General features: G+C 37.9%; 9 protein-coding genes and 1 long non-coding RNA gene across 15 annotated transcripts in view; 4 read left to right on the plus strand and 6 right to left on the minus strand.

Moving 5' to 3' along the window:
- Window positions 1-3,470, minus strand: part of LOC309500294 (uncharacterized protein) — a 4,938-nt gene extending 1,468 nt beyond the window's left edge. Inside the window, exons 1-7 of the mRNA XM_082171853.1 lie at window positions 3,071-3,470; window positions 2,837-2,981; window positions 2,631-2,729; window positions 2,363-2,507; window positions 2,037-2,182; window positions 1,135-1,274; window positions 1-978 (exon numbers count right to left, since the gene is read on the minus strand). The exon at window positions 1-978 is cut by the window's left edge and continues 1,468 nt beyond it. Of these exons, the coding sequence (XP_082027979.1) occupies window positions 845-978; window positions 1,135-1,274; window positions 2,037-2,182; window positions 2,363-2,507; window positions 2,631-2,729; window positions 2,837-2,981; window positions 3,071-3,179 (918 nt within the window). The 5' untranslated portion in view covers window positions 3,180-3,470 and the 3' untranslated portion in view covers window positions 1-844. The remainder of the gene's footprint in view (window positions 979-1,134; window positions 1,275-2,036; window positions 2,183-2,362; window positions 2,508-2,630; window positions 2,730-2,836; window positions 2,982-3,070) is intronic.
- A 5,604-nt stretch (window positions 3,471-9,074) lies between these two features.
- Window positions 9,075-16,817, minus strand: dnajc1 (DnaJ (Hsp40) homolog, subfamily C, member 1). Its single transcript, XM_082171969.1, has 12 exons — window positions 16,459-16,817; window positions 15,245-15,346; window positions 15,076-15,122; window positions 13,785-13,950; window positions 13,577-13,674; window positions 13,398-13,488; window positions 13,198-13,285; window positions 12,917-13,080; window positions 12,718-12,837; window positions 11,327-11,375; window positions 10,730-11,184; window positions 9,075-9,479 (listed from the first exon to the last, which is right to left on the minus strand). Exons 1-12 carry the CDS (start codon window positions 16,609-16,611, stop codon window positions 9,411-9,413), a joined length of 1,602 nt encoding a protein of 533 aa, XP_082028095.1. The 5' UTR covers window positions 16,612-16,817; the 3' UTR covers window positions 9,075-9,410.
- Window positions 16,818-21,154: 4,337 nt separating this feature from the next.
- On the plus strand, window positions 21,155-27,054 carry bmi1b (bmi1 polycomb ring finger oncogene 1b). Of its 2 annotated transcripts, none has more exons than XM_082171970.1 (10): window positions 21,155-21,516; window positions 24,278-24,409; window positions 24,517-24,613; window positions 24,801-24,856; window positions 25,076-25,126; window positions 25,231-25,339; window positions 25,532-25,574; window positions 25,677-25,775; window positions 25,880-25,960; window positions 26,059-27,054. In XM_082171970.1, the coding sequence occupies exons 2-10, from the start codon at window positions 24,292-24,294 to the stop codon at window positions 26,386-26,388; spliced, it is 984 nt and encodes a 327-aa protein (XP_082028096.1). In that variant the 5' UTR covers window positions 21,155-21,516; window positions 24,278-24,291; the 3' UTR covers window positions 26,389-27,054. The 2 variants fall into 2 exon arrangements, with proteins under 2 accessions (XP_082028096.1, XP_082028097.1); XM_082171971.1 differs by lacking the exon at window positions 21,155-21,516 and adding an exon at window positions 22,915-23,948.
- A 1,768-nt stretch (window positions 27,055-28,822) lies between these two features.
- pip4k2ab (phosphatidylinositol-5-phosphate 4-kinase, type II, alpha b) lies at window positions 28,823-56,784 on the minus strand. 2 transcript variants are annotated; one of them, XM_082172431.1, is made up of 11 exons: window positions 55,953-56,784; window positions 49,069-49,166; window positions 48,861-48,957; window positions 44,995-45,147; window positions 44,741-44,887; window positions 36,874-36,912; window positions 34,956-35,051; window positions 33,290-33,403; window positions 32,831-33,083; window positions 31,445-31,548; window positions 28,823-31,297 (listed from the first exon to the last, which is right to left on the minus strand). In XM_082172431.1, the coding sequence occupies exons 1-11, from the start codon at window positions 56,088-56,090 to the stop codon at window positions 31,217-31,219; spliced, it is 1,320 nt and encodes a 439-aa protein (XP_082028557.1). In that variant the 5' UTR covers window positions 56,091-56,784; the 3' UTR covers window positions 28,823-31,216. The 2 variants fall into 2 exon arrangements, with proteins under 2 accessions (XP_082028557.1, XP_082028558.1); XM_082172432.1 differs by lacking the exon at window positions 34,956-35,051.
- Window positions 56,785-58,048: 1,264 nt separating this feature from the next.
- On the plus strand, window positions 58,049-61,976 carry nebl (nebulette). Its single transcript, XM_082172443.1, has 7 exons — window positions 58,049-58,369; window positions 58,499-58,593; window positions 58,762-58,846; window positions 59,885-59,992; window positions 60,435-60,612; window positions 60,752-60,858; window positions 60,977-61,976. The coding sequence occupies exons 1-7, from the start codon at window positions 58,301-58,303 to the stop codon at window positions 61,151-61,153; spliced, it is 819 nt and encodes a 272-aa protein (XP_082028569.1). The 5' UTR covers window positions 58,049-58,300; the 3' UTR covers window positions 61,154-61,976.
- Window positions 61,977-62,113: 137 nt separating this feature from the next.
- On the minus strand, window positions 62,114-69,745 carry riok1 (RIO kinase 1 (yeast)). Its single transcript, XM_082172430.1, has 17 exons — window positions 69,564-69,745; window positions 69,032-69,248; window positions 68,786-68,876; window positions 68,585-68,654; window positions 68,228-68,270; window positions 68,038-68,130; window positions 67,769-67,881; window positions 67,607-67,687; window positions 67,429-67,515; window positions 65,478-65,615; window positions 65,290-65,393; window positions 65,085-65,191; window positions 64,888-64,953; window positions 63,015-63,134; window positions 62,879-62,932; window positions 62,476-62,622; window positions 62,114-62,395 (listed from the first exon to the last, which is right to left on the minus strand). Exons 1-17 carry the CDS (start codon window positions 69,716-69,718, stop codon window positions 62,291-62,293), a joined length of 1,791 nt encoding a protein of 596 aa, XP_082028556.1. The 5' UTR covers window positions 69,719-69,745; the 3' UTR covers window positions 62,114-62,290.
- Window positions 63,234-64,881, minus strand: LOC309500728. Its single transcript, XR_014206671.1, has 2 exons — window positions 63,742-64,881; window positions 63,234-63,372 (listed from the first exon to the last, which is right to left on the minus strand). It is a non-coding gene; the product is annotated as an uncharacterized lncRNA (long non-coding RNA).
- A 346-nt stretch (window positions 69,746-70,091) lies between the features above and the next one.
- Window positions 70,092-107,311, minus strand: rreb1b (ras responsive element binding protein 1b). Of its 4 annotated transcripts, none has more exons than XM_082172428.1 (13): window positions 106,848-107,306; window positions 93,092-93,180; window positions 87,523-87,654; window positions 87,062-87,267; window positions 84,595-84,684; window positions 84,225-84,388; window positions 78,823-78,967; window positions 78,558-78,700; window positions 78,265-78,454; window positions 75,593-78,176; window positions 75,050-75,220; window positions 74,031-74,786; window positions 70,092-72,516 (listed from the first exon to the last, which is right to left on the minus strand). In XM_082172428.1, the coding sequence occupies exons 2-13, from the start codon at window positions 93,093-93,095 to the stop codon at window positions 72,002-72,004; spliced, it is 5,100 nt and encodes a 1,699-aa protein (XP_082028554.1). In that variant the 5' UTR covers window positions 93,096-93,180; window positions 106,848-107,306; the 3' UTR covers window positions 70,092-72,001. The 4 variants fall into 4 exon arrangements, with proteins under 4 accessions (XP_082028554.1, XP_082028555.1, XP_082028553.1 ...); XM_082172429.1 differs by lacking the exon at window positions 106,848-107,306 and adding an exon at window positions 106,487-106,830; XM_082172427.1 differs by lacking the exon at window positions 93,092-93,180 and having other exon boundaries at window positions 74,031-74,756; window positions 106,848-107,311.
- A 7,031-nt stretch (window positions 107,312-114,342) lies between these two features.
- Window positions 114,343-115,717, plus strand: lyrm4a (LYR motif containing 4 a). The gene is made up of 3 exons (XM_082174390.1): window positions 114,343-114,477; window positions 114,728-114,848; window positions 115,016-115,717. Exons 1-3 carry the CDS (start codon window positions 114,347-114,349, stop codon window positions 115,076-115,078), a joined length of 315 nt encoding a protein of 104 aa, XP_082030516.1. The 5' UTR covers window positions 114,343-114,346; the 3' UTR covers window positions 115,079-115,717.
- Window positions 115,718-119,035: 3,318 nt separating this feature from the next.
- rpp40 (ribonuclease P/MRP 40 subunit) lies at window positions 119,036-122,109 on the plus strand. Its single transcript, XM_082174389.1, has 8 exons — window positions 119,036-119,287; window positions 119,391-119,535; window positions 119,647-119,715; window positions 120,099-120,194; window positions 120,303-120,428; window positions 120,517-120,715; window positions 120,931-121,065; window positions 121,841-122,109. The coding sequence occupies exons 1-8, from the start codon at window positions 119,171-119,173 to the stop codon at window positions 122,037-122,039; spliced, it is 1,086 nt and encodes a 361-aa protein (XP_082030515.1). The 5' UTR covers window positions 119,036-119,170; the 3' UTR covers window positions 122,040-122,109.
- The last annotated feature ends 558 nt before the right edge of the window (window positions 122,110-122,667 follow it).

A 122,667-nucleotide genomic window follows, 5' to 3' on the forward strand; every position in this document is an offset into this window, starting at 1 on the left:
CCTATTTCATGGAGATACAGAAAAATCTATTTATACTTTTATGCGGGCGGGAGCGGGACAAAACATGAATGTTGCGGGCGGGAGCGGGAGAAGGTAACATATATTTTTGCGGGAGCGGGACAGAATCCTACGGGAGCAGGACTGAATAATCTGTCCCACGCAGGTCTCTACTTTCAACAGCGTTTCTCAGAAATCGCTTACTGCAACTTGTTTTTTACTCCTCCTATGACTTCTGTTCTACTTACTCTACAAACGTGGTTTTGTTATTATTATTGGTTCTTGTATGACATATTGCTTATGATGTTTCTTATTTGTATTTTGCTTTGGATTACAGATTCTGCTAAATTACAACATTTTAATGTAAATACACACACATGTAAATCTTATAGTAACTAGAAAATCAAAATACTGTCAGGTATAAAACTTATTTTTGGTCACGAGTAACTACACATATACACACAGTATTACATATAAAAAAATATATTAAAATAGAAAAGTTATTTTAAATTGTAACAATATTAATGTTTTTACTGTATTTTGATAAAAAGAAAATGCAGCCTTGGTGAGCATAAGACAGTTCTTTCAAATACATTGACAACTTTTGAATGGTACTGTATAATACAGAACAGAACAGAATGTCTTATAATGTAAGGCACAATTAATATATATGGCCTGGCACAAGCTCATATTAAATAGAAAATTGCTATGGTTTCATGCAAATATAAGCATCTGCCCCAGCTGAAACACATTAATGTAGGTACTGCAAACCTGGAAGGGTTATCATTCAGGATATGTCATCTTCAATATTTAATGCTGAAACATATGTGTTTATGATATTTGGTTACTAATCAGCGCCGCTGTTTGGTGACATCAGGAATTCAGGGTTCACTTCATGGAAGAGAGGCCGAGTCCTGTGTCTCCAAACCACCAGACCCACCCGCACCACTAACACAATACAGACTATCACAAGGAGCACCACTGTGGAAAATAAGAGCATGACACTGTAAGCACTGTAAGCACAATGCTGCATTAATATGTAACATATTGCGAGGTCTTTCACTTTGTGCCTTAATGATGCTATATTTATGGTCAACCACAAAGACATGGTCATGGATGTGTTTATCATTGACTTACCTGAAAATACTGCGTTCCGGCCAGGTTGTTCTGCGTCATAATGCTTGCTTAGGCTTCCAATTAGAGCATAGATAATCACAGGGTAAATGGTGAGGATGTAACGGACATGCTTCTCTATTATAAAGTTTTCAACAGTAAACCTGTAGAAGAAGTTGCAAAGAAATAAAGAATGCTTTACAAATAGTGTGCTGATCTAATGCCTTTAATCATATGTTAAATATGGGTCAATGACATAAAAGTGCCCACGATAAAGAAAAAGATTTTCAAAAATCTAGTTTCAAGAAAGGTTTCAGTTTAATGACTGGTGTGGTGTTTATAAATTAAAAACATATTTTCCTTGAATATCTGTGTATTAAACATCTTTTTAAAATGAAATTTTCAAGGTAAAGAGGGTTTTTTTAAACACATTTTAAGACAATTTTTTTTGGAGAATTGCACCACGTGACAACTACAGTAACCTTGTCTTGTCATAAAAAGGTCAAATTTTTCAACCTTTTAGGTTACTTACTCATTATATAATTTACTGTTTTATGTTTTTAATTTCATGGTCTTTTCACGTTTTATTTTATGAGAAATAATAATAAAAGCCGAAATTCCAAACTATTTAATAAGGTTGTCTTGTCAAAAAAACTAAAAAAAAATTGTCTTCATTATGATATCAGTTGTATCACCTAACATTTTTGACTTCATGCATCCCAAAAATAGCTGTTCAATATTTCAGAAGTTAATTTTCATTCAGAACTTTAAAACACGCTCATGACAAAAGATGTGTATTTAAATCATCGCATGTATAAATTTCATTTTTTGGAAAAGCAAACACACGAATACGGGAAAAAAAAGTGCATTATGTCATTGACCCAATATGACAGAATTTGTAGCAGATAATAAATGATTATGATTACCATATAATAACTTTCAACAGAAGTATGCATAAAGAAGCTGTAGCAGCATTTGTTGGGGAAACTGATGCCATATCCAGCACAATAGTGAAGTTGAGCAGTGTGGCAATGGTTGTCCATGTTGCATAGGTGGCAATACCATTTTGAACCTGAGGTACACATATGGCATTAAACAAGTGAATCTGTACTGCACCTAATTTACCTGCTGTATTTTAAGTCAATACTGTGCAGTTAAATATGCTACATTTTAGGTGATATGCCCATTTAAAGAAAAATATTAAATTATGAGTGCCTCTTGTCAAGTGGAATCCAATATGTTCAATGCATACCAACACTATGATGCAGAGAAGGTCTTTTGGGTGGTGCTGTTTCAGCCAAGATCCATGAGTCCGTATCCCAACACAAGAGAAGAAGATCAGCAGGTAGCTGGTGAAAGCAATCAGGGCAAGCACCACCAGTGCAGGGATCATCACTCTAAATCAATAAGAAACAAACATGTGACCTCCTGTGACAGACTTTACAAGAAAAAAATAAAACAGCAAAAATCCACACAAAACTCTTATGATTACGCCGAAAACTATGTTGCATATAACTTACTCTCTTTCCCACAATACAAGCCAGGTGCTGTTCAGAATCATGTTGATGATCCATGTGAGAAAGAATTCAGAGGGCAGGATTGCTGGACTTAAATATAACCTGAGAACAAATAATTCAGACTAGACTATCAAACTAGAATAATGTCTTTCAAACAGTGTGAATAATCAAAGTGTTGATGTGAGTGGAGTGTGTGTGGTTTGAAGTACCCTCTACAGAACCAGGTCAGGATATATACGTTCATCAGGGAGAGCCAGGAATATATGATTCCCCATATGGAGAAGGTCCATCCTGCAGGAGTGATCTCTGTCTGATATATTGCGGAAATATTCCCAGTGCTGCGCTGAAATGGACCTTGAAAGCCAAAAAAGAAAGTAGATGTATATATAGGCTAACTAACGTTAGTTGTATAACCGTAAATAAATGAACATACGTAACGTTACCTTTTCCCTGTCCCGCGTGTGCGTTGATAATCAAAGCAGCAATGTAAGCGAATTGAGAAAGGACAATGAGCAAAATACGCAAGATCTTGTGATTCCTCAAAGGCGACATTTGATCTAAAAATCACTAACTATTCAATTCTTCCGTTTTTGTGAAGCTATGACTGTTTTGATGTTGAAATTGCGCTTTTCTTGCCACGCTGTGAAGTTAGTGAAGTTAGCAAAGTTAGCTAGAGTCGCTGTTACACTAGGTGCTAATAGAAACTATAGATTTACGTGATATATCTGCGAAGAGAGTAATGTCGCACTTCTTTTTGACTGAATTATACCTAGGACTTTTTAATATATTTTTGCCACTATGGCGTCTTCTAACTTGTTTACGTTACAAAATGCTCTGTTGAAAAGTGTAAGAGAGCCATCTGCTGGACAATAACAACACGGCCAGCGTCCACAAGATGTTTCTTTAAACTAAAATTAATGTAGCTTTGGCTTGGTTTTTACTGGTTTTTCTTTTACTGTCTATGGTTTTTACAGACAGGGCCTAAACTATGCCAGGACCTGGCCTTCAGTAAATTAGGACATTAAAGTAGCTTTTATAAACGTGCGTCCCACTGGTAAAAAATTACCAGTGTGCATCTTGGGACAAAACAATGGCAGTGACATATTTTATGAAATGTCAGTGCAAGTTTTTTTTCAGTTAACAGCTCAAACATGCGTTTTAGTCTGGGACTATGTTTAAGCCTATTTTTTTTACAGTCTATGGTTTAAGCGTTAATTTATAGCCCCCCATTTTCAGAATGAATAAAATTCATTGAATTAAATGGTTCATTAAATGGAGTGATAAAAGGTTTAACATTTGCGTTTTTCTGAATTAAACAATCAGAATCATTTATACTTGAACCATTTTTTAAAGTGCATTATGGGATTTTTCGCTGGTAATTTTTTGATATACAAATGAAACAAGAGGCAAGTGGCTTCAGAAGCACAAATGTTGTGCATGTGGAAGTAAATTAAATTCTTCTCTTTTTTCTTGAGTAAAAATTAGAGCCTTTTCTCAAGTTTTAAAGCTACAGCTTTGGTGCTAGGTAATGATGGGTTACTATTGCTCTCTGCCTGGTAACAATCACAAGAAAACATAGATCAATATACATAATTGCAAACACAGCAGGACAAGGTAGATCAGTAGGCCAATTTTAACAAATTGATTATGAGATATACACAACACTCCTCATGGAAGCTGTGAGCTTGAGATGTAATGTTTTGCCTCAAAAGCCTGATGTATCATATTTGATAGGCTACATACATTTAAACATGAAGAGGGACATTTGCAGAATTATACTATATAGGAATTATACCTTTTACTTGCTAAAAAATGAAAGCAGTGTGAGCTATCATTCAAAGAGCAGAGTGCATGTACAACTGGGATTGACTGAAAGCCATTTGGTTGGGACTGAACAGAGTTCCCTGACAGGTCACCTAACCAGCAGTTCATGCACAAACCTAAAACAATTTCTCTGATTAACAAGTCTGATGTGTTAGTATTGCTGTGATGTGGTATTTTGAAGATAACAGTCATCTGTGTCAGGTTGGTAAAACAATTGTGCAGTGCAGTGGAGTGGAGAAAGAGTAACAGTCTTTAAAACCTTTTGAAACCAATACATTTTTGTCTTGCCAATGAAGAATAAATAGCCTAAGTGCCAGGTTCTTAGAAATGTACTCTTTGTATAAATATTGGTTTAATATTTTTAAATAAACTGTAAAAAGTGGCAATTGTTACCTTAAAGAGCTATTTTGATTTAACCCATTAGTTTTGTTGAAATAAAGTGATGTATGTAGATTTGTTCAGTGATGTTAAAACATATATTTGACTTGAATAAAACCAGTTCATTTAGATGTTACCATTTTTTTTCTCCCTATAGGCTATATTCCATATATAAATTCATGAAACCTGCATGGCTGGAATGAAGTGGTTGCGTTTCCTCTCACAGCCACGCGAGGGCAGCAGACATCAATTTGATACAAGTCCGGAATATCAATAAAACAAACTGTCCGGAGTAGACTGTAAAACATCTCGTTTGCTTATTCATTTCAAACACTTTTACCATTTCGTAATATCTCGCTTAACTTCTGTGTTTTTCTGCTATTAGTAATTGAATAGTGTATTGTAATTTCACAAATAAGCTACATCTCAAATGTGACTGGAGCTGTAGAAATAGTTCCACTTTGCACGTCAAAAAAAATATAGATTCCTCCCCAGATAGCACAAGTAGGGGTGAATTCAGGTTGAATAGGACACTTTTTCCCAGTCATCTCAATGGCAAAAAGTGTCCCAATCAACCTGAATTCACCCTACATCTCAGAGACGTCTATTTGATGTCTGCATTTACATCTGCAAGATGTATTTATTTTGGCGTTTGCTCATCTGCAATACATCTCTAGGATGTATCCTAGATGTCATATAGACATTTATAAGATGTTTTATAATGTTAATTTATAAGATTTAGAATGTATGTATAACTGCTTTTTCTAAGATGTTTATCGGATGTTTTTGCACAGCAGATGCTTTCCAGATTAACAGATCTTTAGCAGACATATTACAGATGTACATCTGTGCTATCTGGGTCCCCCAAGCCTGAAAAACATTTGTGAATGTACAACAGGTGTTAACGTGTTGTCTGTTGTTGTAATATTACGGCCTTCTTGCATCCGATTGAGAACAGTGTGTGTGGGTGGTTTAGATTACAACATTGAAACCCCGGTTTCACAGACAAGGCTTAAAGGGATGGTTCCCTTTAGCCATCTTAGCTGTATATGACTTTCTTCTTTCAGACGAATACAATCGGAGTTATATTAAAAAATGTCCTGGTTCTTCCAAGCTTTATAATGGTACTAAATGGGGGTCGAGATTTTGAAGCCCAACAAAGTGCATCCATCCATCATAAACATACTCCACACGACTCCGGGGGGTTAATAGGCCTTCTGAAGTGAAGCGATGCGTTTGTGTAAGAAAAATATCCACATTTAATTTTTTTTAAACTAAAAGAACTAGCTTCCGACAGACGGCAGTACACATCGATTTACGGCGAAAGAGTAATTCCTGACCTGACCCACGACGTATAGACGGACACAGAAGCGCTGAGGGTACAGCGAAACAAATACCGGTCACAAATTAGAAGTCTAAAACGAGAATTGGTAAAGAGAAATTATTTGTTTGAACCGCGAGAGGTGTCAAAGCTTACACTACTCCTACATCGTGTCAGGGGTTACACGTTTGGCGTAAATTGACTTGCGTAGGCCGTCTGCTAGTTATTTTAGTTTATTACATTTTAAATATGGATATTTTTCTTACAAAAACCCATCACGTTGCTTCAGAAGGCCTTTATTAACACCCTGGAGTTGCATGGGCTACTTTTATGTTGGATGGACGTACTTTTCCGGACTTCAAAATCAGGACCGCCGTTCAGTCCCATTATAAAGCTTGGAAGAGCAATGACATTTTTTTATATAACTCCGATTGTGTTTATCTGAAAGAAAATACACCTAGGATGGCTTAGGGTGAGTAAATCATGGAACTATTCTTAGTCCTAGACTATACTGCATGTTTGAGCTGTTGTAACTGAAACCAACTTACACTGACCTTTCTTAAAATATATCAGTGCCATTGTTTTGTCTCGAGATGCACACCAATAATGTTCTTTTTTCTTTTCTTTTGCTAAGGCACGTTAATAAAAGCTACTTAAATGTCCTAATTAACCTAAGGCCTAATCCTGGGTTAATCCAAGCCCTGTCTGTGAAACCAGGCCATACAATCTGAAATCAAATAACACAGATTAAGAAATTGATCAAATTGATTCCCAAAAACTACTTCAAAGTGCAAATAGTTCTTAAACTGGTTTTAGAGAAATTTGTAGCCCTGGGCAAATGACTTTCACTAACTGCTGTTACCTATTCTATTTTTAGAATGTGTCTTTTTCCACTCAAAAGATGTTGTGAAGAATTTGAAACATTTAAGAAATTTCTATAATCAGAAAATGTGCATTGTGTAACATAAAAATGCATTATCTTAAGCTTTCAAAACGTGTATTTCATAAAATAAAAAAATACTACAATATTACATGTATAAAGAATAAGCCCAACATTATCACTGACATAGGCCATTACATGAAAATGCAACATTTGAATATTGCAATGTTCACAAACATCTCAAAGCTGTACATACTATATGTTTATTAGGGTTGATTTAAAAACCACTGAAAGATTAAAGGGATGTACAAAAAAAAGTATCCCATAACATTATACCCTCTTTTCCTTTTGGCCTTAAAGGTACAATATGCAAGAATTTTTGCCGCTAGAGGGCGCTACATTCCAAAAAACAACAACGGCGTAGCTTGATGACGATGTGAAGGAGCGTGGAATGATGGGAACTGTCGTTTTAAACTCCACCGTGGATGTAAATCAGTCAGACGGGAATCGAAAAATCATGTTCATGGATGAGGCTAAGTTCTATTTTTATAAATGTTGCGTTTAATGACATGCTTTTTGTGGCGAGGGGGGCGTGGTTCAGCGCGGTCTGTGATGGGAGAGAAAAGAGACGAGCAAGTAGGTCAAGTGCAAATGCACCTGTGTCTTATTGCAGTGATCGGCGTGGAGAGACCGCTTATAAGCCGCGCTGGAACGAGAGAGAGACTGGGGAGAAAATTGGACGCAGAGGAAGAAAACCGGTGGATCCGAGCTCTCATTTTTGAACTGTTTTGTGCCGTCGCGGTTGCCACGGTGAATGCGCGTTGTGCGCGGCTTTTGTTTGTTTTGCTTTATTTTAATAAAGTACGAGTCCCAGTCACGACGACGCGTCTTCTTCCTTCCTGACTCTTAAACCTCATCACACTATTATTTCATTAAAATGAATTAACCGCATGAAAAGTAAGGTTTAATACTTCATAGATGTTACTGTATTTGTTGAATTCATTGTTGTGATAACGCTGCGCAGTTTTACATGTTCTAAACAATTGTTGTAAAAGTACATTCGAACATGCCCACATCATTTGCCAAAATACTGATTAATCTTTATGTATAACACATGCTATGTTTATTTACATGGCCATAAACACCAGACGTGATAAACAATGTCAATAAACTAAACACAAATCTAAAGCAATAATACTTTCCTTACATAAACATAACTATTACCGAATGCTACATTTGGAAAATATAAAATTAAGCATGCTTTGTCGACAGAACCAGCTGCAATCGGTAAAGAATAATTGTGTACCTTACCATAACGACTGCAAGAAACAAGCTAAAGTTTGTAGCTTGATAGACGCTACAACTACAACTTCCGCATTTGTCCAGGACTCCACGCAGTACGAGCGGAAACCGAGGGTGACGCGGATATGACGCAATTGACTGGCGACTCCCAGCTCCCCCCTGCTCTAACGCCCCGTTTCCTTGGTTAAAATCGCAATTTTCTCACGATTTAAAAATAGTTGGAAACATTTGGGATATTGTAAGTAATCAACTTAACAAAATATATAACACTGGCCTTGAGATTTTGGGATATTTTAATGCAAAATTCTTACATATTGTACCTTTAATTTCCTGGTCAAGTTAATAACCTTAGACCCTGAACCAATGCATTAAGGAAATGGCCTAGAGATGTTAAGGCATAGGAACATTTAAAATACTGTTGCACATAAAATGAAGTTAGATGACAATATTTTCAAGTTTGGACTTTGCCTACATAAGAGGCAAAATAATTCCACTTATCTGTAGTTGTTTGAGAAAGTCACATTCAAAACTGTCAAATGTCATTTGGTTTATGTTGACGATGAAGGCAATACTTACAATAACAAATCTTACCGGAAGCGCAACGTCGTTTAAATGTCTTGAACTGATAAATAATTTTGATTTAATCTAAATCTACATCTACATCATGGCAATATATGAGGACAAATCAAAGATAGTCAATATGTGCTGAAGCATAATAATGACTACATGAGAGACTGACACCTTAATTATTGCAAATACTTTATGTTGTAACAAATGACCAAAACAAAAACAGATTACAGCACAACACATGCTTCTGAAAAAAAAATTAAAATTAAAACGTGTCTCTTCTGCTCCTCAAATGGTTGCATAGAGAAACAAAAAACGAGTCAACAATTTGAAATTAATTCTAAAATAAATAAAAGCTTCTTTAAATGGGCAGTTTGGATATTTCCAATAATTAATGCTGACGTTTCAGGCTCTGCTGAAAATGACACACAGTCTTACAATAGATGTAGGGTTGCATTAAGGCACATAACAAGCAGGTGGAGAGGTACGGTGAAATACTGAAGACCAGGAGTCAGCTTTTAGCCTGCTTCCGTTTCAGAATCAGCTCCGCCAGGAGTTTATAACGGGACATGCACTCCTCCTGAATAGGAAAAAGAATCAATTCATCAACTAAGTCCAGCTTTTATGTGCAGATAAATATTGGTTTAAAAAAGGACCTGTTTTGCTTTTTTTACAAAGTCTTGATTTTGTTTTTAGGATCCACTAGAATAGGTTTTGTGAATGTAAAAAAAAAAAAAACATTTTTGTAGTAGCACCTCTCTTCCCAGTCTGTCAGAAACGGTCTGGGGTGTGTTTCCCATTCAACGATGTAGCTCGCAACTGTAGTAAAATGGCCGACCGTCGCACCTGTCGTTTGAACCACATTGGTTCAACAATATAGGACTGTCATGAATGACGTCACTCGCAGGTAGAGGTAATAACTTCTGCTAATTAATCCATTCTTTATCTCCCAGATGCTGCTGTACCGGACATGGCACTGTCAGGATTATGTTTCGTTTAGTTGTATTTTCATTCCCATGCGTTTGTTTTTTGTGCTTCAGATCAGTTTGGTCTTGATTGCATCCTAGTTAGGCTTACACTAGTTTAGTTACTGATTACGTTAAGCTGTCTATCATTAAGTTTCCCTGTTTTACACTCCCGGTTTCCTTCAGTTCATTGATGGTTGGTTCTTGTCTGTTTTGTGTGGTTAGTGACATTCTCTGTGTAATCTCCGGTGTATGTTCTCCTAGTAAAGAAGTTGTTGTTTGATAATCTGTGTCATTTTGCCTTATTAATGTTCGATTCATCACCCTCACACATCATACTCCGAAGTTCCCTTGTCCTTCCCTTTTACGCACTCGCTGATTGTTGACACGCTAAAATATGTATATTAAAATGTACCCTTGATATGTACCCTCGTTTAATTCTGGTCTTTACGAAGCACCTCCTTCCAAAAAGCACAATGTGCTCTGATTGGTCTGCTGAATCAGTGTGTTGTGATTGGTCGTTTCAGTTTTGGACATGGCGACAACACAGAACTAACGCAACTCAATCAGGTCTCGCCCCCTTTATTTTGCGCATGCCGGGAATTATTTAAATAATGGATAGTGACTTCTTTTTTCCAGAAGTCAAGACTACAATCGACGTGTTTTAGGGAGTTCAGAAACAGTGCATACTGACATAGAGAATGACTCGTTTTGGAGTGGACTTTGAGTTTTGTAACTTTGCAGACCTTTTTCACGCTCAAACAGCAACATTACACACTAAAAAAGTTCACAAATGTAAAAATGCATAATAGGTCCTCTTTACACTAATTTCCCACCGACTCTGAGTGAGAACGTTGATGCTCACCTTGGTCTTTCCAGGCACCACCTTAGCGATCTTGTCCCAGCGTTCAGTGGTGCCTCGTGGGTATTGCTGTAAGGCCAACTCCAAGAGCTTCTGTTGGTTCTGTGTCCAGACGTCATCAGCAGCACTGGGTTTTTCTTTGGAGGATGATGGTTTCTTCTCATCTTCACTGTCTTCATCCGCAGCTGTTGGGTCGAAGTCTCTTTGTCTGCGCCCTTTCACCCTCTCCTCCACTGCTCCAGTTCCAGTGTTCCCGGCTGCAGACTTTTTTGTCCTCCTCCTGAGTGCTTTGCTCTCCGAGTCCTCTGCCCCAACAGGCTCTCCCGAATCCTCCGGCTGCTGCTGCTGCTGCTCTAAGGGCTCCTCTCTCTGGGTCATCAGACTGTCAGGCACCGTGACAGCTCTGGAGCTCTTCACCATCACTGCACCACCCTTCAGCTCAGAAAGCTTCACCAACCCTGGAAACAGAGACAAAATGAAGAGAGAGAGAGACATGAGTAAATGTTCTGACAGATATGCTTGATAATATATCAGTTGATGCAAAATTAAACCTAGCAAGTGGAATTTTATTCAAAATCTTTTAATGAACGAGCAGCTTACCTGATGTATTGGTGACAGAGTCTTTGACTTGCTTCACTTTTGCTGTCACCTGTATAGAAAAAAAGTTCTCAATTTTAACAAGACTTTTCTGTATTGTTTTACAAAACAAAACCATTTTTGGTTTCAGTGGCTCTTTACACACATCTACCTACAACTCAAAATATGAGCACTGAAAAACACATCTAATGTGCACATACTATGCGCACTAATTTTCTTTTATTAATCCGTTTTTAACTACAGTACACACATATATTATTATCATGAAAGTTGAAAAAAAGTTGTGCTGCTTAAAGGAACACGACGACTTTTTGGGACTTTAGCTTATTCACCGTATACCCCAGAGTTAGATAAGTCTACATACCCTTTTCATCTCTGTGCGTGCCGTAACTCTGTCTGACGCACCCACCGCTAGCTTAGCTTAGGACAAAGACTGGAGGTAAACGGCTCCAGCTAGCATACTGCTCCCAATAAGTGACAAAATAATTAGCAAAAGACAGCCATCTTCTAACCTTATACATACTGGGAACTATATTCTCAGAAGGCGAAGCACTGCTACTTGGGCGGAGTGATTTACTCCAACTCTGAGCGAACTCTCTGCTCCTCACCACAGGGCTTCTCAGCTGCTGCGAGCAAATCACTCCGCCCAAGTAGCAGTGCTTCGCCTTCTGAGAATATAGTTCCCAGTATGTATACGGTTAGAAGATGGCTGTCTCATGTGACCTTGTTATTTGTACACGCTGTGACTATACAAATCACAACATGTAGATAGAAAAATGTTGGCGTTATTTTGTCACTTATTGGGAGCAGTATGCTAGCTGGAGCCGTTTACCTCCAGTCTTTGTGCTAAGCTAGGCTAGCGATGGGTGCGTCAGACAGAGTTACGGCACGCACGGAGATGAAAAGGGTATGTATAGACTTATCTAACTCTGGGGGATACGGTGAATAAGCTAAAGTCCCAAAAAGTCGGCGTGTTCCTTAAATATAACTGTGGAAACCATGATCCACTTTTTTCAGGATTCTTTGATAAATAGACAACTCTAAAGCATTTATTTGAAATAGAAATCGCCAGTAATATTGTAAATGTATTTTGATCAATTTAAAGCATTCTTGCTTAATTAAAGTATTCATTTAAAGTATTCATTTCTGCATCAAACCTTTGAATGGTAGTGTATTTGTTCGTGTGTGAACAAAACTAAACAGTCAGGTGACGCTGCTATCTACCATTTAAAAAACAAAAATGTTTTTATATATTTTTATTTAACAAATCTATTTTTTTTCACAGATTAAGTAATGGCTTTTATGTAACACTGATTAAATCTCACATATGTATATCAGCATTATCACTGCTATTGGCCTACCACTAGTCATAACTATACTAATTATAGACTCACCTCATTTACTGATCTGCCTAACTCATGTGCAATCTTCTCCCATCGGCCTGGCGTTCCACCAGGAAACTTGGCCATGCAGCGAGAGAGCTGGCTAAGACCCTCCTCCGTCCACTCGTGAACCTTCAATCATCACCAGCCATTGGTTATTGCACTACTTACATTTTAAATCAATGTTCTTTCAACAGACACAAAAACTTGCCTTCTTCTTCTGCTGTTTTTTGTCTTCTAACCAATCATCCATTTGTTCTTCAATATCTTCAATGGATGTTCCCTGATCATATGTTTGCACAAAAGCTGCATTTGCACTGGGTTCATAGACTGGAAACTCCACTTTAGGTTTCTTCACCTTGGGTCGTTTTTCTTCTGCAGAGCAAGATCGGCCAGCATCACATATTATTAAGGGTCACAGTCACAACTGAATCCCACTAATTATGTGCAGAGGTCAATGTGCAACGTATGACTGTGTTATCATGATCTTACTCTGCTGCATTTCCTGTTCTGCCAGAGCCTCTGCCTCCTTCTCTTTTACTTTCATTTCCTTATAATCTTTATAATACTGCTTCACATCCTAAAATACAACATACCATACGGTCATGATTACAGTTGTAAATTTGCTTACATTTTCTGAGTGTCTCTTTTGAAAACACTGTTCAAAAGCCTCAAATCTGGTGGAACAGTACCTGTATGATATGAGGGAGAGACTTCACTGAATAGTACAACCAGATGCTTAATTTAAGAGGCAGGATGTCATGCCAGTGTGGCCTGTCAGATCTACAAAAAGGAAGCAAATATATATATAAGTCTGACTAGCAGTGTCAACATCTCTTCTTTAAGAAAGCATCTGGTGTTTTTAGGTTACCTCTCATTTTTGTCTTGTCCCAAGGACTTAATCTCCTCTGTTGTCTTACTGCTTTGCTTCTTCTTCTTCTCTCTCTTCTTCCTGCTCAGAAGTTCATCCTGAGAAGAATTGTGACACAGCAGCTCTCACTGGGCAAGCTAAAGTAAATGTAGTATTTCAGCTAACATTACATGATGACAACTCTGCTATACAACAATTCATCACTTACCAACTGCTTCTCAAGGTAGATGGACCATATAACTGCATAGTGACCCACAGTCAGAATGAGGAAGAGGAGGAAGCCCAACTCTCCATTACTCATCTTCCTAACACGTCGATAGTAGAAGACAGGCTGTCTCCAATCTGGCAGCCCATTAACCAGGATGTCGTCATACCTGTGAAGGCAGTAAGAAACTACCATGTAAAATCTATTTTTAAAAGAATTAGCAAATGTAATACACAGTTCATAGACCCTAGTCATAGTCACAATGATGCAAACAGTGGTTTGGTATCTTACTCATGGGCACTATGTCAAATTATTGAGGTTCCGATTTCATCTCTATTTAAGAATCTCTAAGAACTTATGTGTAACCAATCTATATCCTGATTCATTAAGCAACAGCCACCCCTATGCAACAGATAAAGACCGCCCCAAGTCATGAGAACACCTGGTAGAATAGTGTTTCTCTACCAGGGGGCCGGGAGTCCTGGGACCTAATGGGGGACCTCTGCAAACCTCCAAGGAGGCCACAGGATGGCTTTGAATTATTTAATTACACACACACATATACTTACACATACATATATAAAAAATTCAAACAAATAAATAAATTTAAATGTAAACTTAAAATCATACTTTTCCCCTTCAATAACTATAAAAAACAGAAATAAAACCTTAAATATTTTGTAATCACACAAAGAATTGTGATTAATTGATTTAATATATTAACACTCACATTGCCTGTTAATACTGTCATAATCTTCTCTACTCTATCTTCACTCTCACTTTCTCTTGTGTCACCACAACTTATACGCTTAACTACCATGGGAGCTAGAACTTTTAGCCATACGGCCCCTACCCTATGGAACTCTCTCCCTCTCGATATTCGTAATAGTGATAGTCTGCATACTTTCAAATCCTGTCTTAAGACCTATCTTTTTACCCAGGCTTTTTATGACCTGCATTTATTAACCTGAACTGTACTTTACTGTATTTATGATGCATGTGCTGTTATGTTGTTGTATTTTGCAATGCTAATGGGTTTTGTTTATTGTTTTTTTAATTATTTTTACTGTTTTGTTTGCTTGTAAGTTGACCTTGGGTGTTATGAAAGGCGCCATTAAATAAAATGCATTATTATTTTTATAATTACAGCAGAACACCCGCGGAAATATCCTTTGCATATATGCAGGGTTTTAAATCAAATTTAAGGCCTTTTAAGACCTGCACAAATAAAACTAACACTGTTTGAGAATCACTGGTGTATGATGAATAAAAAAACAAATCATGAGAATCTCACCTTTGTCTTCTTTCCTCATCCTTGAGAACTTCGTAAATGGCAACCAACTAGTAAGAAATGACAAAGAAGATATTTCAAATGTAATGAACTGAATTCCAAAATGTATGTAGAAGCAAGCAATCAACATGATCCAAAAAGTACTTTCATCCAGGCTTAACAAAACACCTACCTGTCGAAACTGGTTTTCTGCATCTTCATCTTTGTTTTTATCTGGATGTAATGAAAGCGAGAGCTTTCTATATGCTTTCCTGATCTCAGAGGAGGACGCATCCTGTTAGAAACAGAATCAGAAACATTACAATCATAAACACTTAATTGCCAATATTTTTTACAAGAGTCAGAAACACATATACTCGGAGACTACACTGCAGTACATGTTATACGTATATGTAATAAAAATCATCACATATGATCATTTTGGTAGCATAGACTGTGATTGGATTGCCTTTGGTGTTTCAGGCAGAAATAGATAACAGTTACTAGCAATACAATCAGCAAATTTTTTTTGCCATAATCTCCTTTCCTATATGAAGAATAAAATGACTACCACAAAACATACTGTAATGTTAGCAATATCAACTGGAATATGCAGCTGTATGGTACACTGTTTCGGACTAGCAACAGCTACCAGCTGATCATACCAGTGCGGTTAAGATGTTTTTTGGAGCATGGTAGCTGCTTTACCAGCATGGACTAGCTAATAATAACCATCTTAGACCAGCTGGAAACTAGCTACCAGCTCCTAAACAGAGCTACAATGTTTTTTTTAGCGGGGAATTTGCATTATTAATTTTCTTCTAAATGCATTGACAGCTAGGCTAATTCCTGCAAGGTACAGGTATAGCATCGGAATTTGTTTCATCCCCAATTCCCCATATATATCTGAATCACGGTTGAAGCGTTGAGAAAGAAAGTGAAACCTTTTTTTTTTTTTTTACGCGTAGCGGTAATGATTATAAAAGCTCGGGCTCTTCGATGCATGAAATACCACTTAGCAACTGAATGGCGAAATTAAAGCAGGCCGATAAAACGATCGTTTATGTGCGGAGCAATGACACGTCATGTTGTGTCGTATAGGCCCACAGCCTGGAGGTTTCTTTGTCAATGGCCACCGCCGTCCAGGTTCAGCAGGAGGCAGAGTCCGCCAACAGCTACCCTAAGTCGGGGGGCATATTTGTGAGGCTGAAGAGAGCTATTCAGCTAATGGGTTTGGTTACTTTGATAAGAATGCAATCACTGTAAACTCTGGAGGCCACACTGCGATAAATCAACGTCGGTGCGCTGCAATATGTTCAAGTTAAGTGCATTTACCGACACCGTTTGAATGGCCCGAGTAAAAGGCGTGACAAATTTGAATAACGAGTTACATCAAGTTGTTCTTACCTGATTAACCGAGAGGAACTCGTAGAAGGTTTGGGGGATTTCCTCCACTAGATCGAAAAGCTCCAGGTCTGCGTCCCATGCTAATGTTGGCAATGGCTGAATAACGAACAGCCCGGAGAACAACACCAACGTAAGGATCTCGGGCAAAGCCATTGCTGAAAGTCTGATATGTTTTCGAAGGTTTACCACACACTATCCATTCGGAAACCTTGGTTTTGAGACGCCGTTAGCATAACTTCCCGTCGTTTGGCTCAGACGGGCCCATAGCTCGAGCTCAGCCTGCTGTACGTACACACGTTTCACATGCAGCCGCCACAGCACGAGCCAATAAGCATGAAAGCTTCAGAGTAGTGACATGGTGCGTCGTGTCATGTCCATTCTTACCATGAGAGTAGGCTACTTTTAGGACCACTAGCATTTACATTTTTGAGGTATAGATTATTTCATAATAGTATCAAGTGAGCATTATGTAGAAGCGTGGCAGTGTTTTTTTCTCTCCCAAAAACAAAAAAATTATGATCTCGGTCTCGTTCGTTCCAGGCTTTCCCACGTCTAAAATATAAGGATATCTCTTTGGTCTTTTCCTTGATTGTAAAATAAGTTGTCACCAGCAGAAACGTGTACTAGGCCTATTCTTTTCACTATTTGTTTTATGATGGGGAGATATGAAAAAATGAATGTTGTTCTCTTAACCTAATAATCTCATTTCAATCGTTGGTCTCAATAAAAAAAAAAGTATCCATTCATCCCTTTTCCTTTCGACAGAAATAGGGCCATGAAGGTCAGGTGAAAGTCGATTAAAACTGTTCTACTGGTAGCAATAAGCTAAAAGTGAACAGTGCATTGGTTTGTGAACAAAAGTGAACATTAAGCATGACTAATATCTCATTAGCGCCTAGTAGTTTTTCTCGGCGATTTTATGAATAAGAAAATAATGAGTGATATAGCCTATTGACATATCACAGAGTCAAAACATTTGAAATGCTAGTTAAGATAGGCTATAAAGCTTAGTTAGACTTTATATCGTAAAAATATAGGGAGTAAACAAAATCTATTGTTAAATATAGGCATATAGCCTACGAATTGACGATAATTTAATATAGAAGTAGGCTATATGCCTATTTTATAAGCCATTTGCGGAGATGATCAGTGACAGCCACCTGGTCTACAATAAATGTAAGTCTTTTAAAAGAATCAGCCTTTCTATATGTTTATAATTATTTTATTGTCATTTATTTAGGCCTATATATTTTTTTCAATTAACGCAATGCCATTGATTTCTAGCTTTGATTTGGCCATTAGTGAAGTTGCATTTAAGACATGCGCAAACATGTTCAATTCTGTGACATTCTTTAGGGAAAACCTTTTTTAAAAAAAAGAAAAAAAAAGATTCTAATTGATCCTAAACTTCTATAGCCTAATTTAGAAACTCATGAGGGCGTCGTTGCGCTAGTTACGGATAGTAGCCTAGCTATGTCAGTGGTTGGCCTTTTTTAGTAACGGACATCTAAAAAAAAACATAGCTACATCTCCATTTTCTTTTAGTTCAGTGGAAAATCTTTCATTTAGCCATGTTCGTTGTTTGTTAAACTCTTGTCCTTGAGGCGGCACTGACCAGTTGTGTCAACTTTATGGACGCACGCTATAATAACGTGTGACGGGGAAGTGTAGGCTATAATTTTGTTATCAGTGAGCAATTAAAACATCCAGTTAGAGCAACAGCTTGAGGTTTAACCACGTGACATTGGTAGGGAATAATTCTGCAAAATAGGCTACTAAAGAAAGCATTGAAATATTGCAAGCGCTTAGTCTAAAACATTAGGAAAATGCGTAAATCAATTAAAGCGCGCAAGCCAAAAGCACGAATTACCAAAATGCTATAGGCTACTATAATTACCGGCTCTAAATAAATAAAAAATAAAAAATAAATAAAAAACATTTTCACTGGTCCATAGCCCATTTTGATGATCGATTTTTGCTTCCCATTTTTATTCATCTTTATAAATAAAATATAGAGCATTTTTATGTGTTTGTGTTAGTTAGGCTAATTTTATTAAATACATCAGAATTAAAACCTTTTCCACTTCACTTGAATATATTCATATTTGTACTTGGAAAATTTCCACTTTGTCAATCCCATGTAATCTAATCAATTATATTTGATCTTTTTTTTTTTTTTTTTTTCTTACAGGTTCTTTCTAAGCTGTAGCCTATGTCAGTATCGAAAAGGAAAACTTTATTTGGCTATTATTAATGAGCAGAGTACTTAAATTCATTGAGCCAATAAGAAGCGGCACAAATCATTCAGATCAAATCTGAACAGATTATTAACACCTTTACACTGAAAAATCGACTAGGCCTAGGCTATATGTAGGTATTGTTTAGCCTAGCCTACACAAGGAAAAAAAAATGCAAACCAGCTCTTTGACTTATTTGACATGCCTACCAAGGCTAATACATGTAACACACATTTGTATGAAATATTAAACCAGTAATATTATCACAATCAATGAACAATGTCTGACCTTTTTTGTCCACACATTATGCTTTATTCGTATGCTTATATAATGATGGAACAATATTCATGTTTATTCATGAAATCGTCGTCATTCGATTTAGACCATCAAAGACATAAATTCTAAATAAAAACTCAAAGCGGCTTTATCTGTCTTGACCTCCAGCTCCCATTCCACACATCAATTTTGTGGGATCAGTAAACAATCAATAATCAATACAGTCATTAAACTTTAAGTCAATAGCCTATAAGACAGACTTTTTGAGAGATCTGCTCATTTTGTCTGTCAGTTATACTTTTTAACAAGTCGCTTTTAATTGTCTTCATGGGCGAAGATGAAAGACCCGATGAAAGCGCTCGTGCTTGGAAATGGTAGCCTAATGTATTTATTTATGTGTAAATAAGATTCGGGTCCACATTTCTTGGCAGTAGGCAACCTTAATCGCGCAAAGCATGGGTAGCCTAAGACGAAAGCGTGCAAAACATTTGTATTCACTTCATTTATTTTAATTTATTTTAAGTTTCCTATGCTGTCTGTGTGCACTAGACGTTGGCAAAAACTTCAGTCTTGCCTTAACATAGGCTATCTCTCCAGAGTTGTTGAAGATTTCGCGCTGCGTTAAAACCCGCCTGGCGATTGAGATTTACGGCCATTTTGATGAGTTACATCTGCAGTCGGAATAAAGAAATAATCGGCATCCTTGAGAGAAAAGTACACTATAGTCGCTGAAATTACAATTGGCTTATCCTGACCAATTCGATTGATGCAGTTAATGGTTTGTTTGTTTTTATAGGCAATATTAATATTATAGCCATGTGAAACTGGTACGACGTGGTAACTCAAGAAGCTTTACGTTTTGCAGAAGTCGGTTAAGGCGAAAGTGCCTCGGGATTCTGCCTGCAAGCTGAGCGTCTTTGTTTTCGCTGAAATGCCTGTATTAGAGCAGCTGACGTCATGGCAGGCAGACTGCGCGTGGTTTGCAGCTGAACGCATGCAGTGTCCTAAACCACAGTCCAGCTACAGAGAAAAAAACACCAAACCGATCACAATTCCACTCATTATCTGAAAATGATGTGTGATCTGACCTGTTAGGCTACACTAACGCTTAGGTAACTGCGCAAACATTTATGATCGGTAGAATTTGCAAACGCAAAATTGTAGAACAATCTTTTTGAAGAACAAGTCTTTCCAACAATAAGTCAGGACTGGTATAAAGTAGCCTATGAATGGTAATTTAATAAAACATGCAGTTGCTTAGAAACGCTTTTCTTTTTCTATGCGAGTTAGTGTATAGTGTAGCCACGGTCGATATGGCAAATATTGCAGCAATAGCTGTAAAGCTGTAAGAAAGCTACATGTCCCGACCCATTCTATAAACAAATTCTTAAGATATTCACATCAAGAGGTTAATTTAATCACCACCCTACTTTAATTTTATGAGAGACATAACTTCACTGTAACGTGTGAAAATGATTGTGAATAAAAACATTATAGGCTACGAGTCATTATCCTGATGTATGAGGCGCGTAATAACTTCTAAACGGCAAGCCCACAATTTTCTATTTGGAGCACACGTTAAGTCAACTAAAAATGTAGGCTAAACCAAAAATGAGGAATGTAAATAGCCAATAAGACTCATTTCGATAAGGCTATTGCTTATGGTTTAAAAAAATGTAGCCTATAAAGGCAGTGAAGTAAAATATTTTATATGCGTATAGGTCTACATCGAGTTGCAGTTACACATGCAGTAGCAAACAAGTTGGCCATTAAAACCTTAATTTTACAACATTAAAGAAAATCAGCGTGAGTTAATAAATGGAGAATTTTTTGAGCGATTATTGATTCCTCTTGCATTAGCCTACATATATTAAAAAAAAGCCAACTTTGACGTATTCAAAATAACCCTTGCACTTCTTTTGCATCTGGGCATTATGATTTGCGTGAAAATAAAAATAGGCTACATCTTTTTTTTAAAAGTTAGTTCATTGCTTAGCCTATATACGAACCACTCCGGCGCAAACTACATGGCTTGGCAAAAGGTTTTCCTCTTCAGAAGTGGTGATGTGGGTGGTGAGGCTTGACAAAGACATCCGTCAGAGGGGTACCCTATTGATGATATACCCCACTACTAATTCCCAGGCTACCCGTAAGGAATGAGATCACGTGATGGAGTGGGGCGGTCGAACTAAGCCATTTTGGGGACTGTGTCAGTTCGCACACACTCAACCATCAGACACTGTGTTTTTCCAGATCGCTGTGCGGGAGCAGTACGCCTCTGGAATTTAACATCTATGACCGGAATCTGGATTTATCTGTGAATCAAATCGGAAAGTGTCTGCAAAGGCTAAGCTACGGTAACATATGTGCAATTGCGCAAGAAGGCCACAATGAGCACGGTGGTAGTGCGCTAGTTCGAGCCATTGACAGCGTCTGCAGCTCATTCCAAGATGGCCGCTTCAGTAGCATTCATTTTTTGCTGATCGACTCTCAAGTTTCATTGTCTACCACAAACAAAGCTAGGAAACCATCGGGAATATACTGGGTATGTACGCTTGGATGTACAAAAGAGTGGAGTAACGAGCTCTTCTGATTTTGTTTTATTTTTCCTTCTTCGGTGGCAAGAGAGTAATGTTGCCTCTTGTATCTGTGATCGTTTCTCATACGAATTTCATTTCAGTTTTCTCACATTTTTTAATTAAACTCAACCAATGGCATATGTTAACACAATGTGCACGTCAATGAGTATGGCATCTTTGTAAAACTAAAGTATATTGTTCTATTCGAGTGTTGTTTATAACCTAAAAAGTCGGCGCGCGCTGAAGAACAGGCGAGTTGGGTCAGGTGTTAACGGGTGTCCACATTCATCCATTTCTTCTCGCGCTAAAATCAATTATTTGCTCTCTTATTTTATAGAATTGAGCAGTCTAGAGAGTGTATATTTAGGAAAAAAATACTTCACAGTGTTTTAATGGCGTCGGTTAATTTTATTAACTTAAATTCATATGCGTATTGGGTACCTCCTACTATGGCTGTAACAGCATGAACTACCATTATTTTGAGGTGATTAACTTCCGAGTAAATATATTTTCAAGCGTGTTTCCTATTGTTTATTTGTCACTAAATGTAACAAGTTTTGGGTGTTTTAAAAAATATTCTAAAACATTGTCTCGATTGACTGCAACCTTGATCTGAAAAGTCAGATTGAACTGAACATTCTTTTTTTTTTTTTTTTTTTACAGAGAAGGATACGAATCCTAATTCTAAGATTTGACACTTAAATTTCATTTTCGTCAGTCTGATAAATATTGATCATAATTTTGAATCAGTCAGTGGTTAACTAAAATGTGACTCACCCCCCGATGTGTCACACGTTCATAAAAATGTTTTTGAGAACTCCATTCAAGGAATAAATAAATATGTTCTAACATTGGTTGTTAACTCGAACTTAATTGATAGTTCTCTACCAAAGTTCTATAGTTCTCTGCCAAATAATTTTTTTTCCTGGCCATATTTAAACGATTAAGCCGTCACTGGCAGATATACTGCTGTCTGTCCCGCATATGCTGTAGCCTATAGGCTATATATCTATAGCCTATTTATTAATCTTATAGGCCTATATTTTTCCCCACAAATTTTGCCACACCGCAAATATCTGTATTTAATAGCCAAATCATAAAATGCTTGCTAGCTTCTTTCTGACAGCAAAAGAAAGAGGACACATCATTGTTATTCTGAATATGAAGATATTACTCTGTTATCTGCAGTAACCTATGTGATAAACAGTCAGATTTACTGGAACTGCCGTTTTTTCTTAACCTAGACTGTTATTCTTTCTTCATAAAAAAAAACAAAAAACAAACTTTGTTCCGTTTTCCAGTGCATAGTGTTAAATCATAGTAGCATGCAATTTGAATATTATTACTAAACCTCTTGTGAGTTTTCATTATTGGTCAAGCCTGAGGAAGGGCCAACCAGTTCCAAACCAAAGCACACCTGTTTTTCCCCCTTCGCTGGAACCTAACAGCCGCCTGTTTCGTTAATTATCCGATCTACAAATTGAATTAAGTAAAAGAATACAGTCCAACTTCATTAAAGACAGTTGTTACTTAGCCTAATGAAGAACTAAAAGTAGCCTACAAAAATACTTTGTCTTAGGCTCTATAGCTATTTTGAATCTGTTTGTTTTTTTGTCGTTGACTAAAATGCAAGGTGTTGTTCTGCACTCTTTTGAATGATATCATTTCGCTATTAGAACGCTATTGAGCTGTTGTTGTTGTTTTTGTAGCACTTTATAAGATTGTAGTAGCCTATAATGTCCTTAGCAAGATATTTTCTCAGTCACTGAGCAACTATCTTAAGGTTGGTGTGTGCCAAATGTAGATCGTCTCAATTTATTTGACTGTATTTAATGCGTTGAATTCAGTAGCCTACGCTCTGCATTGGGAGGGTTTATAATTGAACATTCGCAGTTACGGGATATTGGTATCTGCATGAAAATTGATCATGTTTGAACTAACCCCAGGCTATAACATCGCAGGCGAGAGATAGCGGGACACATACGCGAGCTCTCGAGCTTCCGTTGACTGTGTTCCTCATCGCAGACATCGGCAAAGCAGGAAGATCTGTATTCTCTATCACATTTGGAAGCGATGCATGTTGTAATGGTGGTTGTACGACGTGTTTAGGTGATAGTGATCATCACTGCTTCTTCAACAATAGTGTGTGGTGCACAGGTCGCAGCCTCACGAGGGCGAACCCGCCTGGACGCGGGGTTGTCTAGCAAAATGGCAGCCACGTTCAAGTAGCGGCATGTTTTTTAGCCAGAAACACTGGTCGAGAGGAAATGATCGCGCTTTACCGCCAATAGGTTGAATTTATGGTCATTATGATCCGGACCATCTGTGAATCATGCGAGGTATGCGGCTCCGTTTTGACTGGCACAATGCCAACTACAACCCCGTCGTCATAGCAACTGTAAGTGTGGGCATTTTAGCTTTATCTCTCACCTGTACGCATCCCTGCAAATAAATGAAAACCATTTCAAATTGTGCGCGGACACTTCCCTGTAATGCGAATGAGTTAAGCCAAAGGTGATATGAATTTAGATTAACACTAGCCTAGGTTATTTGAGTTGTCAATTGTCGGATTACATGTTAAAGGTGTCGCCTATCCTATTTTGACTGTTTGTGTCGCATTTTTGTTCGCTTTAAGTGCAAGTTGACCATCTAAACTGAGTAACCAGACTATTTTTATGGGCTATTAATTATGACTAAATATTAATTAGTGTCTTGTTTGGTTATCAGGTCAGCGAAAACTCATGACAATGCACCGAACAACAAGAATCAAGATAACGGAGCTCAATCCTCATTTGATGTGCGTTTTATGTGGAGGATACTTCATTGACGCCTCCACCATTGTCGAATGTTTGCATTCATGTAAGTGCATTCATAATCTAGTATGTTATTAAATTAATACTTGTCTTTAATGCTTTGCTGGGCAATTTAATTGATTACAATTTATTTGTCGTTTGTTGTTTTCACAGTCTGCAAAATGTGCATTGTGAGGTATCTGGAGACCAGCAAATATTGTCCTATTTGCGATGTCCAAGTTCATAAAACAAAACCTCTCCTCAATATCAGGTAATGATTATGTGTATTTACTTTATTTCTGAATACCATAATATTATTTCAGTAGTCTAAATGCTGCTACTTCCGGAAAATCCAGTAAAGCTTTGCATTTCTGTAGGCTAAATGAACGACTGAATGAAGGCAATGTTTCTTTATATAGATACCAAGTAACCCCTCAAATAATGCTTTTATATTTCAGGTCCGATAAGACCCTTCAGGACATTGTTTACAAGCTGGTGCCTGGTCTGTTCAAAAGTAAGTGTAAAAAGTTTGTTCATTTTAATTATATTTATTAATTTAATTTCTGAAGGGGCTGGCATTGCATAACCTCTGACAAAATGTCATGATGTGACTAAGGACTTAATATGTGAATGTTTTAATTTTTTTAGATTTATGTTAAAAATTGTCATAGCAATAACACATTACTAAACAATTCTTAAGAAATAATGTATTCATTGTGCTTTTGTAACTCAGATGAAATGAAACGAAGGAGGGATTTTTATGCGGAGCATCCATCAGTTGATGGTAAAGTGTTAAGATGGTCATTGTGATGTTTTAAATAATTCATAAGCAGTCTTGTTTTTCTTTTTTTTTTATCTACATGTTGTAATTATTTATCTGTCCTTCAGCTACTAATGGTTCTAATGAAGACCGAGGAGAAGTGGCAGATGAAGACAAGAGAATCATTGCTGATGATGAGATCATCAGTCTGTCCATTGAGTTTTTTGATCAGAACAAGTAGGTTCAGTTCAATATAAACTCCTAATACATTTAATTATCATTAGAGACCACTTTCATGTTGCTTATGAAATGGTAATTAATAAAAAAAATTGTAAAAGTCATGTAAAAGTAGTTGGCTACACCAGACATGCAGTTTATAGTATTAGATAGACATTGCATTCATTTTTAATATTTTTTTTAAATGATCAGGTTTGATAGTAAAGATGGAGAAGAAAAGGATACCACAAGAGAGGTAATTAATTTCCTAATTAATAAAGTATCTGAGCACAAGTCTCATTGAGTCAGTTTTGAGGGTTGACTATACTGAATTTTTGTAATGGTCTGATTTTCGTAGGTGACTGTAAAGCGGTACTTACAATGCCCTGCAGCGATGACAGTAATGCATCTCAGAAAATTTCTCAGAAGCAAAATGGATATTCCATGTACCTTTCAGGTAATCTTGTTTGCATTCACTTTCTAAAAGGTTTTATCTGCTTTCAACACCTTTTAAATATTGACAAATTGAGCTTGTTTAGATACATTTCTTTCTTTTTTCAGATTGAAGTTATGTATGAAGATGAGCCATTGAAAGATTATTATACTCTTATGGATATTGCTTACATCTACACATGGAGAAGGGTAGGGGTATTGAATCTGAGATATTTTAAACTGTGTTATTATACATTTTAGTCCGATATCTTTTAAAGCGGAGATAATAACATGTTGATATTTTACAGAACGGGCCCTTGCCATTAAAGTACCGAGTTCGCCCTGGTTGCAAAAAAATGAAGTTGAGCAGCCCGAGGGATGATATGACCGGCGGCAGAAGGCCTGATACAGAAAGTGATTCCAGCAGTGACAAACCAAACAGCCCGACTGCTGCTGCCGCCCCCTCGACATCCTCTTCTCTGCCCAGCCCAAGCACCCCTGTCCAGTCTCCACGTCCCAACTTCCCCCATATCTCCACTCTTAATGGAGTCTCTGCCAAAGTGGGCCACAATGGCCAAACTCCTTTCAGCAGCAAAGTCTGCAAGACTTCTCACAATGGCTCCAACTCTCTTGGGTGACTTTATGGATGCCAAAGCCATCAACCCCATGCAAACAGAGCTGTGATGTAGATGCTTTCTTTATAAACCACCTCTTAAATTTTTTATATCATTTTTAAATATCTTTGTTTTGTCACCACGTGTGAAAACTTTGTAACACAAGCATTGTTTGTGTTATATTTTGTATTCATTACTATTGCATAACTAATATTGTGAAGAGTACTGGAGGGAAACTCAGCAAGAAGGAGAATGTATCTCAGTGTTTTATAAACTGTCTTGATCGTTTAGATTAGAACATCATATGTATATAAATCATTTCCTTGTCCATGAAGTCTCCAATAAAATACATGGCGGCACGTGGAATGTTTATCCAGATTGTATGGATTTTACCAGAGAATGTCTTTTACTCTGAAATGTGTAACCACTAAATTTGCAGATTAAAGGGCATAAAGTCAGCGTCAGTATTGTTTTGGACAAAACCAGAAACTGTAATTTAAAAAAAATCTGATACGTATGTGCTCGTTGTATAACTTAAGTTGAGAAATGTAGAATCACACGATGATAGAAACGGAGTCTTCATCGCGTCATACTACTACATTTCTCAACTTCTTTCTTGCTCTTTCTGTTCAAGCGGTTGTTTGTTATTTACTTTGTCTAAATAAACATTTTACTTTTTTTATTACCAAATACAGTGTGTGGACTTTATAAAACACAACTCCCGTGAATTTTTTTTGTTGCCAGGCAGGCCTAGATTCTGCGTCAAAAACCTACTTCGGCCTTGAATAAAGTCGGTTCTCAGGTCAAAGGAAGCTGTTGATATTTTAGCTGTACAAATATAAATGGTTTAAAACAACATAATGGTTAAACTGCGATATTTGTGGTCGAATAGTTTCTTACCGTACGACGCCTTCATGAAGTAAAGTGTAGGTAGGCCTAATTTTCTCAGTTCAGAGCGGGAAGTCTGTGGTTTGACCCTGATCAATAGAAAATTATCCACATAGTGTTCAAACAACAGATAATGACACGGTGGGTGCAAACTAGAAAAATACGAGTTTATAAGACTATAATCCCGTTAGAGACAAAAATAAATAAAAACAAATAAATAGTAGGCCAATAAAGACAACGAGAAATAGCTACGGTTTTGACTATAAAGTATAAGTTACGTCACATATTTTATAAGGGTCTAAGTTAGCTAATCTATGTCCAGCTGCAAAACAAATCTCTCAATAAACCTTTAACTTGGCTGTAAGTTAGCCTACTAGCTAAGCAGATCGCTCTCACTGACCTTCTTCAGGCTTCACTCTACTGAACCTTCACTGGACTTAACAACAGGTCCACACTGAAGATTTACATAAATATTTACTTACAGTGCACAGTAGGCTACTAAAGACTATTTCGTTCTCGTAATTAATATAGTTCCTAGGCCTAATTATCTTAACTCAGTAATTTGAACAAAACCGGTAGGCCTAACCTAACGATCTCCAAATAAACACCGTGTTTATTAGAAAGGCATGATCTAACTCAGGCCTTTTAATTATTTATCTTATATGTCTCCCGCGCTTGATTAATCTCGTTGGTGTTCTGTCATAATTAGCGGCTTATGATAAGCAGGCTGTTTAGTCGATGATGAACAGGCTATTATCGATATTTATTTATTTATTAAAAAAAAAAAAAAAGTTTAAATCAGTTTTAAATGTTACAATTTTTATTTATAAAAAAGTAAGAAAGGAAAACTTCAGTAAAATAGGCTACATTTAGCTATGTTAAAATCTTTTGAAAGTCGTAAATTTAAACAGCCGCCGAAGCGCATTTTTGGATATATGTCTCTGAGACGCAAAGCCCTGTGTCTCAGTTTAAATTAAATGAATAGTGCGTTTATTTTTTATTTATTCTGGTGTTGCGCTGAGATTAACCTCAGTGTGCCTAGATAATTTAAAAACAGGCCTACTGATAACAAAATAAAATAAATAACAATAAATCAATAAATAAAAATGTCATACGAAGGATTCAACATTTTCTGTTGTTTCAGCTGTTTTAAACTAACTTACTCGATTGATAGTGTTCGGCACTGTTTGACAAACATAAATAACACTACATAAAGCCTACCCTCAAAGTTAATACACACTGATTATGCTGTGTAGCGTTCCGTATTAAAATAAAATGATCATTAAAAATTGCCGCGTCTAAAATAGGCAAAGCGTTTCTGGAAGGCCTTCATTGATCGTCATGCCACAGTACGGGAGCGCTATGCGCCCTCGTGTGGTTGTAAGCAGTTAATGCATCCACTAGCCATCACAGTGTTATGAAATATACCAACAAGATGAGACTTTTTTTTCCTTTTTAATTACATGAAATTGTATCATTTATGATAGTGATTTGTTATATATATGTATATATATATTTCTAAACTAATTTGAAATATGTCAAATTTTACACAAAATCACTCCTATAAAACTTACAAAATGTTGCTGTTGTGAGCCTTTATTATATTTTGAAAGTCAAGTAAAAGCTGTTGCATTTAACAAAAGACATGATTAAAAACGGAACATGAACCATTATATAACAATTATTTTGTCTATCCATGGGTTTAACAAAGAACACAACCAAATATAAACCTTTTAGGGGAAGCATTTAGTATTTTTTAATGGTTTGTCTTGTGAATGTAAGATTTTGCCATAATACATGAATATTATATAAACATTAATCAAGCTGAGCAATGCATCGTTTTATTGAGCAATGCTTATGGGACAGGATGCTTTTAAATATTTTAGGCCTACAGCACAAACACACAATAGCTGCACACTTTCATGATGTAGACAACAGTTATGACAAGTAGACTGACAACCAATAATATCTTCCTTTGATAGCGTAATTAAAAGGGCTCACATTTCCTTCACTTTTTTTCTCTTCCTCAAACGTCGAAGTATCAAACTCACACTGTACCATCAACATGAAAGCATGTTTTTACAAATTACATCACATGAGATCAAAACTCTATACAATTTGAGACAAAGTGAAGTCTTTTTCCCCTCAAAAGCTCATTGAAATGTCTTCTTTGAGATTCAAATATGTTGTAAATACATCAAATTCATCAGACTCAGAGAGAATAAATCTGGAGTGTGATAATGAAGCTTGTTGTTGTGCTGAATTACACACATAGACTTTCACTGAAAATTGTCCTAAAAACAAGAACTGACATTGTTTGATAGGTCAGAAATGAAAATACAGCAACACATCAAGCCTCAAAAGAGTTTGAACAAAAAAAACAACCTCAATTATAACAACAATGTATTGGTAAACTAAGCTAACAAGAAAACCGTAAAGTTTTTGTACCATTAGGACTGCAACATTCAGTCATATTGCAAACACGTAACACACTTGCATATTTACACATCTACACATGAACAGCAAAACCACCTTAGGATTCGTCCTATTCACCTTTCCCTTTTTAGAAAATAACATTTTTCAAACGTCTCTTTTTAAAAAAATGATTCAAATACAAAATTAAATAATTCAGAGTAAAAAAGGCACACCCTTGCACAGTGTATACATGTCAACACATACAGAAGAATATTTAGGATTACTTTGCAAACAATATTCCAGAAGAAGACATATCACAATATCTATATATTTTTATAATACTAAAGGTCTCTGGGATCACACAAAGTTCAGACAATGATGACAGAGAGAGAGAGAGAGAGAGAGAGAGATCAACAGTAAGACAGAGTCAGGCAGCGTCCTCCCCTCTTTACAGTGCAACTGAAACACTTTCCGCAGATTCAAGCATCAATATAGCGGCAGCACAACTGCATTCTCAAGAGAACGGCCCACTGTAAACTTGCTAATTGTTACTGTAAAAAAAAAAAGGAGGTACAAAATATGCTTCCTTTTCATAACATGTTCTGTAATCAACAAAAAACAGGCTATGTCTTGTTCTTTCTCTAGGGATACAAAAGTGGCGATGCACATGTAACCCATTAGGTGCTTTTTAACACATTCTACGAATCACTACTATTGCATGACCCTCCGCGAGTCAGTGGTAAAACTGGAATCTTTTGCATAAATGTTTTGGTGCATTAGATCATGTGCAAAATCTGTTGCTTTATACTAAACATTACTATCGGAGTCAACTGCAAATATTGAGCTCCTGTGCAAGACTTTACAATGCACAACAGGCAGATCATCTAAATCCAATTCGCTTAACTATGAATTTAGCAGTTTAACCTGAAGTTGCATCACTTTTTCTTTTTTTTTACCGTTACATGCGCTTTTTGTAAACGGATAGAAAAAAACCCGGATTTTATTTAAAGGTACTGCCTGCAGCTAAAGAGCGATAGCGCAAGAAACACTTTCAAACAATTATGCTCTATTTTATTTTTATTCTGACTCTGGTCATTTTTGTTCAGGGCTAAATTTAATTTATGAATTAAAATATATTATTAAAAACTGGACTTTTTGCTCATTTTTATTAAGAACAGTGAAATTTTCTCTAGAGAAAACAAAGGACAATATATATATATAAGCAGCTTTGAGAATTCCAGTATGATAATCATACCACGTAGCTGGGCACAAACAACATCACTCGGTTTCTCAATCAACAATATCTAACACAAAGAAACAGAACGCTATATATGCATGACTATAATCACAACACATGGAGCCATAAACCTACTGAGAAATCGAACAGAGGAGGAAAAACTGTAAACAAAAAAAAAAGATCTTGATAGATCTCAGAAGTGATCCTTTGACAAGCGGCAGAGAGACAATGTATCCGTTAGCACAGCGAAACCTCTCTTAGGATATGAGCTCATATGTGACCACCTGTGATTCCGCCTCAGGCCGCGCGCGGTTAGGACAGGATGGTGGCGATGAAGTCATAAAAGCGCTTTGAATATTGCTCGGGGTTGACCGTTGAGATCTCTGCCCCTGCCTGGAAAAAGGAGGAGCAAAAACGTGTCACTTAGGACTGTTTATGACATATTGGAACTATAATAATAATACATTACATTTATATAGCGCTTTTCTCTGCACTCAAAGCGCTTTACATAGAAGGGGGAACTGTGTTTGTGACTCTTACCCCATGTTTGACTGTCTTAGCTGCATGGGCTGCTTTCTTCTTGGCATCATATGGAGTGAGAATGTCAATCACCGCCATGAAGTAGATTTCTTTTTTAGGAGCATCTGTAAGGAAGAATGAACTAGTGTTTTTAAGCAAGAACTGGAACAAAGTGAGACAGAACTATCACTTGCCTTTTGGCCCAGTGCTGTGCTGCCACTGCATATTTAACATTCACTGAGCTTGTACATCCATTTCTATCATGACAACTCCTGACAACTGTTTGGCATGGTAATGGATGTGATAATGTTAATGTCTGGTCTTGGCGGAATACATCTGTTATGTTGTTGCTGCTGCAGAGCTAGTACGGGACTTGCTGCTGCCAATACATACACGACACGCTGCTGTACAATATAGCGTACATGAATTACCCATAACAGATCTATACAGGTGGAGCAAAAGCTGACCAAGTATTTGAAAGTTGAGCAGTGAGCTCATTGGCTGCTGATACAGCAGGAACCAATCAGCTGTGCCCTATAGAGAACGATGTTATTGCAAGCAGATTGAGTTAAGGACCTATCGGCCTCTGCACCATCTAGAGTTTCATGACAGAAATTTGTATTTATATGCCTTGCAAACTTAAATGCTTGGCTTTATGTGATGCACTCAAGCAGAATCTGCTGATTTGTCAACCAAGATAACGTGTCTAGCTGGATAACAGATCAAGTTTGAAAGAGTAAAAATAAACACTACTACAAACGGTCAGTAATGTTATCCATCACATTCCATAATTTTCCAGCAAAAGTGAGTTTATGAATTTATGGAATTGCATTACAGCGGCATAATTTCTAGCTTGTTGCATATTTTCGTTTAGTAAAGAGAAAAAAAATAATGAACAAAAAAATGGAAAATGTAACATTTAATGAATAAATATTTCTAGTAAATATAAAAAGCATTGCTAAAAAATATAAATAGTCATATCTGAACTATTGACCTGACTGTGCATCAAAAAAAAAAAACAGATTTTGAATCCATGAATGTGCAATATTACACATACAATTTAAATATGGCGGAATTTACAGTATTTACAGAGGAATAGTGTAACACAATACAGAATTGGTTTTTCAAACTCCAAATATTAAAATTGTGTGCATTACTTGTCTAGTACCATTCATGCTACAGGCATAAATTACACCTTAAATCATTCAGCTTATTTATGAAAGGTGTAGTATTACTTTTCTAAGTGATTGTTCTCACAATTTTCATCCAGATCAAATGGGCAAAAGATACATTAAAATGGCTCTCAAGCTATATCTAGAGACTAAAAAATCAAAACCATCTAGAACATCCTAAAAACCATCAAGCAACCCTACTTTTAATTTAGTTTGAGCTAGAAAAATGACTCACTTTCATGGCTCTTGATGGCATATACGTCAATGACGGGGTCAAACTCTCCCGGGCCCAGAGGTCTATTGCTGTCTAGTGTGTTACTGGGGCTGTCTGGTGGGGAGCCAGTGGCCCCTCCGTCGCTCTCCGTTCCCTCCTCCTCGCCAGCGTCATTGTCTTCACTCTCCTCCTCGGGCTGTTCCTGCTCCCCTCGCTCCACATCATGGATCCCCACCAGCAGACTGTAGTCCATCAGCTTTAGCTGGGCCAGGAACTGGAAACACATTTTTCAAAGGATTAAGCATGAAACAATCATTGTCTTTTTAATTAGACACAGTTTAAAGACAGAGAGGGGTGATTAGGGCGAATGAGCGTTTAGATAAGAGTTTAATGATCCAATTACATTAAACAAAGCAAATGAATAGCAAGGCAGTGGTAAAGCACATGATGGATGAGCACACAAACGTAATGCACACAGACCTCTACGTCATTCTTCAGTTTCTCCAAGAACATTTTCTTGTTTTCCTCATCTACGTAGATTTTCTGGCCGTCATTGATGAAGTCATTGTCTTTGTAAGTTGGAAGCTCCTTGGTCTGTTATTCACATTGGGGGAAAGAAAAAGAGTTAAAGTAACAAAATCTGTATATTTAAACTTGACGTTTAGTTTACTAAGCAATGGAAAAAAAGATGGTGTCACTGCCATACAATCTGATTTTCTTCTGCACATATTTTGATTTGTTAATACATTTAAAAATGAAAACTTTATGACAAAGATGATAATTCTTGTAGCAATATTTTGACATATGGAAGTGCGTAGTTTCTGTGCTATTAGCAGTACCAAATGAAAATGCAATCTGTCTGTTTGAGCGGCCCGACTGGGACAGAGAAAACAACATTAGCTCGACCAATGGGGTGGAACTGTGTGTTTGCCCAAACACAGGCAGTATTTTTGCAATTCTTTTTGGTGCTGCTAGTCTTGTGGAATTCACATTTACTACATAATTCTAACAATTAATGATGTATTTCTTGTCACACTATTATTAAACTAAATAATAATATGAAATATTACACAAAAAATCACCATCTAAAAAATAAATAAAGTCTTATGGGGGTGAATTAAGAAGTTCAGCACTTGGCCTGGTGCAATTCTGATCTGCCCACACACAACAAATGTGAATTCACTCAGTGAGCTTAAAAATAGCACATCACGGATGCAGTCGGGTGAAATGCAAAGCAGATTTCTGCCTCCTGTGGACACTCAGAGCAACAGGGTATGATTTAGATTTCACTATTAGAGCCAACAGACAATTACAGCATTTAAATAATTACAATGATTAAACCAAGGGTTATTTCCTAAATGCCTACTTTCACAAACATCAGCGATTCCAATCTGAAGTCTACAGCTAGTTTCAAGATTCTAAGGGATAGTTCACCCAAAAAATGAAGATTCTGTCATTTACCTCATGTTGTTCCAAACCTGAATGACTTACTTTCTTCTGTGGAACACAAAAGATGATATAAAAAATAATACAAAGTCATTTAGGCTTGGAACAACATGAGGCAAATAATTACATTATTTCCATTTTTAGCTGAACTATCCCTTTAATTCATTGATCTGATTTTCATGTGTTAGATTAAATTTGTGATACATTTATTAAACATCAAAAAAAAACAAAAACATTATTTAGTTAAATAGCCTACTTTTGTTCTACTTGAATAAATTAACTTTGTGTCAGAACTGAAGAAAAATCTAGATCTAGTATCTATCTAGAGATCTAGAATACATGTTTTCACCCTTTATGACCATTTGATGAAAATTAGAATTGATTCCTGAGACTAATTGAACATGCAGATGACCAATATGAAGGTATATATAAAACCTCATATGGCTCAGCAGAACACTCAAATGCTGACGCACTAGTATTCCAGTTCTTTTCACAATTCCAGCAGAGATTGTCGAAGATGGAGTCACCGTTCTGGAACAGGAGGATAAGTTAAACCTAAAGCACCGGCCATGGGCTTGTGTTTACAGTCCCTTGTGGGATCCAGAGGGAACGGTGCTTTCCTGAGGCAAAATGCGGGGTGATGCATGTTGAAGAAGAACACTGAGCAATATGGGAAAGTTCTTTGCTGTCGTGTCCTTACGTGTCTTATGGCGCAGTAAAAGCGTGTGGCAATCCGGATGGTTTGAAGCTTTTGGCTCATGCGTGATTTGGATGGAGCCTCCTCAGGTGGGCGTGGCTGCAGGGAGAAGGGAGGTCAGATGCAAAACGCAAGCACCCAAAAATAACTGTGTGGAGGTGACAGACCTGAACTTTCTACATAACTTTAGGGAACTGCGTTCTTAGGCATTTTTAACTTTTAACATTTCATAAAAAAACATGTAAAGCCTTTAGAAGACAATGGAAGAATCAAAAAGATGGACATATCCCACATACATGCATCAAAAAGAAACACACCAAAAGTACATGTGTGATATAAAGTTGATTGATAACATGACTGTTGTACAGTAACCAAGTGAAGACAAAATATTATGGGAGAATGTTAAGGAAATCACAATTGAGAAGCAAGGGAAACATTTCATCAAATACTGTGAATGACAATAAATCTGTATATGACACATGATTACAAATATACATCAGTTCATATTTGCCCGAGAGTATCATATACAGCGATAGAATGTAAATATAAAATCTCAATAAAGGAGAAATAAATCAAAGAAATAATTCATCATGCCAGCAAGATTAACATGCATATAGAAAAAAATTAATTATATATGCATGCAAATCGTTCATGCCCTCAATATTTACACATATATGAGAAAAACACAAGATTAGGTTTGCCTTATGTGAGTAAATACTGTACACAAGAGTAGACTGCAAGAGTATTAGCCTTTTATTAACGCACACAATGTATTTATATATACACTACTGTTCAAAAGTTTGGGGTCAGCAAGATTTTTGCTCATCAAGCGATCAAAAATACATTGAAACTGTAATATTACGAAATATTATTACAATTTAAAATAACTGGTTACTATTTTAATATATTTTAAAATAAAAAAAAAAAAAAAATTATTCAGCATAATTCCTTCAGTCTTCAGTGTCACATGATCCTTCAGAAATCATCTAATATGCTGATTTGCTGCTCAAGAAACATTTATTCTTCTTAATATATTACTTATAAATATTACTTTTATATTATTCTTTTGAAAACAGCAAACAGGTGCTTAATATTTAGGTGGAAATTGTAATAAAAAATATTTCAGGATTCTTTGATTAATAGAAAGTGCAAAAGAGAAGCATTTATTTGAAATAGAAATCTTTTGGAACATTATAAATGTCTTTACTGTCACTTTTGATAAATTTATTCCACCCTTGCTGAAAATAAAAATCTTGACCTCAAACTTTTGAACGGTAGTGCAGTTTGCACAGGAAGTTTAATTCAGTGTGATAGTGAGTAATCCAACAGTCAAATGTTCCCTGAAAACAAGTAGCCAATGTCTGATCTATTATTTACAATAGTTCTACTTACCATCTCACTCTTTACATTCAGAGATCAGTGTACTTAAATTAGAGGGTAAAACGATAGGGTATCACAATATAAGAGACACCACGGTTCTTAGGTTTAAATTAATCCAATATTATAATTATTTTCATTTTTCTCAGGACCATTACCTAAATAAATTGAAACCACTAGACTACAAAAGTGCAGTTTACCATACTCCGAAGCAAATAAATCAAGCAAACACTGAATTAAAAAGGAACAGAGTTTTTTTCCCCGAGGAATGGAGAAAGTAGAAAATGGGATCTTTTCACACAGGATCATTTTATTTAATACACAAGACAAATAGAAACGAATATGATGTTATAATATGTTCAGACTCATTTGAAATCAGACATTTCCAAACTCAGACATGCAATACATTCAACATGCAAATATGAGCTCATTTTCTGAACATGTAATCATACACTGGAAATGAAAATATTTTTAGCCTAGAAGTTCATCCCCTATTCAAAAGTTATATGCTTTCTACACATGATAAAAAAGAGAGAGAGTTTACCTTTTCCTTGTCGCTAGCCTCTCTTGCCACTGTGGATCCCTAAAAATGAACATAAAGTCATTATTAAAAGAATAGTTACCCTAAATTAAAAAATGTCATTTCCTCAATAGATCAAACACTATATTACTTATTTCCCACTCTGGAACAAGTTAGTTTTCTGCTGTACTTATTTTTCTGCTATTATACAGTTCACCCAATTCATTAAAAAGATCTGATTCAAAAGAATAATTTGTTCATGAATCAGACAACACTACTCCTCTCGTGAATGCACCAGGAAGAACGGGGGTGGATGTCTGAATTTTCTGTGAATAATGAGTTAAAGTTCTCTTTCATAGGTTCACTCAACGCTGCGGATAGCGCAGTGGGATATTCTCTGAATGTGCCGATTGTCTGAAGCCCTATAGAATCACGCCAATTCATTGGCTGATGGCGCCCGCGCAGTCTGGCTCCGCCCCGACACTCTTACGTCGCATCATCACATATTCGCGCGCGCCATCTGCTCCTCAGATTTCTCTGCCTTCAGAACGAAGCGGTCACGTTTGCCCTTCGCTCGTGATTTTTCTGAGCTCGAGTCGCGCTTCTGCGACTGTTCAAGCGGAACTCTGTTTCTCCTTACGGTGAAGTTGCCATGGAATACTGACGCTGTACTCCGCCATGTGCTCGTTACATCGCTAACGACGACCCACACAGTAAGTGTGTTAAATGTTTGGGCTTTTCACATGCGCGCGAGGCAGTCATAGGATCGTCTAAATGCAAATTCTGTGAAAATTTGTTGCTCAGAACCCTCAAATCGCGGCTCGCGGTTTTTGAGAGGGAATCATTCGTCTCCCCCTGTCGCGCTCCCGAGGCCTCTCGAGGATCCGCGACTTGGGGTTCGGATGTAGAGCTTGAGGATGTGGAGTTCGAGCAGACGAGCCCCGCTCTTTCTCTCCCTCCCTCCCCTCGGCACGCGCGAGGCATGCCAGTCGAATTTTCGCACGATTATTTGCGCCCCAGCCCAGGAGCACGCGATGCGGTTTCTTCCGGGCTGGAGGATGTACTTTTCACCGAGGCTTCCGACTCCGAGGATTTCGGGCCTACTCTCGCCGACGAGGTTATCCCGGCGAGTGGCCAGGAAGCGCGGCCTACGCGGAGCTCGTTGACGTACTTTCGCGCGCTACGGAGAAGCTCGCTATTGATTGGCCCGACGAGCCCCGCGAATCTCAGTCGTCGAAACTCGACGAGAGACTTCTCAGTGGCCCTAATTCTAGGCCTCAATGGAGAAAGCTGATATTTTTCAGTGATCTGCATCACGAGATTTCCAGATCCTGGAAGCAGCCTTTCTCTGCGCGCCTCACTAATGCGGCAGCTGCTGATTTCACCAACCTAGTAGGTTCTGTGGAACAGGGCTATTCCGCCATTCCGGCGATTGAGGAGACCTTAGCCGACCATCTTGCTCCGTCGTCTGCGCCGTCCTGGAAGATGCGCCCCCTCCTCCCCTCTAAAGCATGTAGGACTACTTCCTCTCTCATTGGGAAATCCTACATGGCGGCTGGGCAGGCAGGCATGACCCTGCACACTATGGCCATTCTTCAGGCCTACCAAGCGGACGTCCTGAAGGAAATGGACGAGGGCGACGGCGTGACCCCTGAAGCGGTCAAGGAGCTTCGTAAGGCTACGGATTTAGCCTTAAGAGCCACCAAACATACCGCACGCGCCATAGGTCGCTCTATGGCTGGTGCCGTTGCGGTGGAACGCCACTTGTGGCTTAATCTCACGGAGATCCGTGACAAGGAGAAGGTTTTCCTCTTGGACGCCCCCATTTCTCAAACAGGGTTGTTTGGTGAGGCGGTCAACACGGTGGTTGAGAAATTCCGCTCCTCCAAATCCCAATCGGCCGCGTTCAAGCAGTTCATGCCCAGGAGGGGTTAGGGAACCTTCTGCTCCCTCCCCTGTTCGACCCAGAGAACGTCCCTCTCATAGACCGGAGTTCTCTTCCAGGAGGAGCGAACCGGTGCATCCCCCACCTACCACAGTTTGGGGAGCCCGCGGTCGCCCATTTCCCCGCCAACGGCCTCACAAGCGCCTCCAGACGAAGCGGTCCGACAAACCGACCGCTCCGGCGGCCCAGAGCCGTTCCTGACCCGCCGGTCAGAAAAAGGAGAGCTCCTCCGCTTCCTCAAGGTTGGGACAGACCGCGCAAGCGTTTCTGCCCACCTCCCAGCTCTCCTTTCCTTGCCCTGTCACCTTCGCCACTCAGAGTGTCTCGAAGTGCAGGCCATTTTTCACCATCTCTTCTCAGCCCGGCGCGGGAGGAAGGAGACGCTTTTTGCTTTCTCCCCTCACCCCCGACACTCTCTATAACTGCCGGTCGCATCCTCGGAGGCACTTTTCGTTTTCCTCCGGAGCAGGCAGACCTGGTCATCATGACCCCAGCATCGATGCCTCCAATCACATGCCAGGACGCCAAGGGCTCTCCTGCACAGTCAACTTCTCTACCCCACGAACGTCAACACGGCACCCTCACTCAGGTATGTCGTCTGCATTACAACATCCCTCTTCCTCTTTCACATTTCTTTCAAGAATGGGAGCGCTTACCAGGGGTATCGTCTTGGGATCTTCGCACAGTTCGGTTCGGCTACACTCTTCAGTTTTGCCGCAATCCCCCCTGTTTCAACAGGGTCTTTCCTACTGTAGTAGACAGCGCCACTCAGGCTTCGATACTTCGATACTAATTTCTTCCCTCCTTCTCAAAGGAGCAATAGAGAAGGTTCCTTCAGGGGAAACCGAACGGGGCTTTTACAGCCATTATTTCCTGGTCCCGAAGAAGGGCGGCGGTTTGCGTCCCATACTGGACCTCCGCCGACTGAACTTCGCCCTTTACAAAGGGAAATTCAAGATGTTGACGCTGAAAGCTATCATATCTCAGATTCGGCCAGGGGATTGGTTCGTGACAGTAGACCTAAAGGATGCTTACTTTCACATCCAGGTTGTACGGCGACACAGGCAGTTCCTCAGGTTCGCCTTTGGAGAAAGAGCGTTCCAATACAGGGTCCTCCCCTTCGGCCTCGCTCTGGCCCCGAGGACATTCACGAAGTGTATGGATGCAGCTCTGGCCCCATTGCGGCTCCAGGGTATCCGTATTCTCAATTACCTGGACGATTGGCTCATTTTGGCCCAGTCCAGGGAGCTAGTGACCCACCACAGGGACATCGTCCTGATTCATATCCAGTCTCTCGGTTTGAGGTTGAACTCAGAGAAGAGTGTTCTTGCTCCGGTTCAAAGCACCGTTTTCTTGGGGGTGAACATGGATTCCGTTCTCATGCAGGCCCGCTTGGCTCCTGCACGGATTTCCAGTCTGATGACATGCTTGGCCCGTTTCTCGCTAGGCCATCATGTGTCTGTGGGCACTTGCCGCAGGATGCTGGGCCTAATGGCCGCAGCCTCCTCCGTGCTACCGCTGGGCCTGCTCCACATGAGACCCTTCATGTGGTGGATGAAGCTCTCAGGGGTTCGGCCCTCTGGGCCAACCCTTCGCCTACTGAAGGTGTCGCGCAGTTGCTTTCGAGCCCTGTCAGTTTGGCGGGACCCTCTTTTTCTTCGGAAAGGGGTCAGCATGGGTACGGTATTTCGTCGCCAAATGATTACGACGGATGCCTCTCTCACCGGCTGGGGAGCAGTTTTCGAGGGCAGACCAGCGTGTGGGGTCTGGACTGGCGAGGCTCTCTCTTGGCACATAAACTTCCTGGAGTTAAGAGCCGTTTTTCTGGCTCTGCATCATTTTCTCCCTCTTCTGGAGGGACACCATGTAATTGTCAGAACAGACAACATGGCAGTGGTGTCTCATGTGAACCGGCAGGGGGGTTCTCGGTCGCGCACCTTAGACAGGCATGCGCGTCACCTTCTCCTGTGGTCTCAGAGCAGATTCCTATCTCTGAGAGCAGTTCATGTCCCAGGGGTTCTGAACCTCGCAGCAGATTTTCTGTCGAGACAGAAACTCAGATCGGGAGAATGGATGTTGAACCGCCAGACGGTGGCCCTGATATGGGAGGTTTTCGGAGAAGCGAAAGTGGACCTCTTTGCATCTCAAGAGTCGTCCCAATGCCCGCTTTGGTTCTCCCTGAGTCCCCCGGCTCCATTAGGGATAGATGCGTTCGCTCACCCTTGGCCAATGCAGAAACTATATGCCCTCCCGCCCATCAAACTGATCCAGGCGGTCTTGGCCAGAGTGAGAGAGAGCGGAGTCCGCCTCCTCCTGGTAGCGCCGTTCTGGCCGTCTCAGTGAAGGTTTTTGAGACATGGTGCTTAGCACATGATAGGAGCCCAGTTAACTGCCCTGTTGGTTCAGTACTGGAATTCCTGCAGGAGAAGTTTGCTTCTGGAGCAGCTGCTACCACTCTCAGAGTTTATGTCGCAGCTATTGCAGCACAGAGGGAATCGGACGAGGTTCCCCTGGGGAAACTAAGGTTAGTTTCGGCCTTCATGCGTGGGGTTAAGCGCCTGACCTGGCTCGCTCCCCTAGGGTTCCCTCATGGGACCTTTCTGTTGTCCTAGAGGGTTTGTCGAAGGCCCCCTTTGAGCCCTTGGAGTCAGCTCCGGAGCGGATTCTGACTCTCAAGGTTTCTCTTTTGTTGGCTTTGTCCTCATTAAAGCGGGTAGGAGACTTACAAGCTCTTTCTGTTAGTGAGTCTTGCTTGGACTTTGCTCCTGGCTTGGTCAAGGTTTCCTTGAGGCCGAGACCAGGATATGTCCCCAAAGTTCTTTCCACAACTTTCCGCTCGCAGGTGGTTAACCTTAACGCTTTCCACCCTCCTCCATTTTCTTCTGAGGAAGATAGGAAGCTTAACTTGCTCTGCCCAGTTCGTTCTCTTAAGATATATGTAGACCGCTCAGGCGGTTGGAGGAAATCTAACCAGCTTCTGGTTTGCTTCGGTGCTGGCCGCCGTGGGCTTGCTGCATCAAAGCAGAGGATTTCTCACTGGGTCACAGAAGCTATCTCGTTGGCTTACGAGGTGCGTGGCTTGCCTTCACCTCTTAGCATTAGAGCACATTCCACCAGAAGTGTGGCATCTTCTCAAGCTCTTTTTAGAGGAGCACTTTTGGAGGACATTTGTGTTGCGGCAGGCTGGTCCTCTCCGCACACTTTTGTAAGGTTCTATAATTTGGATCTTGACATGACCCCGGGTTCCCAGGTTCTTTCTGTTTGAACTCATCTTGGTCGTTGTCTCATTTATGTACCAGTTATGGAAAGCGCTCTAGCTTGGCGAGTTTGGTAGTCCGTTCCCACTGCGCTATCAGCAGCGTTGAGTGAACCTATGAAAGAGAACGTCTCTGGTTACTTACGTAACCTATGTTCTTTGAATAGGGAACGAGACGCTGCGTTAGCTGCCAAGCTCCTCGCGCTGCTGACAGTTTTCTTTTCGGCAGAGAAATCTGAGGAGCAGATGGCGCGCGCGAATATGTGATGATGCGACGTAAGAGCGTCGGGGCGGAGCCAGACTGCGCGGGCGCCATCAGCCAATGAATTGGCGTGATTCTATAGGGCTTCAGACAATCGGCACATTCAGAGAATATCCCACTGCGCTATCCGCAGCGTCTCGTTCCCTATTCAGAGAACATAGGTTACGTAAGTAACCAGAGACGTTATCGCATGCCTCAACTCAAAGACTCGAAATATAGCATAAGTTTAATAAGTCGTACATACAGTTTAATAAGTCTTACATTATAAATGTAATAAAATTTTCATAATGTAATAATTTTCTTAAAATGTAATAAAATCTTGAGCTCTTAATGTAGTAACAATGTAATAACAAATTTTCACATAATGTAATAGGTTATTGTATGAGAAAATGATTATATTATGAATATTTTATTTGTAGCAACTTCTAATGTAGTTACAGTTCATAAGGTAATACCAGCACAACGTGCAAGAGAAACAATATTTACAATATAATAATTATCTTTCAATATAATACATTTGAGCACAAAAGATAATTAGGCTACATTGTGAAATAAACATTTTCATAAAAGTTGTATTAATTTTGTGATTATGCATCTTCCATCATTTTGAGTCACCTTGACCCAGAAACACATTTTAAGTTTTTTGCCCTACATTAAAAAATAGAGTCTTGGCTTTCTAATTTATATGTTTTTAATCATTTTTGAGATGCAGTCATTTAAATGGTTGTCATTAAATCTTGCTTATATTCTAAAAAATGTATAATGTATTTAGAATTTTAGTGATATGATTCTCAATAGAAGCTTTTTGAACTAATGAACTAAAGACATTATTCGCCAAATCTTCCTGAGGTACTCTTGAAGTTCTTCACAATCCATATTTAATATTCTCTTTGTCTAAAGCCTATAAGTGTATTTGGCTTATGTATATAAAATAAGTAATGTACAGTAATACAATTAAGTAATATCAACATCAATAATAATAGTAGTATTAATAATAATAATAATACATCTGGTGCATTTTAGATTTCAAAAATGTACTGTAAATTAATACCAGTGCTTTTTATGTTAATTAAAAAATAATACTGTAAGGGATTACCAATGTTTTTATGTTTAAAGATTTTGTTGAATTTATAATTTCTCATAATGTAAAAATATATTTATTTGATTACGTTTTCAGAACTTACTACAGTATGTGCAGTTACTAGGAGACTGTTAGAATATTTTAAGTTGAACCACAATTTAGTGGGATGGTTACTAGACTTTTTAACCAATAGAACGCAGAGGGTAAAAGTAAATGGTAGCTTTTCTGATGTACTAAGTTTATCCACAGGATCTCCACAAGGCTGTGTTCTTTCGCCCTTATTATACATTCTATACACCAACATGTGTCAAAGCTCACACGAAAATAGGATATTTATCAAGTTTGCTGACGATACAGTGATAGTGAGCCTGCTACAGGGGGATGAGTCTGGCCATGGTCCAGTTGTAGAGGATTTTGTAACCTGGTGCGATGATTCCTATCTAAAATTAAATATTACTAAAACGAAGGACATGATTATTGATTTTAGAACACGCCCTGTTAATCATGTCACTACGATTATTAAAGGGGAGGCTGTGGATCAGGTAGAGAATGTTAAATATCTTGGTATAGTTATAGATTCTAAATTGTCATTCGAGCTGAATAGCGAAATGGTATGTAAAAAGGGTCACCAACGTTTGAGTTGCCTTAGGAAACTTGCAAAATTTCATATTGATAGACGCATGTTGACATTATTTTACTCTGCTTTTATTGAATCAGTTCTGTCATTCTCCATTGGGGTGTGGTATGGAAGCCTGTCAGTAAAGAACAAAAACTCTTTAAACCAAATTGTAAGGTGGGCGAGTAGAATAATAGGTGTAAATCAAAGGAATTTAGGATGTATTTATAAAAAACAGCTGTATCGGAAAGCAAGTACTGTCTTGAGTGATCTGTCGCATCCCTTACGTATTGATTTTAAGTTACTTCCGTCTGGTCGCCGGTTTGCAGCCTCAAGATGGAAAACAAGACGGTACAGGAATACTTTTGTCCCAGCCGCAATTGAAGTTTTAAATAATATTAGTACGAGAGAAGTTTTAGGATTTGTAAATTAATATGGATAGCAAAGATTTATGTGTTGCGGTGCAGTTTGTCATGATGCTTACTTGTAAAGTTGTATGTGTATTAGTTGTATGTTGTTATGTCTATTATGTGTGGACAACTGAATTCTTTTTTACTGCATAACAAATTTACCTACGGGTATGAAATAAAACTACCTAACCTAACCTAACCTAACTAGATTACACTTTGCTATTACATTATGAGTCGCTACACACAATTTTATGATGCCCCGATCCATTCACTTTCATTGTATTGAAGATTAGACAGGCTCTTAAAACAAGAAACACTCACCTTCAGGTCATATTTTTTGTAAACAGGCAGCCGGTGGCTGAAAACATTGCGAGTTACGATCATGTACGTCTCATCTCCATCCACTGTGAGGCGATACATGCCCAGAAACTGAGGGAGCAGCGTGTTTCCATGGCACTCGACTATATACTACAGTGGGCAAAAAAAAAAAAAAAAAAAAAACACATTACACTTCACAGCTTGTGAGACTCACAATAGAATCTTTTTTTATCTAAAGAAACAGATTTTCCCTCTACCTGGTGGTACTTCTTCAGAATGTTGTGCATCTCGGCCACGTCCTCGCTGGTGATGATCTTGATGACGTATCTCTTGTTGTATGAAGTGTGGAAACGAGCTCCACTGCGGCCCTGAGCGTCACTGGGAATCGGGGCCCTGCGTGTCAGAGAGTTCTGCCACGGGAGAAAAGAACAGTGAAGGATTTCACACTAAACAGCTCCCATAAAACGGTGAAAAGCTACTGGCACTTCTCCTAGACTGCAGTCAGACTGGAATGCAAAACTGTACAGACTTTTATTGAACCTCATAACAAACTGAAACATTTTGGCAGATTTGGTCATTTGGATTGCAAAACATCCTTGCTCTCTTATAAAAACAGAAAACAAGATAAAGAACATTTTGCAGTTAGTGCCCTTTGCAGAAAGATAGGAGTCAAAAGGTTTGCATTAAAATTCAACCAGCAAAAGCACAGCTGAGTTACTGCCTGCGCTTTGAGATGCCATCTTCATTATAGCTGCCAAAAATGCAAGGTCTCTGCGGTTTACTGCAACAGCCACACACTGTGTTGTCACTGTACTGAATGGGATTTGTTTTCATGATGTTCAAAGCTGTTCCAAATGTCTTAGTGAAACTGATTTAGTAGATCAGCAGATCCCAACTGGTTTTGCTTTAGGACCCAGGTTTGGATACCAAGAATCCAAAAAAAATTTTTTTAAATGATCATCAACAACTCGAGCAGTAAAATCCTCTTTAAAAACAAAAGCTGAAATATTTATTAACTTAATTATGTAATTAATTAACATTACAATACAACAACATAGGCCAATTGCAAAATTATTTACAAGACATATACGGAGTAGGAAAACTGAATTTTGTAAATGTAAAAACATCAGCAGAAATGCTATTTACCTGTGAACCTTTATTTAAAGTAGTCTGGCCTTTTTTCCCCCCGTTGCATAATTTTGTTCATGATTTTGGAGGGTGAGGCCATGTCACAACCTGTTCAAGATGGCATCAACCAAATTTGGCTGCTTTCGATGAATTTCGATTAGGGATGCACCGAATATTCGGCCACCGAAAATTTTCGGCCGAAAATGGCCCAAAAGTGCATTTTCGGTTTTCGGCCGAAAGACTTTTATCACCGAAACAATACGGCCGAAATGTTGTGATGACGCAAACAGCAGATACCGCGACCTGCACGTGCTTGTCTGAAGCAACATATCTGCGGTGTGGACGTATTTCAATATATCTGAGAGTGACCCACGGACAGCGATTTTCAAAACACAGACATCCCAAGTCTTCCGGAAGTTCCGGGAGTCTCCCGCGTATTGATAGCGACTCCCTGATGCCCGCAAATTAGTTTAAATCTCCCGGAATCGCGAGCGAGCATGAGCGCGCAGACGTAGCGCGCGCGCGCGCGGCAGAGAGAGGGAGCGAGAGACCTTGCGTGTACCAGAGCAGCCGTCATTTATCAGAGGTGTGTGTGTTTACCTTAGCTGTTTATGGTTTTTGCAACTCACGTCCATGAGCATATAGCTGCAGATATTATTATGGGCTATGGCAGTATTGACCTAAATGCACTTTGTTTTTATGAGAGAACATTTCATTTTTAAACCTTTCTGCAGGCCAGTAGGCTTTTACATTATTTTTTAATGTACACATGAGTGGGGTCAAGTTAAACATTTAATTTTATACTTTGCAATGTGCTAAATAAATATTTGCATAAAATTTTAATTGATTTATTCTTTGAATAATTTATTAATTTATGCAATGCCTTGATTATAGTAAAGTTAGTACACAGGCATAGCCATAAATGCAATGGTACTAATAATTGGCATAATTTATTTCGGTGTTTCCTCTTTTTCGGTTTTCGGTTTCGGCCAAGAATTTTCATTTCGGTGCATCCCTAATTTCGATGATTCTCAGCCTTATTTGACATTAACAACAAAAGATACTGTATGGCAATCATTTTCTCATGACTTTTAAAAAGATTTTATTTTCATATCCAACCTAAGCACGATTTCAAAGATTAGCAGCATTTAGCATTGGGTTTTTTTCCGCAATGAGAACAAACCAAATATTTTTTTGCTCACGACCCAGCTGAGAACCGCTATTGTAATCATATTAAATTCATTTTGGATATTGATAGAGAAGATGTTTTACTGAAGTCACCTGGAGACACACCAAAAAAAAAAAAAAAAGGTGCTTTCACTTCAATGAAAATGAAATGCTGATTCCAACAATCACAGTGATGGGTCAACAGTAATGTAAGTGTAGTGTTGAGATATTCTGGGAGATGGGCCAAATCCAATACACTATTTTCAGTTTATGGCATTTAACTTGATCTGAGTCTGAAAGATCTGATGATTGCTATAGAAACTAAAACCTGATATTATAGCAGTTTACTTATAAAACTGCTACATATGAACTGAGAAACAAAAATGCTTTGTTTTAAAAGGGTCATATCATGAGGAATCAACAATTCTTTCTTTTTGTGTCGAACTATGAAAAATCAACATTTGTTCACGGGTGAATAAACATCATGTTGTAAAGTGTATGTTATGTTTTGGTTTGGTTTTCACTGTTTCCTGTTCTGGTTTGCCAGTGTTCTTTGTGCCCTAATCAGTTTCTGTAGTTACTCATTTAATTCACCAGTTCGTACTTACTTTGATAACTCCCCTGTGTATTTAAGTCCTTAGATTCCTAGGTTCTTCGTTCGGTATTGTTTATGTTACTGTTAGAGGCTAAAACAATCTCTAAGTGTTTCTCCTTTGTTCAATAAATAAGTGTTTTGTTTCATCCTTTGTTCGTGACATGTTGAATTTTGTTTCAATTTTGCAAATCGAATCAACATTGATATTGCAATGTTGTTTTAAACACTAATTAATAATTTATTGAGCCAAAGGTCTTAGTTAATAGTGAGAATTGGACCCTAAACTAAAGTCTGACCGTATTTTGCTAACCTTTTTTTACAACCATTTAGCATTAAATGTAGGTTCAATGATTTTCAACATTGAAACAACAACAACTGATATTTCAACCACATTTCAACATTGAAGGTCGGTCACAGTCCAGCTGGGAATGTAACTTTCAGATCTTAATCTTCATGTGCACAGGCCTCAACAGCTTCAACATCTCAGGGTGGATTAATGATTTTTTTCACAGTGCACTGCAGGCTTTGCAAAAAGGATGGAGCAATAAAAAAATGATATTATATTGAACATGACAACAAACTTGCAGCCGGTGTGAAAAGAAAAAAAAAGTTCTCAGCCTATTGTTAATTTCACATGTGAAGAATGAAGAAAATAGCCATTAAAGCTTAAAGAGGGTCTATTATGTATATTCAACTTTCTTTAGTGTGTCTGAGTACTGTTCTCCAGTACTGTTTGAGCATGAAAAATGTCTGCAATGCAAAAATCCACTCAAAACGGAGATATCTTTCTTTAATATCAAGAAGCACTTTTTAAGAACTCCATAAAACGCCTTCATTGTAGTCTTGAGTTTTCTTCCAGGAATGTGTCACAATATTCCTCATTTAAATAATTCCCGCCCAAGGAATACGCAAAAAAATGGGAGTTGCCTAAGTAGTGTGTTGAAACTTGCAGTTATGGTAAGGAACATCACATTCGAAGTGGTTGACCAGTCACAAAACACTGATCCAGTTGACTAATCAGAGCACATTGTACTTTTCTGAAGGAGGGGACTGGGAAAGTAAGGTACGGCAACAGTGTAAAATATGTGAAAAAAAGGGCGTAATAAATCCTCTTTAAATTTAACCATTTTTGGCACAATAAATTACTAACATAACAGAAAAGAAAAAAAAAGTAATTATATATATATATATATATATATATATTTGATACAACCTCCTTAAGCACTTAGGTACCTGATATTCCTGATCATCAATGGAGAACCGCTCCCTTAGATTGCGGAAGACTAGGGGACAGTACTCCTTAAACTTGAAATGGCTTGGCATGTTCTCTCTTTGGAAGCAGAAAAAGGTGCAAAAGCAAATAACTAACAAAATCAAACAAATAAATAATAAAATAATCCCATTAAGTTCAGCAATATAGTCTCGAGTAAGTCTTTCTTACTTGTTGAAGAGGTGGTTGTCCACCTTGATCTTCGAGTTGGCTTTGAAGTCATCAGGCATCAGCATAACAGGAATTTGGATGTGACTGAGTTCATTTATCTTAAAAAAACAAAACATAAAAAAATCATCATTCTAAATGACAAAATAATATTTGAACAGTGATGCATATCAAAAATAGCTTGATGTCTGTTGTATAGGAGACTTGAATACATCAGACCGTTTTCTTATTTACTGAGAACTATCTGCAGTACAGGGGCCATTCCTCAAATGTGGTGCACTGATGGAACGCTGCCAAGAAACAACTTCCTTTCACTAACAGCAGCAGCGAAAAACAGAGCTGTCTGCGCCAACAGGCTAAGCATAACTTATTTGTCCGGACTGTCCCCTTCTTTTTTTATTGCCCTAAATAATTCAATACACGTCAAGTGGCCTTTCATGGGCAATAGCACATGCATGACTACACATAAACTCAAGTCAGTTCAAGTTGATTGATAGTGGCATGAACTCAGAAAGCTGCCTACTTATCTAAGGATAACCCTATTTCGGTGCAAAAATGGGTGCACATGTGCATTTGTCCTACAAGGTGGAATCCAACCTGATTTTTGGACACTCCCTTTACACTATGACGTGTTGTGTGTGTGCAGAGAGTTATTTTTGCGCATCTTCCTGTGCCTCCATCTGTTCCTGCTGCATCAGGGGGCGTCCTCCTGTCTATTAAGAAGCATTTACATAAAAAAGGCTGAGCTTTGTGATTTAAAACAATGACAAACAGGATGTCGAAAATAAGTATTAGGCTGAAAAACTAAATATGTCCGTTTCTGATATAAGGTACTGGCAACAGGCGAAATTGGAAGCCTCACAATACAAACCACCATCTTTCACTGTCTAATGCTGCACAATAATGTCACAATGGATTTGCAAAGCTGAACAGTAGTCTACAAAGAGATAAAATAAGGACTAGAGAAATCAACTGCAAGACTGGGGGAGAGGGCAGCAGGTTCACTGAAACAGCAGCAGCTGAAAACAGGGAAGGACAAGCCACGGTCACCGTGACAAAAACACACTCCCCATCCGCTCATTTACACAGTATGAGCCATGTGATTCAGCCCATAGTATTATGCATTATTATTATGATCTTAATCATAAACGCAACATTAAATGATTTAGATAAAAGGTACAAAGACAATCATGTAAAAACAGACGTGTTTAATCTCTGATATATAGAGTTCGTTGATGTTATTACATCCACATATAGATTGTGTGTGTCATAGTGGCTCTTCACCCCCACCCCTTTACACTCGGTTACATAATCAGCATACAATTTCATTTGGATAAAGCCATTGAGATTAATCAAGCAACCAAGAAACCAGAGGCGTTCCTGGCGGAGTAGGTTATGTGTTTTCTGAAAGCCACTCTGGAACATGTGCGGCGAGAACATTACAAGCAATTACTTCTTTACAAGCATTACTTCTTTTTATTGCATTTCACTTCAAATAATTTCATTACTGAAGCCTGTTTTCTAAGCAGACTAATATCTGTCAGCATATTCGGCTCATCACCCGCTTTACATAACACACCGCTACTACAAATTCACATCAATGGCAACAGACAGTGTCGTTCCTTATGTGCTGAGAAAAGAGGCGGGGGGGGGGGGGGGGGGGGGGGAGTGTCAGGCAATTTCTCATTCTGGCCATTAGGGAAGTTCCTGCCACAATGGAAGAAGCCTTTTTCTCCTTCACCTCAGACTTAAGTTATACCTCTGAGACTCTTACGTAATCAACATGAAAAAGCTCATCTGAGACAGTGCTGATTGAGAGGATGAAACATCTAAAAGGAGAGAAGAGGGGAGGAGGAGTGGGGATTAGATAAGAGAGAAGAGATGAATCTTAAAGAACTATGAAAGACATAGAAGAGCATCAAGCATACGCAAAGACGGTGTGGCATATATGTGTTGAAGGGAGGGGCTCTATTGGCCTAAATGATAAAAATAGGCAAAACCCACAGGCGATATTCACTACATTTTTTAGGTCAAAATATCTCATTGTCATTTAGCCCCAATAAAACGAAAACAAAGGATGAACAGGAAGAATGTGCTAATGATGTTTGGGAGCATCAACCTGCAGGCAACACTGATTCATTTTGGGGTTTAGTGATGCTTTTCTACACAAACACCCAATGACTGAGAGAGAATGACTGAAAGAAAACTCCATGATGGATGCCCCCAAAAGTGTTTTAGAAGATTCCATATTATTTACAATAAATAAAAAAAGATAGTCACGTAACCTGAAAAGATGTGCTTTGTGGTAGCATCTCCATAACTAGTTTCACTCAAGTCCAAAAATAATATTTAAATTGTCCCTATTATGCTATTTTAAAGGTTATAGATATATTTGCATTTACATTTCTCAAAGAATCTGAAAACAGTTCGTTCAAAGATCATCTCTCTAAGCTGAGGTTTCTGCAAACCTACTATGGTCTGATTGGTCAGACGACCCAGTTTGTTGTAATTGGTCTACCGCTTACAGCGTGTCGGATACAAAACATGACATTAAAATGTCTGCCTCCGAAATCGCTTTCTCTCTTTAGTAGGTACTTATTTTGAATAAGTAATTACTTCACGACCACTAAAAAAGTATGTTATTTATAGTATGAGTGTGTGTAGTATGAATGTAATCTGGATATACTACATTCGCCATGCTGTCATTATCATGTGACCTACCAGCGCGTCAGTTACGCTGCTTCACGTTGGCCTCATGGGATAGTAAAGTGTCCATCGTATGCACACTTCAGAATCTTGCTGGAAGTAGTAGGTCATCCGGGTACTTTTTGCCTACTTTATTATGAGTACTGTGAATTCGGACATACTTCTTTTGTCACATACTGTTTTTCACCTACGTTACAGTAGGGAAGTATGTGATTTTGGATGCAGCCTCTATCTGAATTTCAGCTCCAGAGGATTTCTTTGTGTTTGTATACACAGTCGCTGCATGCGAATATGCCTACATCCATATTAGATGAAATGTTTGTGAGTCGGGCAGTATGTCTGAATTCATAGAAATCATAAAACAGTAGGCGAAAAGTACCAGGATGACTTACTACTTCCTGTGAGGTTCTGAAGAGTGCACAATATGCATACAATAACGACTGAGCCTGGATTCTCCCAAGGTTTTTTTCTCCATTCTGGCACCTGATGGAGTTTTGGTTCCTTGCCACTGTCTTCTTTTTCCACCTTTGTTGCCATTGGCTTGGCTTGCTTAGTTGGGGACATTAAATTTAACATTTAATTTAATATTCAACAATAATATTGATCTGCCTGCATTGACACTATTATACAAGAACTGAACTGAGCTGGACGATGACATCACGGTTTACTCCAGAGCAGCTATACATATATATATATATATATATAAATGAACTTAACTTTTTTTTTAAACAAAAATGAAACCTCACTGAACTTACTTAAGCTGGACTGTGACACTATTTTCTTCTGGAAACAAACTTTTTTGCATTATTTTCCTGTTATCTCTGTAAAGCTGCTTTGAAACAATCTGTATTGTAAAAAGTGCTATATAAATAAATGTGACTTGACACTTTACTATCCCATGAGGCCACAGGAGAGGCTTTGTGAATGGAGATGAAGCAACGTAACTGACGAGGTAGGTCACATGACAATGGCGGATGTAGTAGGTCTGAATTCAATTATTATACTACACATTTTTCATACTATATGAACATACTATTTTAACAGTCACTAAATAAGTTTCAAACCCAATGTACTGGCTACTATACAGTAAATGTGAGGCATGCACACACTCTGATGTAAACAGACGAATGAGAAGTACATTACAGCAAAAATGCGGCGGTAACCCCCTAAACAAAACAGCTGTGCATTTTTTTTTTATTTGCAATGGTGTTCATCAGCACTAAACACTTAAATACTTAGACTTAACAGGCTGTTTAATTTCATACTTGAACATTTTTACATTTTAATCTGGACTACAACATGCCCTAGATTTTGATTGAAAATTTTCTTTTTTATTATTGTCAGTAACACTTTACAATACGGCTCCATTAGTTAATTTATTAGTTCGTTTTTTAGTTACAAAAATACTTCTAATGCATTTATTAATTGGCCTATTAGTTAATATTAGTTTCAACGTAATAATATATTATTAAAATCAAAACCTGAGCTAACATGAACTAACAATGAATGATCAGTTGTATTTTTTAACCAACGTTATTCAAAGAATAATAACTGCTGTAACAAATGCAGCTATTGCTCATTGTTAATGTTAGTTTATGCATTAACTAACATTAACTAATGAGACCTTATTGTAAAGTGTTACCTATTGTTCTTTATAATTCTCTTGCACTTTAATCTGTTTGAAACATTTGTTTACTTTACAATTTTTGGGTGTATTTTCTTTTGTATTAAAATGTTTTGTTCTTTTTGTTATAAGAAAAAAGGTATTAGATTTCTTTGAGAGATTTTTTTGACACTTTTTTGCAACTTATTTCAATATCGTGATAATACCGTATACCATAATAAAAGCTTGAGCAATTATCGCAAAATGATACCGTCATATGCCTAAATGGAAATCATTTTTAAATCAATTAAACTGCACATATTCATTTTTTCAGCCTCTCTAGTGCTGATGAGAAATATCAAAAGGCCATTTAAACAACCTCTCTATTCCAAAACTGGGATGCTGAAGGGGGAAACTGGCTTGTGAATTACTACATCCACATAGGATACTCTGAGGGGTGACATTTGTAAGTATATTTAAAGAAAAATTGGATGAAACAATATTTGTTGATGGCCAATGAAACACTTTCACCATAAGTGGTGCGCTTGTATGGTAGCTGACTATAATAATACTAAATAAGTGTTAGGCAGGCATAAACTCAGTCTTTTGATATTGGATACTCAAAAAATACAGCCTGAAACTGTTTGACCTTAAACACTGGAGGTTGCAAGTTAGTTTAAAGATAAGAATAATTCATCAAGCCCAATAGCCAAAAAGATCTAAATATCAGGTACATGATTCATACATAAGGGTTTTGATTAGTGATGAGTTACATGGTCTACAAAGTATAACAGGCAATTCATGTAAATAAGAGTAATTATAAACATTATTTTCAACAGCCAATTCTGTGGTATTGAAATAATGCTGTACATTAAATCTTCCTCACCTCAACTCGCAAGACGCACAGGAAATTTAGATGCTTTTCAATTGTATTTGAGAGGCTTATAGAGTGCATAAAAACAATGAGAATTTAATGTCTTGACTTCAATCTATGTTTAAATGAAGAATTATACTTCATGCATCTCATGCGTGTGCATCATGACAGAGCATAAGGCTCCCAGACACCAGTGTCCAGATTCCCAGGAGACCAATTAAAGCTTTGTCAGATACCTGCAAATCTTCCATTCCCACAGGAAAAGTATTCTTTAAATATATCATGTTTTTTAAACACACATATTTAGTCCTACAGTTGGGTGTAATCAAGATTCAAATAGCAAAAAAACCAAAAAAAAAAAAAAACATTTCAAATATTGAGAAATAAGAGAATAAAAAAAAAGGAACAAAAATTTTGAATTTAGAAATCCATGTTATGAAATCTCTCGGTCACTGAGAACAAACATAGTTTAGATTTTCGTGCAGACATTAAGCGCTAACAAGGGATCAGGGATCTAATGCTGTCTTCAGCCTGTGTAGTTAGTCATACAGCGTCCTCAATCACCACGACTCTGTGCCAAAGCCTCTCATCTGAGCAAACACTTGCTTTGCTCACTGACACAATCATTTCATTGATTCTTGAGTACTGGGACGAAACAGACCACAAAACTGAAAAATAACATTCATTTTTCAACTAAATATTTTTGGATTAATCTCCTCCTTAGCCTGTGTTTGGTTGTAATATCCTGCTTCTTGCATATTGTTTTTTGTCCATTAATTAATATGGATCAACACCATCAGATACAAAAATAATGTGTCAAATGTAATACAAATATTTACAAATCTAGCATTCATGTCATAGAATTAATGACTTGACACCACAGGATGCTTTCAAACTGATTTCAGCACCATCTGTTGAATTTTCACTACCATCATGCAAAGGTGTTAATGAAATAATCACATTCTGCATATCACACATGTTTCAGCCATTGTGTTATGGTTTTACCACCGGGACCTACTTAAAATTAGAGAAATTATGTAAAAAATTACATATAACTAAAATAAATATATATAAAATCACCAGAGTCGGTGTGATCGGTTGATCTCATATGCAGATCAAATAGGCAGAGTACCTTCAGTATCAGAATTAATGTTGAATTTGACTGATTTTTAAAGAGATAGCCTATAGCCTTTAAGAATTTTATTGGAATTGGGAATATAAGAATTTAATTCTAATTTTGAGAATAATTGTGCTATATATATATATATATATATATTTATATAATCTTCAAACAGCACCAGTATAATATCTTTCTGTTTTTCTTTGTTCTTAGATTCATGTAAATTATCTGGTTATGTCTGATGACAGGTGTTTTTGGTTTTAGTGAGTGATAATCTCATCATTCTTGATCAAATCAAATTAGACTAAATGGTATACATTTGTGTCTAGAACATTAATCCTCTGATTCATTTCAATGCGGAACTGTATGTTTAAATCTAAAGTTGAGTGGCATGTCTGAAGTTAGAACGCATTGAATCACGCAGCTCGCAACAAATAGCTCTGATGTTTAGATTCGTAGACTGACGTCAATGCTACAGTTATCTAGGGACCAAGAAGCCGCAAGAAAACTGCCACACGTGTCTTCAATCCGCTCAGACGCAACATCGCAGCTGTTATAAACCTGGAAGAAAACGTAACCCTTACCGAGTGGTTCACTCCCCACATCAAGACGCTGAGCAGCGGGTCGCTGGCCCGAAACAGCTTCACCTTCTGAGACACGAAATGTTTCTTCTTGGTTTTGCTGGCGATGGTTGCAGCAAGGTTGCAGGCTGCAGAGGCCATGTTTAGCGAGTAGAATCGGGTGAATGAAATCCCTCTCTGTGCGTGGCACTGTGGCGATGTCTTGACACGAGCTGTTCAGAATCAGCAGCGCTCCACCGGATCTCGACATGCAATTTGTCCCTTTCGTTATTTAAAGCATCGCGTTCATGCATCCCTCTGCAAACGCGCAGATGACGAACGGTGAAAACTCTCAGAAATCCCGCTATCCACCAACTCCCACCAGCTAAATGCTAGCTGTCATTGACGTTAGCTTGAAGGTTACAGTTGGCAGGATGTGTGCGCTACCAGCTCATTCACACACACCGCTTTGCAAACTAAATCTTAACCTCGCCCGGCAAAGCACCCCAGAAGCTCAAATGAATGACATCTGTGTCCATCGTGAGGCTTAACGTGAAATGTAATAAAAAGTAAACGGATGCAGATTCAGGACGCAGATACCTCTTTAAAAAGGTGTGTCGCCTCAATTTAAATCATGGCGAAAACCCGTTAACAATGGTTATTATGGTACGATCCCAAACAGATCTCTCAATGCGAACGTAACTAATCAAAAGCCGGCAAAATACTAATAAACAACCACTGTCCTGTTGAAGTTCCGACCGAAACCGGGAGCCACATCCAATGCGCCTGTATTTATGCAGCAGTTGGACCAGTCTGACAGTTCTGCTTTAGCTCAGCTCAGCACGTTGACACATAAATCTTGTGTTTCACGGAACGCTGTTGGCCTGGCGGCACTCTTGGGTAGATACGGTCACAGCATGATGACGAGATCCAAATCCTATTGGTGCACCACTGCACCCATCTCGATTTTGTTCTTGGTCAGTAGTCTAAGCTTTTCACGCTTGGTCTTCAAAATTACATGAAAAATGAAGCTGTCTAAACTAGACATTAGCAAGGTTATACTGTGCAAACCGAGTCCACATATAAAGATGTCGCCGAGGACGTAAAACCAACTAAATCCATAGGGCTATCACCTGCGGCGCAAACAGCGTAGGTGGATCATCAAATTGTATGATTACAATGTAAATGTATCTAACAACTCTTAATACGCATGAAATAGCTGGAATAGTTTGTATTTTATGCAAATCCAGCTATTCAGGCCTTTCACAAAAAATGTTAGGAAGACCACATTTAATCAAAACGGATTACAGTATATTTGCGCTAATTTTTTTCTTATAGACATTTTATATAAATTGCACTTATAAGAAATATGTTGTAGCCTACTCTCCCATGAGATGACTCCAGAGCAGTAGCATTTAATACGTTTTATTTGTCATAGAGCGGTTCGCCTCATGGGGGCAGACATGTTAAGATCACATTATTTATCAGTCTAATATAATAACTTTATCTCGCTAATGTTGTTATTGAGAACTAACCTGATTGCGGATAGATTTATTTTAGTAAATAACTTTGTGATGGTACTTTCTCATTGCTAGTTGTAATAAATTAAAAACCATGCAGCATAAAAAACTGAGCACAAGCTGGAAATTCACTTTTTTTCTTTTTACTAACGATTGTAAAAATCCAAGCAATATATCCATGACATAACTTTAATATCTACTTGAAAGTCAAGTATTTACACTGACAATTCATCTGTCTTAATACTCCTAACATTCTCCCAAAGGCGCATCCTGTATTCTGTCGGTGTTCTACTGCCCTCTTTAGGCATTATAATGCCATTACTTGCAACGGCTTCTGACCGCTACTCAACAGCCTATAAATCACAGAATTACCAAGATGTGATGTTATTCATGTCTCTTTAGGGCAGATTTGATGGGTGAAGAGAGAAACTAAATAAGACAATTAATTTAGATCCTGTAAAACATTTTGTCAGATCTTTAACAAAATACCATTAAGACGAAATAAATAGTCACGCTAACAAGCCTAACTCTTTATTTAGACACGTTGTATACTTTTTTTTGGCTCATTGTGCACCTACAGAACAGTCCATTCCCCACGGTCAGTGTTTGAGAGCTCCTCCAACAGTCAGTCTCAGTGGGTGATGTTTGGTGAAATCTCACGCTTTGCTCCTGTTCCCTCACTGCGAGACCAGCGACACGCGGATAAACACTCGCGAGCCATGCGAATATAAAACTCTGCGACACAAACTTACCGCATTCTGCAGCAAATCTGACACATCTGATATATTTTACAATAAATTAGTGGATTATCGAAGTTATGCTATTTTCCCGGATCATCACAACAGCTTGAAAATGAACCCTCATTGCGCGCGCTGTGGGAAAATTGTCTACGCAACTGAGAAAGTGAACTGCCTGGACAAGGTATATTATATAGGCTATACTCTCTTATTTCCGATGCTTTTAAGGGAAAATGTATACATTCTTGTCTATAACGTTCTTTCATAATTATCTACCAAAAGCTTTATGTTTCCGTCTTCCCACATTTTACAGTATTGGCACAAAGGATGCTTCCATTGTGAAGTGTGTAAAATGACTCTCAACATGAACAACTACAAGGGATATGAGAAGAAGCCCTACTGCAACGCGTATGTTATTGTCAAAAATACTATACACTTATATGTTCATACATTCTTTGGTAATTTGAAGTCTTATAAAAAGTGTTCATATGTGTTTTTGATACGAGTAAGATATTCGAACATGAATATGATAAGAGTCCAAAAGCCCAAAATGACTCTCCTCCTTTCTCCAAAAAGGCACTACCCAAAACAGACCTTTACAATTGTGACAGACACCCCTGAGAACCTACGGCTGAGACAGCAAAGCGAGCTCCAAAGTCAGGTAAGAGCACTTGTTCACTATGTGAGGTGTTGTACATTGTAATATTACACATGATAAAAATTAAATGTGAGAATACTGCTCAAAATCTAAAGGGGGGAATGTCTAGGGTAGGATAATGTTATTTGTTGCTATTGGTAGAGACATTTCAAAGGGATAACATGAGACAAAATTGTTTACGCCTGTGTGAGTGTTTTGGCTGCCAGTGAGGGACTGGGTGTGATACTTTGAGGTCAGCATGGAGAAAAGCAAGGCAGCTGTCTACTCGGTGGTGCACGGGCCGATCCCCTCAGCTTCTCCACCTGGCAGCACAAAAGATGCTGCCAAGTCAATACTGTGGCCGACCTAATCCTGGCATTATCACAGGATTCATTTTTCTGAAGTATTGGTCAACAAGCTGTGAAAATACATTTTGTGTATTTCATCTATTGCTCATACTTTGTGTTAGCGATCTGAAGAAAAAAACAAAACAAACATCCAGATCTCCCTTGCAACATGTTAGATTTAGCTGTATTTGGCCAAGCAGTCATTAGTGTGGCTCGCCAATGTATTAGATTTCTCTAATACATAAAATAAGTAAGCTTGACCAGAGTTCTTGTGGGGAGAAGAATTTATTGAAGGTAGTAGTGTAGCACAGTTCTTCAGCAGTGATGTTTGCATGTCGGCCTTCAAAGAATCTTAACCCAAAGTTCTGTCTGTGTGACAGAACTTTATACATGAAGACAAAAGGGCTACATACAATAGAAAACTGTTAGGACCTCCCACAGGAGATTGATCTACACCGCAATCTACTCTGAGCAATGTTGTTTCTTTGGCATTCACACCTATCAGTTTCTCTAGGCCATACGTCTGTATGGGCCATTTGGTTCACACCTTTATAGACAGTTTCAGTTGATTGCATCTTGAGGCACAGTAACAGTGTAAATGCATCTGACTAAAGTTAACTGAAAATACACATGATCTTTCAAACTGCATAATGCACTTAAAATCACCCAGAAAACCTTACCAATTCCCTGGTAAAATGGTTTTCTTGTTCTTCAGGTCAAGTACAGGAAGGATTTTGAACAGAGCAAGGGTCAGGGCTTCAAATTCGCCTTGGATACTCCAGAGCTGCAGAGACTGAGGAAGGCCCAGGATCAGATCAGTAACGTATGCTGGAAAATGTAGCTGAATGAAAAACACAAATATGTACACTTGATCAATTAGTGTACTAAATATGCAAGCATTAATGATTAGTCCAACACACATACTGTTCATAAGTTTGGGGTCGGTAAGATTTTGTGATGCTTTTGGAAAGAACTTATGCTCAACAAAGCTGCATTTAGTAATATTGTGAAATATTATTACCATTAAAACAATAATTTTTCTATTGTAATATGTTTCAGTCTTCAGTGTCACATGATCCTTCAGAAATCATTCTAATATGCTGCTCAAGAAACATTTATTATCAATGTTGAAAACATTCAATACATTCAATATACATGCTGCTTAATATTTTTGTGGAAATTATAAAAAAAATAATAATAAACTGAACTGTATTATAAACCACACTTGTATGTGCATGAAACAGGTGATATCTCCATTTTTGCAGGCAAAGTATCACAAGGATTTTGAGGCGTCAGGTTTGCATGGGGTCACTCAGGGAATGCGTGGAACGTACCTGGTACGGCCTCAGATGGCGCCTAACCATGAGACGGTGGGAAACGGCACACACAAGGGTGTCCATCAGTGCATCATGGAGATGGATCGAAGACCTGGTGTCATTGTGGGTAAGTTCACTAATGTGAGATGCTCACACTTGGTAATACAACCTAAAAAAGGGGGAAAAGAACAACAAAACCAGTATACTAGCTCTAAATATAAATATTACCATTGAAGATCAAGATCATCCTGGTGATTGTGTTTTAGCACCTGTTCTTCCTGGTGCCTACTATTCCAGTGGCCACAGCTACATGCATCAGACCAGCATGCATTCACTGAGGTCAATGCAGCTGAGGTCACAACACAGGAGTATGGTGAGTCCTCATTTTTCTAGCATATTATATATTATCTGACTACACCATGTTTTTGATTAAGAATGCATTCAGTAGTGTAAAATACTTACTATTGATGCACTCAAACTTGGGTCACCAGACTGTGTACAGGGCCCTGTATGACTACGCAGCGCAGGATTACGATGAGGTGTCATTCCGGGATGGTGACATCATTCAGAACGTGCAGCCGATCGACGAAGGCTGGATGTATGGAACGGTACAGCGGACGGGGAGATCAGGTATGCTGCCTGCCAACTACGTAGAGGGCATTCGCTAGGTGTCCTACGCCTCAAATGAAACAGCGTATCTGAATTGTTCATCGGCATCAAATGTTTGTAAACAGTCAAAGGTACAGCTCGTTTTTAATAGTGCTGATTGTCCCACTTTGTAAGTGTTTATAATGTTATATAATTTCTCATTCTGTTACTGTTCAAAAGTTTGAGGTCAATAAGATTTTTTTATAAAGAAATGTATATTTCTACTAAACAAGACATTTATTATGTTAAAAAAGGTTTCCATTTTCAAACAAATGCTGTTCTTTTTAACTTTCTATTTAGTCCTGATAAAAATAAAAAAATCAGTTTATATAAAAAAAAAATGATTAAGCAGCACAACTTTTTTCACAATTGATAATTAGAAATGTTTCTTGAGCAGAAAATCAGCATCTTAGAATGATTTCTGAAATATCATGTTACACTGAAGAGTAATCATGCTTAACATATCAGCTTTGCCATCACAGGAATAATTACACTTTTTAATTTATATACAATAGAAGTTATTTGAAATTATTTCACATTACTGTATGTTGACATTTGAAATAAATGCAGCATTGATGTGCATAAGAGGCTTCTTTCAAAAAAAATGTTTTCGGTGACAGTAACATGTACATGTAGTTAATAATTATCAAGTACTTATTTGTGTACTTAAACAGTAATAATGTCCCTGAAATAAAGTGATACCAAAAAAATCTTACCAGCCCGAACTTTTGAATGGTAGTGTACTTAATGCAATGTTAAATGTACAAGATGTAAAGAGAATGTGTATGTAAAATGTAAAGAGGTTTTTGCCACTTAAATATTTAAAAAAGCATAATTTTTAACAGCATGTTGACTTGTAAAACATGAATATTTGTGTAAACTGTTCTGCACAATGTATATTAAATGTTCCATTACAGCAAAAATGTAATTGATTTGTCAGTCTAAAATAAAACATGACATTTAACCTACTAGTCAAGCAGTATGATCAGAGAAAAATATAAGTTTATTAAAAAGAATACTTTTAATAAACGTTTCAAAAACATTTACATACAGATGTTTAAAAAGTTGTCAGAGTTCCCAGCTTCAATATTGGTACCATTAGCCATGTAGCATTTCTGCTGTAAGCTCAGTTCACCTTCATCCGAACCGCTTTCTTTTCATTTCTTCTTTTTGACAGCCTTCTCCTTGCGCTTTTTCAAATGCTTTGGAACTTTAGATTTTCTTTTCTCCCTCTGAGCTTCTTTAACCAATTTCTTTCTTTCCTGAAAGACAGAAATACCAGCATATTCTTAACCACTGAACACAATTCATCTGTGCGACATTTTCTGTTCCCAATAGGTACCTTTCTGTCCAGTTGTGCTTCCTCACTGAGGTTGCCAACCTCCTGTGTCTCTTCCCCTTCTGATTTCTCCTCTTCATCTTCATCCTCCTCCTCATCCTCAGAGCTTGAGCCATCATCTTTTGTGGAGTCTTGCAGTATCGACGGTACCTGCCAAAAAAATTTAAAATCAGCAACAGCATTTTTAATCAGATTACTCATTGTCATGACGTTTGAGTTTGGCGACGGCTGTTGTTTATATACTCGGCCTTAATCCTCCCACATGCCATGTAGGCAAAGAAAACTCCAAAGAGAATTATGCAAAGACTTAGTGGATGCATTAATAGCAAAAACAAATCTTGGCCACATAAGGTGTCTTAAACTTAATCTTTAATATACCAAATGGTCTTTTTAAAAACAAACTCACCTTTTGCACACCAGAAAGGTCCTTCCTGAGGCCTGTCACTGTCTGGTATAGGATCTGTAATGGAAAAGCATAATTTTAACAACTTATCAATTCTCACTCCATTAATCAATTGTTCATTCAGGATGACGAGACGTACATTTTCAGAGTGTGTATCTTCAGAAGAATGCTCCTCCTTGTTCCTCAACATTGTGTCCACATCCCTCTCATAATGGGTGACTTCATTAAGTGTGCGTGGAATATAGGCTCTCTTAAACACCTGTTTTGAATTGAGACATCCACATGCAAGATGTTAGACAGGGTTCCCACACCAATTATTTTCATGACTTTTCCAGTTTCATGATTACATGAAATTACATTTTTATAGTGATAGCCAGGAGTACCCATTTATATGAAACCTTGGAATTGAAACAATGATATTTATTTAACAATGTCAAACATCTCCAGTACTACTATCAATACTGGTATTTATATACATTTATTTATATATATCAGGGCTCAACATTAAAGTCCAACTGAAATCAAAATGGACCGTATTTACTTTGTTAGCGCATATTACTAGTCTTGTGGTGAACAATTAATCCGTGCAAGTTAAAACACACAAAAAAAATTTTTGGCTTCGTAATCTTTAATCAAAATCTGAAAATGCCCCTCCCCTCTGCATTGGAGGACCTTCCCTGATGACGTAGGTTTGAGGACTTGGGTTGGGAAACGCTTAACCACTCCCCTCAAATCGTTAGTCTGTAATGAGCGAGAGATGGAGAGGAGGAGCGCTAGAGTAAAACCCTGCCCTCTGTTCAATATTCCTTTTCACTGGGAAATACGTCACAGCACTGGAGAAAAGTCGTTTGGAACTTCCGGTTCACGCGGACTTTAACGTTTGTCCGGGACAAGTGGATTTTTTGAAGTGAAAGAGAATTTTACTTGCCCGAACAAACAAGTAGCCTGATTAAAACGTCAATCAAATAAATAAATAAATAAACCAACTAGTGAATCACTAAAACGAGAGAATGATTCTGATTTCATTACATTTATTGCAAGTTGCGATCGATAGTAAATAATAAATGTATTACTAACGGTAACAAGGTTGCGCTGTTGAGGCTCGCGCAGCCTCTCAAAGAGAAATTAAACAAATGAGCGCAGCACACACAAAAGAAACTCATTTAACAACATACTGCTGATAAAAATTCTAAATGTGGAGTTTATATTTTTGACATGATACAGTTCTCACATGACGAGTGCTGTTTTCCTGAATACCATTACAATTGAAAATGTGACATTGACAGTTCAATAAACAGTTAAATTTAGTCACTTACATTTTAGACGCAATATTGACCTTTTCTGTTCGCAGCAGAATCATAGCGCATTTCACAGCAACACTCAACCGTGTTTTCATTACTGAATGATGCAGAAGGTGCAGAAATGACAATATGCAGATGTAAATATATCTAAGCTGATTGAACACTGATGAGAATATTGCTTCAGAATAAATTATATTTACAACAATTGTTTTTTTTCCCGGACAAGCAACTTAATTTTATAGTTAATTTTAATTTGACTAAACTTACTTCAGTTATTTGCCAAAGAAACATTTCTAATTTTTGTTTGTGTAGTTTTTTAAGAGTACATTTTTCAAGTTAAGTTTTTCTTTGATTATTTACATTTTATTTGTTTTATTTTAATTAATTACAACTATTTTTAATAATGTACGTTAAAAATAACAACATTGGCTTTTTCTCTACACACACACACTCACAAAGAGCAATATCCAGCCAATTAAATATTTTAAAGCAGGGCAAAACCTGAAAAAAAATAATTTACTATTTTACATATTTTAAAAGTAAATCATATTTACTACAGAAAGACTTTAATGACATTTTCACCCATTTCTATTACTTTTCCAGGCCTGCAAATGGCAATTTAAAAATGCGACATATTTGTCCATGACTATGGAAACTCTGGAAGTTAGGACGGGGAAACAAAATGTTAAGAACTGTTAAAAGTAAGTGCACCTCCTCATGAACTTTGTCCTGATTGGATCTTTCCTCTGCAGTTCTTTCAGACGCTATCTCCATGGCCTGAAGATAAACCACAAACATTAGTCAAAATACAACTTTAGATCAACACTACAACACACAGTTTGATAAGATTGTACAATAATCAGGAGAAAGAGAAACACTGTAAAAGACTAATGATGACAATAACTGACCTTGTCCAAGTACTGATTAATGTTGTCAGTTGTGATGGAGGGGTCCGTGACAAACTCAAACAGCTCGCGTACAGTCATAACTGCTACATTATGTTTTTGGAAAAAGTCTGAGGGAGTAAAAAAGTTAATTAGAATCTAAAAAAAAATGTTTGTTCATATTAATATTAATAATGTATTTGCTAACCATGAGGTTGCACATGCTTACCGTTGACGTTGCTGCAATCTTTGCGAAGAAACTCCAGAGCATGAGGATGATCGTGCTCAACAGACTGAGAGACGTCGATAATATAAGCATCTCCGTTATGATACCTAACACAACCATGTACAACTGAACATCAACAAACATTACATGATACTTGGAAATCATGTGTGCATAATATAAAGTCAGCTTACAGAATATTGAACTCGCTAAGGTCAGCGTGGACCAGATGAGCTTCATTGTACATTATTCTCATGTCCTGGATGATCTGCAGGTAGAGCTCCCGGGCTTTGGATTCAGAAAGGACAGCATTCTTCAGTAGAGGGGCAGGCCTGAGAAACACACAAACAAGATCACTTGAAAACTGGATCAGAATGATCTGTATTTGGAATCCCATGTTTTGTTATCCAGGTAATCCATCTAACTTTTGTGCCAGTTTTTCAAAGCAAAATTGAATTGGATCACCCATATCCAGATACACACTTTTTTCAGATTACCAAATCCGGATTACTATTGCTCTCAATGGGATCACATATCACAATGTAGGCTACTAGCAATGTAAAAAAACAACAGGTAGAATAGTCAATGTGGGGTCACTTTAGGTGTTTTTATTTGAAGGGAAAGAACAGCACAGCAAAACAATACAAACATCCCCTTTCATTTTAAATTTCCTTTAAACAGTCGGACCCTTTACGGAGCCCTTAAAGGGACATGCTGATAGAAAAAATACTAGATAAAACTACATTTAAAAATAATCAAATGTTTGCAATGCATTCACCCAAGAAACTAAGTTGCAAAGACCTGAGAAGTTTTACGATCATATGCAAAATATTTGCGAAAAGCAGTAAAATATAATTTTTCCTCCCATCACCATTTCCCTTAAAGCCCGGGACACACCAAGCCGACGGTCGGCTGTCGGGCAGTTTTTGTGCGTAGGCCGACTAAGTTTTCTCAGTATATTTCGCACCGTCGGCTGAAATTGGTCCTCATCGGCTTTTTTTCGCCTGATTCGACATGTTGGCCGTCGGTAAGAGAGAACTCTGATTGGCTGTTCAGCTTAGTGAACAAGTCAGTGCATGAGAATAATAGCAAAACAGCGAGCAAAGAAGTCAAAACGGTACAGATAGAAGGCTGTTCTAATGTTACTAGTGTTCCTTGGCGAATATTTCAATATCAACATGAGCGGAGTGGAACAAAGAAAGTGTTTAGCAGGAATGATATTCAAAACGGTAAGCACGCACTTCTTTGTTTATGGTTTGTGTATCTGTAGCCTGCAGCGTCGGTTTCCCTTTCTGAATGACGAATATAGATGAATATTATCTGCAGAAATAGACAGTTGTCTTATTTACACGCAGGCGCAGAACGCGCATTCTAGCTGACAGTCGGCTGTAGTTCTCTCGGTGTGTTCAAGTGCAGTCTTTTCCCCCGACGCAGGCGACGCACGGCGACAACACAGTCGGCTTTCATCAGTGCTAGTTCTTTGGCGACGGTTTGGTGTGTTTTGGGTTAAGGGGCTCCATAGCCTCTCATCTGACCCACAACAAATTAATAAAAACAAATTTACATGCCATTGTTAGACTTTTTTTACTGGTTCATCTCTGAAGATTGTGTCAACATAGTTTATAAACAGTGATAAAAAAAAGAAAAAGTAAATATTAAATATTATAGTGAATTATATTATAATAATTATTATAGTAAAAAATTTTTAGTTCGATATATACAGCTGTTTGGGGATTTATTTATGGCACCAAAATCTCTTTTCTACTTTACTGTAGGCTACTGAAAGGCTTAATAGGTAGCCTAATATCTACTTCTGACTTATTTCTTCAACAGGTAAACACATTTTTTGACTAGTTTTAAAGTTATTACATTTTTGTTCCTGAAATCTACCCTTCTGCTGGGATCAGCTAAATTCTTTGGATCAAAGGTATCCCGATCTTACTAAAATGTTTTTATAAGATCCAGATCAAAACCAAGATTGGATTTTGTGATCCAATCCTTTTTTTCTTCTGAACAACCCACTCAAGATTTGACCCAATCCGATCAGATAACTTTTGAACAACTGGGCCCTGGGAGTATCATCTAGGAAAAGTTGAAAACCTTGAAACAATAGAAGTATTGGTGTATATGTAAATGCCTACATACATGTCATCCCGACCGATGAAGCTCATGACGAGGACGTGGCTCCGCAACATGATGGGCTCTGGACTGAGAATCTGTGCAGTCTGTAGTCTTGATGTAAATGCATTCACATCAGTGATAAAAGCCAACGTCATAAATTAAGTTCATGAAAGAAAAAAAGAAAAGGCATAATAATGCTCACCTGATCAAGTTTCTCATTTCCTTCTCGGCCCAAGTGCGCACCATTTTTCTAGGATTGCCCTTGCAATAGCCATGGCGGAACCTAAAATGTATTTCAACATAGAAATTTACTATCAAGGCAGCTAAATAGGACTAAAGGCCTGAAAAAAGAGATATGTCTCACCTGAACTCCCCGCTGACATATTTATCTCTGTCTTTGAATAGCAGAATTGACGTTTTGTATATTTTAATAGCTCTGCTTTCTCCTTTAACAGTGGTTGCATGATACACATTTGCCTGCATTTCAAAACGCAGAAGAGAAATAAAAAAAAATAGAATGGCACAAGAAAACAACAACATTAACATTAGTTCTTAGTAAAATGACTGACACAGACACAATAACACAAGTGTATCGAATAATGCAATACATAATTTCCATTCAGACAAACTTGCCTCTTTGCCTGTGCTGATACAGCCATTGATCTCTGAAATGACGCCTCTGCTGAGCATTTTGAACAGAATCATACGTGTACGGGGGTCCAAAACCTGTGGGGTCACATACAAATATCACACTGAAAAGTGCATCAATTACAACACTGGAGTTCAAGTGAAATCATCACATATGAAGCTTGAGCAAACATACCTGTTCAACCGTAGCTCTGTCTGATTTGTCCTTCACTCGAAACCTGCAGAAATGTATGCGATTCTTAAGATTTAAAAACTTAAACCTGAATGGAAATCATATCCGAGATAGTCTTATTATTGTTAACAAAAAAGTCAAACTAAAACTATTAAAAATAGTTTTTGTTCATTTAAATCAAGCTGAGATAAAAATATAAACATTAGATGAAAAACTGAAATACTAAAACTACAATAAAAAATACATTTAAGCAAAATAGAAATATGAAGAAACAACAACAACTGAAAATATAAAAAATAAAGGCCAATTTAAAAGATTAATGAATACTATAATAGTACATCTGAGGTTAGGATTACATACGTGTCTGCTTCTCTCTGCTTTTGCATCAAAGTGACTTTATTGATCACAGAATCAGCATAGCTCAGTTTATCTGTAAAACCGAGACTTAATTCAAACAGAGAATAATGAATGTATTTTTTTTACTGTAGAAGATACATCTGTAGTACACACATATAGCTTTTCTCTCATTTCATTTGTTGTTAAAATTAATAAAAAGCTTACCGAGGTTTATTTTGTTTTCATATTTCCTCAAGACCTTGTCTGATGGAGTGGACATTTTAATGGACTTATTATTAGAGCTTTGACGGTTAGCCTGGTGGGTGAAAAAACAGAGAACATGCAAATAATGCAACATACAGTAATTTAATGGAAACAAATAACTAGAAACACCATGTTTGTCGTCAACAAAGGGATTCTTTGGCCTTGTGATGATGTGCGGCCATAATCCTTCAAAAATGAATAACTTACCTGTGGATTATTCCCAGTTCTCATTGCAGTGTAGCGCTTTGTAAAGTCTCTTCCTCCTGAATCGTTCCAATCCCATTCATCGTCCTCTTCATCATCATCATAGTCGTAGTCCTCATCATTTTCACCTTGCGTGTCATTTTCAAAGGATTGTAAAGTAACTTCATGGAGTCGGTTCTCCAGCGAGGGCTTGTCAGGGACGGGACTGATTTCAGCCTCACTGTGAAATACCACACATTGCCTTCACGTTACCAAAGCAGTCACATTAATTCCAGTTTGTAACGTTACCTCTGAAAGATGATACCCGTTCAAAGCTTCACAAAACATGACGCAATAAACATACGACAAGATTATACTATTTTGTTAATATATGATCAATTATTGTTTCATTCACTGCTGTCGTCTAAATCATTATCACAATACATGTAACGTTACACATTAGTATATTAATTGTTTTTCCGCGATCGTGGTAACGTTACCCTGTTAAATTACTGACAATCTGTCTCTATCAATTGAAGTGAATCAAGTTTCAAACCTTCCCGTTTCGTTAGCGTCATCAAACTGCCCTGGTACAACCTGATACATCGCGATGAAAAACTCGTCTAAATCCTTGAAATATATCTCAACTAAAAAGGGAATGTAAGGGAGTTTACCCACTACTATCAATACACGCTTATCGCTTACATACATACAGTACACACGCACGCCAGCACACTCACTTCCGGCAACGTGGGTAAGGGTGCTGAGAAGGCTCAAAGAGAGAAACTGATGACGCCAAAATTACACTGGATAATAAAACACACAATAAAAAACACTCAATAAAATGTGTTGATTAATTATTGTACTTGTTGTATACTTATAGTATTATTGTAGATATGGGATGTTGCCAGGGTGTTTTGGTTGATTTGTAGAGCATTGCCATGCAGTCAGAAATGTACCATTTTAAACTAAAATGTAACATGTAGTAACACTGGTGGTACTAAATCTTTGTTTAAATTGATAAATTAACAAAATAAATCTTTATTGTCCCCAGTCACATTACTGAAATAAAACTAAATGTGGAAACTTTTTGACTGTTTTAAGTTTAATTGAGAAAAAAAAAATGTTGACAACTTAATTTCTAACTCTTTCTTAGTGTACATTTAGCCTATTGATTGGTTGATTTATTCGCTTTACATGGTTGAAAAAGCAAAATTCACAAGTTGCCTACATCTGAATTGATCTGACAGATATGTGCAATCCATCTGACAAACATGATCACTGATAATGATGACATTACAATTTCTTGCAGAAAAGGTTTGGTACAATGAAGCCTATCCATGTGAGCACTCTTAACTGTGTAGTTAACAGATCTTCTGTTTTATATATCAGATAGATTACATAGATAAATGCGGATTTCAAAAAGCCCCTGAGAAAGAGAATAACTGAGAAATTCAAATTAGATTAACATGCAAAATCAATATTTTTATAATTATAAAGTCAAACCCATCAAATTATACACTATGGTTCAATGATCTCAAAAAAACATATAGTTGAATTGGTTGAAGGTTTCATTAGCGGACAAACAAAAAGACACACAAAAGATGTAATTATCCAAAGCATCCTAATGTACAAAGTGTCCAAAAATGTAGAGAACCTCACAATCTCAAAGAAGTTCAACAACATTCATCTTTTAGATTCTCCTCGCTGCACAAATTGGATTCTACATGGCTTTTCAAAATTACAACCACATGTTTTAGACTGATCAATAAATACCTGCATAAAATGTTCAGTGTTTTCTGTCCATATAGCTGTGCACACCCTCATGCACTTGTACAAATTTACAAGTACAAAAATCATTACGCACACACAAAGAAATAAAAAAAGAAAATGTGTTTCAACAAATATAAAGACCAGTTAATTTACAATGTTTCTTAAGTTGGCTTTAAATCCAAAGGCTTGCAGCTGTCAAAATGAATAAAAACATATTTTGCCACTGCAAGGACTTTAGTCAAATCCGCTGAATCTCACATGACGTGTTGTGTGGGCATCAGGCCTTATCAAAGTCACTCTATTGCAACAACTAGTGTAAAACTATGTGAATTGTTTTTTTTAAACATTCTTTAACAAATATTGAATAAAGAAGTTTGATTTTTAGTGTGAACACCAGTGTTGAAGTCAAAGTGAATCCTACGGAGTTCCAGTACAAACACAAAATCCAAAAAGGCAAACACAAATCACACTTTAAAGATACATAAAATGTACTCATTCGATACTGTGTGATTCTCAGAAGCACTCTTCTCTCGGATGCACAGGCCTTACAATATAATACTTCACACTCTTAGACACCAGAAGGCGCTGTTTCAAGACTTCCAGCCATTTATACACGTTGTCTGCATCATTTGTCAATGAGGCTCAAAGATGGAGGATAATATACATAGAATAGGCAAATATTGCCAAAAAAACTGATTGGCCGATGATCACCCAAAATAAAAATTACAGAGCTAAACAGCAATTTCATCCAAAATGTATTCAGCCAATCTTGATAATGAAAATAAGTCAGGCACTTCAGCTCTTCAATTCCACAAGAAAAAAAGAAAAAGAAATCAAACAAATTCCATACAGATACTAAAAACATACAGAAATTGACTTAAGAATAATACATTTTAATGCTGATACATAAATCTTCTGTTCATCATATAAATGCTTCTAATTGATTGATATAAAGGTTTTTATATGATTCATTAAAAATCATATAAATAGGATTAAAATTGCTACTGTCCATTTGTGTTTATCCAGATTTTTAGAAAGAAAAAAAAAGCATTAAGGCATCAAGAGAAGAATCACTGTGCTTCAGAAACTGTTCTCCCGTCTTCATCTTTCATGCATACTGTATTATAAGACACATATCAGCAAAGGCCAGGCTTTGTAACTCCTAGTGTTTGTGGAAGCTTCATAAACTATGGCACAAAATCAACACAGTGAATTTTCTCTTCACTGAACAGGCGTCTCTGTCATTTCCTGAGCCGCTGTACAGCTATGGACACTGATTTTTGCAGGTTCTGGGTCAGGTCCTGATTGGGCCTCTACTGAGACAACTAATGGTTCCTCAGTTTGATGCTCCTCCGGTTCAGCCCCATCAGGCTGAGGTTCTTTGGGAGGTTCTTCAGAAGAATTCATCTCCATAGATGTATCTTCAGGAAGCTGCTTCTCTTTAAGGTCCTCCATGTGTCCATCACTCTCTTCTTTTTGGGACACTCCTGCTTTCTCACATTCATTCTCACTCTGGATTGGAGCTGTTGCTTCACTTTCACTTTCAGATGAACACCTGATCTCTTTTCCCTCCAGCACTCCGCCGTCATCTCTTGCTCCATCCATTTCTTCGTTCATTTCTGCCTCATCGGTCCCTTTTTCATCCGTGGGTTTCTGGTGGACACGCTGGTGCCTCACCAGACTGTGCTTCAGGGTGAAGGTACGATGGCAGGTTTGGCACTTATAAGGTCGCTCACCTACAACAAAAAGGTCATTTTATGTGTATCAGCTTTATGTTTGTCTCTTTTTATTGAAAGGTATAATTGGCAAGTATGGCAAATAACAACAAGGCTATGTTCACGCTGCTTAGTGCTCAATTGTGATTTATTGCTCAGATCAGATTTTTTTGTTTGGCTGTTAATTTTTTTATTTTATGCAGCCAATATCAGACTGGAGTGTGAACAAAAGAACAAAGTTGGCACTCAGGATTTAATCGAGCTTTCAATGTAATACTTTTGAGTTTAAATACCTCACTGTCCCCAACTGACCACCTTCGCAGCTGTCTTCCATAAAAACTGAGTGACCAAAGAACTATTGATATGTAACAATTTTGGACTGACTGAATTTAGCGAATGTTGATCTAGAGCAGGGGTGTCCAATCCTGCTCCTGGAGGGACACTGACTACGTTTACATGCAGCCAATATCCGGGTTATGGTCGGGTTAGGGTCACTATTTGGGTTTCTGAAACATTCGGAATAACGCGTTTACATGCGTGAGCAGAGAGAGTTACTCCTGTATACATGGAATTTACAATATCCCGATGTAAACGGCGACGCGCGGTTAGCGTCTGGACGTACGGACTTCCTTAAGACGCAATATGCGTCATTTCCGATTCTTTTTCCTGTATCCAAAGGCAACAACAACAGCAGCAGCATGCGGATAATGAATAGTTCGGGGCAGATAGCGATCGCCTTTGTTTGCGCTTTCCTCCTCGCTTCAAAAGTGTGGTGCTGTGCTGCGTCTCGCCATGTTTACCTCTACTTCTTGTTTACTTCCGGTATACTGCACGCGGGTTTCTGTATGTGCCGTCCCTACTCAAAAGACCAAGATTCCTTGCGAATAGAACATGCGCAGAACACAAATCAATGTCCCTTTTGATGGGGATATGCCGATACGCGTTTACATGACCAAATATTCGGGTTAGAAAGGGGGTACGCCAGGTATAATATCCGGGTTTTTAAAAACCGGGATATGAGCATATCCGGGTTTTTGCCGGTGTTTACATGGCCGTGCGCGACCGGGTTATTGCTAATATCCCGGTTTTGAACGGGTTATTGGCTGCATGTAAACGTAGTCACTGTCCTGCAAAGTTTAGCTCCAACCCCAATTAAACACACCTGAACCAGCTAATCAAGGTATTACTAGGTATACTAGAAACTTCCAGGTAGTTGTGTTGAGGCAAGTTGTAACTAAACTCTGCAGAACAGTGGCCCTCCAGGACACCCTTTTGGACACCCTTGATCAGAGTGATATAAAAGTCGCACAAATTCCGATTGGACTGTTCAGACTGACGTCGCATTGCAAAACATCAGACCTGGATCTGATTTCGGACTACACATGGAAGTGGCTTAAATCAAAATTGAAAAGATCAGATGCCATGTGGTTTGTGCTGTTTACACTGACACCTCAGAGTTGCAAAACTCTGTGCCCAAAAGTTTTGGCCACGGTTACCTGCAGTCTAAACATAGCCTAAGAAGCTCCAGATCTTACCAGTATGTGAACGCATGTGTCTGGTCAAGTCTTGCAGGCTCCAGAAGCGTTTGCTGCACACAGCACAGATCTTCTTTCTCTTATCGGTTTTGCCTCCGGTTGACTCGCCCTCCTCATCCAAAGCCCTGAGCTCTGAGGAAATAGCCTCTTCTTCATCATCACTCATATCTTCTCTCTCTTTCTCCTCCTCATCAACACCACTTTCTACACAGCTGCTGTTCTCATCCTTTTCATCATCTTCTAAATCTGCGTCCTGCACCATCTCTTTTCTGGGCGCTGTGATTGGGTTTTGTGAAGCACTTTGGCGTCTTCCCTTCTTGCCTCCATCCTCGGGCTGGACCTCCTGATTGTGAGTTTTCTGGTGCCGGCTGAGAGTGGCCGCATGGCGGAAGGTCTTTTTGCAAGTCGCACAGGTGTGGGGGAACTCGTCGGGAGGAGAAACCGCCTGAGCAGTTATTTTAGGCTGGTTCTGCTCTGCTCCAGAAAACTTGAAGTCTACAAGCTTGCTAGCAAGGTTTACATCAAGACTCTTGTTGCTCTGAGAGTCGTCATCATCATAATCAACTTCTACTCTCTCAGGGTTTTCCTCAGCTGGCTGTGTTTGGTTTGGATCTGTGCTGCTGTCTGTTTGTTCAGTGGCTGATTGTCCTGTTTGTTCTGGTGCTTGTTCTGGGGATGAAGCTTTCTCCTCTTGTTTGACAGAGCTCATATCCGCAATATCTACGGCTGCAGGAGAATCAGTGTCAGATACACTCTCTATAAATACAAGAAAAGCTTGTTAAGCACTATACACATTTCATTGCTTTCGTTCACACCCTCACAATGATGTAACAATATTCAATATACAGATTTTGCAAAAAGTCTTGTAGATAAACAAAACAAGGCAACTAAATTATAGTACATTATGAATGGGACATTAACCCTTCATCTCAAAAGTTAAATCAGCACATTTTTAGATACAAATGTTATACACATGAGACCATTTGCGCTACATAATAATATAGAACAATGGTACTGACCAAAAGTGCCTGTGCTTCCTCGAGATCCTTCGTCAGCCTTAGGTTTGGGTCGAGATCCACTGTTCTGAAGTGCCCGATTAGATACTCCATGTTTGCGGAGCAGGTGGCGCTCACAGTTTGACTTGGTGGAGAAGAATGACTCACACTGAGGACAAGGGTACGGCTTCTGACCTGTGAAATCAAAGCACAAAACTGTAACAATCTCAAGTGAGGAACGAAACATTATTGACTCAGATCCATTGAATCAAAATATAACATAACATACTATAATATAATACTGAGCACCTCCAATTGTAGCATGTTTGATCACTCTTTCTGCATTACTGTGAGGATAATCAGAGATCTATTAGTCTGTAATGGTTGAAGAACACTTCCAGCTAAATGGCTCACAAATGAAATAGAGACTACAGAGTACACTATTTTCCTAAGAATGGTATTTAGCTCACTGTATTGTAGAATAGTGTAAATAAAAAAAGTAAATAAAGTGCTTTATGGCATCATTGGCATGTGATCATTATTTATGAATTGTAAACAGTGTCTCACCTGTGTGTGTTAGCATATGCCTTTGCAACGAGCTGGCCCAGGGGAACAAACGTGGGCAGAACGGGCAGGTCATTTTCTGCACTGAATTGGAGTAGGCGTTCTTCTTTCCTTTGTTCTGTGGAGGTTTCTTTGGCTTGTCCTCTCGTCCTTCCTTTGCCTCCTTATTGACAGGCTGCTTCTCTTTCTCCTCTTTCATTGGCTCCATCTGACTGGGTTGTAAGTAAGGGCTGAATTTATTTGCATCTGTAGTAGCTAGCATTTTCTCTACACTGGGAAACTCGCCACTTGACTCCAGGTCAATGCCACTGCCTGTTGCCAATCTTGGATCACAGAACTCCTCCTGAAATGGTCTCTTCTTGCCTCTCTTCTTTGAGTTATCAGAAGATCCATTTTGAGTGGAATCCAGTTTGGTGGTGCCTAAGTGACCCTTCTTCTCACTTATTGTATTAAAATCCATTGCACTAACACTGTTCTTGGCATCTATTCCTGTTTCGATCAGCACTGGGGTAGCTGACACAGACGAGATGATCTGAGCAATGGAGGCCAGCGGTGCCATTTCAGGAGTACAGGAAATAGAAGATGGTTTTGGTAACAGTGGTTTCAAGCGAGTAAAGGGCTTGGTAAGGTCACTGGATAGAGCTGGGGCCAGGTTAGAAAGGGAAACTGGGAGAGCTGCAAGAAGTCCAGGGGTTGTTTCAGCAGTCTTTTCTTTCTTGACATTATGATGATTCAGGGACATGCTCTGAGGAAGTTCTTTCATCATTATCTTTTTCTCGGGATACTTGGGTATTGAGAGATCAATGGGCTCCATAGAGCAGTCATTAAACAGAGGAGATGTTGTTCCTTCAAGCTTAACATTTGTTAACATTGTTTTTTGAGATTTGCTAGAGAAATCCAAAGGCTGGTCCTGGTCCTCAACAGGTCCAGAGAAGGGACCTACATTCTGAGGAACGGTGCTGTTAACCAGCCCATTTGAGGTTGGAGGGTTGGCTTGAGCAGTGGCGTCTCCTCCTACCGGTACAAGACTTTTGATATGTTCTTCAATTTCCCTTTCTGGAACATTTGGGTGGTGCTTCAGCAAGTGGTGAATGCAATTCCTTTTAGCGAGAAATGCCACCCCACATTGCCTACACTCAAATGGCTTCCGTTGACATCCATTGTGTGTTCGCAGATGAATCTGAAGGGCTCGGTAGGTCTTAAGGTCCTCCCCACAATATCGACAAGATGTGCTACCAGCCGCATCAAGGAGGTCTAATGCGGTGCCTCCAATGACACCGCTTACGCTAGAGGAGGTGGTTACATATTCTATGTTTTTCTCTATGTCTTTGCGTGTGTTCTTCATGTGTTTCTTGCGCAGATGACGCTCACAGTTGGCCTTCACAGTGAAAGGGTAGTGACAGAGGCGACATACGTATGGCCGCTCCCCGCTGTGCGTTCTGAGATGTCGAATCAGTGTCGCTTTGTCAGGAGCGGCGTAGCTACAAAAGGTGCACTGATACGGTGAAGCTCCCAGATGGTGACGCATATGAGCCTGAAGGCCACCTAAGAAGGAAAATACTTCTTTGCAGAACCGACAAGGGTACTCGGCCTTGGCTGTTTTCTTTCCCACGACTCTTGATTCCTTCTCTTTGCTGTCAAACTCTTCTTGCTTTCCAGTTTCATATGAGATAATCGTGGTTCCTATGATATCTGGCCCCAGTTGAGTAGTCTCCCAATTTGTGGGAGAGGACGAGGTTGAGGATGAAGAGGAGGCTGACGATTGTCTGGTAGTTCTCACTTGTTGGCCTGTTTGAGGTGGAAGGCTAGGACTGATGTTACCCGATGAGGCCTGTTGGGCATTCATGACGGGTGGAGGGGGTGTGGAGGCACTCATGCTGGATCGAGGAGTGATTAAGGGCTTAGGTTTCAGGGAAGTAATCTGTTTGGAGTCCACCTGTAGAGGACTTCCCAGACCTTTGGGAAGCAGAGACAAAGACATCTGAGGTGGCACTGAGGCTGCGATCTTAAGGATTTGTTCAATGTCCGCCAGCTCCACTGCAGCTTGACCACTTATTGGGACAAACATACCACTACTGACGACCCCATGAAGAGGCTGTAGCGACAGCAGGCTGAGGGCGGCATTCTTGTTCATGCCTTGGAGAGAAACGGGCTCCAAAATAGAGATGCCGAGACTGCTACTGTTTTCTTGAGGTAGATTTGAGGTAGGCTCAACACGAATGAAGCGAATGCTGTCTAAAACATCCTGCTGAATTTGCTCTTCTGATTTCTCTGGCTTAGCAAAAGAGGAGTGTTGGAGACCTAGGCACTCCATGAAACCGTGCTTCCCATCTGAACTGGTACTATCAGCATGTGGTATTAGTTCATTGACCTCTGTGGAATCCATGAAATGGGAGTTGACTTTGGGTGCATCCATAATAGCATATGCGTTTTGTTCCTGAGGTTCAGTGCTGGTGTCTGCGCTACATTTATGTGAGGATTTGTGGAGATCCAAAGACTGTTGAAGAGGGAAGGCCTTGTTGCAGACCTCACAAACAAATTTATGGAACTTGCTAGAGCATCTGCGCAAATTACTCTCACACCAGATCTGAATAAATAAAACAAATCAAAATGATGATCAGTCTTCATCCAAAAAAGAAATAAAGTAATTCTTTCTCATCTGATGAAGTCCTTACCTGTGCAATTTGGGGAAACTTTTGACAGCTGAAGTCAATGAAAGCCAAGTCTCCAAACCCCAGAGGGATGGAGGGGTTATTCTGGATAAAGGGTCGTCCAGAGGGGTCAGTGGGAAGCTGCTTATGAATGACGGCGTTATGACGCAGGAGACCACGGTGTGTGCGAAAGGTAATGCAACAAATGTTACACCTAGGATTAGAAGAAACAGTCAGAAACAGTTTTGATTTAACGAAATATAAGGAAAGCAGTATTGCACTTTATAATGTGTTGAGACAACATATACTCAGCCTACCTGAGTGTAGTGTCAGGATGTGTCTCCATGTGTGATTCCAGATCATATTTACAGATGAATGTCTTAAAGCAGATGGGGCAGTGAAGGAGCTCTTCTTCACTCTTGACAGAATCGTCCTCTCCATGCTTTTGCATCAACATCACCTAAACGTAAGACAAAATTAACTTCAAAAGTATGGGCACACTACATTCCAAAAGTTGTTAAAACGTTTTGACTGCATTTATTACTGAAAAATACATAGACAAAAAAATAGGTGAAAACGTACCTTTTTAACTGGTGGTTCCTCAGCCTGTTCCGCTTCATCCTCTTCACTGGGCTTCCTCTTAGCAGACAGTCGTCGGCGCTTGTTTAGTGGGGAAGAACTGGGGGTAAGAATACTGTTCGCATCCTTTTCATGAATTTTCATGTGCCTGCAGAAATACATAACATAACTCAGTCAAAGTTCTGTCTATTAACACCCATTATGAAAATAAGATAAATTAAAATGCTTTATTAAAACGCTCCTGTTGTAAACTGTATTTTGGCATTTGAGATGGTCAGGTAAAATGTAACCCCCAATAAAAAAAATTATAAAATAAAAATTTTTATATTTTGCATAAACAAAATAAAATGCACTATTTAGTGTAAAAGAATTACACTTAAGATATTTTGAATTGTGACAATTTTAGAACAATTAATCTCAAATAAGCACAATTTTCATTTTTATAATGTGAAACCATCTCATTCTCATTATTATAACCTTATTTATATTAATACATAAAAATTATAAAACATTTAAAAAAACACGACTATTACACTAAAGAAAATCATCATTGAACATACTCTTTAATTAAAACCAGTTTTTATCCTCATCCAAGTAAAATGTTCTCTGTTTCACATCTTGATGTGATAAGATGGCACTGGGGCCACTGGAACACTTCCATAATTAAGGCTTGCAATATACAAAGACGTAACCGGTTGGGGGGAAATGCAATGATATGGCCAGCAGAGGTCAGAGGTAATGTGTGGAGAAAAAGTGCTGGGAGTCGCATTACGGCATGCTGGAACGTGCGCACCCCTCACCCTCCTACACTTACACAGAAACAAACCCACCTTTCAGGTTCGACCAGATACAAGGCCCCTGATGCTTATGTGCAGCTACGTTTCATTTAGAATGGTTGTCCGAATATGTCTATAGAGCACATAGTATATACATTGTGCACATTTTGAAATGAAATGTGCTTTTATTGCATTTTGGTGTGCAGAGTTTATGGTCATGCACTCTGAGTGTATGTAACTGGAAAGGGAGGATAAATGTCAGCAGACCCATTGGTAAGAATCTTGTTTTACATTCTACAGCCAAAGATATTAATAGAAGAGAGGCAGAGTGATGGTCACCCACATGTGGACCCAACCCTGACAGCCTGAATCCTGTTCCATCTCATGTCTCTGGCCTCACTTACTTCCAGCAGAAAACCATGTTGATATACCACACAGATTAAAACAGTTTCGGCATAATAATGTTAATCATGCAACCATAATTCCAGCTATTGCAATTTCTTGTCACATGCCACTTAATCACGGTGTGATTTTATGTTTGAAGTTACTAGTTGATGCAGGACCAGTGAGTATTTTTCTCTTCTGAAGTGCCTCATCAATATTGCCAGAGGGCAGTGTGGGAAAAATGTTTTAACATTCTGCCAGGCAATGTTGTTTTTGTTGAGTTATGCAATATACGAAACGATAAGGTTAAAAATGACTTACAAATCCATAATGCGCCATCCAAAAAATATGATCAGTACCCATTTACCAGCCCCCTGCCTTTTCCCCCCGTCTTACTCCACACAAACTTCTTCCACCCCCATCTGGAATGCCTGCATGTCTCAACTGCACAAGGAAACCCTCTATTCACATCACATTAACACAAACAAAAAGAGTCACAAATCAATCTCTCGACCACAAAGACACTGAAAAGGAAGTATGGACACAGAAAAATCTTTCCAAATATAAGTGACATAAAAGAAAGAAGCTAGTGCAGCCATGAGAATCAGGCCTCTCACATCACATGCAGACATTCCTTCATCCCTCCCGACCCTCCCTCTGAGCCCTCCTCCTCTACCACAAACCTACAACTACTTATATTAATGCAGCCTGCAACCTGTGCATACAGCAACATTTAGTTACAATTATTTATTTAGGTCACCAAACAAACAATTTAAAACAAAAGAAACCTAAAAGTGGTACTAATATAATGCTTGCAAGGATCTAGCTTTTTTACCAATAGCAGGTTTTTGTCAGCCGAACCCCTTTGACCTAAAATATTTACTTGATGTATCCTCTTGAGATTTTAAATTTAATGTTTCAATAATTTAACAACGTGTTAAAGGTTCTCTGATGTTGTTTAATTTCCATATGACATGCAGGCAAACAAAATATTTTATATATTTTTTATAGTAAGTGTTATATTTTGATTGCATTTATTTTAAAAAGATTTATTTTAATTTAGCATTTTTATGATTTAAAGGCACAACATGTAAGATTTTTGGATTAAAATATTAAATATTAAAAACCACTAGAATAATGTTATATATTTTGTTGACTTGTGTTCTTACAGTATCCCAAATGTTTCCAACAATCTTTAAATCCAGAGAAACCAGCTATTTTAACCGGTGAAACGGCCCTTGTCATTGTGTCGCCTGTCAATGATGTCATATTCACAGTACTCTCGATTTTCGGTTTTACTTCCGTATAAACCATGGAAACACCAAAGGCGCTTTAATAAATTATGTGTTTTATTAGACAGGTGAGCAACTGTTTGGATACTTTTATCGACAGAAAACGAATTGTTATTTTGCTCAACACGGTTAGTCTTATTGTTTGAATCTCTTGTTTTCTTGATTTACCGCGAGTAACAAGTTTGTCCCCAAAAAGTAAATCAGACAACACTATTATGTCAAGTGGCTAACATAGCAAAATCAGAAAGAGCTTTATTTGTAGTAACAGAAATACAGCATTTTCAACACCATACAATGTTTTAAAATGAATTGCAAGCCATTTAGCAGCACAGTCATCCAGCTTTTATTAATATGATATTACAATATCGATCTAGATTACTGCAGTGTGCAACAAGTGTCTCACAGCAGCCACCAAGTGAACGCACAGAGTAACATTATAACACAACTTACAACACACTCAAATGTTTTTTTAGTATGATTGTTTTGACCAAGTAAAACAGCGCTGCGTCACCCCACAATTTTAATTCGTCAGATAAAGTGACCCGTATAAGTAGTAATTCAGCATATACGGCTGTTTTATAAGAATGAAATAAAAATAATGTGAATTTAAGCCATCAAATATTACTGTAACAAAGTTCAAGTTCAGGGCAGAAGGAAGCGGACATTAAACGTAACTTTAATTGTAAAATATGCATAAACAGCAAAATGAAAGGTGCGTCAGCAACCGACTGCGGCACATAAGCATAATAAAACAGAAACGTAAAATGTCCCAGTCGCTTGGCCCGTCCTGCTTCATACCACAGTAACGTTAATAAAACTTGAATACATTAGCTCATCCATGAACATGATTTCTGCCTGAGTCCCGTCAGATGGTTTTCCATCGGCAGTGGAGGTAAAGATGACAACTCCCATGATTCCACGCTCATTGAGCACTGCTACTTGGGCGGAGTTATTTGCTCGCAGCACCTGAGAAGCCCCGTGGTGAGGAGCAGAGACTTCGCTCAGAAAATCACTCCACAGAAGTAGCAGTGCTTCGCCTTCTGAGAATATAGTCCCTAGTATGTATACGGTTAGAAGATGGCTGTGTCTCATGTGACCCTGTTATTTGTACACGCTGTGACTATACAAATCACAACATGTAAATAGGAAAATTATTTTGTCACTTATTGGGAGCAGTATGCTAGCTGGAGCCGTTTACCTCCAGTCTTTGTGCTAAGCTAGGCTAGCGGTGGGTGCGTCAGACAGAGTTACGGCACGCACGGAGATGAAAAGGGTATGTATGGACTTATCTAACTCTGGGGGATACGGTGAATAAGCTAAAGTCCCAAAAAGTCGGCGTGCACCTTTAACTGATTATAATAATGATAACAATAATTGAATACGGTTTATTTATTTAATTATTGATTAATACCGTAAAGCATGATATTTTCTGAGACGGTTATCATACTGTGAAAATCTCATACCGTTACAACCAAGCGACAACCTTCCTGTCTTCCAACACGGAAGTGACTTAAACTGCAATTCATCGACTGGCCGCTAGAGACAGAAAGAGAGTCAATCCCAAATACCCCCCATGTTAAAATACCCAACTTTACAGCAGAAAAATGTGTTTATAGCCTGGTGCAAAAAGTGGTTTTGGTCTATATAGCTAATTTTGCCCTTCATGAAAACTGTGAGGGGGGTGAACTGTTTTATAACTCATCTGTTTAAATTATATTGAGCCTTAAAGTTCTGCATAATTAAGGGTATGGCCACTTGAGTGAAAGGTGGATTGTCGCTGCTGTCACTACTAGCCGTTTGTCTGCTGTCTGTTAGCCGTGATGTGCCGTTAGCAGTGACGCGGTGATGTGCTACCAAGATGGCGATGGCCGGCTCCGCCCACTTTGGGCTTCAAAATGCTCTTCAGAAACCTGCGGGTGATGTCACGGACACTACGTCCATATTTTTTTTTTACAGTCTATGGTTACAACCCTACACGGGAGAGTTCCCCACCCCACCCCCGCTGTTAGAAAAGTTACTCAGTAAATTTTAAATGAGCTACTTTTTACTTTTACTTGAGTAGATTTTTAGACTGGTAATTTTACTTATACTTAAGTAAAATTTCATTGAAGTATTGGTACTTTTACTTGAGTAGAACATTTTATTACTCTTTCCACCTCTGCAACTCACAAACCCCTTTCAGTTCTATCACAAACCCCACTTAGGAAAACCATGTTATATAGTCTCATCTCTTTTAAGTAATGTAATGGATTCAAAACTAATGAAGATTACCATAGTTTTGACTTGTCCCCCTGTCTTTTCAAAAGAGCAAAAAATGCATTTAGAGCATTTAGAGTAATGCCACTTACAATGAAATGAATGCCAGGCCATATATACATACACTAAAATACATCATGATACATAAAACATACTGTACAGACTTGTTTTGACGTATAGCCACAAGACCTAAAGATTATCATTAACACTCAATAAACATTGAGACTAGTGGAATGAAGTTTCTGTTAAGTTGTACTGACCTTGTAAAGTTTGTGTTTGTGTAAAATTATATCTAATCTTTTAACTTTGTCGTCATTATGACATAACTCCAGTAACTTTCACATCGTATGCACAATGATCAAAACACCAGAAAAGCACTATTTATATAGAGTATAAACAAGTGTTTCACTTCAAAAATTATGATTTAGACAACGCTCAAATTAGGCTCAAATTATAAACAAGATTTTACAGAATAATAAATTTATGTTCATTCATACAAGCTTCACATTTTGGCTTTTAAACCCTGGGAAATGCCTGGCTTATTTCCTTTGTAGGCATATTACTGTAACTTATTACAGCATATTACTTTAATCTTTTGTGTATCATCATGAGTTAGAAAAAATGCTAGTCTATACTTATGAAAAAGTTAAACATTTACATGTTTAAAAACCTCCAAAATCACTGTCTGACCATTTACCTGTGCATGTTTCCATTGGTGGTGAATGTCTGGTAACATATCGAACACTTGTATGGCCTCTCTCCACTGTGAACCAGCATGTGGCGGTCCAGAGAACTGGCCGAGCTCAAAGCCTTCCCACAGATACTGCAGGAGTGGTCAGTTCCCCCACTATCTGTGTTATGCTGGAGGATAAACGAGACACAGATGTCATTACACTGAGATATAGTCTATGTATATATAATATAAAGAGAAATTAGTATAAAATATCCTCAGTTTCAGTGAAATTCTGATCTAATGATTTTAAAACAAACTAACATGTTAAATCAGATTGCTGTGGTTCAGTAAACAGGTGTACATGTAGGGACGTGTTTGTGTAAAGAGTACGCACCTGTCTGATATGCATGGTGAGCTGGTGCTGTGTCATGCAGTTTTTGTTACACAGGGGGCAAATGAAGCTTGAGCGTTCTTCTTTGACTTCCTATAGTAGAGACACAGACAAGACAAGCTTTAGATACAACATACCCATTTTTTTTATTATCATAAGTTGGGTTTCCATGATACAAACGTAAAGAAAATATTTTCAAAGTTTGCAAAAAAACAAACAAATGTGAATTAGTTGTGTTCCCATCAAGTTGTTCGGAGCGGATGACGGTCAAAAAATTCTGGGGGGTATTTTCTGTTTTAATTTTAGTTATAGTTTTTGTAATTATTGTCATTTTTATTAGTTTAAAAAAATGTCTACTTAGTTTTATTCATTTTAATACTTCACTAAACGAAAATGAGAAATGTCAACTTGGCAACTAGCTGAAATAAAACAAGTTTTTATATTTAAATTTATTCAGTTAATGTTAATTTTATTTTAAGTAATTATTTAATGAGTATTTCCATTAAATGTATGTATATATGTACATATAAAACAGTAAAGAAAATGACTTGACTTGAGTAGTCACAATATGATTTCTTAACATATTAGAAAAAAATATATTTATTTGTACTACATTTATACTTATTTTTTATTAGTAACACTTTACAATCAGCTTTTATTTGTAAACATTAGTTAACTACATTAGTTAATTAACTAACTAACTAACTAACTAACTAACAGTGAACAATACTTCTACAGCATATATTCATATTTATTAACGTTAATCTCAACATTTACTTACACATTTTAAGGTCAAAAGTTGTATATGTAATGAACTAACATGAACATGAATATAACAAAGGTTAATAAATACTGCAAAAATATATTGCTCATTGTTAGTTTGTTAGTTGGTGCATTTATTAATTTATATATGTGTTATAATATATAAAATATATAATTTATATATAACATTTAATATAAATTTAATATAAAAATTTGACTAGATTTCAACAACACTGCAATGTTTAACTGTGCAATCGTACCTAAGGTGTCCCCTGTACAGAGCTCTGTATAAATTTGATTATATATTCAACTATTCATTTCTAACTATTATACCTCATGAGAGTCATAGAAACTGACAACACATTAATAAGTAGTGATGTAAAAATCCAAAATCAAATGAAAAATAACTCAACACATGTCACTACCCATGACTCCAAAACCCTAGTGAGATGTTTATTTGTCCCCCAGTGAGAGATAAACACAATAGGTAAAACAGATGCAGGATATAGCCTGCCTGATGAAGATAGTATGTGTCAGAGCAGCAGGAGCGCTTGTGCGCTCGCGTCACATGGAGTAACAAGTGGTCTCTCCATCTGTTTCTCCAGACAACAGCAGCACTGGCTGAGGAAGAGCATCACTAATTCTGTGGGCAGTAGAGCAGCGGTGCAGAGTCACTCAGCGTATGGAAATGCAGTTAGGGTTGTAGGAAGGGATACCAGAGGGGGCTGGGAGACTGAAACACCTGTTTTCTCCACAGAGAAGTGTTTCAGTCGAATCCCACACTTTAATTGAAGGCATAAGACAAGCATCGGCTCTCACAAAGGGGGGATTGAGAAAGCGCAAGGACCATTTGTTGCCGCTCATTTAACTGAGTTCATGTAACAGCCACTCTGACTGACTACCATAGACGGTATGAGGGGGATGAGACAGTCCACTCGTAGACAATCAGGAAAAATAATAACACTAAATATGGCATCTACAAAAATGAGAGTGTCACTATGCGATTCTACTCTACAACACGCATGTACATTAGCTGAACCAGCTTGAAAAATATAAAATCACTAAAGAATCTACATTTGAATTTTATTGCTGATTTGAAATTTGTTATTGAAACTCAATCTTGACAAACAGTCTTGGAGATTTGGTTGCATCCGAAATCACATATTTCCCTACTATATAGCAGGTGAAAAGCAGGATATAAACAAAGTAGTTTGTCCAAATTCACAGTAATCATAAAACAGTACCTGGACAACCTACTACTTCTGGAGAGATTCTGATGAGCACATCTGATGTAAACTTTAATATCCCATGAGGCCACGGGGGAGGATTTGTGTGTGGCAGTGAAGCGACGCAACTCACGCTGTAGGTCACATAATAGTGACAACGCGACGAATGTAGTACATACGGAATTCAGTCACATTCATATAAAATACACATTACAAAGTAATTACTAATTCAATAAAAGTACCTACTCAGAAAATATGTGATTTCGGACACAGCCTTGGTCTTGGTCCCTATTCAAGTAGTTGAGATACCAATATGGCTGCCAAGTGGACTGACTAGCTTTCAAAGGACTTTGCTGACTCCACCTCTGCAACCTACTACAGGTGTAGTTATTTAGTGTAGTTGACATTCCCTGAATGAGGTGTACAGTACAATTACAGCAATAATAACATCCGCTTCTGCTCACATACAGTGAATGCTATACCTGATTTCTTCTCCCAGTACGATTGACAGAGGGTGATTTGGTGGTACTTCTGGGAGATGTTTTGGTGGGCTCAGAGTCGACTCCATTGATCTGGCCCACATTCATCACAGTGCTCATCATGGAGTTGATGGAGGACAGCTCCTCCTCTGTTCTGACTCCAGCTTCATCTTCATGCTCTGGTCTGTCCATTCCATCACAGTCTGCTTCTATAAATGACATGATTACTAAATGACCATGGAATATTAACCATTACAATGTGTCTCAATGTGGGACATGATAATTACGTCATCATTTATTCACACTCATGTTGTTCCAAAATGTACAATTTTTTTGATTCTATGAAATTAGAACTTTTGTATCACAGAAAAAAAAATCATTTGGGTTTGGAAAAGCCTGAAAGTTAGTTAATAATGACAGAATCTTTATTTATTATCTCTTTAAACATGAGTGTGGCATCTCACCTTCAACATATTCTGGTGTATGTGTGGATGGCTGATTGTTAACAGCCTCTTCTGACAAATGAGATTGTTCATTCACATCAGCAACACCAACACCATTGCTGACAGTCTTTTCAGGGGAGGCACTTTCCATTTCTAAGAATGGAGAATTTTTGTTACTCAGGACTCAATATAACCCAAATTATAACAGATACGCCCATTAATGAATTACTTTTCCCATCTGCAAAAGAAGCCACATGGAAATCATTAAGAGATTATATCTTCTGCAGAAGCTGTATAGTGTTTTATAGGAGCAACTTTATTTAGCACATGCTCTTATTCATTGTTTTCATAGATTCAAATGGGAAAACTAAAGGTTGAAAACAGTTGTGCTGCTTAATTTTTAAGGTGAAATGGTGAAACATTTTTTTCATGATTCTTTTATGAATAGAAAGTTCAGAAGAACAACATTTATATGAAGTAGATTTTTTTGTAACTGTCACTTTTGAGCAATTTAATGCGCCCTTGCTGAATAAATGCCTTAAACTTACTGACCCCAAACTTTTGAACAGAAGTTTAAATACTGGATTTAAAAAGCTACACTCTTGCCACAAACATCTAATTTTGAACTGAGCGCTATGCATTGAATTGTCTAAAAGTGAAGATAGGAAAAGCACTGGCTTGAGGAGTGTTTGAGGCAGCTGTGGGAGTGTGATACTACAGCGAGAGAGGCCCATCCCAGTGAGGGGGTGGTGCAGGGTGAGGAGACGAGGGAGAGAAAGATGAACGACACATACGTGAGAGCACGGGAGGGGAGAGAAGGAGGGGAAGCAGAGATGGAGGAAAACACTGGGAGAAATGTGAAATGTGAGAAAAGTGTAGAGAGAGGACTGGAAAAGCGAGTCGAGGGACTGGGTGCATGTTCAAACGGAAGAAACTTGGAAGTCTTTCTGCTGTAAAGAGAGGAACAGTAGGGGGGGTTGGGTTTAGAGTCAAAGCAGGAAGTGGCTGTGTGAGCAGTGGAGGGTAGACGGTTGTCTGCTGTACTCTCTCTTGCTCTAACCATGCGGCCCTGCTGCAGTTAATGTGTGCCGTTGCAGGGTGTGATCTCCTCTGCTGGAGGGGGGAGGGTAGGAAATCCCCCTCCCAGCTCCCACCATCCCAAACTCTGCTCATGTACTTCCACTGGTTGGAAAAGTGTGGATAGAGGAGTCCTGACTATTTGTCCTGACTTTTTCTATATTGGATTTTACTTTGAGGAAAAGAGATGCACATATGGAAGGGTTTAATGCGTGTTCACACTGAGTAGAGGGCACTAGGTCACTAATAAAGGTACGGTCACATTTACCGTTGCTCTGCGTCATTTTAATTGGAATCTGTGCGAATCGTACGACCTGGATTTTTCAGTGATTTCGCTCATGCTCAAGTTGGTCAAGCGATTTCGCCACGCTCACCCAAAAAACACCCAAAAAAAACCCTGCTTGGTTTGAAAGTGATTTCTGTGTAAGCAGTGCTTCATACTTAACTACTTAACTTCTCTAATATGACCGCACCTTTTAAGCGTTCCTAATGCTGGATGCCCTAACGTTACTGGTGGGACACGTAACTGACCATAGCTTTAAAAAAATAATTCTCAAATGAGATATATTCTGCTAGAAATGACAAATTCACATGGATGTATAAAAATGTCAGTAGTGCATTATGTATCATATAATTAAATTGAACAACTATCAGTGTTTGAATCAAACACTTAGAATGACATGAAATTCTAACCCATTTTTTCCCATTGTTTTGCTGTATGAGGGCACAGACAAATCAAATAATCTGTGAAATCTCTATTGTGTTGTCTCTCATTTGCATAAAGTTAAGTATGCCCAAATTGCATCACCAATGGTTGCTGTTGCTTATGTTGACAGAAATCGTCCACTCTCTTCGCTATAAAAGCCTTTAGCCATTTAAAAATATAATGCGTCCTTGCTGAATAAATGCATTAATATCTTTTAAAAAATCCTCAATCTATTGAGAATTTTTTTAAGTGAATAAGAGGGATAAATGGATCATTTAGAGTGTGTGGACTCAATCAGCCTCACAGATGCAGCGTATAAGTGCTGCAAGCTGAGATAGCAATACAGCATAGATCCAGAGATTATCTGAGATTAATGAGCTGTTATTAGCCAAGCATCTATGGACTAACTGAGAGGGTTAGGATTAAAGACAGTAATTAATTAGCCACTGGAGCTAATGACGACAGATGGGCGTCAGTTAAACACATCATCATATGGTTCATACATAGGACTAATATGATAGCAAAATATTTGGTATGTGAGACAGAAAATCAAATGAACTGGCAGGAGGTAAACAAAAAGTTAAAAAAGAATAATTCAAGAAACGATATACACTAACAATCGAAAGTTAAAGGTTGGTCACCCAAAAATTGTAATTAGACCTTATGCACCAGAGAAACAAGCATCCATCTTTAATATTTTGTCTTTAAACTTCCGTTTTTGCGGTAGCTCTGTATAATTCTATGTCATCGCATAGAAGAGTATTGAAGAGTAATTAGCTGGAAAAGTTTTTTAGTACTGTAGAGTTAGCGAAAGTTATCATGAGCACTGTAATGTCAGAACAAATGTCAGTAGGCCGGGAAGATTTAAAAACGAGCGGTTCATTCATAAATCTGTAAGATAATACCGTCATGCTGTGGAAATACAAACCGGAAGACAGAACACAACGAGTGCAGCGCTGAAAAGGGGCGGGGCTAAATAAGTTATATTTATGTAAAGGAAAATCTAGATTTCCACCCATTTGATTTGTTGTTGTGAGCGGTTGCCAGGGTGTTACCATGAGACTGCTAAAGCATTCTGAGTGACATTAGCAAGTTGCATTGTGGTTGCCAGGGTGTTCTGGGCAGTTGCGTCCTGGCCCAAGTCAAACAAACCCACTCCCAGGTTTCTATGATATTCTCATCCCTCGGTAATACTTCGTAGTGGTTTGTTTTGATGTTAAAGCTATATAAAATAGAGCATAAAGAAAAGTATGGAAAATAATATAACAGTGATGCTAGCTTAATAAGCACCAGTAATAATTCAAGAAACATTATACATGTAAAAGAACAAAAAGGACAAATAGAAAAAAAGGAGTGCTGATGCTCTGATACACACTGTCCAGGCAAGCACATGACCTCTTACATCTACAGGCTATAAAAGTGTCTTAGTTAATGGGAGTGTGGGGATTATACAGACCTTCCCTCCTACTGGGAACAGATAACACTGGATAATGATGAGTCCATCTGCCCCTGACCATCACTCTCTTTTACACACTCACACTACACGGTAAATCAGTAGGAAGACAGAAACCAGAAGAAGAGGTATATATGGCCATTCACTGAACCTCTGAAGAAAACATGAGCTAAGGTCTAAAACCTAGTGAGCAGCCTATATAGACAGCTACCTTTTAAGGCAGCATCTTAACTATCATGAAACCACATATGTGACACATCTGAAAAGCTCTACATTAGTGCTCTGCACTGGAAACTCAACTCTTAATTGATTCCAACAGAATTAGGCATTAGCATGTTGCTAAGCTAACAAACAATACTCTACCAAACATTAAGAAAACATTTCACACACAAATAACTATGTGTATTAGATGGATAGATGGAAGTCGTAAGAAGATTGAAGGTTAAAAGAAGGTTGAAAGATTTAAGTCTTAAGGGAATCCTTTGAAAGAAAGATCTATAATAAATATTCTTTTTTATTTTTTAAAAGTACTGTATTTTATTTTATTTTTCTAAACTGTTTTAATTATTCTTATTTCTTTTCATTATTTTAATTTTTTCTATGTAAAGCACTTTGAATTGCCATTGTGTATGAAATGTGCTATATAAATAAACTTGCCTTGCCTTGCCTTGCCTATTACCAACATTTCTCTCACCTCCACCATCTTGGATTTATTCTTTTCACTGAGTTTGTTGCAATGCATTCTGGGTTTGCTCAACTAGGTTTTGGAACACAGTAATAAACTTTCTCAAATCCCAAGGAATGACCCAACAGCATGAATGCTCGCAGTAGATTTATGTTTTCATTCAGAATGTTCTTGACAAAATTTTGTTCCTCTTTTCGTTCATAAGTACACAGAGGAGTGGAAAGTCTGAACACCACCCCCCCCCCCCCCCCCCCCACCCCCACCCCCACCCACCCCCATGTTCCACCAGAGAGAAAGCGGGGAACTTGTGCATTTCCTGTTTGGTGTGGTGGCTGGGAAGTTCTGGGGAATGCTGAGCCATTATTCTCCTTTGCTTCCTCTACACTGCAGAGATCCCCTGTTCTTCCCTGTTATCATCCTCCATCTTACAGGCCATCCTCCATCTCACTTATATTACTCCTCCCAACAACCTACCCTCCATCTCTTCTCATTTTGAAAAATTTGCATCTCAACATTCAAAATACTATTTGATATCAAAATAAAGATGTTTCATACCAACACACACAAGTAAGTAAAATTTTAAATTCAGTCTTCTAATCCTATATGACTTCCTTTCTTCCATGTTTTTGTCCGTACAATGAAAGTCAATAGGGTTCAATGTTGTTTGGTTCCCAATGTTTAAAATAATCCTTTTATGTTCCACGGATGAAATTAAGTCTTTCAGATTGTTAACAACATGAAGGTGAATTAATCTTTCAATAAAGGTTCAGCAACACCTCCTGACTATCCACATGGATGTACTGTTGTCAGGCAACTCTATATGGGCATACAAATGGAATAATAATTTTATTTAAAATATTTTATGCCTACAGTGTAAAAAAGAAAAAGAAAAAAAGAATCCTGCTAAATTTATGAATATTACAAAACGGCAGCTGTCGTGGCCAAGACATTCACCATAAAAATATGATGAGAATGTTTCAGGTATTACTGGAATTATGCCTGTATGTTTTACAACTTATAACCATATTAAGTAATATGGGGTTAATATACCAATCTACTTGTCTACAACAACAACAACAACAACAAAAAACTTTAAATGTACTGATAACCACCATGATAATAAGGTGGTACAACAGAAAACCACATGATGAATCAGAGTTCATAAAACATGTCCAATACTCGAATATAGACGGTGCACAGTGTCATAACACTATCAGGGTAACACACTAAAATAATACAATAAATATTCACTAAATAAAATAAAATGCAACCCAAAACACCCTAATGTACATTATTACTGATTACAAAAATAAGAAAAAGCAAAACTATTTATATAAATATAAATCACATGTAATTTGTGATGCAGGGATATCTGAGAATGTCCTTTTACTGTTTTTCACTGTAAATTATACAGCACTTACCATAAACCATAAATTTGTCTGTATTTTACATATAATGCAATGTTAAACCATTTTCAGTTTTTCATCCTATGTGGTAATGTAACTTACTGTTAACCAAATAACACGATTTTACAGTAGAATTTATTTTTATGATTTTTTTTTTTTTTTTTTTACAGTGTATGGATAAAGGGATTTGAATCTAAACCCAACACCTATACACACACACACACAGAATGGTCAGTAGTGTCAGGTGCCTTTTGAATATTTACCCATTTTAAGATTTGGGCTAAACACGTCACAGGGTCATGGAGTCACAGGGTTACGGGCACGGGATGAGGGACAGCGACCTCTGCTCATACTAAAAGAAAGCAAAACACACACCCACACACAATTACTACACACACAATGCAAGTGTTACACTGCAAGAAAGCCGTATACACCAAGCGAGTGTTATGTTTAAAAAAAGCACACATAACACAAGAGTTAAAGGGAGCCGAGCCGCTGAGTAAGCATGAAAATGAATGCGAGGTGTTTCCCTTCAGGATTAAAATGAGAAATCCTTCAGGCTACGAGGGGCTTGTGGATTCAGAGCACGTTTTCCCATGAGGCCAGGTCCGCGAAGAGACAGCGGCCTGAAAAGGCCACATGAGAAAGAGTGACATCATTTCAGATGTGCTCTCTGTAGTGTAAAGGTAACAGGAGAGATCCAGCCTCAGGCCTCTTGTTCAGCTGGTAAACTGAAACGGGCTGCCATCACATAACACAAAGTCACATGCACTGCCAAGTTTCCTCTCTGGTGAGCGCAGGAGCCAGTGCTACAGGCATCTGTATGGAACATTACTACTGCTTTTACAATAGCATATCACAAGAGCTGGTATTAAAAGACCCAAGAACAAAGGGAGGCAGAAGAGTGTGAGGATGAGGGGATAGAGAGACGGATGACGTTACGGAGATGGATGGAAGGCAGATGGATGAAGCTTAAGGTTGTCAGGATGTGCAAAACAGGCTTATTTCAAATTATCCAGTCAGGAAAAACATATTTTTGTCTGACAGACATTCATGTGATACCATGGACACAAATAAAGTGGGTTAAAGTGCAAAGCGAGGACATTTTTTACAGCAAATAAGCTAATGTGATACGGCATGATGGAGCTTATGCAGGCAATACAAATTTGAGATCCCCAGTTCGATTCACACTTTTGTTTTTTGTCTCCTCTTAATAAAGTTTTGTTTTGTGTTCCTCTAAGGTTTTGATTTTGTCAAAATGAATCAGAGAAAAAAGATGTGTAATAACAATAATTAAAGTATTTGAATTAAAGCATATTCTTAATGAAAATATGATGACAAAAAAATAAGCTGCTGAATAAAAACAAAGCACTAACAATAATCCTGTCCAAAACTTACAGTTTTTGTCTTTTTTCGTCATTCATTTTCATCTTTTTTCGACGTCTTTTTGCACATTATTGTCAACTAAAATGTTATTTACACTAAATTAAAAATGTTATTTTCCACTGTGAAAATTAATCGCTCAAAGGTTTATCTTCTGTGAAAAAATGTTTTTACTACAAAAATGTAATAATAATAATGAGAAATGCTTATTGAGCATATAATCAGCATATTCGAATGATTTCTGAAGGATCAGAAGACTGGAGTAATGATGCTGAAAATTCATCTTTGCCATCACAGGAATATAGTGCATTTAAAAATATATTCAAGTAGAAAACAAATATTTGAAACTATAATGATATTTCACAATGTTATACTGTTTTTACTGTATTTTTGAAAAATAAATACATGCAGTCTTGAGCATAAAAGACTTCTTTCAAAAACATCAATAAATAATACAGACAGAAAACTTTTGAACGGTGGCATATATGCAATTTTTGTCCAAAAGCAACAATGACAAAAGCTAATAAATTTTACATAATATAACTGACTAAATATAAAGAACATTTTCATCAAAAATAATTTTTTTAAAAAATAAATAATGACGCCAAAAATGTTTTAACAACTCAAGGTAATGTGTTCGGTTCCCATGGAATACTGATAAAAAATATAAACAAATGAATAAATGTAAAAGTAAGCAGGTCGGGAAATAAGCACTTCGCTGGTACAAAAGCTCTTAAGAAGGCCAAAACAACAGGGGGGGGAAAAAATGGAAAAAAGAAAGAGTGTGTGTCTGAGGCAAGAGTGTGTCAAAGCTCTTGCATCCCTGTGTGACAGGCACAGGCAAGTGTTGGATTTAGGGCAGGTGTTGGCTCATGGGGCTATCGCGTTCTGCTGCCTCTACACTCCACACTGTTCCTGTATCAGTTTCAGCATGTGTGTATGTGTGTTTGTGTTGAGTGGGGGAGGTGTCAGAATAGAAGGGTCTCGGTGGGGATGGGGGCTACAGTGCGCCGAGAACCAGGAGGAGGATTCCTGACAAGAGGAGAGGTTTCTGGTTTAACTGGTTCTGCTGCTCAGCTCTCTCTCTCTCTCTCTCTCTCTCTCTCTCTCTCTCTTTCTCTGGGTGGTTCTCCTCCTCCTACATCCTAACAAACTCTATCTTATTTCATCACAAACTTCTGCTGCATTTCCTGCACAATTTCCTTTGGTTCAAAATGATTCATATTAAATTAGAGTCATATTTATCATTAGAGCATTATACAAACCTGTATCGTAATTCTTCTTCATATAAAAAAAAAAAAGAAAATCTGTGTTTTACAACATAATAGCTAGTTTCTAGCAACTCTAAATATGGTTTAGGTGTTTGGCCAACTGGAGAACCAGCTGTTGGGCACCTGGCTGAGCTGGCAGACCAGCTTGGACCAGATAGACACCAACTATCATGTTCCAAAACACAGCTATCGCTTTAGGCTGGTTTCAGCTGGATTTTCCAGCAGGTGAGGGAGTAGTTAAAGACCGAGACTAATCAAGAAATGTGCTTGAAACTCTGATTGGAATGAACACAAGGGGTTAACAGGGAAGAAGAGGAGGAGGCCCTTGGCAAAGCAGCACTCAGCTGTCACTCCAAACAGGTGGCCCTGACGTGACCTTTGGCTTTTATTGCATACAGCAACCATTTTGTTTCAGGCAACCAGGCCAGGAGCTCCAGCAAAAACCATGACATCACACATGGAGGATAAACTTCAGTGAGAAGTCAATAAGATCCAAAAATATGGTTTGGATGAAGGGATGCTCACCGTGTTTGATGCATGTGCTAATGGCTATTACGCAATCACAAAAAGGGCCTACAATTTTGAGCGATGGTGAAAACTGTTGTCATGTTATGGCCAATTTTAAAATGGTAAATGGACTGCATTTATATAGCGCTTTCAACAGACCCATGGCCACCAAAGCGCTTTACATATTGCCTCACATTCACCCATTCATACACTCATTCATACACCGACGGCGGTGTCAGGAGCAGCTGGGGTTAGGTGTCTTGCTCATGGACACCTCGACACTTGGTCAAGTTTTTATATTTTATTTTATTTTAGTTAATGATTTTTTATGGTTTTATTCTGATATTCATTTCAGATTTGCAAAATATTGTTAACAGTGTTATTAAATTATGACTGTTTTATAAACATTAATAATTTTAAACAAAAGTGAGGCGAAGGTAATCAAAAAGGTAAAAACAGGGGAAAAGAGCATGAACAATTAAATATCAAACTCTGTTATATCAAATTATATATACAAAAAAAAAACTGGTACTTATTTGTGTATCAAGTGATGTATTGTGTAGTCATATACTAATGTACTTCGTATATTTCTCTCTTACATGAGAGAAAACGACACTGAACAGCACACTGATTTCAATTACCCAAATTGAATTGGGTAATTGAACCATAAATCGTTATGGTTTTGGCTAATTGAAAACTTTAATTTCGGTTCATTTTCAGTGATCCGCTAAAATATTTATTTTGGTGCATCACTAATGTCAGGATTATTTTAGAGGAGAATAATTCACCTCTTGGCAGCAACCCACATGCAAACCCTCTTTTGGTCTGTGCAACCAGAGCGTAACCATCCATTCACTGTGAGGAGACCCTAACTTCCTCTGTCACATACAGCTGCTGTCCTGTGATGTGACACACGCTGCAGTATAGCAGACTGAGCTCTCTGAACTACCACCCATTTCCAGCACTGTGCATTCCAGGCTATTTAAAACTCAATCCCAGTGCAGATTTACCCAAGCGTACACTTCTGGTCATTATTTCACAAACCTCCCCCCAACCCCACCACCACCCTGATCTCTCTCCATCTCACCGTCTTTCTCTAAACCCATCTGCAGAAGAGGGCCATCCTCTGCAGCGGAATGAATCGTTCGGTGAAGGATTTGAGGTTTGAGGCCTCACAGACAGCCACTGTCTCGGGCCAGACAATACAGTGTATTGCCCAGTGAGCTGAAGTAGGTCAGAAAGTGTATTTGGCAGTGTAACGCATGTTTACGCTCACTGTCTCCACTGCAGAACTCGCAGCCTCCCGCCTGCACGCATGCATGCCAGCTCCCTCTGCTTCTGTGTCTGTTATATCCACCCCGACCGGCCCTCTGTCCTTCTCCACCCACCTTCAACTGAGTCCTTATCATCAGACACAGACTTTGTCTATTCAGCACACCCACTCTTGCGCCTCTGAATGAGCATGCATGCATGCATGAGCTCGCATGCACGCAGACTACTTCTGCATAAAATGAGTCACCAATGGGGCTTAATTATAAACTACACATGGGCTTTTCATCTCAAGAATGTTCTTCTGCTCAAATGTGACCGTTGTGTCCATCTCCTCAGGGCAACCCTGATCAAAGTACAGGGCCACATCACTGAACGCTGGTCACCATAGAAACCACCATTCACTGACTCTTCCACAGAGTCCCACCCCCGAAGCCCCACCCCTCCTCGAGGGCCCTGCCGTTTAATACGACCAATCCAGTCAGAGCAGTCAGGTGACACTGCAAGGCTTATTTGAGCAAGTAACTGCTGGAAACAGCCGGAGGTTGTCTGTCAACCACATGGCGCTTGTCAAAAGCTAGAACGGAGAAAAGCAAACTGCCTTTGCGAAAATAATCCACTGTGCTCGCGCATACACAACAGCCATTGCTGAAATAAGTAAGACTTTGTGTAAGAGCGGCTCTGGTGCCAGTGGAAAGACCGCTATTCTGAGGGTGTAACATACAGGAGACGTTTGGAAGGGGGAAGTGCAAAGATGGTCTCCATTCAGCGTAAGCCATTAGGATTAAAGGGTTAGTTCACCCAAAAATGAAAATTCTGTCATTAATTACTCACCCTCATGTCGTTACAAACCTGTAAAAGTTTAGTTCATCTTCAGAACACAAATTAAGATTTTTTTTTTTTTTAAATGAGCTATTTCCATACTACACAACAACCACTTTGATGCTTTAAAAAGTTCATAAAGAGATTGTAAAACTAATCCATATGAATTGAGTGGTTTAGTCCAAATTTTCTGAAGTGACTCGATTACTTTATATGATGAACAGATTGAATTTAGGCTTTTATTCACATATAAACATTCATCAACTCACACATCAGTTGTGGTAAACGGAGGCTCAAGCAAGTTCGCTTGATGATGCGAAAACCAATGAGGTTTTCGCAACATCTTCAGCAAGAACCAATGAGGTTCATTCTTGTGTTACGCCGTAAGTTTGAGCATAAGCAAGAACAAATGGAAAGGAAAATGGATAAACAGCTAGTACTGTGTGTCGTAATTTCCGGAGCTATACAATACAAGTTTGCGGTAGTTTAGGGACATCGGGAGAAAAGCTGTGTCATGGAGACATATCTCAATTCAAGTTGGAATGTCAGGTGCTGTCGCTTGCTTCTTAGCATGATGGGACAGATACATATTTTGCTGCTGACCAAAAGGTGTAACAACAATCAAATGACTAGACGTATAGAACTCCAGCTAAAAAAAATTTAAACTCCTACTTTGCTCTGGCCAGCGTAGTGCAAATCGCTTTGTATCTGAAGGGCTACGCTGAAACCCAGCATTCCGCGTCCGGTCTGAAAGGGCCTTTACGCAGCAAGTTTGAGCTTCTGCAAGAACCAATGAGGTTCATTTTTGTGTTACGCAACAGGTTTGAGCTTCCGCAAGAACCAATGAGGTTTGTTCTTGCACGTCAAGCAGGCTCAGTTGAGCTGCTGTTTATGTTCGCTGATCAATGTTTATGTGAATAAAAGCCTAAATTCAATCTGTTCATCATTTGTGTTTCTTTAAAATATGGACAAAACTGCTCAATTCATATGGATTAGTTTTACGACAGAATTTGTTTGGGGGGGTGAACTAACCCTTTAACTAAAATTATTGACATAAAAATGCTAACTTTTACAGCGTTATCATGTTGAACAAATGGAAACTGCATGTAGAGAACCAGATAAGAAGTGTTTGTAAGCCCCAAAATGTTAGTAAAACCTTCACAAAGTCATTTTCTGCGGGCAGAGTCCATTTGCGTGTGTATACTAATCCCTCTCTTACCATGGTCCCCCTCATAATCTTCTGTACTTTGCCTTGGTGAGCACCCTGATCTGGGCCAGTGCAGTTCAAACTCAAGGCTGACAGAAACAATTAGATCATGATAAAAACTAAATTGATGAAAACAAAAAAAATGAACCTAGTTCATGGTTCTTCAGATATTTTAACATTCTATATATAGTCAAATATGTACATATGTAGATTTTTTTTTATGGAAAACAAGACAAAAACACTGAGGAATCAAATGTTTGCAGTGTAGTACACAACTGTTTATGATATATTTCTTAAATTCATCTTTGAGAGTAAACTACAAAATAATGTGTGCTTTAGGACACTTTTTCAGTGTTTGTTTCTAAACTCCTAATTGTAAGTTACATGCTGGCTGTGTAAATGCAGATAACACAGACCTCTGCACAGCTGGAAATGGTTGGCCAAAGGTAAAGCGTCTATTTACTTTATTTGGTTTTTAGTCTGTCCTATCTAATGATTATCTCAAACATAGCTGTTTGACTGCGTTGTTGTATACTCACATTGTTAGTAGCCCAAACGAAAGAGAATGATGCTTAAACTAAGTGGAACGGCATTCAGTTTTGTGAGCTGCATTTACACAGCAAACATGTAAACACAGTAAATAGTAAAGACGCAATACTGTGATTGGTTGGGATGGGGGAGGGTACAGAGAACATCTCTCTGATTGGCTAGAATGAGCTTTTTTTTTTTACTTAGTAAACATTTATGCATATTATAAACTAAAAGAGGACATGGCAGTAAACCCCACAACCAACACAAATATTAAACAATCAGAGAACACCTTCCTGAAAGTACTGAGCATAGAGAGATGGAGGGCACTGTTGAGCAAGCTGTCGAGTTTAGAGAAAAAGGATATTACTATGTTCTAATTTGATCATTAAAATGATGATTATATTGCTCACTTTAATACTGACAATATGTTTTAGATGCATCCCAGCAATAAAAACAGGATTTGCTGTTTGCTAGTCAGTTGCAGGTGATAAAGAGGGGAGGAGAATTCTCATTCTAGAGAGCATCTGATTGGATAAACATCTGTGTAGTGCAGAATGAGTCATCAATAGTTTTTGGTCAATTTTCCCAGATGAGAAAGACTGTACGTTTTGCAAACGTGCTAAATTTAAATTACTTAAACTGACTTAAAAACTAACAGACATGGAATAAAACACATGTCTCATGTTATCATGAAGTCTTTAAGACTCACAATCTGATAATCGGATTAAAATACCTACTCATTGGTGTTCATTTTGCCTCTTTAAGTATTTTTGTCTGATTCTAGTATGCTAAAAGAACACATCCCATACTCTGTGATAAGCAGGTTAATATTTACTGCAACCCTGAGATGAACCAGGCTACAAAAGAACCAGGAGTGACCTTTGCCTCATTTCCATGTTTTGTTTTCCCTGTCCTGTTCTGTCAGGATTCCTCTCCTCATCGAGGTTCATTTAAATGAGAATAAACTCTCAAAATACAACTTAAAATACAATTCATTTCTTTTGAAGTTTTAAACATTTGCAAAACTACAAGAAAACAAGCCTCTAATTAATTTTTGAAATGGATCAATAGTATGAAATCAATGTCCTACTATGTTTAACAGTTTTAGCAAAGTAAAACAATTTTCTTGCTGGAGAACACCATATAGAAAGTTTAATATACTATTTGCAAGTTGCTAAATGTGAGTGCGGAAACACAGAAATCAGGTTCTAAAATAATTTTGTTCTGAGTACTGAACTTTTAACAAAGCTAGGATTATCAGACATTAGTAAGGGCCAGGATGGAGGACAGGCACGTTCTCCTCAAACACACTGTGTCTTATTTTCTAAGAGCTGGAAGAGACGGGAGCGGCCGAGTTTCTCCTCCTGAAAAGACGCCATTTTGCTTCATTGTCTACACTGCCTCAGGGCATTTTGGGAGAGGCTGCAAGAGAACTGCATGAATCACCTTAATCCTGTCGACTGACAACAGTCAACTTCTAGCATCTTTCAGCTAGCATGACTTCATAACCTGTTTTTAAAGAATCCCATTGTAAAACAACTTTTAAAAGGTACCTAACACATTATGAAAGCTCCACTGCAGTATAATTTGAACCATCAGATGATACGGCAAGATCTTGTGATAATGTGCCATGAAGCACTCACTAATGAGATTGATGTGCTGGTGAATGAGTGTGCTTTGTAATCACTGTCCTGTTGCTCCAAACCATGATATTTGTAAAATTTTAAAGATCCTACCCTCTGTTTTAAATATAATGAGCTCCAAAATGACATATAGGACCAAATTGCTTCATATGACTTATGCGCTGTATTCAATGTCTTCTGAAGCTATATTGTTTTGTCTGAGAAACAAACTAAACTTAAAGTCAATAACCTGCAACTAAATGATAATCTTCCAATTCAATAAACTGTTCATCTCTGCAACTGGATTACTGAATCAATGAATTGGATCATTCTGATTTGTGAATGAATCATTTAGTTCTTGTGAACTGGCTCAACGGATTCATGAAAAAATGACTCAAATTCCATTGTGCTTTTTTTTTTTTTTTTGCCTTTTTTTCAAGAATCAGGCATGACTACTTTTCGCTTACTACTAGGGTGGGTCACAATTTACCGATTCATTTTGAACTATTCCTAATACAGTTGCTATCGTATGGACTGAACAAGACGCAGACTGTAGAGCCATAAAGTCAATTGGATTATTTTTGATACCTTAAAAATGCTCTTGTATCATTATGAAGCTTCACTACATGGCAAAGAGTGTGCAGGATATTCTTTAAAATTTCACCTTTTGTGCTTTAGAGAGAAAAACACATTATGGCTTAAAACAGCATGATTTTGGGGGGTATATTTTTGGTTGAACTAACCCTGTAATTCCTTTGTTCGCCAAAAATTGGGAAAATTCAAGACAAATCGATGCAAACAGAGCTGCAAACCTAGACTTGGAATTTACAATGACAAATCTATGAAGCTGACAAAATATGTCTCATGAAGTCGTTCTGTATACGGAGACGCTAATTGAGGCTCTTTGAAGAAAGGCACTGAACTAACAGCCCGGCCACATCTGTTTCCCATTGCACATCGCTCTCAGACACACAGAAGAGAATCTGTCCTCAGCCGGGACATTTCTCTGTGAAGCTCTCCTTGCGCTAAGCGAGATGAGACTGTATGATTCAAAGTCCGAGCAGGTTAACATAGGTTTTTCAACCTGCAGTGCACACCTAGATTTTCCAGTTAAATAACTCCTGCACTCACAGTCATACAGAATGAGTCCCTCCCTCGTCTCATGAATCACTACAATTAACTGGAACAGAAATTCAAGTCACAGCTTTGTCATGAGATTTCATAAAATGATGCATGACGTGACACCACTCACTGCGTCATTAGATTAGTAGAGTTTCGTAAAAAACATGTCAGGTCACAAGTCAACTTTTTCTGTCAAGTTTCCAAAGCAGAAATTTGACTTTTAGCAACTCCTGAATGCAATACAAATGGATTAGCCGCAGGCATATTTTCATATCTTTCAAATGTTTGTTCATTGCTTGAACACGAAACTGGGAAGTCTGAGGTACAAAGAATGCTAGTACAAGACAAACTGGTTCCACAATGTGACTCGACCTGCCATCTTCTCGTTTCTGTCTCCCTCCTTCACTCCTTAATGTGCAACAAGAGCGTTTCTTCAGCATCTCCGCCTCCCTTCGCGGTGCTCCCTCTCTAGAAGCTATCAAAAATTCACAGACTGTGGGCAACTGCCAGCTGAGAAAACTGTTTAGTCAGCAACAGAGGCAGGGTGGGAGAAGAGGGGCGGGGGAAGCAGCAGAGGGAGGCAAAGGAGGAGGCCTGCGAAGCCGTGTGTGATTCGTCTTCTTTTTCTCTCACAGACAAACGTAAAAAAAAGTGAAAGCAAAGCTCACAATCCCTCAAAAAGGAGTGTTAGCAAGTTAAACTATTTATGATTGTGGTAAAACATCACAGTTTGACTATTATGAGCTGTTTGATTGACTATCAAATAACTTAATTCTCAAACTAACAGGGTAAGGATGCGGTACCTATTGTTTCTATCTTTTTCTAACTTCCTCTATCCACACAGGCTGCTCTATTTCCTGTCATCCACGTCCCACTTGCACCAAAGCATTTTCATGAGGACTCAGTTTCACTTTTAGTTTTTCTTTACTACACTTTTATCATTTAAAAAGTAAATAATTTAGTCCAGAGGTTCCCAAACTTTTTACTACAAAGGACCAAAAATCTAACTTAATTAAGAGCCGTGGACAGAAAGTAAATGTTGCAGTATATCCAACTATATTAAAGTGTACATTTAAAACAAATCTAATTCATTTATATTCTCTAAATTTCATTGCAAAAATAAAACAAAATATTTTTAAAAATAAATAAATTAGAAATTAATGTGCTTTAATTGCATGTTTTTTCCTTTTTTAATCCTCTTTTGTGATAAGCCAAGACGAGCCAAATCAAAGGTCATCAGGGGCCAACTCTGGCCCGCAGGCCCTGGTTTTCGCACCTCTAATTTAGTCTCTTCTGTCCCAATGACCCACTGTGCATTGTTCATACAGATTTTTTTAAACTATACAGAGTCTATTGTAAATAAGTAGCTCTTTTTCCTAAAAGCAGAGTTGTAACTGTTTGTAAGGCTTTGTAAAACACTGAAGACCAAAACATCAAGTAATATGAACAGTCAATTTGTTATACCTTAACTGAACAAGGAGACCAATGACCAAATAAACAGTAGCATTAAAGGGACAGTTCACCCAAAAATGTTAATTTGCTCACCCTCATGTCACTTCAAACCTGTAAGACTATTTCTTATGCAGAACACAAAAGAAGGTATATTGAAAAATGTCTTTAAAAAAAAACTTAATATTTTTCACTTTTAGATTAAAGAAATTCATACAGGTTTGGAATGACATGTTAATTAAAGTTAATAATGACCAAACTTTCCTCATTTTTGGGCGAACTATTCCTTCAAAAGAGTCAACCTTCAACATCCATTTCTCAGTTTGGCCAAAAATCAAAAATAGTGTAAACTCGGTCTCTTAAATTTGAGCATAGTAGCATCCATCTGCAAACTAACTTTCTTAAGCCCCACAGGTACAGTGTCTCACCCCAGACCCCAGGACCAAACCATGCTTCCCATACCCTATGAGGGAGAGGGAACATAATCTTATCTAAAATAGACAAGTTAAAAATAGCTCCAGAGCGAAACAGGACGCCCATCTCTACCCATGGATGAGTGAACAGAACACCCATCACTAGGGGCAAAAGGCTTGGTGAGGTGACCAACTAGTTTCTCCATCCAGTCCGGGACTTCAACAGACTAGTCCCTCTTTTACATTGGGCAAACATTTCACAGTTAGGCATGTTTGTCAAAGGAAGTTTACTGGAGAACCCCCGAGAATTTTAATGAATTTATATTAATCAAGATTAATCAAGATTACCGACCTTAATTTCCAAGGCTGCATCTCGATATTCCAATAGATCAAAATAAAAGCACAAAACAAATCCATCCACTCAACAGGTCTGTTTGTTGGGCTTTGAGACTCTTTATATACTTTAGAGTGTTTGAATACAAAGTGGAGTAAAAGCTGATGGCCCCTTTCTATCACTATCAGCACGGCAGCTCTGATGATCACAATGGGTTTCCTCTATTCAACTCTGGCGACTCCCTGCTGAGGACAGAGGAGATTACAGCCCAGACCACTGGTTGACTGTTCACTAGAACATGCCTTTGAATTTTCAATGGTCTTCTTGCTTTACGCGTCTGAACAAACACATCTCCACCCTACATCAGCCTGCATTGTGAGAACAGCAGCTATTAGGAAAAGGAGAAAAGGAGGATTTGGGTTTTAACCTCGCCTCTCTGCATTAAGAAAATGGTAGACGTCGATGATTAAAAAAAAAATCGTAACATTTATACAAAGTAATAGAGAAACAAAGTAGTAAAATATTTGCTTAGGTGATGAAGCAACACGTTCTCATCCTGGTTCAGTGCACATTTACAATGGCTTAATCTTTTAAGATCACATTGCAATTGCACAAATGATTGTGACTTATCTTTGATTAGCAAAGTTTCTCACAATTAAAATGCGATGATTATGGGCTAAATTAATTTGCGTATGATACGTTCAATTCAAACATAAAACCTCTTAATCAGAGGTTTTCCAAATTTACAGACTCAGTATAAAACTATATAATTTGCTAGAAATATAATTTAATTCTATATTTTGTAAAGCCTATGGTCTCTCCGGATCCCCTGGAGTACCTGCGGGTCCCCCTGATTGTAAATGAATACCATAGCTTACATGCGGTAGGTCATCATAAAAACATATTTGTAATTTATTTCCCTCTAAGTTCACAGTAGTACCTTAAGAGTACAAATACTACTCTAAGGTACTAATATGCAACATTAATGGCTAGATAAGATACAAAGTGACAAGCTGTTGTAGCCTACCGCAAAAGTAAAAAAAAATAATAAAAAAATGTTTTCTGACAGTGCAGGGGATGAAAGTTACTGTACAAAACAACCATGCTGTAGTTAAAAGTCAGCAGATTGAGAGGACTGAGCGAGTGAATGATGCTGCCACTGCAGGCCTTCTGGAGCCCAGTGTTGAATTTGGTAATGGAATGTGAACTGCTCATCTGGATCTCTGCACATTCTGCTTCTCCAAAGAGACGCGAGAATCATCAGCGGATGATGGGAGGAGGAAGGCACAAGCACAGCCTCTATCGAAACACCCGCACGAAAACGATGCTTCCTCCTAGTAATTATAGTCATCCAATCATCAAATTGAGATGGCTTAAATGGTATCATCGTTGTGACTGCTAGTTCAAATATAAAACCCGACTTTTCTTGTAGAACTTTTCGTCGTTATAAGCTCATGCAATAAACCCAACCCAAAGATAGTCACGACGACAGCGAACTTCCTCCTTTAAACCTTTTGACATTCCCAAGCGTTAAGTTTGCAAAGTGTGACAAACGAAACGACGAGAGTTTTGTGAATAATAATGACTCGTCGAAAGTCGAAAGCGCAAATAAAACGTAAATACAACATGTCCAGACAAGGTCAAAATATAAAGGGAAGCGTGTCCAACCCCCCCACGAGTTAGCCTCGTTCAAAGTTCTGATGTGGATGCTACGTATAAAATACTCACTTTTGATGACAATATAGGTGCGAAACATTTTGTCAAATGGGAGATAAAGCCATATTAGCGACAGTGAGTTTAGTAAACTAAGTTAACTTATGCTGGTTGAATACATGTGCGCTGGTTAGACGCGAGTGAATTCCTGTAGTCAGGCGTTCAACCTTTGGATGCGAGAATGAAACGAGGAAGCACAAACCCTGTGCGAGGAAAAAAAAAAAAGTTCGGACATCATCTCAACATCTTCGGCCTTCCAAGTTTAAAAACTTCCGACAAAGTCTCCATCCACCAAAGTTTGCAATCGGCAGGATGGAGAACGTAAACAACAACAACAACAACAACAACAACATGTAGAAAAGTGCTCGATACTTACGCTTGACTTTGTCGGGGTTGGGCTGATTGCGCTGAGACATGGTGATGGTGAAAAGAGATGATGGACTTCGAAAAAAAACTGCAAACTTGTTCCGGAGAGCGATCAAAATGGCGTATTTGAGGATGTGCAAAGTTCGCCAACTGGATACTTCTCTTCGCCCACTCTGTTAGCTCCCTAAAGGAAGGATGGCCATCGACACTGCCGACGAGTGAGGGTCAGAAAAGTCACTTTTTCCTCAAAGTGTGTTCCTGAGCGCTGCTCAGTGAACGTGATAAGTAGACGCATCACGTGTTGCTCTAGTCTCCAAGGGGACGTGTGTTACTGAGGCTGCCACTGGAGTTCAGCTGTGAGCATCTCTACGGGAGGGGTGGAAAACTTTACCCCTTCAGCCTCATCCAACTGATTATAGATAGATAGATAGATAGATAGATAGATAGATAGATAGATAGATAGATAGATAGATAGATAGATAGATAGATAGATAGATAGATAGATAGATAGATAGATAGATAGATAGATAGATAGATAGATAGATAGATAGATAGATAGATAGATAGATAGATCTGTTATAGCAACAAGTGTGTCACAACAACGGCTTGTAAATCATTTTGTTGGCATACAAACATTTTGTGATAGCCTACATAAAATGAACTATTTATAGCCTAAATAACGCATATTTATATCGTGTAAATAATATAGCCTAAGTGGCTATTTTATGTTCCGTAAACGATATAAAATTACTGAAAAGGTAAACGTGATAGCGACGGGACCCCAGTATCACTATGTGAAAGGCAGCTGATGATGCAACACACCTCGCGCTTTGGCGCCTTCTTTCTATCACAAGACAAACACCTGTTGGTCGTCATAAACTGTGATGGAGCATCCGTCATCTAAAAACCACTGTGGAAGGGCATCATTGTTTCAGAGACAAATGATGAGATAAATGTCAAAGAAAGAGGAAATAATTTGAGGCAACACCCCAAATCTATAGGATTTTCTGTGAAAATCGACAACAGCCCTGTGTAAATCCTGCCTCTGAATATAACTCATGCAAATATATTAAGAATAAAGATATAGTTTATACTTATATTTTTGATTATTCACTGTGCAGATATTTTTGTAAAAAAATAAAAAAATAAAAAGTGTTTATGCACCACCATGATTGTATTTTTTATTTTATTTTATCTCCATGAAGATGTATTTGGTTACAAATGTATCGTTTTTGGTATTAACTAATTAAATCGTAGAAGAGTTGAGATTAGCCGTTATGGTAAGGACTTTACTAACTTTTCAAAACATTTTTATCTTCAATCATCATTATCATTGCTTGAAATTTGCATAAGCTAGTTAAAGGGATAGTTAACCTGTATTAGTTTTGGGGGGGGGGACTATGGAAGTCAATGGCTACCGTCAACTGTCTGGTTACCAGCATTCTTTAAAATATCTTCTGTGTTTAACAGAAGAAAGAAACTCATACAGTTTTGGAACAACTTGAGGGTGAGTAAATAATGACCAAATTTTCATTTTTGAGTGAACTATCCCTTTAACTCATACAAGCTGCATTTGTCTGCATAGATGCGTCTCAAAAACTATATGCGTCTCCTTTAGTGGTTTAAATAACTCTTACTGGGATAACTTCTAGGCTACCTGAGAGGTGTCACTCACAGAAGCAGCATTGGCTCTGTGAGTGTGTGTTTGTGCTGCCACTAGAGAGCAGTCTCTGCTTCACCTTATGTAATCACATGAGAGTGACCTTGTGTTGGTACTAACTAAGTCTCTGACCCACAGTGACCTGGATAATTGCTTCTGGCCTACGTGGTGTTCTCCATCCTGCAGAAAACACCAAGTTCCTTTGTATTAACATGATTATAGCCCCCTTTTTTAGCTTTATTTTCTTTATTGTTTCTTTTAGACACATTTTTTATTAGCTAATATTCATAGAATTTGAAAAAATAAAAATTTGTTCGCATATAATGATATTTACAAACTCTAAAGTGAAAACTGAAAAAGTAACGAGGTTGAACACAATGAATGTGTCATTCAAAATAATGCTGACAGTTCAAGGCAATACAGCTATCCGGTAGACTACGACTCATATCTTTGTTGTAATGAGTGTGAGAGCGTGAGCTAATGCACGTATTTATGATCTAATATTTGAAATACCTGTGTATGGGCATGTGTTGTGCGTCCCATAACCTTACACACAATAAGCCTTATTTTTTTGACAACAGTGCCATCTGATGGCAAATGAAGTAGGCCTATGTCCTGCTTAGAAAACTCTATCTAACTATTTTATTCAGACAGTTTATTGTATTTAAGGGGGGCTTTTGCTTTTATCTTATTGTATAGTGGTAGTTTTTGGTAGTCTACTTTATTATGGTTTATTGTATAGTGTATAGAATGATGGACTGGAGGCAGGAAAGTAAGGGTGAGAGAATGAGGAGGGACATGGAATCGGGATTTGAACAAGGTCAGACTCGAATTGGACCCCATTGAGCCTCTTAGTGGAGCCTCTACACATAGTGTCATGAGTAGGCTACATTTTAAATATTTGTACTGGTCAGTCAGAAATGTAAAATATATATTTTTTTTTATAAAAGGCTGAATTTTGTTGTAAAACACTATAGGACAATATATGATATGATCATATATGATATGATCTCTAGGCTATAGCTATGATCATATCTCATACGAGATATGATCAGCATGCTTAATATATGATTAACATAATTACGAAATGCTCCCAGATTGCATTAATCTACAAGATTTTTGCTAATGGAATGTCAATGTAAATGCACGTAGAGCAATCTGCAGTAAATTCCTGAAGGCAAAAGTTTGTTAATGTTGTTAATAATTATGTTGTTTCAAATATTGATCGCTTGGGAGCGCGTTCTTTCCCATAATAAATAAAATCGCGCACTCCTGACTCTGGTAGGCTACCCATTCAGGTTATATGACTATACTGTAGGGAAAGAGAACTGAATACACCATGGATATGTTTAGAACATATGATTCGTCGCGTAAGTTCCTCTTAGAAATTCAAATTCTGATTTCACTTAATTTGGGTAACAAAGGATTAACCTACTGAAGAACTTAGGCTAGGCTACTACTTTTTTAATAAGAAAATAATTCAAACGTTTGCTATCAATATAAATTATAGGATGCTTTTACTGGAATAGCCTATATTTTACAGTGGTTCAAATAAATATGCAGTATGAAATAAAATAATTTGATATTTAAACGTGAGGTTTTGTCTGTCAGGTGCACGCTTACGTCATCATGGCGCAAGAAAGTAAAGGGGGAGTGTAAGAGTAGGTGACACATCTCTATTTCTCTACAGTCCACTTTATCGCTATCAACCGGTTTTGAGTTCGAGACAGAAGTAGCCTATAGTTTAATTCCCCTCGAAATGCAGCAGTTTCCTGATGAGAGGAAGTAGGCGCTTTCAGACCTCCTCCACTATTAGGCTAATCTTGTTCATCGTAGGATGGGAGTGACTTCGACCGATAAATACAATTTGGTACTTTTCACACTGGAATTAGGTGAGTCAATTAGTCTTTTTATTTTATTTTATTGTAAGTTATTGAAAAAGGTCAAATGAAATAGTCTAACTTTGCACAACCTTCAGGGTCAGTCGAAAATATATTTTCATTTAATGTAGGCTAATCTTTGTCTATACTTAATGTTTCTGGTCCGAGTTTAGTTAATTTTTGGTGTTTAAATTGAGGATTATATAAATTCCCTTTAAATTGTGCATGTGTATTATTCCGGCTGATTCTGCTGTATTTCAGTTTCATTGGTACAGGCAGCATGTGCTGGAGAAACATGTGAAAACGTATTTAAAGGTTTCTCAGACTGCCTGCTCAGTCTTGGAGAAAACATGGTGAACTATCCCCAAGAGCTGGATGACAGCGAAAACCTACAGACCATCTGCTCGTAAGTACACACTGTCTGCAATCATTTCTGGAAGAAGCTAAGCATTTCATATCTGGTGGTCCTTCTCATCATGTTTTAGATTTGACAAATCTATGAGTTGAACTCATGCCATCCATGACTCAGACTCTCAATACTGAAATATATTTCATTTGCAAGGAATAAAACAGATTGTGCACCTTGTGTTTATCCTCATGCAGATATTGGAATGACTTCCACTCGTGTGCCTCCACCGCAATTGCAGATTGTCAAGAAGGAGCGGGACTTTGGGAAAAACTGAAACTGCAGTCCCGGAGCTTGAACTATCAGGGAAGCTTGTTTGAATTATGCTCCGGGGATAATGGAGTATCCAGAGTTTTATTCCCAATGGAACTGAAGATACTGCTGATGTGTTTCACCACTTTAGTGGCTTGGCTTGTTTTTTGAGTAAGAAACCTGAAGACCTGACCTCAAACAAGTTCCTAAATGGATTATATCCCTGTTTCTCTTCAGCTGAATCAATTCATGTTTTGATGCACATAGACTTCTTGGCGAAAAAAAAAAAGAAGAAGGAGGAATTCAGAAATGACTTTCTTAAATGGTCTTTTTCCCAAAAAATTCTGAAGACGATTTACTGTACAAATCTTATGAAAATATATATTTTAAAATACAATTGTTTTGACCATTGGTGTGTAAAAACAGCAAACATTCTGGACCAATAACAGAATTATTATTTAAAGCACGCCTAAATTATCTGATAAGCACATATTTAACAACACATAGTAATAATAAATAGATTATTTTAATACAAGATAATGACACGCTTGTAGACTAATATACTTATAAATTAAAATGGAATTTGCAATACATCTCAGTCATCTAAAATAGTTTCAATAGGTTCAAACTCATTAGAAAGATCCTGAGATAACAGTCCTGCTCTTTCACCCCCTCCCAGTACAGCAAGTTACTTTAAATAAAATAAAATAAAAAGTGAAATGCAAGCAATTCCACAGCACTGTATATTTTTCTATGAGGAGTTGAATTGGCTCATTTTAAAGGTCCAGAGCCTCTAGCGTTTTTTCCTCTTTAATGACTGCAGAAAACCTGAACATCTGTTTAAAGCAAGACACACACACTACTACATATTAAAATGGAGGGAACATGTTCGTTGGAATAATAATGGCAGGAGAAGCGCAGATGCTCTCTCTCCTGTAAATCCCAGCCCTTGAAATAGGACCACGGCCTGGTTATTAACACGTGCAGCACTGACGGTCCTAATCGTTCCCTGCAGGGATTGTGCGTTCATCGACTCATGCACATCTGTCTTTTTGTACAAAATAAAAGCAGATCTGATACAGTCACTTTGAGAGTAGAATATTCTGTTAGTGGGATACGATGTCTGTGAGTGGAAAATGAAAAAAAAAGAGTTGCTTCAATTATTCAATCAATATCGTTTGCATCTCATACATGCAAACGACTTGTCTCTGCAATGTACATGCAAGATCCAGAGCAAAACATAAGTGTTTAATAATTTAGGGACTCTTCCAGACTCAGGACAGCATCATAACACAATAAACCACTCAGATTGACATGTTTTTGACAGTAAAACTATTTTCACTTGGAGATTTTTATTGCAGGAAAACATTATAAGCTTGTCCTCTGAAAACATTTGATAAGACCGGGTGGTTAATTGTACATGTCATAAAAAGTTTAGTATAAGGGAACGCCTCTGATGATAATCATTATGTGAAATATTTAAGGCGTTGTCAGAGCAGATGATAGCGGTTGATATCTGAGGAGTCAGAATGTGCTCTTTACAAACACCTGCTATCTATAGAAGACTTTCATTCTCAGTGTAGATGTATTTAAAGACTGTCAAACAAGTCTGCATCATGCAACTGACTTTATGCTTCTGTATTATTGAGCAATTCTTCTTCTGTGCATCACACATTTCTTTATATGCAAAATTTTGAACTACAGCTAATCACTGTTGTGTAGAAGGCCATTGTTCTGTCATGTCTGAATCTCTCTCCTCTTCAGTTTTATGGCTACGAAAGCAATGAGTCAAGGCTCTTTCTGGTTGTTAATAATGCAGGAGGTTGTGTGAGTAAATGGGGCAGGCGGTAGATCCTATGTGGACCCTGTGGAGAAGCAAGCAGGGCAGAGGATGAATAATACACACAGGTGACATGTTTGAATGCAGAAAGTCAAATAGAGACACTGAGGCTTTCAAAGCTCCTGCTCAATGCTTTCAAAGCCATTAAGACATTTGAAATGAATTTAATTGTGTGGATGTACTTAAGAAACAGAGGTGACTCTTGTTCTCCAGCTGGCTTTTCATCTGAATGATATAGAGCATAAATGTGCTACGGTAATTCGATTTTTTTTTTCTCTGCTAAATGAAACAAAAAATCAACCAAGAAACAAACAAACAAATTGTTTTAATGCTGATGAGATGGTAGACACTTTCATTCTTTGATTGTGCACCACTAAACACACACACACACACACACACACACACACACACACACACACACACACACACACACACACACACACACACACACACACACACACACACACACACACACACACACACACACACACACACATATAAATTAGATTAAATAATTAAATAAACAAATATGAATGCTGTAATGGTAGTGTTATCTTCTGATATCACACAATGAGTACCACAGTGGGTAGTACATTATGTTTACTAGTTAAATATCAGTAAAAGATACATACGTTAGATCTGATTGGTTCCAATTTGAGTCTATGTTTTTTCACATAGTCGTGATAGTGTGATGTTTACAGTCATTAAAAGAGACCCCATATGCCACAGTCAGCCATGATGCGGCCCTGGGGATCTTCTGTGCTCTCCCCAGGCACAAACACTGTTGTGGACATGCCCTATATAACGTTCATAAATGGTAGCACTTGAAGTGCACCTTGAGTAAATTGTATTTCCATTTAATATACTACCTTATTGAAAGTAATTTTGCTACCGCTGTAAGTGAAAACTGAAAATTGCTGGTTCTTTTTTATGGTGGTGTCAGTTTAGTCATTATGCAATAGCTTTATAAGGTTGCTTGCTTACAGGCACTTGGCACAAAGTAAGGAGTGATGTTTTTCTATATATTTTTTCCTTTTTAATCACATGGTCAGTGAAATGACATGCTTAACCTTCAGAAAATGTTGACAAAATTATAACTGTCTGGTTTTAATTGTTGGATACAGTTGAGAAAATCAAGACCTCTGTGGAGGGACTGGTCAAAATTTGATGCCTTTGAAACTAGACACTTTTCGTGCTAGGTTAATATTATATAATAGGCTAATTATACAAATATTTTGTCACACACATCTATAGCTGCCACAACAAAATATAAGTAGGTAGGCTACAATTATATTTGTGCCTCTAATGATTTAAATAAATGTAATGTAACACCAATGTATTGCGCCTACAGATTGCCAAATTGCATCATGCAGGTAACTGAAATGCCATAACACTCTTTATTGTAGGAATGCACGCTGTGTGTTGCATTCCACTGCCCGACGGACCCTGACACTAGATGGCGATGTATCAAATGCAGAAACACATGAGAAGAAGAACGAATGACACTGAAACCAACATGGCGTCGTGCAGTCGGGCTCAAGTTATCTCACTCTACAGGATGCTTATGAAAGAGAGCAAAAAATTCCCCTCATATAATTACAGGTATGCCTGTACTCTTCCGTGTGAAATATAGTCTATATATGATATCAATGTATATTCTTGCATTTTATTTTATGCCTCGTTTGGTCACGTTTTGTTTATTTTTGCGTATAGGCTGTGAATTAACACGTGTAGTTATTTGAATTATAAGCGTTTCTGTATGTAACTTATACAGCGCGTTTAAATTAGTTTTAAAGTCAAACTATTGCTTATTATCTACTGTTTCTTAACTAAAAATACTGTTTGTTTACAGAACATACGCACTTCGCAGAGTGAAAGATGGCTTCAGGGAGAACCTTCATGTTGAAAACCCCAAAACACTGGATATGCTCATAAATCAAGCTAGAGAGAATCTGGCGGTCATCAAGAGACAGGCAAGCAATGCCAGCTTTGTTTGATATTCTAATATGGTTTATGGCCAAAGAACAACTAAACTTAAATGGCCTGATTCAAATAACAGAATGTTCCCATTTAGAGTTACTAATAATTAATGCATTTGTATGTTCTACATCTAAGACAGTATCACTTCTGTTTTTCACAGGTTTCCATTGGCAATCTGTATTCTGTTCAGAGGACTGTTGTTGAAAGAGAGCCTCATTTGTAAATATGTTCAGCACCAAGAATAGTGTCCATGTATTGTTGTTAATGACAAATCTGTAAGCTGCACTACTAGTCAACTGTCTGTGTAAAATTGTAATGTAGTAGAGTATACTGTAAATGTATGTTGATGTCATATTTTTTTTCCAGCAAATAAATAAGATGCATATAAAGCATGGCTAGCATATAACATTTGTAAAAAAAACTATTTAGCTTTGCAGGTCACCAAGGCATATTACAGTACTGAAAATACAGGGGAAGATCCCCCTTATGTACTTTTAAATTGTCATATTGTCTAAATAATTTTTTGATATAATTTTAGCATATGCAAAATGATGATGCATCAGACAATGTGTTATTATGGGAAATAGCTTAAATAAAAACATTTAGTTGTCATTGTACAACATGTAAAACCGCTGGGGTAAGATGATGGCCAAGATGCTGAATCATAGTAAAGCAGATTAATCTGAAAAGTACATTTATTCTAGGCATATGAATATTTACATATTTAATTGCCCATATCTTTATTGAAGATGTCTTACATTGAATGATTATTCTATACATTTTAATGAATAGCAAAGATGTCACTCTGAAATGTATGTATGTAGCTCATGGAATAAAAAAATTAAAAATAATAACAACATGGGGCATTGTGTGTCAGCAAAAACAGTATTTTTTACTCCACAAACCTTAAAATATTATTTTGTCCACAAATCCCTCATTAACAAATAGACACAAAAAACTCTAATCAATTTATGTCACAGATCACTATTTTCCAGAAAGACAGAATTAGATCAATTAACCTCTAATCTGCTTTAAATGAATAGCCTACATCTTACAAATGCTGATATTAAGATGAAATGACAAAATTGAGAAGAGCATAGCCATTAATTAAATGTGTTGAGAAGAAAAGTAAAAAAAAAAAAATTTGATTAGGGAGTCACCCTATCTTACCCTATCCACCTTTTTTTTCAACGGGGAAATAAGCTGTTTTCTGTGAATGTGTGAGAAATAACGAGAATAATAACAAAGTTCAATAAATGGTAAAACTATTTGTGCTACAAAAAACTGTGTGTTTATAATTGACAATACATTCAAATAATATGGTAAGAATTGCCAGCTGTTTTTGTACAGCTAAAAATAACTGGAAGCGGATGACATTGGAAGCCAGACACATTCAGTTTACAAATGGCCATGCCCACTCTTAGGTGAAACATAAGATTAGCATTATTTAAGCCCAAATTAAAAGTGAAGTTCACTTTATTGAACTAAATGTAAACTGTCAGGTAGTCTGATTCCCTTAAATCACCATGAAATTAAAATGGACAATTCTTGTGTGTTTGTTTTTTTGTTGGAATAATCCTAATCTGTAATCAAAGTAAACTTCCCCTTCCTGTTGCAACCACATCTCTTCTCTGATGAAGTGTTTACTGGGGTGAGGGCGGGACAACCTGTCACTCACATGACATCACAGCAACAGCAAACTACAACCATACAATGATCCAATCAATTCCCAATAGACAAAGTCAAGATCCGCCCTACATTTTTCTTGTTCGAAAGGCCATTTAATTTGGACATGGGCTACAGAGAAGAAATTACAATCGCGATTTCAGTTTCACGCTGACTTTAAAGTGTAGTTCTCTCCATCATTATTGTCCCAGTATTCCCTGAGATCAGTCCGACAAAACACTGCGAAATGCACTGATGAATCTTTGTTCAAAAAGAGCGGCGCGTGCAAAATAAAGTCGAACAGTTCCCACTGTAGCACTTTTTCTTCATTCAGTTTTAATACAGCTTGAATATCCGAAAATGTCAGCCAGTTGTTTACAGTGTACCTGACCCCAACTTCTCTTCTTGCGTTGGTCTGTATCACTCTGATCACGCCCTTCACTTCAGAAGCGGTTATTGTGACACTCTCCAATGCGACTCCCAGACGGCTTGACTTCATATCAAACTCCAGCAAACTAACAGGCATGTCAAATGCTGGCACTAAATGTGCTGGAGTCAGATCACTGCCATGTTGAAGCTCTTGGTTTGGAAGATGATGCCGGAGTCCAGATGACACATCGCACGTTTCATTTGCATCATCAGAGATGTCAAAGTGTCTGATGTTTGCGAGGTTCAGCCCCATCATGTCTGCAAACTGAACTCTCTTTCCACGGACCAGATTCTTGTGTGAGAAAGATTCATCCTGATATAGATCTACAGGCAGAGATTTGGCTCTTTGCCGGTCTGTTTGGTGAGTCTTTGGTGAATGAGGTGATAAGTTGTCATATTTTGATGTGTGTTCTGGTTCAGACAGACACTCGGTCACGGCTGAAGTTCCCTCTGACTGCTCAATGTCCATCAGCATTCATCACACTGACCAGTGCAGTAAGTAACTGAGGAGCAGAAAGTCTTTTAAATATGAAAAGGGGAGTGGGACCTGCAGTCTTTGCGTAAGAAAGATGCTTGACAAATACTATATGCACACGAGTTGCGTCACAGCAACGTCACCTGTCTTTGCAAACAAATTGATGATGTCTAATCAGAAAAAAAAAAGGCTTTTAGTCATAAACCAGGCAAGGGTCTTTAGAACATAATTGGGGTCTTAGCTAGTCTATTAAATGAAAAACAATTTTACATCTGCATCCAAGAGCATTTTTTTTTACTTATTTATTCTTTATTGTAACAAGTGACATGGTTTTTCATTATTTAATTCATGTAATAATTCATATGTATCTTATAGCTATAGCCCAAAAGCTGATGGATATTTTGTTCCCTATAGTGAATAATGATAACATCCAATCTTTAAAGTCTTGTTTAGTTTTCCACTGTTATTCCAGAATAGGCTCTGTCAATCATTGTCTAGTGCAGAAACACGATGACGAACAGCAGAGGGCTGTGCGCACATGGCAGAGCGAACAAGCACTTTTTTTCCGCACATGGATCTGTTTACACTCTAATTCATGACGCAACAGAGTGCAGAAGGTTTTTATATGTAAGCTGTAACGATATTCCACGACAAACCAGTCGAAATGCGTAGGGGAAAGTTCAAGTTTATTTGCATTTCATATAGGCCTAGCTGTCACCTAAATGTACAGTGTAAGAAACTTAATAAATAAAAGATGTCTATATTATTTTATTTATTTATAGACCAATAATGCATTATATTATATTATTATTCAGTTAGTTTTCTCCAGAATTTCAGTTAATCCAGTAGAATCTCATTTTAATTGGGATTATTATAGGCTATTGTCTTATCTACTTAGAGCGTATTCATAAATAAAAAAGAAAAATTAGATTAAAGTTATAAAGCAACATTAACATTACAGATTTTTTTGTCCTAGTAAATAGCTCAAGCTTATACAGTTTATATAAGTCTATCTAAATTCTTGTTTCAATAGACTCATCTTTTCCTTTGGTATAATTGACTTGCCTTCTTTTTTTTCTTAATTTATCTTCATGGAATGTACATTTATAATAACTCAAAATCATTGTTATAGGCTATACTAAACTGTTTTATTTTTCTTATTAAGAAAACCAAAAGCATATACGAGATGGCATCCAAATGAATCAAAATCAACTTACTTAACATTAAAAAAGAGGGCTTTGAAACTAAATGAAATAAGATGGAGACATTTATAAAAACGGTAGCCTAAATCGTAAAATAAATACCCTAATTATAAACACAATAACAGCCATTTAAATAAGCACAAAATAACCACAGGGTTATTAACTAAATATTATAGCTTATCAATTACATTTAGCCAATCAACTAAATCTAACAAAATCCCATTTTTGTCTTAATTTTTACAAGAATTTTAGATTGTATCAGACTATTATTAATTACTACAAACGGGGAGACTCTAAAAATCTTGTATTTACCCATATTTATTAGATATACAAAAGGCTAGTTCAAAACAGCGACCTTTTTCTCAGTTAACCAACTCTGCACTCACGGACTGTTTATAATACGCTCTGCTCTGCAGGAACTGACGTCAAACGTTTGCGACAAGAGAAGTTGCCACTATTTTGAAACCTTACCCCTATACGAAGAAGTTTTTTTGCTGCTTAATGTCATAAAAAAAAAAAGTAGATATTGCACATATTTGTCAAAATGTCGCCAGAGCTGGAAAAGTTCCCGAGAAGCCTGTTGGTGTGCGAGAAATCAAATTTCTTGAATGAAAAGTCTCGGCATGACATCCACGTGTCGAAGCACAACTTTAATTACAAGGTGAGTTTAGTCATTAAATATCTGCTCAACATATTCATTTTTACAACTCTGCTCAGAATGTCTTTGGGTCGCGATAGTTTCAGACGGAAATGTGTCTCCACAGATCTCAGTGCTGATCCCTGAATGTGGGATCCTCCCTGCAAACATCAGCAGTGTGATCAACAGCTTCAGCCCTTATTATCTAGTGCGGAATCTGCCTGTTCATGAACTACTGGAAGAAACATTCCTTGAGTCACTTGTAAAGAAAGGTAGTGATTCGCAAATGTGCGAATTTCCATTGCTATTTTTTGGTATTGAACCAGATTTTAACAACTAATGTTACATTTTGAACAATTATTATTTTTATTTTTTTAACACAGGAAACTTCTATGCACTCTCTTACAACACCAAAATTGATGAAGATAATTCCATTGCACTTCTTTCCAGTGGTAAGATAACTACACAGATTAACATCTCTACGAATCTTGAAATCAGTGGTTCTCAACCTTCTTGACTTTTTGATTTCTGCTATAGTTATGACAAAGCTGCTTGTTTTCTATAGATATACTGGATCAATGTAGTTAATTCATGTAACCACTATTCATTTTGTGATTCCAGAAGATATTTTGTATTCCGGAACTATGTTTTTCAATAAATCAGTAGTTATTGTGGGAAATTAAAAATAAATATGATTTCAGTTTAATCTTGATTTTATGTGTTTAGTTTTTTACATTTCAATTTAGAGTTAAATTATCTTAATCTATACATAATATAAATAATAATACATTAATTTACATACTTATACATATTAATTTCATACTGTTTTTCCCAGGTCAGTTAATTTTGTCTCTAGATAAAGACACATATGAACAGCTTGGCTTGGAGGGACGACCATCTCAGTACAATCACAAAAAGGCCATGAGATTTGGTAAATGTCTTTATTCTTTCTGAGTAGCATGAAATGAAGGTGTTTTAATCTTTGAACAAAAAAAGTATTCAATAAATATTACAATTATAAAATGTCTTTGTTTTGCAGTCGTGACTCTGGACCTCACAGACAAAAGCTTGACTCCAGGCACTAAACGTTACCAGCGGGTTCTGTCAAGTATAAAACATCGACTACCACTCAGATATGACTTTCTGTTAACTAAATACAACACAGGTTTGTAGCAAGTAATCCATCATTACCGTCACTGGCCTTAAACATATTTCTCAATTGCCTTAGCCTTTTGCATTCATGACTCTTTCAGGTGCAGATGAAGATAAGATTCTTTCCAAGCTGTTGTCCCAGTACACATACGAGGAGCACAAGCCTGCTTTTAGCCATGACACCCTGAAAAATATACCATGTCCCACACTTAACCCATCAGATATACAGGGAAAGACACTGTCATGTGACCCACATCACTTCTTGGAGTGGCTTGGAGCTGTTAACTTGGACATTAGTTGGTGAGCGAAGGCTAGTCACTATATCATGCTGTGCTCTTATATGTTTGTGATTTGTTAAATATGTTAATTGACTCCATATATTGTACAATGACTACTTAAAGACTGTGGCACAAATTGACAATAATGAAATTACTATGACAATTTGTTATACAAAATGGAAAGGAGTTCCTGGTGTTTTCGACTATATTTCTAAATTTAATTGTGTATTTTTTCAGTGAAAATGCTGCAGACAGTTTCCTGTCGACATATGTGTGTCCAGAGCCCAAGAGTTCTGTCAGTCAAGCCTTGCTGTGCACCGTTACTGGCTTTATCTCACCTGAGAATGTGTTTTTGCTGCTGCGAGAACTGAGGTGAGAGCCCTACATTACCATCACAAACTATATTCCAACTTAATGTGCAGACGACAACTACAAGCAAGCCATTAGTAAGATAATTCACAAGTAAACTCTTTAGTATGACTTGCATACCAAAGCATGTGTAAAGAACTTGATTATAATTTTAACAATATTGTTTTTCGACAGTACATTAAGTTATATTTTAAATGTATTAAATTGCAACTTCATCATTACATATGTGTAATTACGAATATATTGTAATACATGACATACAAGTTTTAATAGAAGCGACATTACAGTATTTTAGTTGAACTTAAATGCTTCTCAGGTTACACTTTATTAAGGTGTCCGGTACAGTGAGTGTAATTATACATTTAAGTACTGAGTAATAATAATTAACGTACTTAGTTTAGGGTTAGTTGCATGAAATTATGCTTAATTTAGTTATTACTACAGTAACATATGTAACAAGGACACTGTAAAATAGCGTTACTGCTTGTCACTGTATTCGGCAGTTTAACTATATTTCAAGTAACCTAGATGTAATTATGAAATTTACATTTGTACAGTTGTACGTATGTGGGTCAAAAAAGTACTATAAATTTCAGCAAATTGCATTTAATATAAACTTTAACTTTAATACATTTTACAATTAGGTGTCTGAAAACGTAACATTCAGTTTGCACTTAAGTATAATATTTCCGTAAGTGTTTAAGGAGATGCTTGCTGTGTAAAAGTGAGCATATTTGAAACTTACAAGCCGTTTATTTTTCTACCTCGCATCATCCAGGCATTATTTCGATGAACCGAAGTTTACACCATGGGTTTCCCTCACTGTGCATGGATTTATGGATAGTCCTGTGTCATGGGGAGCCACAGAACATGGGTTCCTCAAAGGTGGTGAAAACTTCTACAATTTTGTTTGCTTCAAAAATCAGGACTACTGGTTACACATGGCTGTCGGTGCTCAAGATGGCTGCCCACCATGAAACAATGGACATTTGACATTGAGGATATGAGACATGTTGTGTTGAAATGTAAAATACAAACATAAATGTATGATGTTGGTTTTTATTAATAATAATAATGTTTATTTGTTATAGCGCCTTTCAAGAACCCAAGGTCGCTTCACAAAATAATACAAACAGTTGACATACAAAGAGACAAGCAATCTGCTTATTATAACAATCAAACAAGCAGAAAAGCAGATGGAGACAACCAATAACTACAAATAATTAACATAAGTTATAGAATCTAAGAAAACATTAATTTCGATAAAGTAAACATGTAAAAGTGGAAGACAGAGAAAAAGAGAGGAAAATAATTATTTACTGAGTATGGTGAATAGATGAGTTTTAAGTTGAGATTTGAAGGTCTGGAGGTTAGGGGTGGCAGCTTATTCCATAGCTTAGGGCCTAAAACACTAAAAGCCCGACCACATACAGTAGAGAGTTTATACTTGGGTACGACAAGCAAATTGTCATTGCTAGATCTAAGGGTCAGGGCAGGAACATATGGTTTCACTAACTCAGCAAGGTATAGAGGTGCGGGGTCATGACAGGCTTTATAAACGAAGACTAAAAGTTTAAAATGGATGCAATTGACCACAGGAAGCCA

The sequence above is a fragment of the Leuciscus leuciscus genome (assembly GCF_965113295.1).
Source record: "Leuciscus leuciscus genome assembly, chromosome: 6".
Taxonomy (NCBI): Eukaryota; Metazoa; Chordata; class Actinopteri; order Cypriniformes; family Leuciscidae; genus Leuciscus; species Leuciscus leuciscus.

What these genes read in the sequence shown, in the direction of transcription:
- dnajc1 (XM_082171969.1), bottom strand. Translation starts at nt 16,611, where the DNA reads ATGGCTTTGCCCGAGATCCTTACGTTGGTGTTGTTCTCCGGGCTGTTC. An exon ending in TCTACCTTGAGAAGCAGTTG is followed by an intron (nt 13,675 to 13,784) that starts GTAAGTGATGAA and finishes AATTCTTCTCAG; the next exon opens with GATGAACTTCTGAGCAGGAA. An exon ending in AGAACAGGAAATGCAGCAGA is followed by an intron (nt 13,081 to 13,197) that starts GTAAGATCATGA and finishes CTTGCTCTGCAG; the next exon opens with AAGAAAAACGACCCAAGGTG.
- riok1 (XM_082172430.1), bottom strand. Translation starts at nt 69,718, where the DNA reads ATGTATGTAAGCGATAAGCGTGTATTGATAGTAGTGGGTAAACTCCCT. An exon ending in AGATTGCAGCAACGTCAACG is followed by an intron (nt 65,192 to 65,289) that starts GTAAGCATGTGC and finishes TTACTCCCTCAG; the next exon opens with ACTTTTTCCAAAAACATAAT. An exon ending in AAGATACACACTCTGAAAAT is followed by an intron (nt 62,933 to 63,014) that starts GTACGTCTCGTC and finishes TTTCCATTACAG; the next exon opens with ATCCTATACCAGACAGTGAC.
- rpp40 (XM_082174389.1), top strand. Translation starts at nt 119,171, where the DNA reads ATGTCGCCAGAGCTGGAAAAGTTCCCGAGAAGCCTGTTGGTGTGCGAG. An exon ending in AGCACAACTTTAATTACAAG is followed by an intron (nt 119,288 to 119,390) that starts GTGAGTTTAGTC and finishes GTGTCTCCACAG; the next exon opens with ATCTCAGTGCTGATCCCTGA. An exon ending in TGAGTCACTTGTAAAGAAAG is followed by an intron (nt 119,536 to 119,646) that starts GTAGTGATTCGC and finishes TTTTTAACACAG; the next exon opens with GAAACTTCTATGCACTCTCT.
- lyrm4a (XM_082174390.1), top strand. Translation starts at nt 114,347, where the DNA reads ATGCAGAAACACATGAGAAGAAGAACGAATGACACTGAAACCAACATG. An exon ending in TTCCCCTCATATAATTACAG is followed by an intron (nt 114,478 to 114,727) that starts GTATGCCTGTAC and finishes GTTTGTTTACAG; the next exon opens with AACATACGCACTTCGCAGAG. An exon ending in TGGCGGTCATCAAGAGACAG is followed by an intron (nt 114,849 to 115,015) that starts GCAAGCAATGCC and finishes TGTTTTTCACAG; the next exon opens with GTTTCCATTGGCAATCTGTA.
- bmi1b (XM_082171970.1), top strand. Translation starts at nt 24,292, where the DNA reads ATGACAATGCACCGAACAACAAGAATCAAGATAACGGAGCTCAATCCT. An exon ending in TGTCGAATGTTTGCATTCAT is followed by an intron (nt 24,410 to 24,516) that starts GTAAGTGCATTC and finishes TTGTTTTCACAG; the next exon opens with TCTGCAAAATGTGCATTGTG. An exon ending in GAGTTTTTTGATCAGAACAA is followed by an intron (nt 25,340 to 25,531) that starts GTAGGTTCAGTT and finishes TTAAATGATCAG; the next exon opens with GTTTGATAGTAAAGATGGAG.
- rreb1b (XM_082172426.1), bottom strand. Translation starts at nt 106,887, where the DNA reads ATGTCTCAGCGCAATCAGCCCAACCCCGACAAAGTCAAGC. An exon ending in CATCCTGACACTACACTCAG is followed by an intron (nt 78,455 to 78,557) that starts GTAGGCTGAGTA and finishes TTCTAATCCTAG; the next exon opens with GTGTAACATTTGTTGCATTA. An exon ending in GCATATGCTAACACACACAG is followed by an intron (nt 75,221 to 75,592) that starts GTGAGACACTGT and finishes TTGATTTCACAG; the next exon opens with GTCAGAAGCCGTACCCTTGT.
- pip4k2ab (XM_082172431.1), bottom strand. Translation starts at nt 56,090, where the DNA reads ATGGCCTCTGCAGCCTGCAACCTTGCTGCAACCATCGCCAGCAAAACC. An exon ending in GACAACCACCTCTTCAACAA is followed by an intron (nt 48,958 to 49,068) that starts GTAAGAAAGACT and finishes CTGCTTCCAAAG; the next exon opens with AGAGAACATGCCAAGCCATT. An exon ending in TGCCATCAAGAGCCATGAAA is followed by an intron (nt 31,549 to 32,830) that starts GTGAGTCATTTT and finishes TCTTCCTTACAG; the next exon opens with ATGCTCCTAAAAAAGAAATC.
- nebl (XM_082172443.1), top strand. Translation starts at nt 58,301, where the DNA reads ATGAACCCTCATTGCGCGCGCTGTGGGAAAATTGTCTACGCAACTGAG. An exon ending in CCCAGGATCAGATCAGTAAC is followed by an intron (nt 59,993 to 60,434) that starts GTATGCTGGAAA and finishes CCATTTTTGCAG; the next exon opens with GCAAAGTATCACAAGGATTT. An exon ending in GGTCACAACACAGGAGTATG is followed by an intron (nt 60,859 to 60,976) that starts GTGAGTCCTCAT and finishes TTGGGTCACCAG; the next exon opens with ACTGTGTACAGGGCCCTGTA.